Source organism: Lontra canadensis, unplaced genomic scaffold (genome assembly GCF_010015895.1).
Source record: "Lontra canadensis isolate GAN:19392208 unplaced genomic scaffold, GSC_riverotter_1.0 scaffold88, whole genome shotgun sequence".
In the NCBI taxonomy this organism is placed as follows: domain Eukaryota; kingdom Metazoa; phylum Chordata; class Mammalia; order Carnivora; family Mustelidae; genus Lontra; species Lontra canadensis.
The window spans coordinates 7,710,033-7,847,112 of NW_022631082.1; the positions used below are offsets into that span (position 1 = coordinate 7,710,033).

Genomic DNA, 137,080 nt, shown 5'->3' on the forward strand with positions numbered 1-137,080 from the left:
GTCAACTAATCTTCGACAAAGCAGGAAAGAATGTCCAATGGAAAAAAGACAGCCTCTTCAATAAATGGTGTTGGGAAAATTGGACAGCCACATGCAGAAAAATGAAATTGGATCATTTCCTTACACCACACACGAAAATAGACTCAAAATGGATGAAGGACCTCAATGTGAGAAAGGAATCCATCAACATCCTTGAGGAGAACACAGGCAGCAACCTCTTCGACCTCAGCCGCAGCAACATCTTCCTAGGAACATCGCCAAAGGCAAGGGAAGCAAGGGCAAAAATGAACTATTGGGATTTTATCAAGATCAAAAGCTTTTGCACAGCAAAGGAAACAGTTAACAAAACCAAAAGACAACTGACAGAATGGGAGAAGATATTTGCAAACGACATATCAGATAAAGGGCTAGTGTCCAGAATCTATAAAGAACTTAGCAAACTCAACACCCAAAGAACAAATAATCCCATCAAGAAATGGGCAGAAGACATGAACAGACATTTCTGCAAAGAAGACATCCAGATGGCCAACAGACACATGAAAAAGTGCTCCATATCACTCGGCATCAGGGAAATACAAATCAAAACCACAATGAGATACCACCTCACACCAGTCAGAATGGCTAAAATTAACAAGTCCGGAAATGATAGATGCTGGCGAGGATGCGGAGAGAGGGGAACCCTCCTCCACTGTTGGTGGGAATGCAAGCTGGTGCAACCACTCTGGAAAACAGCATGGAGGTTCCTCAAAATGTTGAAAATAGAACTACCCTATGACCCAGCAATTGCACTGCTGGGTATTTACCCTAAAGATACAAACGTAGTGATCCGAAGGGGCACGTGCACCCGAATGTTTATAGCAGCAATGTCTACAATAGCCAAACTATGGAAAGAACCTAGATGTCCATCAACAGACGAATGGATAAAGAAGATGTGGTATATATATACAATGGAATACTACGCAGCCATCAAAAGAAATGAAATCTTGCCATTTGCGACAACATGGATGGAACTAGAGGGTATCATGCTTAGCGAAATAAGTCAATCGGAGAAAGACAACTATCATATGATCTCCCTGATATGAGGGAGAGGAGATGCAACATGGGGGGTTAATGTGGTAGGAGAAGAGTAAATGAAACAAGTTGGGATTGGGAGGGAGACAAACCATAAGTGACTCTTAATCTCACAAAACAAACTGAGGGTTGCTGGGCAGAGGGGGGTTGGGGGGGGGTTATGGACATTGGGTAGGGTATGTGCTATGGTGAGTGCTGTGAAGTTTGTAAACGTGGAGATTCACAGACCTGTACCCCTGGGGGGAAAAAAAATATATATATATATGTTTATAAAAAATAAAATTATAAAAAAAAAAAAGCAGCAAAAAAAAAAAAAAGGTCAGACACAAAATACTACAAATTGTATGATTCCATTAATGTGAAATTTCTAGAAGAGGCAAAGCTATAGGGAGACAAAGCAGACCAGTGGTTGCCTGAGGCGGGGAGGAGAGGGGAGAGGGACTACAATGGGGACAGGGAACTTTGGGGTTATAGAAGTGTCTCAGTTGCTGGATTTTGGTAATGGTTGCACAACGCAGCAAATTTACTAGAAATAATTTAACTGTATGCATACAGTGGGCAAATTATATGCTAAGTAAATTAAACGATAAAGCGATTAAAAAGTTGCTCCAAACATCTGCAGATGGGATTGTCACTGTTCAGTTGATTAAACCAACAGGTGCCTTGGGTTCTAGGCCCTACTCTGCACACTGGGGACGCGGGTAGGGAACAGACCAGACAATAAGCCCTCGGAGGGTGGTGTGGTATGAAAAATAAAGGGGGCATGGAGAGAGTACAGTTTAAAGTTGGGGATCAGGGATGGCTTTCAGGGAAGTGATGTCTGAATAAAGACCTGAAGGAAGTGAGGGGAGAACCATGTGGAGGTCTAGGGGAGGAGGGCAGCAAGAAGGGACAACTGTGAGTGCTCCCCCCCAGGGTGGGAGCTTGCCAGGAACCATGAGGAAGCCTGTGGCCTGGAGGGAATAGTGAGGAGGAGAGCGGGAGGAGGGAGGGCAGGGAGGGGACGAGGCAGAGGTGCAGAACCTTGTGGGTCATAGGGAGGGCTTTGGCTTTTGCTCTGAGTGAAGTGGGAGCCATGGAGGGTTCCTGAGTCGAGAAGGGATGGGATCTGACTCAGGTGTTCAAGGGCGCCCTCTGGTCACTGTTAGAGGAACAGCCGAGTGTGGGGAGGTGGAGGTGGGGGAAGTGTGGGAGCTGGAAGACCAGGACAGAAGTGATCCAAGACTGTATTGATCCAAGTGGGATACGATGGGGCCCTTGAGGCAGTGAAAAGCTGGTGGATTCTGGCTGGATTCTGAAAGTAGAGCCCTCAGGGTTTGCTGGTGCAGGAGACAGAGAGAGAGAGACAGACACAGATACAGAGATGGAAAGAGACGTGGACTATTCCAAGTATATTGCGCTGAGTGTCTGGGCCCCTAAGGAAAGAAACAGAGGCTCAGAGAGGTAGAGGGAGGTGCCCCGGCCACTCGTGAGCCCCTCATGGCACCTGAGACATGGCCCTAATTTGAGAGTTCAGGGGGTGCGGGTACCGCATGGGGCCGAGGCTGCTCCAAGCCAGGCACCTCCTCCTGCTGCCTCCCAAGTCTGATTCCAGTACCCCTCTGGCTGTTCTCTTCCTTTTAGTCTTGGTTTCCAGAACTTCTCCTCCCTGGGGAATCCAGTGCATGTGCTTCTGATTCCTTTGTCCTGAACTCATATGGCATGAGCACCCCCGAAAGCCTTATGTGGAAGAGTCTAGAGGCAGGGGCTGTGGACGGGGGACGGGGGGGCGGCACATTCCTCCTGGGGGGCCAAGGCTGCATCTGGCAGCATCTCTAGGGTGTCCAGCACCAAAGACGCCTCCTCCCAGGCCAGGCCAGACCGGCAGCCGCCCAGCAGAGACTTTCTTTGGGGCCTGGCCTGCACCCGCCCACAACCCTGGCTCCAGCTGCCTTGACCCCCCCAGACCTCCCACACATTTCCTCCTAGGAGCCATAACCGTGGGATTCAGTTTTTCCCACCCTCTCCCTCTATATCCAGCCTGCCTCTCCCATGGGCCTCCTCCCTGGTGGCCACAGCAGGCCCTGCTCCCCAGGCAGCTCCCTGGCAGGGCCTGTGTGTGGCCGGAGAGCCATAGGGTAGGCTTCTGACCGCCCCCCGCCCCGCGGCCCAGCACCTCTCCCATCCTGGGGCTTCTGTGTTCCTCCTCCTCCTCCCCAGCATCTGGACTGTTTCTGGTCCCCTTCTGCCTCCAAAGGCATCAGAAGGGTCTCCCTAATTCACTGGTTCTTTAGAACCACTGATCTTCCAGACCTTGCTCTAGCTACTGGGGAGGCAGAGTGACCAATGCTTAGAAGCTAAAACTTATCAAGACCTTGGTAGGCCTTGGTAAGTCCTGCCCACCCACCTTCCAAGGAGGAGTGAGTGCTTCTGTTCCCATATTACAGGCAGGGAGACTGGAGCACAGAGAGGGGGCGTTGGTTGGTTGGTTCCTCAGGGCCACACTGCCAGAAAGTGGCAAAGCCAGGACTGGACCCCTGACCACTCTGTTCTTCCGCCTCTCATGAGAGTGCCCAACAAGGTCCTGGCCTTCTGGAGCCCTCCATCCAGAGAAGAGAGACAGGAAATAGTAACTGAGCAAGAACACACCACCCCGTGACAAGGGCGATGAAGATTCAAAGAGGATGGCTGGTGGTTGGGGGACTTGAGCCTGGGGTCGCCAAGACCACCCTTGGGGTGGTTCCTGTGAATGATTCACAGAAATCAAAAAAGCTGTGATACTTATGGTCACAATTTATTACAGGGAAAGTATACAGTTAAAATCAGCAAACGGCGGGGAGGGGGTGCCTGGGTGGCTTGGTGGGTTAATCATCTGACTTCTTTTTTTTTAAAGATATTTTTTTTAATTTATTCATTTGACAGATAGTGAAAGAAGGAAGCAGGGGGAGTGGGGGAAGGACAAGCAGGCTTCCTGCTGCAGGGCTTGATCCCAGGGCCCTGGGATCATGACCTGAACCAAAGGCAGCCTCCCAGGCGCCCCAGCATCTGACTCTTTTTTCTTTTTTAAAGATTTTATTTATTTATTCATGAGAGACAGAGAGAGAGAGGCAGAGGGAGAAACAGGCTCCCTACCAAGTAGGGAGCCCAATGTGGGACTCAATCCCAGGACCCTGGGATCATGACCTGAGCCAAAGGCAGATGCTTACACATCTGAGCCACCCAGGTACCCCAGCATCTGACTCTTGATTTCAGCTCAGGTCATAATCTCAGGGTCATAGGATCGAGCCCCATCTCATGTTCCATGCTGGGTATGGAGTCTAGTTAAGATTTTCTCTCTCCCTCTGCCCTTCCCCCATTCTAAATAAATAAATAAAAATTTTTTTAAGATAAAATAAAATAGGGGCACCTGGGTGGTCCAGTCAGTTAAGCATCTGCCTTCAACTCAGATGATGATCCCAGAGTCCTGGGATCGAACCCCACATCAGACACCCTGTTCAATGGAGAGCCTTCTTCTACCTCTCCCTCTGCTGCTCCCCCTGCTTGTGCTCTCTGTCAAATAAAGAAAGAAAATCTTTTTAAAAAATCAAATCAAATCAGATCAGATCAAGTCAAATCAAATCAAAGAGCAAATAACCAAGGTGCATGGGGCAGGATCGAGGAGAGACCAGGCACAAGCTTCCAGGTGTCCCCTCCCCATGGAGTCATGCAGACAGCCTCCAATTCTCCCAGCAGCAGTGTGTGACACAGAGCATTATTGCCAACCAGGGAAACTCACCTTGGTGACCAGGGATTTTCTGGGAATTGGTCACACAGGCAGGCTGACAACTAGTGTGGCTGACCTCGGGCTCCGTCCCTCTAGAGGTCAAGCCGGTACTGCATGGTGACCCAAGGCCCTCACCATAAATCATATTGTGTACACAGACTATCTGACATGGCTAAGGTCATAGGTACACAGACACTCCTAACAGGCAGGACACTCCAGGAGTTTACAGATGACCTTCCAGAAGCAGGGTAAGGGCCGGTCCTACAGACAGAATGTGCAGGATTTGAAAACTCCAAACCCGCACAGTTAACTCTTTACTGAGCAGGGCTAAATGCTTTGTTGGACCAGAAATGCATCTTTAAGGATTTCATGTTGAAACTAAAGCAGAAGGAAGTGGGTCCTTACCTGATTAAGCCTTCAGATGAGACCGCAGCCCTCGCTGACACCTGCATGGCAGTCTGGTGAGAGAACCTGAAGGAGAAGGCATGCCAATGTCTGAGGGCAGAGAATTCAAGGCAGAGGGAACAAAAGGTGCAAAGACCCCATGAGGGGACTGAGCTTTCAAGAGGAGGAGGAAGACCAACCCAGCCCAGGATGAGGGAAAGAGGTAGGACCAGAGGGGCCATCTGGAGCCAGGGTAGAGGGCCTTACGGATGATGGAAAGAGAGGAGCTGAGGAGGGCACCTCCATTTGGGGCCTGAACAACTCAGTTGGTGGTTGAGCCATACACTAAGAAGGGACAGCCTCCAAGATGACCCCCATGATCCCTGCCTCCTGGTAGATGCAACCTGTATAATCCCCTCCCCCTGAGTGTGAGCAGGACCTTGAGACTCACTTCTCACAACAGAATGACACAAAGGTGATAGGATGTCACTTCCAAGATTAGATTACTAAAGACTGACACTTCCCCATTGCTCCCACTGTCTGCCTGTCCACGTGCGCCTCTCTCTCTTGCTTGTCCCAATGAAGGCAGCTGTCATGTTGTAAGCTGCCCTATGGAGAGGCCCACGTAGTGAACTTGTTTTATTTTATTAAGATTTTATTTATGAAAGAGAGACCCAGAGAGGGCATGAGAGTATGAGCAGGAGAAAGAGCAGAGGGAGAAGGAGAAGCAGACTCCCCACTGAGCAGGAAGCCTGACATGGGGCTAGATCCTGGAACTCCAGGATCATGACCTGAGCCTGCCCGAGCCACCCAGGTGCCCCCCAACGTGGTGAGTTTAGAGCCACCTCCTCAACAGCCAGTGAGGAACTAAACCCTGCCAATAACATATGAGTGAGCTTGGGAGTGGCTCTTTCCCTCACCAAGCCTTTAGATGACACTGCAGCCCCAGCTGACACTTGGATGGCACCCTAAGAGGGACCCTAAAGCAGAGGACTCAGAGAAGCAAGACCCAATTCTTGATCCACAGAAACAGTTTCCCGTTATTTTAAACCCCTGCATTTGGACTAATCTGTTACACAGCAACAGATCACTAACACACCAGGTTTGGCCAGAGGTCAGGAGGAGACTCAGGTGCTACAGTGTTTGCCATGTTGAAAAAAATTATAGTGGACATTTGTCTTGAGTTGACTTCCCTCAGTTGCAGAGCCTGAGACAAGGATTTGAGTGCAGGTACTTTATGAGAAGCGGATCCTAGAAAGCATGAGTGGGGCAGCTGGGAAGCAAGATAGGGAAGGGCAGGCAGCAAATACAGAGTTTGAATGAATGCATCACTACTGCAGGCACCTGGGACTCAGCCCACTTAGGGACCTCTGAGACACCGTGAAGAACATACACCTCCATTATCCCACAGGAGGGGCAAGGGAGCCCAGGTCCTGACTCACCAAAAGTGATGGAGGTTTATTCTCAGGGATGTCAGTTTCCTCCCAATTCGCACCTGCATCCACATGGGGGATAGTAAACCCCCAGGGAAAACACCATAGGTGTTTACCAGGGCTGAGGCCAGAGCAAGCTGAGTGAGGCACAGACAGATTTCTCCCTTTGCCTCAGGCCCATCACTGTGCAGTCACATCTCCATCTCCATGTAAGATTTTTCTATTTTATTTATCATGGATATTTTGCATTAATTTTGACATTTTCAAACACTGCATTAGAATAGTATTCGTCTTGACTCTTGAGTTCTTTGGCGCCCCCTTAAATTTTGTTTTCCAAGGTGAGCGCTTCACTTCTTTTTTTTTTTTTTAAGATTTTATTTATTTATTTGACAGAGAGAGAGATCACAAGTATGCAGAGAGAGAAACAGGCAGAGAGAGAGAGAGAGACAGGCTCCCCACTGAGCAGAGATCCCGATGCGGGGCTCGATCCCAGGACCCTGAGACCATGACCTGAGCCAAAGGCAGAGGCTTAACCCACTGAGCCACCCAGGTGCCCCAAGTGCTTCACTTCTTACCCCAGGTCCAGCCCTGGGGTTCACAGGACTAGGTCCTCAGCACACCCAAGAGGGGACTCAGTCGCCAGCTGCCACATCGGAGTCAGGGTGGGCTCAGTTCCATCGCGGTAACAAGTGAACCCCAAATCTTAGGGTCTTAACACATCAGAAAGCTCACCTTTATTGGGCCACTGCCTGGCACACTGCACGCCACCACAGCAGAAGGAAGAGAAAACACGGTGCTGCCGCATCAGCTCTTAAAGCTTCGACCCAGAGGTGACGCGTGTCATGGCTGCTCACATTTCCCTGGCCAAAACAAGTCACATGACCACTCAAGTGGGCGGGGCAGTGATTCCTGCCCTTGCACCTGGAAGGATCTGGTAGCACCTGGGTTGAGGCTGATGGGGCCGTTGGGTGTCTGGGGCTAGTCGGGGACGACCAGGTATGGATGGCAGCGTACAAGGCGTCAAGGTGAAATTGGTACTGACTCCCTGGAGGGCAAGTCCCAGATTCCTGACACCTGGTAGGCCTATGGGGCTGGTGGGTCTAGCCGCCACCCCTTTTTAGCATCTCCCCCGGACTTTTTTTTTTTTTTTTTTTAGATTTTATTTGTTTGTTTGTTTGTTTGTTTATGAGAGAGAAGGCATGAGCAGGGGAGGGGCAGAGGGAGAGGGAGAGAGACACCTCATGCCCCTTTGGGACTGGATTCCAAGACCTGAGATCTGACCAGAGGGGAAAATCAATCAAGAGGTGCTTAACCGACTGAGCGGTCCGGGTGCCCCACGGCTTTATTTTTTTAAATGTGGTGAAATACCCATGAGCCAAAATTTACCATCCTAACCAGTTTTAGTTGCCCAGTTCCCGGGCATTTAGCATATCCACACTGTCATGTAGCCATCCCCCATCCCCCAACCTCCAGGACTGGTTCATCTTCCCAAACTGAACCACTGTCCCCATGAAACAGACACTCCCCACCATTCTACCTTCCGTCTCTGTGGGTTTGACCACTCTAGAGACCTCATAGAAACAGAATCCTATAGTGTTCGTTTTCTCTGACTGGCTTATGTCACTCACCATATTAGCCTCCATGTTCATCCAAGTTGGAGCCTGGACCAGAATTTCCTTTTTTTTTTTTTTTTTTTTTTCCCAAAAAATGTTAAGTGGTGAAAAACATATAGCCTAAAAGTTATCATCATAACCATTTTTACCTGTTCAGCAGCATTAAGCATAATCATGTTGTTGTGAAACCAAGTTCCAGAACTTTTTCATCTTGCATAACTAAAACTTGCTACCCACTAAACAACAAGGGCCCGTTCGCCCCTCTCCCTGGGCCCCTGGCAGCCTTCTACTTTCTGTTTCTGTGAGGGTGACTAATTCCATTACCTCATGTACATGAGATCAGATAGTGCTTGTCTTTCTGTGACCGGCTTTTTGCATTCAGTGTAATGTCCTCAAGGTTCGCCCACATTATAGCTTGTGTCAGAGTTTCCTTCCTTTTTAAGACTGAATAATATTCCATTGCGTGAATCTACCACATTCGTTTATTCCTTTGTCCATTGATAGAAACTTGAGTTGCTTCCACTTTTTGGCTATTGTGAGTAACAATAGCTGCTATGAACTTGGGTGTACAAATACCTTTCTGAGACCTTCCTTTCAAGTCTTTTGGTTGTATATACCCAGAAAAGGAATTGCTGGATCGTGGGCCGAAAATCTGTTTAACTTTTTAACTAGAATGTTTTCCACAGCAGCTGCACCGTTTTACATGCCCAGTAACAGTGCACAAGGGCTCCAATTTCTCCACGTCCTGGCCAACACTTGTTTCTGGGGTTTTTTTTTGTTTTGTTTTTTGTTTTTTTTTAGCAGTAGCCATTTGAGATACTACAGCTAGTATCTTGCTGTGATTTTGATTTACATTTCCCTGTTGATTAGTGATGTTGACCATCTTTTTCTGTGCTTGTTGGCCATTTGTCTGGGGATTTTAAAGACTCTGTTTCACAGAAACCTCGGGATGTGGGTGGCAGTCTCCTTGCCAATGTCAGGGCTGGCTGGCCTGGTAGGCATCCGAGCAGCCTACAGGGAGAGTCCCCAGGGCTGACTCCTTGAGCCGAGCAGAAGCTGGGATGTGAGAGGCAGGTGCTGCTGAACTTCCTCACTCAGCAGGCACCACGACCCACACCAGGGGCCACGAAAACCCCAGTGACACCCTTACCCCCAGATATGGGGGTGCTGATGTGAAATGTTCTCAGAAAGGCCCCTCCTCAGACCACTCAGAAGAAAACGATGCTCTCTGTCCGGAGGGGCCCTCTCTTCCTGGCTCCCCGTAGCACCAAAGAGGACCCTTTTGGTCAAGGTGGCTTCCCACCCACTCACGGAACCCAGGCGAGCCTCCCCATCCTCACCTCCTGCACTGGGGCACTGGTTGTTGGCTCACAATCGTCCTCCATCCATTCCTCTCTCCATGGGCCGCAGATTGTTTCTTCAACCAACTTGCTTTTCTTTTTCTTTTAATTCTTAAATGAATTTATTTTGAAAGAAACTTTTTGGCCAGGGCCACTGAAGGAGACCTGAGCCATTGCCAGAAGTGGAAAGCAGCAGAAAAAAAAAAGACTTGCATTGGTAGGGGCAGAGGTGGGGGATATTAAATCTGATTAATGCTGCTGCCTGTGGAAGGTTCAGGGCTAGGACTAGGATGGGGACAGGGAGGCACCCACGGGCAAAATATAGGCAGTCACTCGCTCTCAGGGCTGTGCCTGCACTCCCAGGAAACTGAGAGCTGTGGCCTCACCCTCTCGTTCAGCTGTGGCCTCACCCTCTAGTTGAGCTGTGGAGCAAAGAGACTGCTCTTTTTGTGAAAGAGAGAAAGAGAGGAGGGTGGGGAGGGAGGGAGTGACAAGGGAAGAAAATGACAAGAAGGTGGGACACATGGGTCACTCAGTCAGTTAAGCCTCAGACTTTTGATTTCAGCTCAGGTCATGATCTCAGGGTCCTACCATCGAGCCCCCAGTCAGTTCTGCACTGAGCATGGAGTCTGCTTAAGATTTTCTCTCTTGGGGCGCCTGGGTGGCTCAGTGGGTTAAGCCGCTGCCTTCGGCTCAGGTCATGATCTCAGGGTCCTGGGATCGAGTCCCGCATCAGGCTCTCTGCTCAGCAGGGAGCCTGCTTCTCTCTCTCTCTCTCTCTCTCTCTCTCTCTCTGCCTGCCTCTCTGTCTACTTGTGATCTCTCTGTCAAATAAATAAATAAAATCTTTAAAAAAAAAAAAGATTTTCTCTCTCCTCCCTCTGCCCTTCCCTCAATCTCTCTCTATCTCGTTCTCTCTCTAAAAAAGAAAGAAAGAAAGAAAGAAAGAAAGAGGAAAATAAACAAAAATGGAAAGAGGTTACCGCGATGTTTAAAGGTGTCAAAGATACAGCTGCAATAAACACAGATTTTGACATCTATCTGTGCAACCATTACTGAGCAGGTACTGTTGAAGGTACAGGGACACAGCCATGGCAGCAGCGAGTGAACAACGGAAACAAGTGGAAGGTCTATGTCCCCCAGGTCCTCAGCCTCCCCAGAGATGAGGGGACAGGAGAGAGGCCATGTGGAGTTGGTGGTACTGTACTGGCTTGTCACGCCATGCTGGGTATTAAGTATTTTAAATATCACTTCTGACGTCATTGCTTGCTGCGCACAAAATCACCCCATTGTCTCCCCCTCACTCACTGGTCTTCAGTCACACAGATATCCTTGCTATTCCACAACAGGCATATTCCTGCCTCAGGGACTTTGCACAGACTGTTCCTTCTGCTGGGAACGCTCTTCCCCAGATAGCTTCGTGGTTTCTCCTTCCTCATCTCCTTCAGTCTCTCCTCAAATGTCGCCTTCTTGGTGAGGCCTTTCCCAACTGACCTTTTTTGGGTGGCAACCCCCAACACCCCCTCCTTCTTTCGCCTGCCTGCTTTTCTTTTCCTAATGTCTTTCACGGCATGCTTAGCTATCACATTCATGGGTTTCTCTGGGGCTGGGATGTTGGCCTCACAGGGCAGAGTAGTTTAGGCCAGGCTTCTTCACACCTACACCCCCAGTGCCTGTCACACCGTATTTGTTGAGTGAATGCATGACTGTCAGATCTGTAAAAGGAGGAGGGTAGTGTCTGGTGCCTTTCAGGGCAGGAGCAAGATGAACTGAGGTGTGGTCTCGAAGGCACAGAGGAGAGGCTATGACAGGAGAGATGCCCAGGGTACTGGTGGGGGACACTGCCATGACCTGCTTAGGGTTTGTTTTTTGTTTTTTACATTTAGGTGAAACTCACATCCATAAAACTAACCATCCAAGAGCGAACAATCCAGTGGCATTTGACATATTTGCAAAATTGTGCAACCCCTCCCTCCGTCCATGTCGTGGTGTGTTCCAGAACTTCCTTCCTGTTCTATGGCTAATATTCCATTGCATGGATGTGGCCCATATTGTTGATTCATTCACCCACTGATGGACAGTTGGGTTGTTTCCCCTAGTTTGTTGGAGTCCCTGCCTTCAGCTCTTTCGGGCATCTATCTGAGAGTTGCTAATAGAATGCTGGGGGTGGGGGGTTATTCTTTCTGAAGCCCCTGGCTCCCAAAATACATCACTTCTTTCTGGGACTGGTCATGACCATCAGCACCAGCACCATGGCCCAGGACCTCAGAGACCAGTGACGTAGGGCGCACCGATGGGGACACTGAAGCATAGCGTGAAGTTGGTGCGGGCAGTCAGCCTGAATTCTATTCCTTCCTCGCCCTGCCCCACATCCTGGGACCCCATCGCAGGGTCCCCGGAGATAGAGACTGCCCTCACTGGGCATTGTTGGCCTGCAGCCGCCCACTCCCAGAAACCCTTGCAGAGTGGGGTAGAGACTGAGAGCTCTGTGAGGAAGAGGCAGAAAGGCCCCTGAGTGTTGCCCCGCGTTTCAGCTCAGGGCTGCAGGGCTTCCTGTCGCTGGCGGCAGAGTCCCGCCCACACCACCCACTGCAACCTGCACACCCCCTGCTCAAGTCCCCAGCTGGGCCTCTCCCTACACCGCTTTCCATTTCTCTTCCCTTCCTCTAAGTGATTCTCATTAAAGCCTTCAAACATTTGAAAATTTCCAAAAGACATTTACAAGGCCTCCGGTTCCCAGAATCAATGAACATCCGTCCACCCATGACCTGCTTTAACTTACTTTGTTCATTAACTTTTTTTTAATTCCCTAAGGCACACCCATGAAGCCCTCTGCCCACCGTGAACTGGGACAGGACCCCGCTCCCTCCTTCCATCGCCCAGGGTTCTCTTTCTTATTCTCTTCCCCACAGGCTTTCTAAAAGTATGTTTACCTATGTTTGTATGCTGAAATCTTAACTTGTTTCATTTTCTCTGTCTGTGAGCTTTAGAATGAGGGTGGCTTTTGTGTGGGGCTTTTGGCACTTCTTTTTTCCTCAGGATTCTACTACAATCAAATCATCGTGTCATATGCTTTAAGCCTATCACTATTTTGTCAATTATGCCTGAGGAGAGCCAAAAAAAAAAAAAAAAAAAAAAAAAAAAAAATTTCTACCATGACCCCTGTCAAATAAATGAAGATTTTTGCACTTCATTCTTTCTTTTAAAGATTTTATTTTTAGGGGCACCTTGGTGGCTCAGTCAGTTAAGTGTCGGACTCTTGATCTCAGCTCTGGGCTTGATCCCAGGGTCATGAGTTCAAGCCCTGTGTTGGGCTCCAAGCTGGGTGTGAAGCCTACTTAAAAAAAAAAAAAAAAGAAAGAAAGAAAAAAGATTTTATTTTTTAAGCAATCTCTACACCTAATGTGGGCTCAAACCCACAACCCCAAGATCAAGAGTTGTATGCTCCATCAACTGAGTCAGCCAGGCGCCCCTCTGTTTTGGGTTTGTTTTTTTTTTTTTTTTTTTTTTTAGCATGAGACTTTTTTTTTTTTTAAAGACTTTATTTATTTATTTGACAGAGGGAGATCACAAGTAGGCAGAGGCAGGCAGAGAGAGAGAGAGAGAGGGAAGAACGTTCCCCAATGAGCAGAGAGCCTGATGCAGGGCTCGATCCCAGGCCCCTGAGATCGTGACCTGAGCCAAAGGCAGAGGCTCAACCCACTGAGCCACCCAGGCGCCCCCCCTCTGTTTTTTAAATTAAGAAAGGAGTATGTTGCCAAGAGCCAGCCCATCTGGGGGCACACCCCTGGCATTCTTTTTCTCTGACTGTATGATATTCCAATCCCGTGAGCCCATAGCTGAGGAAGCACTAAGCTTTCCTTCAAGTCTCAGTGGCCATCAAGTTAAAGTGGTGCTTTACTTTTTATTTTTATTTTTATTTTTATTTTTTAGGGCGCTACTTTAAGGAATCGTTGACGTTGCTGGTTTTAAGCAACTTGTCCCTCGCGTCCCCCTTACTTCCCTAAATCTTGGCAACTCTGGGGTCCTGCTGTCCATGAGAAGCCCTCTGGGCTCCAGAGCCACCCTCTGCCCCAGCTGGCTCAGCAGCTGCTTATAAACTGGCTATTTATAGCCCCATCCCAACCCCCCCCCTTGTCACCACCCCCCACACGGGCCACCAGTGAGGTCAGCCCTGATGGGGAAGGGGAAGTGGGTTGCTAGGAGCTGGGGTTTGTTTGGGGTTCAGGGCTGTCCCTGCAACTTCCTGGGGGCCTTTATTTCCTAGAAGCTGAGAACATTGTGGTGACACCTCGGTCCACTTTCCCTACCCTGGTAGCTCTTGGCGTGAAAGAAGTGGAGGAACGGGACATTGGGGGCACCAGGCACAAATGTGTGTCCTCCTCCTGGGCCTGGAACACGCCTGCACCTCTCTCGGGCAGTTTCCCTGTGCTGTGGCTCTGAGCAACTCCACTGCGCCTCTCTCTGTGTACCCCCCTTCAGACAGACAAACTGGCCCCCCAGGGCCCCCCTCCACAGCCTCAGCCCCAGGAGACAGGCCCAAGCCCTCTCGAGGGCCCAGGCCAGGGAGGCACACGTGCGGTGCCCTCTACTCCCACTCCACCCCTGGCCGAGGCCCCAAATAGCTCGGCGACTATATTTAGAAGTTTGCTCAGCAGTGCCAGGGAACTATAAATACGGCAGCTCAGCACTGCCTGCTAACTCCCCAGGCTGGGCTGGGCAGTGTGGGTGGCGGGGGTTAGGAGTGTGCCAGCTGGGCACCTGGTCTCCTTAGGGGGACCCTGGGGGCCCAGCCTGGGGGGTGGGGTGGAATCCAGGTGTCCAGCCTGCAGGAGGAGACAAAGGGTCCATTGTCAGGCCTGGCCTGGGTTGGGGGTCAGGGTCGGCCAGCGACCTCCCACTTTTTTCCCTAGCTTCCTGGGGCTTCCTGGCTCAGGGACAGCTGTCTGGACTCACAATAGCTGTGCCGCCCTCCTGGAGCCGCAGCTGGGCTCATCCGTGTGGGGGCTGGCCCAGCCCCTTCCTCTGCCATTGTCTCCCAAGCAGGGGGCTTCCTGTTAGTCCCCCTCCAGCCAGAGACCACATCTGACCCCCCACTTCAGCATGGGCTAGCGTGGGTGCTGGGCATAGGTAGGCAGCACAAGAGGCTGGGAGGCAGGACCCTGGGGTCCCCTTGTCTCCCTCCCCACCACAGCAAAGAGAAGGGGTGTACCCTAAGAGCTACAGCTGCTGTTCACTGAGCATTCCCTCCTAGTTACACCCTTGCAATCTGTGCTCTCTTTTATGACCCTCACCTGCGCTTGGCAAGGTGCCAGCCATTTCACAGATGAGGAAACTGAGGCCCAGGGACATCACCTGCCCAAGACCCTATGGTCCCAGAGGGGAAGAGATGGGGCTTGCTGGGGACCTCTGATCTGAGATGGGCATGCCCTGTGATTCCAAGTCCCGTCATGGTGTCGTGCCTCCGTTAGCCCGCCCTGCGAATGGAAATCGCGGCACCTGCCTTCTAAGATCAGGGAGCTCAATCCCTGTAGAGTGCTTAGAAGGGGGCCTGGTGAGTAGGTGCTGGATGAGCACTGCCTTCCACCAGGATGATTTGTTACTGCTGTAGCTACAATCATCAAAACATAGAATAGAATACAGTATAAATAGTAGTAGTAGTAGTAGCAGTAGTAGTAGTAGTAGTAGTAGTAGTAGTATTGGTTGAATAATCCTGGCTCAGCCACTTCCTAGGTGAGGAGCCTCCTGCCAGTGGCCCAGCACTCCAGGTGCCAGTTTCCCCTCGGACACATAGGGACCCATCATGTCCCTGCCTCCCTGCTGTGGAACAGAGGTCACAAGATTGTCTGGGGAGGTGGGGGTGGCGCTGCCAAATAGGTCAGTGGGGCTGGAACTTAAGGACAGAGGGAAGGAGAAGGAACAGTGTGACACCCCAGCAAGGGCCAGATCAGGAAGCCTGAAGGGGGTTTCCTTCAGCAGGGGGCAGCGACAGGGGTGTGTTGGCGGGGTGGGTACTAAGTATGGAGCCTTATTGGGTGCAGGCGCTGTGCCACGGACTGCAGAGATGCGAATGGACCAGAGTCCTGCCCCCGGAGCTGACAGTCTGGCGGGGTGTGGGCAGACAGTAAGCGAGGTAAGTAGGTATAGTCCATGATGGGAGGCAGCGACAATACAGAGAATCGAGAACATTGGGAGGAGCTGGGGTGCTGAGGATGGGAGGGGATTATATGTGGACTTGAGGGGTGGGTCAGGAAATTGAACCAAAACATGAAGGGGAGGACGGAGGGAACCAGATGGTTATCTGGGGTAAGAATGTTCCAGGCAGAGGCAACAGCTTGTGCAAAAGCCCTGAGGTCAGATTGTGCCTGGTGTTTTCCACAAGGAAAGTGGCAGCCAAGTGAGCACGGAAAGAGCAGGAGGAGGTGAGGACACAGAGGTGACAGGGCAGAACACACAGGGTCTTATGTGCTGTGGGAGGACTGGGGATTTTACCCGTGAGCTGGGAGCCCTGGAGGGCTCTTGAGCTGAGGAGGGGTGTGACCTGACTCAGGTGTTCTCAGGTGCCCTCAGGGTCACTGTGAGGGGAACAGAGTGTGGGGGCAGGAGCCAGAACACCAAGGCTGGAGATGACAGCCCTAGACCAGGGTGGGGGGCCAATGAGAAGGAGAGGTGGGGAGATTCTGGGTTTTCTGCGGGCAGGGCCCCAGGACTTGCTGACAGGCCAGATTGTGGTGGTGATGCTAAGGTTATCTTTCTTTGTGCCTCCCCCAATCTTGGACCCAACATCTCCGAGCCTTTCCTCCTGTTACCCTGTTCCTTCCTCACCCTGACTTGTGAGGCCAGCGGGCAGGCATTTTAATCCAATTCACCAGACAGGAAAACAGCCCCAGGGAATTCAGACCTGCTCCAAGGACCCAAGACACACACACACCAGGGAAGAAAAAGCCAAAGAATAGATGGTGGTCACCAAGGGCGAGGATAGGTGTGGGGACAATACCCAGGACGGCTCCTCCTACCTCCCCCAAGCTGGACCCCCCAAGCCCCAGCTTCTCCAGGTACCCACTATCTGACCTGCAGTCCTGTGGGAAGGGGATGTCCAGCCCTGAGGTTTCCAGATTCTGGAAAAAAAAAATTCAAAAATCCGCTCCAGACCTGATCTGGCCATCCCACCTCCCAGCATCCTCCTGGGTCCTCCTGCCCTCCTGCCCAAACGCCTTGAGTCTCCAGCAAAACCCTTCCCATGCGCCACCCAGAACAAAGGGATGGGGATGGGAGGGAAATGGCAGGAAGGGGTTAATTCTGGCAGTGGCCAGGCTCCATCCATTCATGACCCTTTTTTTCCATGACCAGCAATCTTTCTCTTTTGACCTATCATGTACTTAATATTTTCTTTAATTTTCTACACTTCTGCGGCCCTGAAACCATTTATTTAAAGGAAACTTTAGGGGCGCCCTCAGTGGGTTAAACCTCTGCCTCCGGCTCAGGTCCTGCTTCCCCTCTCTCTCTGCCTACTTGTGATCTGTCTGTCAAATAAATAAGTAAAATCTTTTTAAAAAATTAAAAAAAAATAAAAAGGAAACTTTATATTGACATCCTAGTTGCAAAACCCTCTCTTTGCCCCAAGAGTTGGTAAATGGAAAAACAAATGATACTTGGGTTCAGGCTGGATACCACCACAGCTCAGCCCCAGGGCCCCAAAGGTGTTAAAAGACACATTAGCACCTCCTCCTAGAGACTTTCTTCTGGACCTTGAGCTGTGGGCAGGGACTGGAGGACTGTGTCCCTGTTCAGCCACTTGTTACCTGTGCCTTGACCTCCTCCTCTGTAAAATGGGAATCATAGCCCCACCTGCCTCAAGTTTGGCAGAGTCAATGGGTTAAGATAGATGCATAGATAATTCTAGGAGAATCACGCCTGGCTCCAATTAAGCGTTTTATAAATAATAGTGTCTTTTTAAAAAATTATTTGATGGCTCAGGAGACAAGCCAGTCATGTGATTTATTAGAAAAGGAAACAACTTTCTCATTGATGAAGGAGCAGGAGGCTGACTGAGGACAAAGCAAAAGCTGGCACCTTGCACCCCCTCTCCACCCGCTCCCCTCAGTAGTCACACATACTACCTCAGGCACCCCTGACTGCCATAAACGAGAAACAAATAGTTAACTTGCAGAGATCACAATCCTGCAAGACAGGAATCTCCCAACTATCTTGATGTTAACAGCTTGCCAAAAGACAACATTGATCAAGCCGTGAGACCTCCGGAATCTCGGCACCTTGTAGGCCCTCTTTAGCATATGAAAGCTCCGTTGAAACCTCCCTTCCTTCACCTTCCCCCAACCGCAGGGTACACAACCTGCCATCCCTCACAACCCGGGGCAGCAGCTCTTCCTGCCCACGGGTCCTGTCCCCGTGCTTTAATAAACCACCATTTTGCACCAAAGATGTCTCAAGAATTCTTTCTTGGTCATCGGCTCCGGACTTCAGCCCACCGAACCTCTCCTAGGTTGTAGAACTTCATCATCATCACGTGATTCTCTGTTGCTGCCCAGGAGCCCCTGCGATGTTAAGTTTCCCACACCGGGGCAGGTTGGCCCAGAAAGGCCAGCGCCAGAAGCATGGTGGCCCATGGCCCCCCAGTTTCTCCTCTTGGTGCCCACCTGGCCCCTGTGAGGGGCCCCTTCAAGCTACCCCCCTCACTCCCATTTGGACTGTGTCTCTGGACCTCAGTTTCCTCACCTGGAAACCGGGGATGGGGGTTGCTGTTGGCTCAGAGGCCGGCCCTGGAGACTCAGGCAGCCATGCCAAGGCAGGGACCACAGGTTGCCCCCAACACGTGAGCCCCAAGCCGTTTCCGACATAGCCTCCCCAACCTGAACACCCCTGCAAGAAGAGCCAGGTGGCGCCCCGGGCACGACTGCCACCCCGCCCCTGCCTGCACAGCCCCACTTTCCTCCGCTGGGCTCTAGCCAGCCCAGACTCACGGGGGCCAGAGTTTGTCAGTCGCTCACATGGTAGAACGGGAGGCAAAGGATTTGCGAGCAGAGCAGGTTGTTCCTACATGAGTGTGTGTGTGTGTGTGTGTGTGTGTGTCTATGTGTATGAGCCCGTGCAACGCCTCTGGGTCTGTGTTTACTGCACTTTTCCTGTTGGCTTCCAGCTGCCCCGCCAGTTCCGGGGAGGGCCCTGGGCCAGCCTCTGTCCTCCCCCAACCCCCGCACTTCATAAAGTCCCAGCCAGCCAGCCTCGGGACACCACGCAGCTGCCCAGCCTGGGGAGACTGGACAGCCCTGCCTATGCTCTGCCTCCCCAGCTGGCAGTTCAGACCATGGGGGCCCCCCGCCGCTGCAGCCTCCTTCTCCTCCTTCAAGGTGAGGATTTGGGGACCCTGCTGGGAGGGACAAGGGGGCTACGAAAGCACCCCTGCTGGGAGCTTTGGCACTCCCTGCCCCGTGGAGAAATGGAAGGTGTGGCTGGCCGCTCTGGGTCCCCGCAGGGGAGGAAGCCACATGGCCAGGCGGGCACATGGAGAGAAGGGCTGGCAGAGCTGGGGCACCCCCAGCCTGGGCAGAAACCCCCAATGTGCCCTAGGAGCCCCCATGCCCACTCATATCTCTGGGCTCTGTCCCAGAAACACTTTGGGGGCTGCCCCCCTAAGAGGGGAAGCTGAGGCATGGGGGAAGGAGAGGAGGCTGGGACCCTGTAGGGAACTGCTTTTAACATAGGGCATGGGGGATGCTGAGGAGCTAGGAGACAGGACCACTTCACTGGGGGGGGGGGCTACTCCCAACATGTCCCCCATTGTCTCAGTGACAGGGGCAGCCCCAGAGAACCCCACACTTGCTCCCCCAGACCCATCCAGGACTCCACCATGGGTTGAAAGAATTTTGCCCGCTGTGGGTTTGAACTTGATTTTTTACCGCGACTTCCCCCCACCCCACCCCTCCTCCCTTCCCGCCCCACCCAGGGTGTCTCTAACGGTTATGGTTATCAGGACAGCTTGTTGCCTGAGCAACCAGGCAACAAAGAGAGTGGAGAAATGACATTTGGGGTGCCACAACCAGAGCTTCCCTGGGCCACAGGGACGGGGGTTCCCTGTGGTGGCCCAGGGTGCCAAGCGTGAGCAGAGCCCCACCCACAAGCTCCACCCTGGCTTTCCTTGGGAGCAAGGGCAGGAGTCTAAGTGGGACACAACTCATGGAGGGCCGTGTGTCTCTGGAGCCAAGTCATGGAGCCCCTGAACTCACTTTCCACATCAGTAAAATGGGGGGAACCTTGTCTCCACTTTATAGGGTTAAGTGTTGACTGAGTTCAACACAAACTATTCCTGGTTCACAGTAAGAATTGAGGAAACGGTATTTTATTTTTTATCTTAATTTGTCTTATTGCCTTCTGGGCAGGACACTGGTGGGTCTGGGGTCTGGGCTAGGGGACCCTTAGCAGGAGGAGCAAGAGGAGGGTGACTGCCCCACCCCCTCCTCCTCCCCCCAGGGTCCCTAAGCAAGAATCTATTGCTCAGGGCTCCACAGGCAATGCAAACCAGATGCGACTGGGAGAGGATGACCAACAGCTCCTCTCCCAGCTCCTGTTTGGGTGACTTCCAGGGCCCCAGATGGAGAAGGCCTGGCCCGGCAGCCTTGGCTGGAGGGCGGTGGCGGGGAGGAGATCCCAGCCCAGCCCCAGTGGAGAGGATAGGGTACAAAAGAATCCCCCCAAACACCAGGGTCTGGGGAACTTGAACTCCATTCCGCTTTCCTCAGTGCCCCTTTTCTCACCAGACTCTTCTGAGCTTTTTCTGGGCTCCAAGCCTCAGTTTGTCCATCTGTAGAGTGGACATGACGAGAGCCCCTGCCTCCTAGGGCAGTTCTGAGCATGACGGTTGCTATTTGGGGTTTTGGGAGCTGGGGACACATCAGTCCAGATCCCACCCTGCCAGAGAAGGTCCTTTTGTGGTCTGTCCCACAAAGAGGAAGTAGGTCTCGGCTAAGGGACGAGTCAAGCCCTGTGGCCAGAGAGGAGGAAGAAAGGGATCCTCATTCAAGGGAAGGGAAGGGCATTCCAGCCTCAGTTTACCTTGGCTGGGAGGACCTGTGGGAGGGGGATCTCTGGACCCCCACTGGCCTGAGCGGTATCCAATTTAGACACAGGAACTAAATGTTTGAGGTACCCTCAAGTCTGTGTACTCCATAGGCCCTCAAGCTGTGCTCACAATAGCCAAGCCCAGAATTCCCCTGGGAGCCCCATCCAGGGGCAATAGAGTGTGAGTCATCCCTTCCCCTTGGCCCAGGAAGTGACTCATGCCCTCCTGCCCTCCCTCCCGGCCCCCATCCTTCCACCCACCACCCTGCTTTGGGTCTCCCCGGATAAGTGGGGTGTCCATAGCTTCGCCAGCCTTCCCAGATTGGCAGAGACTGGACACATCCCCGAGCCCTTCCCATGCCCCCACCTGCTGCTGAGGCACCCTCCTCCCTCCCTCCCTGTTCCCATTCACTCCCCTCCTTCTAATTGTGTCTCTGTCTCCCATCTTGCTCTCGATCTCTCTATCTCTAAATCTCTTTGTCCAATCTCTGCCATCTTGCTCTGTCTTTCCATGAGTGCCCTACTTCTCCGTCCATGTCTAGCACTGCCTTAACTTCTGTTTGTTTCTCTCCCACACACCTCTCTGCTCCCTCCCTCCACTTTCTCCTCTCTCTGTGTCTCTGGCTCCTTCTCTCTCTCTCTGTTCCTCTCTCTCCCTCTCCTTATTTTCTCTCCATCACTATCCCCGAGCCTCTTTCACTGGTGAACAAGAAGCTTCCTGTCCCTAGAGCCCCTGCTGACTTGAGGAGGACCCCCAAACACATGCCTGGGGTGTAGGGTGCCCCTGAGCAACAAGGACAGCAGGAGAAGAGCACCCCCACCCCAGTGTGAGCCCACAGTGTCTTCCTGTGTGCAGGGAGCCGGGGGTGAACTGTCACCACTGCGTCTCAAGCCAGTTGGTTGGGCTGACAGATGTCGTGGGTGTGGTATGTGCGCACCTGTGTCCCCAAGCCAGGGTTCAGGGGGCCGGAGCACCTTAGATTCCTGGGCATCTGAGAGAGCACTTGCTCCAACCCCTTCACCTTCATGTAAAGCAACGATGATATAAACACTTGGACATACCAGGCAGCATTCACGTGCTTAGATCTCACACACCGAGAGGAAGGGTGGTCCGTCATCATTCCCATTCAACGGATGGGAAAACTGAGACACTGGGAAGTGAGATCACCTGGCTAAGGTCTGGGATTTGAACCAGGGTCACCCATCTCCCATCTGTTTACTCAACTGTTGTCACAGATCAGCAGGAGCCAAGACCCCCATCGGGCTTGGGCCCCTTCCTCACCCTCCGTCTGAAACCCATCCCCAGGCGATGGTGGCAGACATTCTGGCTGTGAGCGCGGGTGTCCAGGGAGGGCTGCTCGCTCTCTCATTAGTGACGGACAGAGCCCCAGTCTGGGAGGGTTCAGCAGCCCTCTTCCCTCAGATGTGTCAGCCTCAGTTCTCCATCAATCCTTCCCTGCTCTGGGCACTCCCCAACACACACCCTCTCTCTCTCTTCCAGTGCTGGGTATCTTCCTGATTCTGTTGGAAGCTGGGTCCCAGAAAACCAGTGGTGAGTCTGCTGGGAGCAAAGTAGTCCACAGCCAGAGCCTGGGGGATGGTCCCTGGACCCCCACAGCCAAGGCAGGAAGGATGCCTGCTACAGGGGGAGGCCAGGACTGCCCCTCCCAGCAACCCCTCCTTTGGAGATGGTCCTGCCCTCCTCCTGAGCACCTGGCTCAGACCTCACCTTCTGACACTGGTAACCTTCCCCACAGACTGTGCTCGCTGGTGCCCTCCGAATTCCATGTGTGTCAATGCCACTGCCTGTCGTTGTTCCCCGGGATTCAGTTCTTCTTCCGGGGTGATCTTCGCCAGCCTTTTGGAGAGCTGTGATGGTACAGGGGCTTGGGGTGGTGGAGGGGCGCAGAGATGGTGGGGCATAGCCCAGTGCCTGTGAGGGATGTGAGTGGTGGTTGGGTTCTTGGCCTTTGGTCTTGGGATTGTCATCAAGGGCAGAGAAATAGAAAGGACAAGATAGAAAGGTGGAAAATAAGTAAATAAACATGGCTTCTTAGAGAGAGAGGAGCTCTGGAGTCTGGTTTCACTTTGCCCTTCCAGGATGGGGGAGGAAGATGCAGAGTTGCCACCCACGCCCCACCCCCATCTCTGCACTCCCTACTGAACAAACTCAAATCCAGGATGCCAGCCAGAGGACAGAGAAGAGAGCTGAGTGGGCTTCAGGAATGTCTTGCTCCAGCTGCAGCCCAGCCTCTGCAGCATACCTTACGAATCTAATCTTTTCCCAAAAGACACAGATTAAGCATCAGCCCCCATGCTGGGGAGTCAGGTGATGGATAGTGTTCTCTTCCTGAAGGAACTCATGTCTTTGGGAGGTGACCCTTTGCCCCATTGTGTTCCAGACATTAATGAGTGCGGACCACTCTCGGCAGTGTCCTGTGGAAAATTTGCAGATTGCCAGAACACGGAGGGGAGCTACAACTGCATGTGCATTCCAGGATATGAGCTTGCTTCTGGGGCAAGAATGTTCAAAAATGAGAGTGAGAACACGTGTCAAGGTAAGAACTGCCCCACATCTTCCATCTCCCTGTCCATGAGGTTGGGGGTCACCAGAGCCATTCCTGAATCATCCCCAGGGGCAGGGCCCAGGCGAGAGGGTGCAGCACCCATGTCTGCATGCCTGTGCCTGAGCTGCCAGCACAGAGAGGCAGGGCAGTGTGAAGGCCAAGGGCAAAAATCCCTGCTTTGCTACTTGATAGCAGTGCATCTGAGACACTGGCCAGGACACTTACTCAGAAATCACTGTTAATGTACAAGATGTGATAATATTATTGTGATTTTGTGTTTTGTTTTGTTTTAAAAAGAGCCCTATTTTTTACAGATAAAAAGAAAAGTAGCTTTGCCTTTTGTTAACTGTGTGCCTCTCTGTGCCTCAGTTTACCCATCTGACGATGGCGCTTACCTCACAGAACTGCTGGGAAGAAAGAGGCAGCAAAGCACAGAATCGTGCCTGTCAGATTTTGAATGACCCTCAGTATGATCTAATGTACCCCCTCCAGGATGGGCACCCCTGAGGCCCACCCCAGGGTGGGCATGGAGAGCAGCTGCTCCTGTTCACCCCACACCATAGTCACATCTCTTGCCGTGGTCTTGCACAGTGATGCCATGGTTCGGGCCCAGGAGAATCCTGGCTTCCACGCATCACCAGGCTTTGCCCCCCTTCCAGGGAGAACAGCAGGCGGGGGGAAGGGGCTTTGGGTATCTGCAGGGGGCAGAGAGGGCCAGCAGCGGGTGGGCAGGGGCGACCACTCGCCCAGAGAGAGGGGGTTAGTACAGAATAGAGAGAGAGAGAGTAGAGGAGGCGAGCAGGAGTGAGAGGTGAGAACGAGGTGCACCTGAGAGTCCAAAGGACTCTGGGGTGGGTCCATAGGCCTACGCTGCTGTGGAGAAAAGAGCCCACAGCCTGTTCCCTAGCCCCATCCAGACCTGTATGCAAACAGAGGGCTGCAGAGCCTCACTGGTGGGGGGGAAGGGAGGACCCGCACTTTGTGGAGCCCAGGGGGAAGGCTCTGTCCACGGCACTGCTGGTCCCTAGGGGCCTCTGGGTGAATGTTGGCCTGGCCAGAGGACAGAGCCTTTACATGAAATGGAAAAAAGTCCATCATCCCCAGGTGAACACAGCATGTTTGGGGAATGGAGAGTGGACTGGGTTTCAACTCCCACTTGCCTCCTGGGCCTGACACTTTTGTACACTGAACAACCTGCACAACTGTACATGGCAATCACAGACCCCACTCAGTATGCCTGGATGGGGGTGCCGCCCACCAACTGTTGTGAGCCCCCAGCACAAATGGGGGCTGTGGTTACTGAGAGGCTGCATTGCTGTATTAGAACAGGCCAGGGCTGAGAGAAGGGGACTCTGTCAGGTGGGTAGGCAGGGACACGGACGAACAAGAGATGGGAGAAGGACCACTGTGGACCTCAAGCTAGGCGACAGTGAGAGAACAGTCTGCTGGCTTGGCCCAGGGCCTGCTGCCTGAAGACGGAGCTCTGCCACGGACTTAGCCTTTGCTGCAGCTGAGGACATATGTAGCCGTGTTGTGGCTATGGGATCTGCTGCTGGCAGGAGACCCAAGCCCCTCTGTGAGCCCCTTGCTCCACTTTCCCCAGGCATCAGAGGATGTCCTGGGCACCCGCCTGATGTTCCGAACCTCTCTGAATCCCAAGGCTCAGAACTTTCCCCAGAGGGTCACTTTAGGATGTCTAGACTGTCCCCCTACATCCTGGGCATCTTATTTGCATGAAACAAGAGGCGAGTGGCATTCAAGACACTTTGCAGGAGGTGGGTTCCGGTGCAGTATCTGTCTTCTTCGCCACGACCAGTAACTGCTTGGATGAGACCTGCCCCCACTGGAGCCCACATGGGCCTACCCAGACCAGGAGCCCTCTCAGACCCTTGGCCACCATGGACCCAGGTACCTCATCAGGAAAGGTGGGAGGATGGAGATTTGCCAGGAGGCACACAGCCTCTCGCCCACCTGCATGGCAGGCCGGCCTCCCACCTGGAGAAGGCTCCTCCTGACACCCAGCTGCTGGCTTCTCAGCCATCCGGCCTGCCTGTATCCCTGCGCTGGGCTCTGTCCCAATCTTTCCCAGGAGCTTTGGTTCAGCCTGGATGACCAGGACCCAGAAGATGTTGTGCCTGGGGTGGACCAGGTGACACCCACCCCCCCGCCCCACATACACATATGACACACACTCGGACAGTCAAGTGAACCAAGAAGCTCCTGTGTGGACCAGATGACCAGAGAGGCCATCATCCAGGACCACTGCCCCAGGTGTGACCCTCTCCTGAGGAGGTCAACCCAAGTCCCCCAGGAGCACCAGATTCCTCAGGGACAGAAGACGGAGCCTAGTCATTGGAGTCCAGTGTCTGCATCCCTGCATCCTGGTGGGAGGCCAAGGGCCAAGAAGACAGGAACATTTGCCACCTCTCACCCCCAGCACCTGCTCCCTCTCTGGCCACCACCCTCACCTACTGCTGGCCTTGCTCAGATGCAGGTTCTCACCACTTCCTGCCAGTCCAGGGGATGCCTTCCCAGGAATCAGAGAAACGCATCTTCACTGCCCCAAGCCTGCCTGACTGGACATCAGCGACACAGTCCACCCCAGCCTGGTGCCCCCTGTCCGGCAGGCCCTGGCCTGTCTGGCACCATCCTTACTTTCCCTGCCTTGCCCAAAATCCTCATCCTTGGAGTGCCTGGCTCCGGGGTGGGTCTTGTCCATCTCCGTGGAGCTGGAATCTCAGAGTGAACGTGGATGGGAGCATCCTGTGAGGGTCACCAGGACTCCAAGTGAGAACTCAGCCAGTGAGTAGCCATCCTGGGGGAGTTAGGACAAAGGCCATCGCTGGGAACCATGAGAGGTCCCAGTCAGGATTGCAGCATTTCCTCTGTACACGGTTCCTAGGAAGGCCCACCCTGGACTTATCCAAGTCCTCAGGCTGGGACACAGGTGGTTACGTGACCTTGCCCCAGCTGGGAGCTGCCCAGAGAGGAGGGAGCCAGAGCTGGCAGACGGGGCGGACTTGGACCACTTCTGGCTACATCTGGAAACAAAACATCTGGGCACCATGTTCGCCCATAGCACACCTCCATGTGAATTAGAAAAGGCACCCACTCACTGAGGAGGAGAGAGCAGAGGCTTCCAGATGCTTCTATCCGAGGAAACAGCTGCAGGCACCCATCACCCTCTCCTTCCCCCTGCAGATGTGGACGAATGTCAGCAGAAACCCCGAATCTGTAAAAGCCGGGGCATCTGCACCAACACCCAGGGCAGCTACACCTGCGAGTGCCCGCCCGGCTTGCAGCTCAACCCGGGCGACCCAAATCTGTGCACAGGTAGAGGCCCTGGCAGACACTGTGAGGCTGCACTGGAGCTGGGGAGGGGCCAAGGCGGATCCCACAGCCCCAGGAGAAGGGAGAAGATCCTCAGGTTCCCGAAACACCAGGGGTTTGCTCTGCCCAAGGAGTTACCTCCCAGGAAGTTCCCACCACAGAGCAGGAAGGCCGCAGGGCCTTCTGGGCCTGGGGTTCCCTTGTGGAGCCCCCGGCCTCTGTGTACACTTCCCGGCCTCATCCCTCATCCTCTGTCATATGGGAGCAGAGGGAGTTATCACCTCCAGTTTCCAGAAAGGGAACCTGAGCCAGAGCTGGGGAGGGAGTAGGCAGAGAACTTGGAAAGTTCAGGCCCCAAGAGGCTCTCCCTTCTGGTTTCAGTCTATAAACCGAGGACCATGGTCCCTGCCATGCCTGTCTTGCAGGGAAGCCATTGTAAGGTCCATTGAAGTTGAAGGTCACCAGGTGGTAGCAAGTGCAATAATGGTGGGGTCCTCGGTGCCAGACAGTGAGAACGGGTGCAGTGAGTGGAGGGGACCCTGACCCTCTGGCTTTGTCCTCAGATGTGAATGAATGCACGTCGGGGCAGAACCCATGCCACAGCTCCACCCACTGCCTCAACAACATTGGGGGCTACAAGTGCCGCTGCCGCCCTGGCTGGAAGCCCATTCCTGGGTCCCCTGATGGCCCAAACAACACCGTCTGTGAAGGTACAGAGCTCAGACGCCCCTTCCTGGAGACCCACACGCAGAACATCTGATCCCATATTCAGAGGCACCTGAAGGAACCCTGGGTGCCCTGCTGTGCCAGGCATTAATTCTTTTGAGTCTGGATGGGAAAGGATCTGCAGGGTGGGGAGCGGTTCTGGGGAAGGAGCTGGGATGCCCAGGAGCAGGCTCCTTGGAGACCCCAGACAGCAGCTAATCACCACCTGGGACGAAGGTATTTCTATATTCATAACCTCACATCTGTACAGGGCTTCTCAGTCATCCGGCCTGCCTCTGTTTCCCTGCACAGGGCTCTGTCCCGACCCTCCCTGGTGGGCTCCCATGTCAGGCTCCTCACACTCCCCATGACCCCTGCATCACTAGGATGTGGGGTCAGCAGGTGATATCACCTCCAGCCAAGGCGGGGGATACTAACACGGGGAAGAGGGGGCAGGACACAGGGGAAAGGCGTCCTGACTCCAAACTTTGTGTCCCCAGATGTGGATGAGTGCAGCTCTGAGAAGCCTATGTGCCATGAGTCCACCATCTGCATCAACACCGTGGGCTCGTACAAGTGCCGCTGCCGGCGGGGCTGGGAGCTCAAACCCGGATTCCAGAATAAGCTGCCCAACACCACCTGTGAAGGTACCTGGTCTGACCTGACCCCAGACCCCGCCCCTGACACACACAGACACTCTCACGCCTAATGAACTGCTGCTCTATCCCCTGCAGAGATGTCCTTCCCCATCTGGACCCCACCCCCCGGAAAAAAGACCCAGGTGAGTGGCCCCAGCAGGGACCAGGAGGCAGAAATCCCTCCTCGAAGTCTGCCCGATCCACCCTCTTGCCCCAAGCTCCCCCACCCATACATGAGGCTCTCTGACCCCCCTCATGGCCCCTCCCCACAGAGCATGTCCCACTTCTTTGAAAGAGTCCAATGTCTGCACAGAGATTTCAAGCCAGCCTTGGCTCCGGACACCACGAAGGTAAGAGCAAGAGCTCAGGGGACCCCTGGATAGCATGGGGGGTGGCTGAGGGATGCTTCCATGGGGGTGGAGACAGCCCAAGCAGGCGTTACACAGATACAGACACATATACACACCCCAAAACGTGTACACACACACACACACAGAGAAGGAACACGATGCCAAAAAATGGAGCAGTTAGGAATTTCACCTCCAAGGTTAGACCACAAAAGTTCAAATCCTCCCCATCCCTCCCACCCTACCCCCTCCCATTGCCACCTTCTGCTATGTGACCTGAGGCAAGCGACTCCCCCTCTCTGGGCCTCAGTCTCATCTGAAAATAGTGCCTACTCTATAGAGTCAGTTTGAAGGTTTCATGTGAACTAATAGAAGTGAAGTTCAAGGAAAGGGCAGGGCCTAGCACGCGGTGAGAATTCTGTGTAAGCTTTTGCTTCTGTGCTAAGCCTGGTGGAAACGGGTGAGGCCCTGTGTCCTTTTAAATTTTCCAGTAGCTACTTTAAAATAAACAAGTAAAAATACACGAGTGAAATTAGTGTGAAGACCGCATTTGATCCAGTGGATTCAAAATATTACCACTGCAACGTGGAACCATATTCCGGGTGCTCGAGAGCACCTGTGGCTCGTGGGCAACTCTTCCGGGCAGTGCAGTCCTAGACCAGATCCTGGCAGGAAGCCCGCACCTGGGACAAGTCAGGCACCACTGTTGCAGTCCACGCACACAAGCCTCTAGTCAATTCCCTCCCTTGTCTTCTGACCACTGCACCATCTCAGTGACTCCACTGTCAGCCCACTGTCCCCCAGGCCACCCCAGGTGGTTCTGCAGTGTGCCCCTTGGTGGAGGGGGCTGGTGAGATCAGGGTCCTTTGGGCAGCCCCTGCAGGACAGTAACCCACCAGCTGTCACCCCTCATTCCCAGGATCTCATCCAGTTAATGGATACGATGCTGGAGACTCCCAGGGATCTGGAGACCCTGTCCCTGGCTGAGAGGCACTGCATGGCCACCGACTACCTCTTGGGCCTTGAAACAGTCCTGAGAATGCTGGCCAAGGCCATGCCGGGAGCCTCCTTCACCTATGTTTCCCCTTCAGACACAGGTGAGATTTCGCCCTGCCCAGCCCCAGCCGGGGACCCCATCCCACACCCAGAGCCCCCAGTCACTACCCCTCTCTCCTCAGAGCTATCCCTGATGATCCAGGAGCATGGAGATGGGGATGGAAACATCACCATTGGTCAGAGCCATGCACGGATGCTGCTGAACTGGGATGTGGCGACTGGAGCCAGGGATTCGGGTACCGGCAGGGAATCCGAGGGGATGCCCGCAGGAGAGGGGTGGGAGAGCAGGGATGTGGCTAGAGGTGAGGTTCTGAATATCTAACAACTGGAAATTGAGCTATCACTAGGGCCCCTAGGGGCATCATGGTGGGCTGGAGAGCCTGAATCAGAGGTCTTAAGAGGCAGGATGGGGCATGGGAGGAGGGAAGGCAGGAGAAGGTAGCCAGCCTATGTACCCTCCAGGCCCCACCGTGATGGGCATCCTCTCCAGCTGGAACATGCGGAACTTGCTGGCCAATGCCTCCCTGAAGCTGGAGACTGAGAAGAAAGTTGAGCTGAGCAAGATCCACCAAAGTACAGTCCACGGTGCCCAGGCTGAGATCGTGTCGGCAGTCAGCTTGGTCTTTCTGAGCAACATGAACACAGAGAAACTTGACTCCCCTGTCACCTTCTCCCACAGAGTGAATCCTCAGGTGGGGAGGAATCAGCCCTACTGCTCACCCCTTAGACAAGGTCACAGTAGTTCCTACGCAGCCTTCATTTCCCCACTCTGCTCCTTCCTCAAACACACCTCAGGGCTTTGGCACTTGCTGTACCCTCTGTTTGGGACACAATTTTCTCCCACCTGACTTAGTCCCTTACCTGGTTCCAGTCTTTGGAACTCCTCCTTTAGGCCTTCCCTGATCTCCGTATTTAAAATTACAATTTGTAGTTATGCCCCACCTCCCCCATGCTGTTTCCTTCTTATTTCCATAGCACCTACTCCCTCCTAACATGCTATCTAGTTGACTTGTTAGATTTATTATTTACATCTGTCTCCCGCACTAGCATGCCAACCCCAAAAGGGCAGGGACTTGTGGTTTCCCCGTTCATTGTGTGCCAGGGGACACAGCAAAGTAGCTGCACAGTAAATACTTCTTAAAGGAAAAGTAGCCCTCCTCGGGCTCAACCCAAGCCCAGGACCCAAGAATGGGCTCCAGACTAACCTTTCCAATCATTCCCACCTGCCCACAGCAGGAGGAGACACCTGGGCCACGGCAGGAGCTGATCTGTGCATTCTGGAAGAGTGACAACAGGAGCGGGCACTGGGCCACCACAGGCTGCCGAACTCTGGGCACCAGGAATGGCAGCACCACCTGCCAGTGCAACCACCTGAGCAGCTTTGCCATCCTCATGGCCCACTATGACATAGAGGTGAGCAGCCAGGGGCCGCCCTCAATAGCCCACAGCTGGCCAGGCTGGCCTACGTTAATATAGGCAGCTGGTTCTTTTTTTTCTTTCTTTTTTTTTTTTAAAGATCTTATTTATTTGACGGAGAAAGAGACAGTGAGGGAAGGAACACAAGCAGGGGGAGTGGGAGAGGGAGAAGCAGGCCTCCAGCTGAGCAGGGAGCCCAATGCCGGGCTCCATCCCACGACCTGGGATCATGACCTGAAGGCAGCTTGAAGGCATCTGGTTCTTGATGATACGCCCCAAATGGCCCTATATGGTCACACAGCCTGGAAGCCCCACCTCATGGCCCCCAGCCCCTTTCTTGCACCCCCACCCCCTCGCAGACCTCCCCATGGTTCAGCAACTAAAAGGTGTGGCCTGGCACTGCAGACCCTGCTCTGGCTGGCGCCCCTTCTGACTGTCCATTTCAAATTGTTTTCAGTTGTAAAATATTACTAAACGCTCCTAAGCGAGCACAACTTTCTGTTGGTGGCCTCAGAGATCCATAGGCAAGCTGGTCCACACGTTTAATTGGAATGTGCCAGGCAGAGTAGGGGAGGCTGTGGTTGAGGCCAAAGGTCCAGGAAGGACAAAAAGGTGGGTTTCAGTGAGTTAACAATATGGCAGGTGGGGAAGGGGTAAAATTTGAGATGAGGGAGAGGAAGATCAGAAAGATGGGACCATCAGTATTAGAAAAGAAGGATGTGGCCTTGAAGCTTCCCTGGGGACCTTCTCAGAAGTCTGGGTGTTTAGTGGGGAGACCCACCAGGAGGAACGGGGGACCCCTGCTTCCTCCATGGTTGTTGGGGGGAGGAGATGTGATATTTAGGATGAGAGACACAGCAGGCTTGCTCAGGTGTTGAGGGCAGAAGATGCGGGGGTTAGGTAAGCAGCTTGATCAGAGACCTGCAAGGCAGGCCCCAGATGGGTCTCGGTGGTGGGGCCCATGAGGACAGGAAGTCCTCAGGGCGCTGACTGAGCCCCGCGCACCCCACCCTGCATCTAGGACCCGAAGTTGGCCTTGATCACCAAGGTGGGGCTGGCAGTGTCGCTAGTCTGCCTGCTGTTGTGCATTCTCACCTTCCTGCTGGTGCGGCCCATCCAGGGCTCACGCACCACCGTGCACCTGCACCTCTGCATCTGCCTTTTTGTGGGCTCCGCCATCTTCCTGGCGGGCATCGAGAACAAGGAAGGAAGCAACCAGAAGGTGAGGTCCGGCGCGGTGGAGGGTCGCCCCCTCACCAGACCGCTGGGTCAGCGAGGCCCGGGACAGGGAGAGCTCCGCCCACTCCCGGGGCTCAGTGAGGACCACAAGCCCGGGTGGCACGCGGCTTGGCCATCGCGCGCGGTCTGCGCCCGCCGCCCACTCGTTGCCAAGCCCCTCACCCCACGGCACCGCCCACCTGAGGGAGGGTTCTGCGAGGGCGGACCCAGCCGGCCCCGCCCGCACTGACGTCGCCCCGCCTCCGCCCCGCAGGTGGGGCTGCGCTGCCGCCTGGTGGCGGGACTGCTGCATTACTTCTTCCTGGCCGCTTTCTGCTGGATGAGCCTCGAGGGAGTAGAGCTCTACTTCCTGGTGGTGCGGGTGTTCCAGGGACAGAGCCTGAGCAAGTGGCAGCTCTGCCTGATCGGCTACGGGGTGCCCCTGCTCATCGTGGGTGTCTCCGCGGCCGTCAAAAGTGACGGCTATGGCCGCAACAACTAGTGAGTGCAGGCCAGTGGTAGGGAGGGAGGGCAGGGACCCCAGTCCGGGCCACAGTGCCCTGCCCCTCCGTGGCTCTAACAGCACCCTCCCCTCTCACCCAGTTGCTGGTTGAACCCTGAAAGTGGCTTCCTCTGGAGTTTCGTGGGACCTGTGACCCTCATCGTTCTGGTAAGTGCCCCCACCTCCACAGCCTGAGGCACGTGGCCCCACAAGGAGCCCTAGGAGCCCTGTTCCCTCCCTGCAGTTCCAAGGACTCCCCCTCATGTAAATTCTGTACCACCCGCCAGTGCAATGCTGTGATCTTCGTGACTACTGTCTGGAAGCTCACACAGAAGTTTTCTGAGATCAACCCAGACCTGAAGAAACTAAAGAAGGCCCGGTGAGAGCTGGGGCCGGGAGGAGGCTGGCAGGGAGAGGAGGGTGTGTTGTGGGGGGGCCTTCCCCGCTGACAGCCTGTGCTCCCTGCAGGGTGCTGACCATCACGGCTATGGCTCAGCTCTTTGTGCTGGGCTGCACCTGGGGCTTTGGCTTCTTCCTCTTCAACCCGCAGAGCTGGCTGTTGAGCTACACTTTCACCATCCTCAACTGCCTGCAAGGCCTCTTCCTCTTCGTGCTCCACTGCCTGCTCAACAAGAAGGTGGGCTACAGCCGCTATGGGTGGGGTGCATGGGGCCCCCAGTCCTGGGGCCTGCCCCTTCCCTAACCTGGCACCCTGGGCCCCACAGGTAAGGGAGGAGTATAGAAGGTGGGCCGGCAGGGTCACAGGGAACAAGTACTCGGAGTTCACCACATCCACGACTGGCACCAGCCACAATCAGACCCAGGTAAGGGCTGAGCCCGGGGTCGGGGTGCCGGGCTAGAGCGCACCCAAACCAGGATCCCTTCTCATGGTGCTCCTTTCTCACCAGGCCCACAAGCCCTCCGAGTCCGGTATGTGACAGCACAGGTCTGGCCAGGCCAGTGGCTCCTGTGGCCTCAGCAGCTTTTGCACGTGCCAAAGACTGTCCCCTCCTCCCTCACCACTCTGCTCCCTCTGCCCTCCTGCCTTGGCTGTCACGTGCATGATAGAAAGCAGGGGGGGCAGCAGCTATAATCTGGCACTGACCCCAGGACACCCAGCCAGGTGGGATTGGACCTGCCAGGCCTGCTTCTGGCTGCCTCTGTGCTCCAGCCCAGCCAGGACCCAACGTGAGGGCAGAAGCTGGCCAAGGGCTACAGCCCCCTTCCCCGATACACAAGGCCCGGACATACAGGATTTCTGTGCCCGGCCTGGCCTTTCCCCTCATCTGTCCTTGCCACAGAGTAAAAGGCCAAGGTGCTGGGGCTCAAGCTGCCCCTTAAGCTAAGACTGAGGCCAAGGGTGGGAGAAGGGCAGGGCCCCTCCTAGCCCCAGTGCCTGACGCTCACGGTACAGAGGCCCATCTGCCCCTGGAGGCAGAAGGCTCTCACTGTTGTGAAGGTTGTGGATATTGTATGTTTGTTTGTTTGTTTTTTAATCTGTATAAACCTTTCAATGTTGACACTTAAAAATTAAATATCACACTGATACCGAAGCTGGCTGTGGGGGATGGCTGGAGCTCATTGGCCAAGCCTGCTACATCCGTGAAATGCTGAGAACTGACAGACAGGGTGGGAGCCAGGATTCCTTAATAAAACTTTACTCTTACACAAATCTACAGCTTTTAAACAGTAAGAAGGCAGGCCCACTGGCACCTAGAAAGAAGACTGGAAGCAGCACTTGGGAAACAGGGCAGCTCTGGCCATCAGCGCGTGGTTACCGGCTCTGCTCAACTGTAAGACACAGAGGGGAGGCCAGTGAGATGAGGAACGGGGTTTCTGTCTGGGCCCAGCCCCTTGGCCTGGCCCCACACTTACTATATGTGGAGATGTCGATTTCTTCTGGAAGTTCAGCCACGTTCACCTCAAACCTGTCCTGAACGTCATTGAGGATTTTGGCATCATTCTCGTCAGATACAAAAGTGATAGCCAGACCTTTGGTCCCAAAGCGACCTGCACGGGCCACCTGCAGGGTGAGAAAAGCGGGGGGTCAGGCCAGAGACACAATCTAACCTAGGAGTCTGAGGACAAGCAGGGCCACGTTCCCATGCGTCCCCACCCTGGGAGGGGGGCCTCAAGGAAGGGACACCTCTGTGGAACCACTCACTCGGTGGAGGTAGGTGTCTGAGTCCTCGGGCATGTCGTAGTTGAAGACGATGTTGACTCGCTCAATGTCCATCCCGCGGCCAAACAGATTGGTGGCCACCAGGATCCGCCGCTGGAAGTCTTTGAACTGCTGATAGCGCGACAGACTGGGTGCAGGAGAAACAAGAGGCGGCCATCAGACACGGGGTTCCTGGGTGACACTCCCCATGAGGTGCCTGCCTAGGGGCCTCTGAGGGCGGCACGCACTCACCGCTCCTCCTGGGCCATGCCCCTGTGGATAGCGATGGCCGGGAAGTTCTGTTCCACCAGGAGCTGGGCCAGGGCCATGCAGCGCTGCACTGACTTCACGAAGATCACCACCTGCAAGGGAGGGAGGCAGGAAGGGTGATCAGGGTCAGAGCCCCCTGCACCAGCCTCACACAGGCCCAGACCCCAGAAAGGCCCACACCGTGTCACCTGGTTAAACTCCAACACATCCAAGAGATCAAAGAGCTTGCGGTTCTTCTCACTGTCCTTGAGCTTGACATAGTACTGCTGCAGTCCGTGTAGCGTGAGCTTGGTCTCATCATCCACAAACACCTCCATGGGCTGTGCAGGAAGGGGCAGGCGGGGTTTACTTCTGGGCTTCTGGCCTGGCCAGAATCTTCTAGCGAAGGACTCCATGCTGTGAGGCTTCCCGGAGGGCCTGCTGTCCCCCTGTAAACGCCTTTCTCCCAACAGCTGACCTAAGCTCTGGTCTGACTCGGCTCCCAGTCTGACAAGACACAGGAGGGAAGGCAGGCCCCTGGGCCCCCCAGCATTCTCACGCAGTGAGGGAAGCGTGGCTGTCCTGGAGCACCAACAGCTCAGAACCAGAAGCCAGCAGGGCCAGAGCTGGCACGGAGGCCGCGGCCGCTGTCCCGCCCCACTCACGTCTTGCATGAACTTCCTGCAGACAGGCCTGATCTCCTTGCTCAGGGTGGCGCTGAACATCATGCACTGCTTCTCGTGGGGCGTCAGCCGGAAGATCTCCTGCACGTCCCGCCGCATGTCTGCATGGGGAGGGCGACAAGCAGGTGGGCTGAGTGCCTGGCAGACCAAGACCCCCACCCGAGACCAGCCCCAGCTCCTCCCAACCTGTGCCAGGGAGCCGTTAGCGCCATGACGAGGGCGGTGTGAGCCGAGGAGTGGAGGGAGGGGCGAGTCCCAGGTGCCTGAGGGGCTGGACTCGGGGTGAGCACAGGCGCGGGAGGAGCTGCCATCCACTTACACGCCGCCAGAGCGGAGCAGCCGTGCCAGCGCGCCTCGAGCCACGCTTCAGGGAGGGGAGCCTGAGGCAAAGACAGCCGCTGGGGTGAGAGCTGCAGCCGCCTCCCGGGACACAAGCCCCATCTCCCACTGGCCCTGGCGGGGCTCACAGGGCAGGCGGGGGTGGGAACTAACTCAGCAGGCGCAAGGGCTGATGTGTACACAGGCCCGGACACAGCTCATTTGGGCCCCGTGGCCCCACTCAGCTTGGGCTCAGAAGCAGCAGGGCACTCTGCCCATGCTAGAACTTTCCCTAAAATCATTTATAGAAGACCTAGGCGCCAGCTACCCACCTGACCCCGTCTCTGGAGCAACCTTTGACCTATCCTGTCAGGGCCCACCTGGCTCTGAAGTCTGGGGGTTAGGGGGACTGGGAGGGCGGAGAGGGTGTGGCTGGGTGGGCCTCTGGCAGCTCCCAGACCCAAGCAGGACACTCACCCAGCTGCTCCAGCATCTTGTCACACTCGTCCAGCACGAAGTGTTTCACGTTCTTCAGGTTCAGGCTCCTGTTCCGCACTAGTGCCAGGATTCGGCCTGGTGTCCCCACTACGACATGGGGACAGTTCTTCTTCAATACCTCTTCATCCTTCTTGATGGAAAGGCCCCCGAAGAACACAGACACCTATGTGGGTAGAGAGAAAGGTGCTTTTGCCTAAGCACTCCAGGCTGATGGCCACCCAGCCTGGAGCCCTGCCAGCTTCTGCTCCAGCAGCCCCCTAGTCCCCTGGGCCTAGAGCCTGAGGACCAGAAAGGCCTGAGAGCCTGGCCCTGACTCTGGTGGAAAGCAGCCCCACGGCTGGGACCAGCACAGGCCTCTGGGGGCCATGCATAATTCAGCAGGCTTTTAAGGAGCATAAACCACCACAAACCTCAAAGGCAGCCTCTGCAGCCAAGCTTGGTAAACAGTAAACACTGGCCGGGCCAGAGCTGGGAGAGCAAGTCTGCAGAGGACCATGCAGCACACCCAGCCCAGGCTGAGGAGGCTCACCTTGACACTGGGCATGTACTTGGAGAAGCGTTCATACTCTTTGCTGATCTGGAAGGCGAGCTCCCGCGTGTGGCACATGACCAGGACTGAAACCTGCAGGGCGGGTAGAAGAGAGACACTCAAGGCAGTGTCCCAAGTCCTGTCCCAGCCAGAGCCCAAGCCTGTGTTCTCTCATGGGGGCCCAGGCCCACTGGGCCCCTATCCCTCCAGGGTGCCTGCCAGACTCACCCCACACCTCCAGCTGCTGGAAGAGCCAGTCTGATGCTCTACCTTAGCCCCACCCTTCACCTGCCATTCACTCCCTGTGTCCCTTCAGCTAAGGAGGTCCGTCTCCCACTGCCAGGATCCACAGTGAGACCTAGCTGGTGAGGTAGCCCATGTTAATGGTTTCCTGAGAGTCTGCTCTCTGGCTGGCCCATGACCACCGAAGGACGCTGCTCCTGCCTTCATGCCCATGATGCCAACTGCTGCGAGCACACCACAACCTCCCACTCAATCTCCCTCTCCTTCCATTACTGTAAGGAAACAAGGGATGGTGCAATGACACAGTCCAAGGATGTGTGCCCCAGTGTGACAAAAGCACAGCACAGGAATGCACCTCAATTCTCCTCCAGCAAAATTCCTGTGTGAGGAAGTAACTGTCAGAAGCAACCGTAGTAACAAATCCTTATTCAATATAATCTCACCTGAATAAACCTGCACAATCTAGAAATGCACATGACAAATTAACACCTGTATCTCTGGCAAGTAAAACCGTGGGCACTTTTCAGTTTTCCCCCTCAGCTTCCATTTTAGGGGGATTCTGTCACAATCTTAAAAGCCCACAAAGAGCACAAAGGAACGAGAAGGCCAAACAAGAGAGCTGTAGCTCCTGATGCCTCGGGCACTGGGCCCCACAGGGAGGGCCCCCACCCACCTGTCCGCTGACTGGCTCAATCTGCTGCAGGGTGGCCAACACGAAGACCGCCGTCTTGCCCATCCCAGACTTGGCCTGGCACAGGACGTCCATGCCCAGGATGGCTTGCGGAATACACTCGTGCTGGACTGAGGGAGAGAGCACGTGTGAGCGACCAGAAACCGGATGCTCCCTGTGTGCAGGCTCCTCGCCAGGTGGCTGAGGAGGCCAAAGTGAGAGTGCTCAGAGGAGGTTCCTGGCAGGGAGAACCAGGGAGGCATACCCTCGGACGGATGCTCAAAGCCACAGTCCACTATGGCCCTCAGGAGCTCTGGCTTCAGCAGAAAGTCCCGGAAGCCAGAGCTGTGGATGGAAACGTAGGAACCCTTGACGTCTTTCTTGGGGGGAGCAGGAGTGCTCTCCGGAGGAGCCTGGGGCTCTTCATCTTCCTCATAATCCAGAAGCTCATTTTCCACATCCTGTTCCGCCATGCTGCTGAGAAAAGAAGAGGGAAGAAGAGCTGAAGGAGGAGGATGAAAAAACCCATCCACTGAGGGTCATCGAGGGAGGCCGCCCAGCAGCTGCAGTCTGTTGACACAGGTCCAAGAAGGGCAAGGCACTGGAGCCGTCTGTCTTCCAAGCTGGCACAGAAAGGACCCAGATGATGAAGCTGATGGCGATCACTCTCTGACCCCTTTCCCTCATGGGCCCCCCAGCCCCCCGACTCCTGCAGAAAGTCCCACCATCTCCACTTGGGCAGCACCCCCAGCCTCAGCCTGTCGTGGTCACACCCTGCCCTCCTGTAAGCCTCCTCATCTTGGCGAGGGCCCTGTTCCCCACACCCACACATGCACACACCCCTCCGCCTCCAAGGGCCTCCCTCTGTTCTCAGAGTGAAATCCCCACACTTCCCTATGGTTCTTACATCCCTCCTTGTTGGCCCTTGCACAACTCATTCCACACTATCCCTTTCGAACCACCCCCAGCCTTGCCTGGCTGCTCAGACTCACCAAGCCCCTACCCCAAGCTTCTGCAGCACCTTGTCCTCACCACGAAAACTCTAATGACCCACCTCAGCCCACCTAACCTAAAGGAGCTTCCTCCCCACCGCCACCCAAGAAGTCCACCGGGCCTGCACAGGGTAGGCCCCCTGAGACCAGGAGAGGTGGCTGCCAGGATGCTGGAGAGAGCAGAGTCTGCCCTGCCCCAGCTCCGCCTGCTATTTGTGGTCTGCACAGGGGAATAATTAAGTACTCTCATGAACAGGCCTCCCGTTGGGCCCAGGCCAATAAAAATAGAGCTGAGATGGTAAATAGAATTAATACAAAGGCTGCTTACCTCCTGGCTTTATTTTATCCAATACATGCCCAGCATCTACTGGGTGTAAGGTACAAGCGACCCAGGAGTGAGAATATGATCTTTTGTACTCCCAATCCCACCCCAGCCTCCAAGTCTAGAGGGAGGAAGCGCTGAAGCAGTCAGTCCCTCTTCTTTCTGAGCTGGATGCGGAGGGTCCTGGACCCACTTTCCGGCCCTCCCTCTCTCATTCTCTCCATGACTTCATCCAGCCACAGGGTTTTAACCATCTCTGTGAGGGAGACCTCCCAAACATGTCTCTATCCACTGCCAGGTCCCTTCAACAGCCTCTGTTACCCAGATGCCTTGCCTACATCTCCCCTCAGAACCTGAACTCAAAGTACCCAGACCAAAACCCTCTGTCTCTTCCTGCAGACCTGCTTCTCAAAAAACCAATTCCATTCTCTCACTGGTTCTTTCTCTCCCCCTGTCCAGTCAGCCAACAGGTCCCAATAGGGTGATTAGGCCACTTCTTACCGCTGCTACCTCACTGGTCCCAATTTACCTTCACCTTTCTTTCTTTTTATATGTTTATTTAAATAATTTCTACACCCAACGTGGGGCTCAAGCTCAGGACCCCAAGATCAAGAGTCACATGCTCTTCTGACTGAGACAGCCAGACGCCCCCTCACCTTTCTTTTTTAAAATTAGAACAGCTTTGGGCGCCTGGGTGGCTCAGTGGGTTGAGCATCTACCTTCGGCTCAGGTCATGATCTCAGGGTCCTGGAATCAAGTCCTGCGTTGGGCTCTTTGCTTGGCAGGGAGCCTGCTTCCTCCTCTCTCTCTCCGCCTGCCTCCCTGCCTACTCGTGATCTCTCTCTGTCAAATAAATAAAAATCTTTATAAATAAATAAATAAATAAATTTAAAAATACAATTAGAACACCTTTACTGATATATTCACATGCTCTACCAGAAATATGTGCAACGATCACTACAGTTGGAATGCATTACACATTTCAGTTGGTCTTCAAAAAGACTGTATCCTTTAACTATCATCCTCCCCCTTCCAACCCCTTTGGCCACTGCTAACCTACTTTTTTTTCTATGAATTTGTTGTTTCAGACATCCCATAAATGGAATCATAATATGTCACCATTCATCCAGCTTCTTTCACTCTGCATGCTTTGACACTGATCCACTTTGTGGTATGCATCAGTACCGCGTTCCTTGTCATGGCTGAACGTTCCCCCCCGTAGGGCAACCAGTTCACCCATTGTCAGCTGATGGGTATTTGGGCACCATCGTCTCTTGCCTGGATTTATGCTAATAGTCTCCTCACTGGTCTCCCTGTTTTCCATCCCCCTCCATCTTCTCTCCCCACAACAAATAGAGGAAGCCTATTAAAGTGATGTCAGAGAATGTCACTCCTCTGCTCAAAACTCTCCACAGGCTCCCACTGTGCTCAGACTAAAACTCAAGTCCTCACCATGACCTACCAGACCCTACACGAACCGACCCCCTCCATGCTCAGACCTCATCTCCTCCATCACTCTTACTCACTGGCCTTGCTGCTGTGCCTCAGACCACTTCTGCACTTTTGCACTTACTGTTCTTGCTGCCCACAATGGTCATCAATCCCCCTACTTCCTTCAGAACTCTTGCTCCAGAAGGGTACTTCTTGCAGGCCAACTAAAAAAGCACCCTTTTTAAGGTCATGCCTGATAACCCTTTTGCCCAGAGCCTAAAACAGATAAGCACTTAACAACAAGGGCTGAATGAATAGAATTAGAATTGAGGCCTCAAGACAGAGTTTAAGCACTAAAGTATGCATACATCCTTACTAATTCTTGAAAAAAAAAGTAATCTGAACAGGAAGGGGTTAGTTCCCAGGCAGTAGAGAAAAGAACAGGAGCTAGGAAAGGTCAGTCCCAAAACACCAGGCCCTTGTGAGGCACGGAGAGCAAGACTGGCTGGTAGAAGTATAGGCAAAGGACAAAGCTGGGAAAGCTGTTCAAGTTGAGAGCATTCATACTTTATTTGCTAACCTATAGGGAATCGCTGATTAAATTTTTGAGTGACTCAGTTGTCCTAGAGCAATTTACTCCAGAGTAGAAGATGAGTGGGGAATGAGACCAGAAACAGGGAAAACCAGTCACCAAAAGAGGACTGCATGCTTAACCAGCATGGGGGTGTTATGAGGAAAGAAGGTGGAACATTCAGCAGGGCAGGGTACTTCCTGGGCAGAGAAGAATTAGAGTCACCTACTCTGACCGTCAAACCTGGTGACCAAGAAGAGATGGTGCATTTAAAAGATACAGATCAAAATAAATCGTTTTGTTCTTATAGGGGGACAGATTCAGGACAGCCTGAGTTTGAGACACAAACTTCTCTAGAAAGTGGCTAGACAACATGTACAGCTCAAAACAAATTAGAGAGGACGAGGACTGTTGGGGTTTGCCCACGCAGCGGGGATAGCTGCGACGGCTGAGGCCTCAGGAGCAAATGAACTTGAAAGCTGACACCAGAAAAGTGACAATTTAGATACACCCACGGGTACCCATTCACTGTCAAAGTGCTCCCAGGGAAGACTTCCACTTCAGTTTGCTTCTGAGACATCTTTTTTGCTCTAAATCTCTGGAACCCCGAATCCCCTAAACACAGAGCAAAAACACAGCAAAGTGGGGGGTAGGCAAATCCCTCGGACTTAGAGAAGCCTGTCCCGTCTACAAGCTCGGGTTTCTGCCACCGCAACCCGACCCTGGCGTCGCCCCCGGCCCCCCGCCAAATCCCTCCCCAAACGGCCTAGGCGGTCTTCTCGGACCGACAGGCTTTCTCTCCAAATCGGGTTCGACCCGTGGGCCGCCATGACAGCCTACTCCCGGAAGCGGGCATGGTCCTCGCCCGCCAACAGTCACGGTCCCCCCTTTGCGCATGCGCTGTGGCATTCAACGGCCGAAGCCGCGCGGCAGACGCCTCAACCACCCCGCCCCGCCTCGCGCCCGCTCCTCTTCCTTTTCCCCTTAGCCCCCGGCGTCTCCCCTCGCCAGCTCGCCCGCAAGTCCGAAGTCTCTGCACCGCGGCCCGCAACCCGCGGCCCGCGCCCCGGGCCCATTGCTCACCTGGTACCCCGTTCGCCTCCGCGTGCTGCGAGAAGCGCCGTCCGACTCGGGTTACCGGTCGCGCGCCCCAGCACGAGCTGTAGGGCTTCCTGCCTCCTACGTCCGACTGCGGCTCTGCTTAGTGGACTGTTGCCTTTTCATTCAAGAGAAACGGAAGCGATGATTGGGTCCTGAAGGAGGCGTCTGGAGGCTATTGGTGAAGAGAGGAAACAGGGCGTGCCTTTTGCCTCGGGTTCATTGGTCAATCTGAAAGTAGGCGCCCTGGGCTGAGGCCGACGTGAGGCCGTGCGCTGTCACGTGACTGGCGGTTTGCCTTCCCCGGGCGTCTCCATATTTAGTACTGGCAGCTGAAGTCGGGAATGATTTGCTTCTGGCGAGTGTCTCGCCTTTCTGTTATGTGGCTTCTATGCCTGGCATGGAATTCAGGGCTCTTGAAGTGGGCGTGTGCCCGCGGCCACTTGGTAGTCCAGGGTGGAGGCCTTGAAAGAGTCCTGAAAAGGATTGGGAGGTCGGAATGACTGCAGGGTGAAGACAGTTTGCACGCACCGTGACAGTTCCCATTTGCTGAGAGAGTCTTGTCCTGGGTCAGACTCTGTGCTGGTGGCCATGCAGGTTCAGGCCACAAAACCCAAACCAGGATGTTTTAGTCATAAAACTTTTTTTTCTTTTTCTTCGTATTATTATTATTTTTACTTTTCCCTTCTATTATATTTTCTCCACCTTACCCACCACCACCACCACCACCCCCCACACTCCCCGTACTTTACTGAGGTAAAAGTTTATAGTAAAAAGAAAAGGTCCGCTGAGTTTTGAAGATTGACAGCCAGTGACAGTTGCCCAATGAAGATACAGAACATTTCCATCATCCCAGAAAGTTCTGTTGTGCCCCTCTCAGGTGAACCACCCTCTTCTCCGTGACCCCTAACCAGGCAAAAACACTATTTGTATTTCTATAATTACGGATTAGTTGTGCTCTTGAATTTCATAAAAACAGAAGCATGCAATAGTTTGTCTTTTGTATCTGGCTTCTTTTGCTCAAAAAACTGGTTGTTGTTTTTTTTTTTTAGATTTGTCCATGTGCTGCCTGTATCGATAGTTATTATTCCTTGCTGAGCAGTAGTCCACGGTGTGGCTATACCGCAATATAGCCAATATAATTTCTCCATTCACCCATTAACGGATATTTGGTTGTTCCTAGTGGTTGGCCGTTATTAATGAAGCTTGTAGAAGTATTTTCATGAACATAAGTTCACTTCTCTAGGGCAAATGCCAAGGAATGGAATGGTAGGCTGTAGGTCATGTATATGTTCAATTTTAGTAGATCGTGATAGTTTTCCTAAGTTGTTCTGCTTTACACTCCCACTGGGCACTCTGTGAAAGTCCCAGTTACTCCCAATCCTTGCTTATACCTGGTATCATCAGTCTTTCTCAGCTGTGTTTTGATTTGGGGATTTGGGATGCTGGGGGGGAAATGGAGGGGAGGGAGATAAGCTGGTCAAACATAATAATCCTGCCACATCAATCCAATCTCCCCAAGCCCCTGACAAAGTTAAACCTTGCTCCACAGTTCTCCAGGGAGATTCTAGCCTTTCACCTTCATTTAGTGTAGGCTATTTTGGGGTCCATGTTCTAGACAACAGATTCAGAGCTGAAAACCGCCAGAGGTACAACTTCAGTCAAAAAGCCCAATAAAGAGAAACCAGTCAATTGAGAGGGAGGCTTTACATAATAAAGGTAGATATTGTAGGTACCATAACACTTACTGAGCACCTCCTGTGTACCCAGCTTAAGGGTGAGGCATGCAAAATTTAAGGGGCACCGAAAGCTGTCATCTAAATAAATAATTTTGATGCACTATTTTAAAATCAAAATTAGGGGCGCCTGGGTGGCTCAGTGAGTTAAAGTCTCTGCCTTCGGCTCAGGTCATGATCTCAGAGTCCTAGGATTGAGCCCCGCATTGGGCTCTCTGCTCAGCGAGGAGCCTGCTTCCCTTCCTCTCTCTCTCTGCCTGCCTCTCTGCCTACTTGTGATCTCTGTCAAATAAATAAAATCTTTAAAAATAAATAAAAATAAATAAAAATTAACTTTTAAAATCTGTGATAAATAAAACACTTAATGTTAAGTAAAAACAGGATCAGTAACAGTGCTGCATGAAGCAAAGCCATATCAGCGCCTGAGGCAAAAGGGAAAGATTGGGTTTACTGATCCTGTCTTTATCTGAACTTTTTGCATTGATTTTGATTTCAAAAAAATTATTGCACTAAAACATTCTGTGTCTTGAGTTTTGGGACTCCCTTAAATGTTGTACCTGAAGCAAATGCCTCACTCTCACCCTAATTCCCACACTGGTGTGCTCAGTCTGAGAAATCTAAGCAAATCAACTGACTTTTAAATCCCCCACCTGGAGCAGATTAGTGCACATATTAGCATATCCATTGTCAGGCGTGCGACCTGAGGTCCAGAGAGGGTTAGTCCCAGCCTGAAGGTCACACAGCTGGCAGGGATCCAAACCCAAGCCACCTCCCTCCATTAGACTTGGTCACATCCTACAAAGGTGGAGCTAGAAGTCAAAGGCAGGTAACTTGGAAGCCCAGAGTAAACCTGTCTCTGGGGAGAGAGGAGGTGCCCCACGAAAGCAGAGAAGAGGCAAGCTTGGAATAATTAAATAATCTAAAGTGAGTTACAGAGGAGACAGCCAAAGCCAGTTAAGTCCTGTTGAGAGGTGTGAAATTAATAAAGGGAAATCTCACTAAAATAGAGTTGGGAGGCCAGAAGGGGGAGCTCTCACACAATACCACTCCTTGTCAGCCCTTTACATTCTCACCTGGAAGAAGCTTATACTTTTACTGCCCTAGCCCTAGGAAGATTTTCTTCTGAGCAAGCAACAGCCCAGCCAGTGAGAGACCGTCACAACTCAGCTAATGAAAAGCCGTTACACTTTGAGGGGCACCTGGCTGACTTAGTGGGTGGAGCATGGAAACCATCTCAGAAAGTGTGAATTTGAGGCCCACACTGGGCATAGAGATAGATAGTTAGATAGATAGATAGGAGGAAGGAAAGAAGAAGGGAGGGAGGGAAGGAAGGAAGGAAGAGAGGAAGGAAGGAACGGAGAGAGAGAGGGAGGGTGGGAGAGAGAGAGGGAGGGAGGGACGAAGGAAGGAAGGGAGAGAGAGAGAGAGAGAGAGGAAGGAAGGAGAGAGGAAGGGAGAAAAAGAGAAAGAAAGGGAGGGAAGGAAGGAAGAGAGAAAGGAAGAAGGAAGGAAGAGAGGAAGAGAGAAAGAAAGGAAGAAGGAAAGGAAGGAAGGAAGGGGGGGGAAAGGTAAAGAAAAGAAAGAGGTGCCTGCGTTGTTCAGTTGGTTAAGCCTCCAACTCTTGATTTTTGGCCCAGGACATTATCTCAGGGTCTCAGGCTCTGCACTGGGCTTGAAGCCTGCTTAAGATTCTCTGGCCCCCTCTGCCCCTCTCCTGTAAAACAAACAAAGAAACAAAAAAACCCTCTACACTTTGAACTCCTAATTTATTCCAATGGAATTTTGTCTATAATAGCTCCTCCCAACTCTCTCTTTCCACTATGAAAGTGCATTCTTCCACCTTGTTCTCTGGACTTGCCTATGGATTTGCCATAGCTTGCCTGTTGCAAATTACAATTCTCTGCTATTGCCAAATAAACTGATTTTGCTGGTAAAATAACTGATGGTTCTACTTATTTATTTTTTAAGATTTTAGTTATTTATTTGACAGAAAAGAGAGAGAGAGAGAGAGACAGCGAGAGAGAGAATACAAGCTGGGGGAGTGAGAGAGGGAGAAGCAGGCTTCCTGCTGAGCAGGAAGCCCGATGCAGGGCTGGATACCAGGACCCTGGGATCATGACCTGAGCCAAAGGCAGATGCTTAATGACTGAGCCACCCAGGTGCCCCTGATGGTTTTATTTTTAAGGTTAACAAAATTCTGGGGAAACAGGAAAATACCCCAGCACACCTACCCCCATGCAGCCAGGGGTCAGCTTCTACTATTCAGAAACAAAACACCAATTTTAAGGCCAGAGAAGATCAAATCCTCCTCAAGTACATCTACCATTCAAGATAAACAAATGTTAACCTTTGTCCTATTGGCTTGATTCACTTCAGAATTGTTTTAAGATATGAACTATTTTAAAGCACACCCACTCAAAAGAAAGAAAGAAAGAAAGAAAAAGAAAAAGCACTCAAATGGCTATAAAGAAAAAAAAAAAAAAACAGACACAACCAAGGGCTAAAGAAGCTCTGGCATGACCAAGAATTCTCATCCACTTGCTAGCAGGCATGTGCAATGGGAAAAATACTTTGGAAAATGATTTGGCAGTTTGTCATAACCAGGGTTTCTCAATCTTGGCACTACTGGCACTTGGCCTGGAACTTTCTTCCCAGTGGGACCATCCTGTGCATTGTAGGATGTGGAACATCATCCCTGGTCTCAGTAGATGCCAGTAGTAGTGACAACTAAAAATGTCTCCAGATATTGCTAATGTTCACCAGGTGGAGGGGGCAAAATCACTCCAGATGAGATGGGTTAAATATGATGACGTCATGACTAAGCAATCCTCCTAGGTACGGATCTAACAGTTAATGAAACACTTACTGTCCCCAAAAAGATACAAACAAGGAAAGTTCTTTCCATAATAACCCCAAACTGGAAATAACCCAAATGTCCATCGTCAAGGGAATGGATAGGGGCACCTGGGTGGCTCAGTCGGTTAAGCATCTGCCTTCAGCTCAAGTCATGATCCAAAGGTCCTGGGATGGAGCTCCACATTGGGCTTCCTGCTCAGTGGGGAGTCTGCTTCTTCCTCTTCCTCGGCCCCTCCCCCCTGCTCATGCTCTTTCTCCCTCATGCTCTCTCTCTCTCTCTTTTAAATAAATAAATAAAATCTTTTTAAAAACCCAAAACAATAGTGATGGATAAAGAAGCTGTGGTCTGACCCAGTGACTCCACTTCTGGGTATTTACCCAGAGAAAATGGAAACTAATTTAAAAAGATATATTCAGGGTGCCTGGGTGGCTCAGTGGGTTAAGCCACTGCCTTCAGCTCAGGTCATGGTCTCAGGGTCCTAGGAACGAGTCCCGCATCGGGCTCTCTGCTCAGCGGGGAGCCTGCTTCCCTCTCTCTCTCTCTCTGCCTGCCTCTGTCTGCTGTGATCTCCCTCTGTCAAATAAATAAATAAAATCTTTAAAAAAAATAAAAAATAAAAAATAAAAAGATATATTCATCCCTAAGTCTCCTGCAGTATTATTTATAATAATAGCCAGGCTATGTAAGCAACTTAAATGCCTATCAATAGATGAATGCATAAAGAAGATGTGATATACATATACAATGGCATATTACTCATCTATTAAGAAAAAAAAAAGTGACATTTGGAACAACATGGATGGTCCTAGAGGGTATTATTCTAAATGAAATAAGTCAGACAAAGACAAATACCATATGATTTCACTTATAGGTGGAATCTAAAAAAAGAGTCAATCAAACAAAATCAGAAACAGACACAGTAATACAGAGAACAACCTGGTGATTGCCAGATGGGCAGGGGCTGGAGGGATGAGTGAAATAAGTGAGGAGATCAAGAAACACAAACTTCCAGTTTTAAAATAAATGAGTCACAGGACGAAAAGTACAGCATAGGGAATATAGACAATAATTTGTATGGTAACTATTCATCAGTGGGGAGCATTTCATAATGTATATAATTGTCAAGTCTCTATATTGTACATCTGAAATTAATTTACATACAATATAATATTTATGCCAACTATATTCAATTAAATACATACACACATACATACATACATAATCAACTATTAATAAAAGAAGAAACTGTGGTCCATCCATATCCTGGCATACCAATAAAAATAAAAAGGAATAAATTATTGATATATACAATATTATGGATGAATCTCAAAAACACATCATGTTCTTGGGGCGCCTGGCTGTCTCAGTCTGAAAAGCATGACTTTTGATCGGGGTCATGAGTTCGAGCCCCAAATTGGGTGTAAAGATTACTAAAAATAAATAAATAAATAAAATTAATAAAAATCATGTTTTTGTGAATATATTGAAAAATCAGTCAGATCGTACACTTAAGAAAGGTAAATTTTATGGTACATGAATTTCATTCAATAGAAAAAACAAAACATGTTGAGTGAAAGAATCCAGGCATAAAAAAACACAAATATTTTAAAAAAATCACAAAACAGGGACGCCTGGGTGGCTCAGTGGTTAAAGCCTCTGCCTTCGGCTCGGGTGGTGATCTCAGGGTCCTGGGATCGAGTCCCGAATCGGGCTCTCTGCTCAGCAGGGAGCCTGCCTCCTCCTCCTGTCTCTCTCTGCCTGCCTCTCTGCCTACTTGTGATCTGTCAAATAAATAAAAAAAAAATCTTAAAAAAAATAAATCACAAAACAATCCCATGTGGTACGAAGTTCAAGTACAGGCAAAATTAATCTATGATGATAGAATTTCCCTAAGGTTGCCTGGCAAAGAACACAAGTCAAATGCATGCAACAGGGGAGAAGACTAGATGGTGGCCACAGGCCACATATATGTATATGCATACATATATAAAAATTCACAGAGGGGACCTGGGTGGCTCAGTTGGTTAAGCTTCTGACTACTGATTGCAGCTCAGGTCGTGATCTGAGGGTCGTGGGATGGAACCCTGGGTCGCTTAGTGCAAAGTCCACTTGCCCTCTCCCTCTACTCCTCCCCCTGCTCTCTCTCTCTCTTTCTGTCTTTCTTAAATAAATAAATAAAATCTTTAAAAAAAAAAATCGCAGAGCTTCACACCAAAGGATCTGTGCACTTCACCAGATGTAAGTTGTGCCTCAATCAAAATAATTAACAATCAAAAATTAAAATTAAAATTAAAAGACACACCTTATAGTTAAAATGGAAGTCACCTATGTTCACTTTCCCACTTCCCCTTGACTGCCACACTGCAGAAACAACCACCTAAATAAAAAGAATGACACTGGAAAAAAAAAAAAAAAAACAACGGATGACACTGAACTGACCCCTCGTTCTGTGCTTTACAAGAATTAATTCATTTAAGCTTCCCAGCAGCCCTATGAGGGCAGGTGCCCCTCCATCAGCCCGTCTCACAGATGAAACTGAAGCACAGAGTAGAGAAGTAACTTGCCCAGAATCGCAGAATCATACTGTTAGTGTGTGTAGTGGGGCCAGGATTTGAACGGAGATGACCTCACTCACCTCATCGTGGGTGCCAGGCACACCAGAACATGTTTCTCCCTGCCCCCCCTTTTTTAAATAAACTTGATACATAGTTTCACTTTCTGTTTTTCAGTAATTGCTATAAGCAGTATCAAACTATCATTTCTTTCTTTCTTTCTTTTTAAAAAGATTTTATTTATTTATTTGACAGACAGAGATCACAAGTCGGCAGAGAGGCAGGCAGAGAGAGGAAGGGAAGCAGGCTCCCCGCTGAGCAGAGAGCCGGATGCGGGGCACAATGCAGCAGGATCCCGGGCATGATCCCAGGACGCTGGGATCATGACCTAAGCCAAAGGCAGAGGCTTTAACCCACTGAGCCACCCAGGAGCCCCTGTATCATTTTTTCCTACTTCTTTTTTTTGTCCCACCCCAACCCAAAGTTTGTGAGTTTAGCTTTGTTGATACATTTAGCCTTCCTGGTATCAGATGAATCTACTCCCGTCTCTTTTTCTGACCCCCAGTTGGCTGGTGGGAGACTTGGTTTGCAAAGAGCCTTTTGAGAAAAAATCCTCATTCAGTTCCTCCTCTGCTAAGAATCCGTCAGCAGCACCACGATCCTCAGGGTCAAGTTCGAACTTCAGGGAGGTGCTGGAGGCCCTCCATCACCACCATCTGTGGTATCTGGAGACTGTTCCTGCTCCAGGTTCATCAGCACTAAACCCTCCAGCCATACCCCATGATGCTGTGCTTGTTCAACCACCTGTACATCCCATAGCTATTTATTCCAGCACTTTCCGTTGCTAGACACTGTTCTAGAAGCTGGGGACTCAGCAGTGAACAAGACAGACAATGATCCCTGTTCTTGGAGAGCTGACATCCTGATTGAGACAGACAAGTAAGAAAATAGAGTAAAATCTATTAAAGTTTGCAAGGAAGAAAAAAATGGAGCGATGTGAGGGATAGAGTTTAGTAGAGATGGGGTGGGGCCTGTTTTAGGTGGAGATGCAGTCAGGGAGTACTTCTCTAAGGAGGCATTTGAGCCAAGATGGAAATGAAATGAAGAAGAAAGGATGCCAAGAAGAGAAGGAAAACATGGCAGGCAGAGGGGAACAGCAAGTACAAAGGCCCTGGAATAAGGGATGAGGAATAATAGGAATAAGTGTTTTTGGTTTTTTTTTTTAAGATTTTATTTATTTATTTAACAGAGGAAGAGAGATCACAAGTAGGCAGAGAGGGGGAAACAAGCTTCCTGCTGAGCAGAGAGCCGGATGCGGGGCTCGATCCCAGGACCCGGGATCATGACCTGAGCTGAAGGCAGAGGCTTTAACCCACTGAGCCACTCAGGCACCCCGGAATAAGTGTTTCTGAGGGGCGGTGACCATCCGACCAGAGTGATATGGATGAGGGGTGCGGAATGGAGATGAGGGGAAGAATCAGGACATCTCAGGTTCTCCCTCACCTTCTTCTAGGACATTGCCCTGCTTTTCCTTCAGTCAGACACCCTATTCATCTTTACCACCCTTGTAGTTTCCCAGTTTGTCCTTAGTGCCAGCCCTTCTGCCTCTCCCACAGTGGGGGCAGTTGCCTCCTTAAGGCATGGGCTATCTTGGGATACCGTTCTTCTGACACCTCACACTGTGTCCACTCACACATTCTGCAAAGACTGAGTGAGCATAGGCCAAATGTTGAGCAATTTCAGAGAGGAGTGACAGTTAAAATAAAGAAAACAGGGCCATATTTATAATAAATATGACAGGGTATGGAAAGGTCTCTTGGAGGAGGTGGCATTTAAACAGAGACCTAAATGATCAGAAAAGGCTAGTCTTGGGAGGTGTGATGGAAGGACATTCCAGACCAGAAAACAGCCAGTGTAAAGGCCCTGTGGTTGGAAGTAAAGTGAGAATATTTGAGGAACAGAAGGAAGACCAGTGTTGCTGGATGGGGATAAGGGGAGTACAGGGGGATGTGGCTGGACAGGTTGGCACAGGCCTGATAAGACTACCCTGTAGACAGGGTGCCTGGGTGGCTCAGTTGGTTAAGCAACTGCCTTCTGCTTAGGTCATGATCCTGGAGTCCTGGGATCAAGTCTCACATCAGGCTCCCTGCTTGGCGGGGAGTCTGCTTCTCCCTCTGACCTCTCCCCTCTCAATGCTCTCTCTCTCTCAAATAAATAAATAAAATCTTAAAAACAACAACAACAAAAGACTACCCTGTAGACCAGGGTGAGGGGTGGGTGTTTTTCCTACGACCTCTAGAGAACCAGGAACAGGTCAGGGTTTCCGAGGCCCCAGAGCAGCCTGGAGAGGGGCCAGAGCAGCTGCAGGGAGGCGCCAGTGCAGTTATCACATTCGGTTGAGATTGCACAAAAAGTCCTTGGTCTCCCTGTTTCAAGCCCGAGCACGACTCTGTTTCCAGTGCCACCAAAGTCCCCAGCGGGCATCGATAAATATTCACTGAATAAACGAATGTTGGAAGGTTGGAGTGAGAATTTGGCAGGGTTCCCCAGCTCCATTCAGGGAAGAGGGAGCCTGGGACCTGGCAGGCAGCAGAAAGCCCATCCCTGAACACAGTGGCCTAATCCCTGGGCCAGCTTGGAGCCTAGCTTTGCCACATCCTCTCCACCTGTAAAACAGATGGGCAGAAGAATTAGAAGAAGACAGAACAAGGGCTGTAAACACCCCAGCTCCATAACTGGGGATTCTTCTGACACCTCACCCCTGTGTGTGCTCACTCATCCCACAAAAACTGAGTGAGCATAAGCCAAATGCTGGGGAATTTCAGAGGAGTCACAGTTTAAATAAATAAAACAAGGCCATATTTTAAATAAATATGACGGTATAGAATGGTCTCTCAGAGAAGGCGACACTTAAATGGAGACCTAAATTGTCAAAGTCTTGGGAGATGTATGCCTCAGTTTCCTCATCTGTAAATTGGGAGCAAAAGAAATAGCTCAAAGGGTGCTTTAATTCAATTGATAAATAATCGAGGGGCAGCCAGGAGGCTGGTATAGCTGAATGGAGTGAGCAAGGGGAAGAGGGGAAAGGCAAGGTGAAGGAGGTAAATTGTGCAGCGCCTGTGGTCTTCAGGCAGGATTTTGGCTTTTACTCTAAAGAAAGTGAGAGCCATGGAGGGATCTAGGCAGAGGACAGGACCTGACTCAGGGGTTCACAGACATCCTTAGGCTGTTGTGAGGAAAATAAAGTAGAAAGTAAAGGGCGGAGCTGGGAGTCCTGGGAAGAAGCTCCTGTGTTGGTCCAGGTGAGGGATGAGACCAGACCAGGTGAGGTCCATGGAAGGGGTGAGAAGTGGGCAGATTCTGGATGGGTGTCATTCTCCTCCTCCTCCTTCTCCTTTTTCTTTCTCTGTTTAAAACTCTCCAAATTTAAAAGAAAAAAGGGGGGTTGGTGGGGGAGAAAACATTGCGCCCTGGTCTCTAGGTAACCAAAGTTCCCGCAGCCCTCTGTGTTTTGGCCCATCCCTGCAGGGCGCCCGTGTTTAGGCTCAGTCGCCAGGGAGCGCTCCCCGCCCCGAGCCCCGGGGACCAAGGACCAAGGTTTGGCTCCCTCACCGGGCTTCCAAGGGAGTGCGGGTTGGCCAAGAGCCAAGCTGCACTTTCTAGAGACCCCGAAGAAACTCCGTAGAGGCCTCCGTTCTCTTCCGCTTGGGCACAAGTCTGCATCTATGGAACTCCACCTGCATGCAACAGCTCTGCAGACTAGGTCTGCATTGTACAACGGAGAAAATTGAGGCTCAGCAGCCACAGGATCTTACAGCGAGTCAGTGAAGGAGTCGGGATTCAAGCCATTTTCCTAACAACGGCAATAACATTTAAAATGATAACAGCTAACATTTATTGAGCACTTACTGTGTTTTGAACACTTGGCATGCACGATCTCATTTAAGTTTGTCAACACTGAGGGGTGGGTGGATAAAACCCGTTTCACAGATGAGGCGCTCTTAGGACTTTGGAGCTCCCCCAAGCATGGGATGCTGGAATTTGAACGCAGATCTGCCCAGAGCGTGTCTCCAGGTAATAGGGGAATCCTTCCCAGAAGACCCGAGCTTGCAAAGGAGAGGCGGAGAGATACATATTGTTCTTGTTTTTAGAGGGGCTCCGGAAGGCCCAAAGGCCTCTGCCACTCCCCGCTTTAACGTGGTTCAGTCTTTTCTTCGGGTTCCCGCGCGCTCAGATCGGGGACCCCTGGGCAGAGTGAGGATGCAGAACCAGGCGAGGGCGTGGGGAGCAGACTAGGTGATTTCAGCCGCGGACTGCGAAAAGCCTGCAGGCAAGACCCCGCAGCCCCGAGGGCCGCCGGGAGCCGCGCCCCCTCGGCCCCGCCCCCTCCCCGGGCGCCGACCTCGGCGGTCACGTGACCGGGCCCGGCCGCCGCGGGGCCGGAGGGCGCGGCGCACGGACGCGGCGGCCTGGCCAGGCGGGGCCCGAGCGGAGCAGGCCGAAGCTGGCCGCGCGCTGGCGGGGGCTTGCGCCGCGCCCGCCCCTTCCCCGCCCCGCGCGGGGCGCACGCGCACTCCTCTTGCCGCCCCTCCCTCCGCGCGGGGACCCCTGGCGGGCGGCGCGAGGACATGGCCAGCGACGCCGTGCAGGTAGGCGCACCTGTGTCCGCAGCCGTCCGGCGGTCGGCCAGCGCCGGGGACCCCCGCCCGCGCGTTGCCGGGGCCCCCGGGGCCCGGGCGGCCAAGGTGGGGGTCTCCCGAGCGCCCCGTGCCCCCTCTCTGGGCCGACACCGTGGAGCCAGCACTGTCCACTTTTCGGCAGGCGGAGGTACGCACCGAGGGGGAGCGGGGAGGTTCCGAAGGCCCCCGCCGCACCCCCACGCTCCGCCCCTCCCCGAGAATTAGAGGGGGAGCGGCGGAAGCGCTACTCGAGTGTCTGTGGCTGGCTGTGCGTCCCGGTGCCTGTCGCACCCGCCTCTCAACGCGGCACTCCCTCCTCCACCACCACCCCGCCCCCCGCGTTCGGTTCCGGCAGGTGCCACTCCACCTGGGGCAGGTGCCTGGCGCAGTGGCCCGGAGGGGAGTAGGCCGCTCAGTCCGTGCTCCTCCCCCTCACAACAAAGCTCTGGCGCCCCCCACATCCCACCCCCGCCTCCAGACTGAGCTTTATGATGGTCCCCACGCCACACAGATTGGCACCTGTTGGAGGAAGTGCTAGAGTCACCTCATTAGGTTGAGGAATGGGGGACCCACATGGCTACGCTCAGGGCTGCCAGGTGGAACCTTATCCCAGAGAGGGATTCTCTTGTACCTGGAACCCTACCTGGGCACGGGTGTCAGGGCTGGGTCACCCCTCCCACACACATAAACACACACAGCCTGGCACCAACCTGCCACCAGCCAGGTTCTCCAGGTACCACCTTGTGAACATCACAGCCTTGGACTCACCTTCCACATCTGTGACAAGCAAGGCCTCAGTGACTCCTGAGCTTTGGTTCAGAATCTGAGGCACATTGTGTGGCACTGGTGCCCTCAGTGCCTCAAAATCCCTCTGTTGTCCTGTGGTTGCTGTGTAACTGGGTTTTCGTCTCCTTCTGCACCTGCCTCCAACCCCTCTGTGTCTCCCCCCATGCTCCCCTGTCCCCCACCCCAGTCCTGCTGATGGCCTGTCAGCCTTGCCGTGGAGCTGGGCGTATCTGGTGTTGCCGATCACATAAGGTCAGACCTTGGGGCTGGGTGGGCCGGGGTTTCTGCCTCTACCTGCAGCCCTGGGAGGGCTCTAGAGTATTCCTCTGGCTCATGCATGCACTTAGCATGTGCGAAACATGACCCGGGTGGAGGCTGTGATTCCTGGAATGAGGCTGGACCTGTGCTGTGGTCCCCCCTCCAATCTCTTCCCCACTCTTTCCCCCTCTGGTCATCCCTTTCTTGTGCCTGCTTGGGTCTGCCACCCCGTACCTCTGTCTGTCCCGACGTATGCCTGTCTGTTCTGTGTCCGGCAAACGGATGTCCTGTCCAGATTCCGGAAACGCCCAAAGCATTGAAATTTCCGGACATGAGGGTCTACGTCTCTGGCTGCTCTGGGAAGGGGGGGATTCTGCGAGATGGACCCTCTGGACCTGGGTCCCGTGTGCCATGGTGGGAGGTGGGGGAGCAAGGATTCTCCAAGGCTGGGCCAGGCTCCTGATCATGTGTTTGCCTTGCTGGCCTTTGGGTGACCCCTGCCCTCTGGGTAGGAGTGAGTCACTCAAGGGAAGAGAACCCAAGAGGCTGGTACTCCCTTCTCTCCCCTCCCCTGCCCCACTCTGGGTATTCTCAGGCCTCAGCTTCTATTCCTCTCTGCCTGGACTTTCCTTATTTGAGCTGGCTTGATCCTGGCTGTCCCCTGCTCTGCCCGCTAGGGATGGAATGGGGCTGGGTGGTGGGTGAGGTCTGGTCACCAGCTAGTAGTGTTAGGTGAACATGGGTTTAAATTCCAGCTCTGTCACTTTCTCACTGTGTGTCCTGGACCCAGTGCCTTTGTCTCTCTGAGCCACGGTTCTGCTGCCAGAAAAACCGGCGTGTTCATCAATGAGGGTGTTCATTGTCCAAAGGAAGAGGTGTAGATGGGCCTGTGTTCTGCAGGTGGGGCTGCTAGGCAGTCCTTATGGTGGTCATGGTCAGCAGCCCTGGGTGTGAGTCTATGTCCTTTAATGCATAAGGTTTCTCAGTCTCAGCACTATTGACATTTGGGGCTGAATCATTCTTTGAGGTGGGGGGCTGTCCTGTGTACGACAGGATGTGGAGCAGGCTCTCCAGTCTCGACCCAACAGACGCCAGGAGTACTCCCTCCCCACCGCCAGCTGAGACAACCAAAAATGTTTCTGGTTGTTGCCCGGTGCCCCTGGAGGTGTGTGTGTGGTGATCACCACTCCCACTCCACCTGCCCCCCACGCCCCGCGCCCCAAACTGCAGCTGTCTCCTCTCTCAGCCTGTTTCCTTGCCTGGAAAGTGGGGGAGAATTGTGGCAGCCGCTCGGGATTCGTGTGATGGGTTGGTAGGATGGTGACCTGCGCTAAACCTTGCTGGGGGCAGCTGCCCTCCAGGTTGGCTGGGAGCCAACAAAGACTTTTCTTATCTGTGAAATGGGTTCACCCAGTGGGGATTCTCACTTAGTGCCAGGCCTGACGCTTAGCTGGTGATCAGATTGTGGGCACTCCCCTTTTAAATCCCAGCCATTCCTCCTGCTGGCTGTGGGGCCTCAGGGCAAGTTATGTCACCACTCCAGGCCTCAGTTTCCTTGTCTTGAAAATGGGGTGATAACAGCACCCACCTTGTGGACCTGCTTTAGGTGACCTAGGTGGAGCTCACGATAATTGGTCGTCTTATTAATAGTCGTACTTGGCCTTTATTGGGCTTCTGGTTTGTGGGCACCCTCACCCCAGCCCTCCAGCACTGTCTCCTCATGATGTAGGCCTCAGGGAGGTGCCCCTGGCCTGGGTGGGCCCCAGCTGTGGTCACAGCGGTGGGTGACCAGACTGAGAGGAAGCCGGAAGTTGGGACGGCCTGCGTCTGCAAGGAAGGGGCCGGCCCATAGGAGCACTCATTGGCCGGCATGTGCATATCAGCGTACCTGGGGTGGGCACAGGGGCGTGCACGCATCTGCCTGCCTGTGTTTTGTGCACAGGCCTGTAGGTCAGCTCCTGGAGCCTGTATACCCTCAAGGGAGCCTGGTCTCCATGTTTACACCAGTAAGCATGTGAGGTGTGTGTGCACCTTAGCAACCTCCTAGGACGTAGAGCGGGGGCTATCCCTGGTTGCCTCCTGAGAAGCAGACACTGAAGAGGGCACTGAAGGAAAAGATCCCCTAGATGCCCCAGAGCCCCAGAGCTGGCCCCACGCAGGGGCTGCTGGGAGCTAGCAGGAAAGAGGAAGTGGCGGTCAAGAGGCCCTGGCAGGGCTGAGGTTCAGGAAGAGGGCGGGGCCCTCAGCCGGGACCCAGGATGGCGGAGGCCAATCCCCCTTTGGACCAGGAGTTGGAGGTGGGGGCTGGGGTCGGGGTTGGGGGGAAAAGAGGACCCCAGTGACACAGGCCGGAGGCCCCGCCCTCTCTTGATTTTGGACCAAGGGGAGGAGATGGGTTTGGAGTTTTCTGTTTTGAAGATGAAATTATGTGGGGTTTTTTGACGCTCCCAGGTCGGGGAAATAGAGAAGGAAGCAGACAGGGCTCTGCTTTTTAGGGTCTAGTTGTAGAGAATGAGAGGAGGGGAGACAGAGCTTGTCCCAGGACCTCCTACTTTGAGGGTGCAGCAGGAGAAAGATGGGGCCTGTCCTTAGGACGTAGTTTAGGGTTATAGCAGAGGAAGAGAAGCCTGCCCTTGGCACCTCCCAGTTTGAGGACATAGCAGAGAGGAAAAGGGCCTACATTCTGGATCTAAAGCCTATTGTTTTTTTTGGGGGGGGGCAGCAGAGACCTACCCTGATACTTCCTTGTTTGAGGAGCAGCAGAGGGGAAATGGAGCCTGCCCTTGGGACCTGGTTTTAGGGACAGTAGAGGGGAGTTGGGGCCTATGCTCGGGACCGCCTAATTTAGGGGGACAACGGAAGGGAGGGGTCTGCCCTCAGGACCTTTTTTGGGGGGGCAATGGGAAATAGGGCCTGAAGTTGGAGACCTCCTAGTTTGGAGGCACACTGGTGACATAATGGGGCCTGTCCTCCAGAATTCTGCTGTATAAGGAATAGATGAAGGGAGATAAGACTGTATTTATGGGGTCCCCTAGGCTGAGGGGACATGGAAGGAAGAGGGCCCTATAGTAGGGACCTCACTGTTTGGGGTACTCAGGAAGCAGGGTCAGGACCTTGTCTCACCTCTCAGTTTTGGGAGGCCAGAGTTTATATCTTGGAAGCACCCAGGCCAGGAAGAGGCCAGGCCAAGCTGGCTGAGTGTGGTGGTCCATGCCCTGCCCCGGACTCCCAGCCCCACTGACTGTGCTCCATCTCCTGCAGAGCGAGCCGCGCAGCTGGTCCCTGCTGGAGCAGCTGGGCCTGGCAGGTGCCGACCTGGCAGCTCCTGGGGTGCAGCAGCAGCTGGAGCTAGAGCGGGAGCGGCTGCGGCGCGAGATCCGCAAGGAGCTGAAGCTGAAGGAGGGTGCTGAGAACCTGCGGCGGGCCACCACGGACCTGGGCCGCAGCCTCGGCCCGGTGGAGCTGGTGCTGCGCGGCTCCTCCCGCCGCCTTGACCTGCTGCACCAGCAGCTGCAGGAGCTGCATGCCCACGTGGTGCTGCCCGACCCTGCAGCTGCTGCCCGAGGTGAGCGGGGCTTGGGGGTTCCACTGTGGTCTCTGGGAGCAAGGTTAGCCCTGTCCCTGTGGATTCCCAGGGAGACATGCCAGGTCATGACAGCTGCCAGCCTCGACACGCAATCAGATGAAACACCAAACCCAACTCCCAGAGCAAGGTCTGCACTGTCACACCAGCACCCAGACAACACCCAAGGACCTAGACACTGTCGTGGGAATACCCAGAGACTTCCACACCGCCACCCAGCACCCAGAGAGACGCACACACAGTCACAGTGACACACAGACAGTGTCTAGAGCCGCTTACACATGGTTACACCAACCCCAGGATTCACACCCACACAGCTGTCTGACCCTTACAGACGCACATGGTCCCAGCCGCAGCTGGGTGCTCCTGCATACAGTCAGACAAGACCTGCAGACTCCGTTGACACCCATACAGCACCGTGGCCGGTCAGCAGCTGGAGAGCGACACTGTCATGTCCGTGCTCAGAGACCATCTGGTGCAATGAGCTGGGCACATAGGGTCTGCCCTTCCCCCAGTCACACCACTCCCCAGCACACACAGAGCCGTGCCAGCATCCAGGGACGCATGGGTCAGACTGTACCAATACCCAGACAGACCCGGTGCAGACACAGCCGTACCAGCACCTGGAGACCTGAATGGACCGTTTGCCAACAGCTGGAAATGTGCTCAGGGTCACCCCAGCACCCAGACCGCACATAGTCATGCTGAGTAACACCTGCCGTTTCATGTAGTTACATGAGCACCTAGGGAGACACATACTCAGCCACGCCAGTTCCCTGTGGGCATAGATGTGACCACACCCAAACCCACAGACTCCCACACAGCCAGGGAAGTAGTTGGGGGCTCCTATACACAGTCACACCAACACCAAGGACTCATGTACACCTGGATGCTTGTCCACACTCATTCATGCTGGTCCTGTGCTGGAGCTGAGGATCTTTCCCTGGGAGGGCTGGGGTGGGGGGATCTTCTGAGCCCTGGCCCTCATTTCCTCCTCTCCCTGGCTTTGGGGGCAGAACCCAGGCTGGGCAGAGGGTGGATCCTCTCAGTTGGGCAAAGCCTCTTAGGCAGATGGAGGTGAGGCCTGTTGTGACTCTGTCCCACCTGCCTCCCGCCCCCCGCCTTTAGATGCCCCTCAGTCCCCCGGGGCAGGTAGCCAGGCCTGCTCGGCCACCAACCTGAGCCGTGTGGCTGGCCTGGAGAAGCAGCTGGCCATCGAGCTGAAGGTGAAGCAGGGAGCAGAAAACATGATCCAGACATACAGCAACGGCAGCACCAAGGTAAGAGCGGCTTGCTCACTGGGAAGCAGAGGACAGGCTGTGGGGTGGGAACCGGGGAGCCACCTATATCTGTCTGCCCCTTGGGAAACTGAGACCCTTGGGGTTGGGGATGGAGGGACTGACAGGTGACTTGGAGGCAGGACCAGGATGTGGGCAGCTTATGGGGGCATATGAGAAACAGGATGGCTGTGTGTGGTGTTAGACGCAAGGCAGAGACTATATCCCCCCAATACCCAGTTACCCCAGAGACTCGAGAGATGTCCACAGTCAGGGCGACTTTCACCCTCTGCTGGTGGCCTCTTTCTGACACATAGACACGTCGTCAGGTCAAAGCTTGAATGTACATATGCTATCATCCTAACATCCAGAGACACCCCCATGGTCAGAGCAACATCTAGAGACACATAGGGTCCTATCAACTCTTAGGCAAACGTGTGCCCTATCATGAAATCCGGAGAGACAACAGTAACAGTACTGGGAGACATGTGGAGGATAGCCACCCCGGCCTCCTCTAGATGCAGAGACACAGCCCATCATATAACACCCAGGACACATGGCACAGGCCCATAGCACACCTGGACACACAGACACACAGACCATGACATTCACACCCAGAGACTGGAGCTGTCACACAGACACCCCCACCGCCCAGTTCTGGTGTCTCCCACACCCACCCTGTCCCCCCTGGACTCCCCGATGTGGCTGTAGTCAGGGCCCCACCCTCCCCCGGGGACCCTCACACATGTATGTGCCATTCTGACAGCTGACAGATATAGTGCCTCCCGATGCCAGGCATGGGTTGGAGCCCTGCCTGCAGATTAGCTCCTTTAACCCTCAGCCCGGTGGCAGACGGTACTGTTGGTACTCCCCTCGCTGTAGATGAGGGGACAGGCCCAGAGAGGAGGACCGGCTCACCTGGAGTTATCCAGCTGTTAGGTGGCAGGGATTCCAGTGCTGGGGGCTACCTCTCCCCTCGGCACCTGAGAATGCACAAATATCCCTGCTATCACACCCATACATCCTCCCCTGTGACACAGTCACCAGAGCCTGCGCAGTGTGGATAGAAGGCCAGCAGTCAGACCCCATTCCCCAGCCTGCCCCTCACTGCCCTTCCCCCCCTGCAGGACCGGAAACTGCTGCTGACAGCCCAGCAGATGCTGCAGGACAGTAAGACCAAGATAGACATCATCCGAATGCAGCTTCACCGCGCCCTGCAGGCAGGCCAGTTGGAGAGCCAAGTAGCCTCGGATGAGGCCCAAGGTGAGCCCCTTGCCCCAACATAGTCTAGCCTGCGTCCTGCCACGCAGGACTCAGCTCCTGGCCCCATAGGGGGATGCTGCTTGAGGCAGGGAGGTTGCTGTTGTGACTCACAGGATGACCCAAACCCATTCCTGACCGTCCCTGGGCCTGTTTCCTGTTTTGTCTCATGGAAGCTTTGCACTAGGTGGTCTACTGGCCGACCACACCCCGGGGACCCAGTCCGCCCCTGCCTTTTTACTGGTGTGAATAAAGTTTTCCTGACACACAGCCATGTCCATTCATTTACTATCTCTGAAGGCCACTGTTGCACGGCGGCGGCAGGGCCAAGCGGGGGCCACGGAGCCCACATGTTCCACAGAGTTGAAAATACCTACTCCCGGCTCCTCATGAGAAGAAACTGTGGGCCCCTGGACTAGGTGGCTGCCTTGTCACGTGGCCTCAGTTGTGTAGAACCGTGGGCATCCACCAGGCGTGTCTGTTTCCATGTGTGTGTCTATGTGAATGCCCGGGGGCGCCTTAAGCTAATTGTCCACCTGAATTTGTGGCAAGATCGTGACTTGTGCAAGGGCAACGGAGGCTGTGCTATTCATATGTGCCATTGCTGGGGGGACCAGGGGCTGTGTGTGTGGCCCGGGAACTACGGCAGTCTGTATGTCACCACAACAGAGAGAGCGTTATGAATTGTTAGTGGGTATTAGTGCATTCAGGCTGCTGTAACAACAGTTCTATACAACAGAAACGTCTCACTCACAGTTCTGGAGGCGGGCAGTCCAGGATCAAGGTGCCACTCCCATGTCTGGCCAGAGCCCTCTTCTGGGTTCACAGACAGCTGCCTTCTTGCTGTGTGTATCCTCCCATTGGTGGATGGGGTAGAGGAGCTCTCCGAGCGCCTCCCTTATGAGAGCTCCATCCTCAGGACCTGATCACTTCCCAAAGGCCCCACCTCCTGACCCCTAATACCATCACATTAGGGGTTGAGTTTCAATATGTGGATTTGGGGGAAAGAAAAACATTCAGCCCGTAGCAGTGGGGTCTGTAACTCTGTGACAGTGTGTGTGTCTTTGGGGTAGGGGAGGCCTCCATGTGATTGCTCACCTGTGCTGGGAATACTGACATGGGCTTTTCAGTGACCGTATATGATGGTGTGATCATGTCCCTGTGCCTCTGGGTGACATCATAACCTTGATTACTGGTGCAGTTTTGTCCATTTAAGTGTAAGAGTCTTGGTGACTATCTGGGCACATGTGACAGCAGGCCAAGGGGCAAGAGTGTGACTGTCTTTGTAAGACGACATGCGTACGGACATGAGGTTTGCTGTAACACTGTGTCTGTGTTGTTGGTGCCTAGGTGAGTGTCACACATCTCTGAGTGATACTGTGACTCTCTCTGACTGAGTGCCATAGTCTGAGTTGGAGTCAGTATACAGGACAGGGGGACTGTCCTTGGAACCTATAGCCATGGATACTGTGGCCACAGCCTTGTGCCTCTTGTGTCCTTATGGCTATCCCTGTGCCATTGGGTGACTGTGGCCATCCTATATTGGGCCATGGCTGTATCCCTGGGACTTTATACTGGGACAGAGCCAGTCTGTTTCCCTGCAACGCTGGGTCTCTGTGCTTGTGGGTGCCTCTCCACATGTGTGACAGTGTGATGGCATTTCTTCGCCTGTCCCTGTGCTTTATCCACTTGCCCGTGTGATTATGATTATCCTGGGGCCGGAGTTAGAGCCCCAGGAGCTTTGTCACGGTGTAAATGTTTCCCATGAGGATGTTTGTGTCTTGCGATCATGTCTCTCTGCCGTGTGACAATGTCCCTGTGTGGCAGTGTGACTGTATCTTTGTGAGAGTGTGTGTTCCTCCACCTGTGGGTGACAGGGTGCCTACACTGGTGACAAAGCGGTAATGCCACTGTTACCCTGTGAGCGACAGTGTGATGATCTCTGTGTGACAGTGGCCTTGTGCTCGCAACTGCTTTATATTTCACCGTGTGGACGATCACATTCATTTACCCAGACTCCTCCTGCAAGAAACAGGGTTATTGCCAATCTTTTGTTCCTAGAAAGAAGCTGCAGTGAATACCATGTACACGTGTTAGGTGCAGAGGTGTTTCTGTGGGATAAAGTTCCTGAACTGGGATTGCTGAATCGAAGGGCAATTTCATTTGTGATTTTGATAGATCTGGCCATTCTGCCTCCATGTGTCCCTGTGCCTGTGTGATTATCTCCTTCTGGCTGTCCAAATGCCCACAGTGTCCCTGTGACAGACCCTGGTGATGAAATGGGACCCTGCCAACACGTTTGTCCTTTAAGCCTGTGTTGATAGTGTACCTGTGTATATGACTGTCCCTGTATGACAGCCCAGCTCCGTCCCTGGGATGGTCCCTGTGGGTGTTTGGAAAAAGAGCGATTGCATCTCTCTGGGAATGTGCCTGACTGACCGTGACCCCTCGCTTGGGAAAAACGTGATGCATTCTGGTGGTGGTGTAGCTATCCCCAGTGTCCGTCCCTGTGCATGAGTGCATGTCGGCGGCTGGGGTGGTTGGACCTGGGTTCTAGGCTGGCCTCACCACCTCGCGCTCAACGCCCACAGGGAGTCCAGACCTGGGGGCCGTGGAGTTGCGCATTGAGGAACTGAGACACCACTTCCGAGTGGAGCACGCTGTGGCCGAGGGGGCCAAGAATGTGCTCCGCCTGCTCAGTGCAGCCAAGACCCCAGACCGCAAGGCGGTCAGCGAGGTGAGGGGTGAGGCTTCCGTGCGCTGAGGGGTGGGGCTTCGGTGAGGGGCTGGACGCCAGCAAAGGGGCGGGAATCGGCCGCAAGGGCCTTAAGGGTGAGGCTTCAGCAAGGGGCGGTGCCTCGGCAGGGCGGGACCCCGGCCAGGGGTGGGGCATCAGCCAGGGGGTGGGGCCTAGCTTTCTGGGGAGCCCAGGGGTAGGACCCAGAAGATTTGAGGGCTTGGGCCGGGTGAGATTTAGCCAGGCCCCACCCCAGCCCCACTCTGTCCCTCCTATTACAGGCCCAGGAGAAGCTAATGGAGTCCAACCAGAAGCTGGGGCTGCTGCGGGAGGCGCTGGAGCGGCGGCTCGGGGAGTTGCCCGCAGACCATCCGAAGGGGCGGCTGCTGCGTGAGGAGCTTCTTGCGGCCTCGTCCGCAGCCTTCAGTGCTCGCCTGACTGAGCCCTTCCCCCCCACGCAGTATAGCACCCTGTGCAAGCCCGCACCACTCACAGGTGGGTCCCTACCTACGCCACCCATACCCCACGTCCGCAGTTCTGTACTCTCGACCTTTCCTCCAAGTCCTGAGGCCCCCTAACCTAGATCTCTGCTCTCCCTACCCCTGGACTCCCATCCTACTATTCCTTTGTTCTCTATTCACCCCAACCCTGTAGCCCCGGGCCCCATGCACTCTGGACTTTTGGCCCCAGCTTGCCCTCTGATTCTGAACTCTTGCCCCTATGCCCACCATGTCCCCATCACTACCCCTTCATACCTGGCCATTTTTCCTTCAGCCATAGCCCTCCAGCCCAGTCCCACAACCCCTCACTCTCAGAACCCTGAGCTTTGAACCACTATCTGCCCCCTGCCCCCAAAGCCAGCCAGCTCCTCCTTCCTTAGACCCCTCAGCCACTACTTCTGCCTTAGACCAGCCTTACCCAAGGCCCCTGCCCCCATCTTGGACCTCAGGTCAGCTCCCTGAGTCCTACCCTGAACCTCCTAGTCCAACCTGGCTCCTCACTGCCTCCATGATTGACCTATGCCTTAAACCTATCTTCTGTCACTAAATCCCAAGCATTCAGAGCCCCTCCCCAGCCTGGCCTGCCCCAGCCTCGCCCCCTCCCCCTTGTCCCATATTTTCACTTCTGGGCACAGTCATCCCAGGATCAGACCCCCTGCTCCACTCTGATTGTCCCTCACCAACTCCCACCTATATGCTGGCCACTTCTGGACATGCCCACTCCCTCTGCAGTCCCCTCCCCCTGGCTTGGCCTACCTGTGGGCCTCCCTGAGCCTGCCCCTCCCTCAGGAACCCTGGAGGTACGCGTGGTAGGCTGCAAGGACCTTCCAGAGACTATCCCCTGGAACCCCTCCCCCCCAGTCGGGGGGCCCGGAACCCCTGACAGCCGCACCACCTTCCTGAGCCGCCCAGCCCGGGGCCTTTACAGCCGAAGTGGAAGCCTCAGTGGCCGGAGCAGCCTCAAAGTGGAAGCCGAGAACACCAGTGAGTGGGCGTTAAGCCCTGGAGGGATGAGATGCCATGGGGATCCTGGGATGTCCCACACTCGTAACACTTTTAAAAAACTTATATTCCAGTCCGTAGGATGGATTGTTTTAAAAGAAAAAAAAAAATACAGGTGTTAGGGAGGCTGTGGAGAAATGAAACCCCTCTGCAGTGCTGTTGGGAAGGTAAAGTGGTTCAGCCACTGTGAAAAATGTTATGGCGGTCCTCAAAAACTTAAACATGGAATTACCCTATGATCAGCGATCCCACTTCCTTTTTTTTTTTTTTAAGATTTTATTTATTTATTTATTTGAGAGCGAGACAGTGAGAGAGAGCATGAGCGAGGAGAAAGACAGAGGGAGAAGCAGACTCCCCATGGAGCTGGGAGCCCGATGTGGGACTCGATCCCGGGATCCCGGGATCAGGACCTGAGCTGAAGGCAGTCATCCAACCAACTGAGCCACCCAGGCATCCCAAGCGATCCCACTTCTGAGTGTGTACCCAAAAAAGTTGAAAGCAGGGACTCGAGTTGATATCTGGACATTCAGGTCTTTAGCAGCATTATTCACAATGGCCAAAATGTGGCAGCATTTTGCCTCCCAGTGTATACCTGCATGCCTTTTTCCAGGGTAAATTCTTAGGAGTATATTGCTGGAAGTTGCGTATGAAGTAAAAGTGAATTTGGATCTTTACCTCACACCATATGCAGAAATCCCCTGGAAGTTGGTTAAACACCGGAGGTGAAAGGCAGAACCATAAAGCTTGATCAGGGTCGCATGGCAGAGTGTAATGTGGGGGGGTGGGATTTCTTTACTAAGATATGAGCTATGCTCCCCCCAACTCCAAACATTTTCTGATACCCCCTCCCCTCCCCTCATTCCAGGCGAGGTTAGCACTGTGCTCAAGCTGGATAACACCGTGGTGGGGCAGACATCATGGAAGCCGTGTGGCCCCAATGCCTGGGACCAGAGCTTTACTCTGGAGCTGGAAAGGGTGAGCTAGGTGGGGGATGGCAGGGCCTGGAGGAGGAGGAAGGGTTCCGGACCTTGGGCACCCCCAATGATGGCTCACTTCCTCTCCCTCGAGGCTCGGGAACTGGAGTTGGCCGTGTTCTGGCGGGACCAACGGGGTCTGTGTGCCCTCAAATTCCTGAAGTTGGAGGATTTCTTGGATAATGAGAGGCATGAAGTGCAGCTGGACATGGAACCCCAGGGCTGCCTGGTGGCTGAGGTACAGCCCTGACCCCTGACCTTGCGAAAACACTTGCTGCATCTCCTGCTCCCAGTTTGCTGGAAGGGGAAGATCTGTTCTGGATTGGTCTCTGAACCTTGATTAAAAAATACATGTAATTAGTTAGTAATTGGTATTAGTTATGTCACTATGTCAGTGACACCACTTAAGGTGGGATTGGTTTTGTTCCAAGGGAAGAAGTTTAAAAAAAAAAAAAAGAAAGAAAAAAGATATTACAAAATTTTACCAAGCGAAAAAAGAAAAGAAAAGCCTGGCGACATGTCAGGGTGATTGTTACCAGAGCTACAGTCTAGTAGAGAGAAATTCCTTCTGTAGTGATGCCAGGGTTAAGGTCTAAATCGGGGTACCCAACCCTTGGCATTATGGACAGGTGTACCCTAACAGGCCATATCACTCTTAGTTGCCCTGTGGGATTTCGAGAAGCGTCCCTGGTTTGCACGCACAGGAAGCCAGCACTACCCTCCCCACAAGCTGCGACAGTCAAAAATGTCTCCAGACATTCCCGCTCCCCCCCCCCCCCCCCCGGTTGAGAGCCCACGATCTAAATAACATTCCTAGCTGACCCCTTGTGGTGTGAGCCAAGCCCTGTCCTACATGCTTTGCTGGCATTAATTTGTAAATCCTCACAACGACCCACTTCAGCCCAGTTCAGGAGGGATCATCCTTAGTCACATCTGACAGAGGAGGAAACAGGCAGAGTAGGAAAGTCAGCCAAAATTTTCCTCGATAATTCTTTAAATGTGCCCCTAACATATGCATGTGCCTGAAGGAAAAGAGCAGGAGAAGGGCTGACTTCAGCAGCCCTGAAATTTCACTGTTTCAGTGAAACAGTTTTCCATTAGGAAGACCAGCCAAAACCAAGTGGGAAAGGTGGGGGTGGGAGGGGGGGCGAGTTCTGAGGCAGTCCTGCTCACCCTCAGGGTTCACTTAGAGCATTCTTTTTGGTTTTTCCTCCTCCTCTAAAGTGCCAGCCAATAGAACTTTCTAGAATTCTCTTGTGGATGAACCTATAATAGTTGCATTCTGTTGTGGGTGGAAATGTTCTATAGATGGACCATCTAGCATATTAGCTGCCAGCCACTTGAAGTGTGCCTAGGGGGACCTGGGAACTAAAGTTTTAATGTTACTTAAATTTTACTGAATTTAAATAGCCTTGCATGACTAGTGGCAACGATATCAGACACACTTAAGTCACACAGTTCTGTGACTTTAGCACCTTCCAGAAGATGCTTCGGAGTTGGGAGAGTTCAGCTAGATTGGGGGCTTCCCCACATCCACTGGAGGGCTTGTTGAAACACAGACTGTGGGGCCCCACCCTTGTGTTTCTGATTCAGTGGGTCCAGGCGGGGGCCCAGGAATCTGCATTTCTGGCAAGCCCCAGGTGATGCTGCTGGTCTGGGACCACACTCGGGGAAATCAAGACCCTAGATGATGTAACCCCAAATAGGTTACATTCTCTTAATATGCTGTTTTGGATGTGGTGCTATAGTGATTGGAACCCCCAAAACATAAGGGCGTGCATACCTGTACTCCTAAGGGCTTCCCCACCACCTAGAGGTGGGGGTGGGTTCCCACCCATTGGCCCCTCTTCCCAGGTTACCTTCCGCAACCCTGTCATTGAGAGGATACCCCGGCTCCGAAGGCAGAAGAAAATTTTCTCCAAGCAACAAGGTGAGGGGGTGGGCAAAATGGAGAAGAGGCCAGGGGCCCCAGAGTTATCATGAAGGGTGAGCCCATCCTTGTTGCCCCAGGGAAAGCATTTCAGCGCGCTCGGCAGATGAACATTGATGTTGCCACCTGGGTGCGGCTGCTTCGAAGACTCATCCCCAATGCCACGGGCACAGGCACCTTCAGCCCTGGGGCTTCTCCGGGAACTGAGGCCCGGTGCACAGGGTAAGGAGGGAGGTCCCTGAGGTCTAGGCTGTCCCTGCTTGCTTGCCAGGGTGCTGAGTCCCACACACACCCTCCTTCCTTGTTCTGCAGTGACATATCTGTGGAGAAGCTGAACCTTGGGGCTGACTTGGATAGCTTGTCCCAGAAGAGTCCTCTGGGTCCTCCTTCCAGCCCATCGAGCGTGGTGAGTGTCCCACTCCTGTCCCCCTAAGCCTGGCTTGGGCAGCGTCAAAGCTTCTTCCTCTAGGCCTCTCTCCCAGCTCAGAGCCCAGAGATCACCAGGAACTTTCCCGGGTCACGCATCTCTACTAGAAGCAGGGTCCTACTTTCTAACCTGAATCAAAACATAAGCTCAGGAGCCAGGCCACCTGGGTCCATGTCCCTCCTCCGCCAGTTCTTAGCTGTGTGACCCATGGCAAGCTGCTTCACCTTGCTGTGCTCAGTGCACCGGCCCATAGAATGGGCGTGTTTAAAACTCACTTCGAGGCTAGAAGTCATGAGGGTGGTTTTCTCTGCCTGTGGGGTTACTGGTAGGAGAGAGATACAAGGCAGCCCGTGGGGGTCGTGGCGACTTCTCTGGGTCTTCTCTGGGTCAGAGATCAGCATATGTGCCTTCTCCGTAAAGGGGCGTGGAGTCAGTATCTTCGGCTTTGTGGGCCAGAGAGTCTTGGTCACAACGACTCAGCGTGGCCTTGTAGAAAGCAGCCCTAGATGATACACACGTACGCCAGAGGGCGTGGCTGTATTCCGCTAAAGCTTTCCTGATGGCCACTGAAGTTTGGAATGTCATGTCACTTTCACAGATCCCAAAATGTCACTCTCCTTTTGATGTTCCCCCAACCCTTTAAAAATGGAAAAGCTAGTCTCAGCTCACAGACTGTATAAAACCCGGTTTACCCACCCCCGCTCTGTGCGACGTGTACCCAGGTGGACACGTCTGCAGGAGCATGCCCCTTGGCCCAGCTCACTGGGTGCATTTCATACCTCGTTAAAAAGAACTGAAGTTGACAGTATATGCTTCTGTATTATATTTATAATAATAACGTAAGGAGATACATCCTCAGATGAGTTTGGCAAAACAAAATCCCAAAGTTTAATACTGCCAAATTCTGGGCAGGACTCAGGGAAACACAGTTGGTGGAAGGGGTGTAGTTGCTGCATCTCCTCGGGAGGGCATAGCTCGCTGGGCTGAAATCAGGATGTCATCCTATCCCAGGAGTTCCCAGTCTGGACACACACACACACTCACCCCCAGGAAGTTTGCCGCAGCAGCTTAGTGTAGGCCAAAGTGGGCATGTCAGAGTCCATCCGTAGGAGAGCCAGCGCTAAGTAAACCGCAAAGTGGAGTAGGACGTGTGTGTGACAGGGGAGGCTGGCCTCGGGTGATTTCCCAGACAGATTGTCCAGCAGCAGAGGCAGGATGAAGGTGCCAGGAAGATGAAGCCTCTACTGGCATTTTCGCTTGTGTGGGTATGGACAGTCTCTAGAAAGGTACTCGGGAAATCATGAACAGTAGCTGGTTCTAGGGAGGGTGGCGGGGGCCCGAGAGGCCCGTGTGTCCCACCAGATGCCTATTGGACTGATGGCCTTTTAGAGCTGTGTCTGTAGTGGAGGATGACGAACCGGTTGTCATGTGTTCCCATTTGCAATAGTAATTTTGGGTCTTTTCAAAGTTACAAGCACACGTGTGCCATGAAGAATTAAGTAGTTCTTAGGGCAAGTAACCTTAAAGGAAAAATGTAGGCAAACAGTAAAAAGTATTTACAGCATGAAAGAAAAGTGAAAGGGGTCAGGGAATATGTGTGTGTGTGGTGTGGGGGGTTTTGCTGGTTATTTGCTGTGATGGTTGGCTGACCACCCGTGAAGGTGACCTCTGAATGAATGCCTGCAGGAGGTAAGGGAGCAGCCGTGCTGATGTGGGGGGAGAAGAGAATTCCAGGTAGAGGGAGTAGCCTGTGCAGAGGTCCTGGGCTGGAAACATGCCTGGTGTGTTCAGGGCACAGTGAGAGGGACAGTGTGGCTGGAGGGCAGTGAGCGAGAGGGTGAGTGCGAGGAGAAGTGAGGTCAGAGGTGATGGGAGCCTTGGCAGTTCTTGTCGTTATGGGGTGCCTCTGACTTCCCTCTCGCTGCTGCAGAGTTCCCCGATTCCGGAAGCTGCCACCACCCCCGAGTTGCCTTCAGAGACTCAGGAGACGCCAGGCTCTGCCCTGTGCAGGTGACACCTCTCCCCTACTCACCATCCCCCCGCCACCACCTGCTGTCCTTGTCCCCACCAGTGTCCTCTCTCCACAGCCCTCTGAAGAAGTCACCCCTGACCCTCGAGGATTTCAAATTCCTGGCAGTGCTGGGCCGGGGTCACTTTGGGAAGGTGAGGCGGGGGCCAAGGAGTTGGGGGAATGGGGAGTCCCCGGGCTGGCCACGAAGGCCATCGCTCCCCACTGTGGTTACAGGTGCTGCTCTCTGAATTCCGGCCCAGCGGGGAGCTGTTCGCCATCAAGGCTTTGAAGAAAGGCGACATTGTGGCCCGAGATGAGGTTGAAAGGTGGGGACCTGGTCCAAGCCCTCTGAGAACCTCAGTCTTTTCTTCTGGGAGATGGGAGACAGAGCAGTCCCCTCTCTGGAGCTGCTGTGACAGTGATTCATGCCAGTCACTGGCACTTACTAAGATAGTAACTCTTGGAAAGCACCCACTGTGCGCCTTTTGTTCAGTTACTCACTTGCTCTCCATGACAGCCCTATGAGGTAAATATTGTTATTGTTCCCGTTCTGCTGATGACACAGAAAGGTTGAGCAAGTTGCCCAGAATCACAAAGCCAGTGAGCAGCAGGTCGGGGATTCAAACCTAGGGACTCAGGCCCTGAAGTCTGTACCCTTAATGGCACCACTGCCCAGGCTCTGCTTTTGGATCAGGGCCCTGGGTTCAAATCCCACCCTGCCACAAGTGTGTTTAGAGACTCTGGGGAAGTTACTTTGCCCTTCTGATCCTTGGCCTCCCCATCTATAAAAGGGGCATAATAATGCTTTTCTTGTAGGGTTTTCAGGCAGATTAAGTAAGAGGATACATCTAGAGCATTCTACAGTACCTGGCCCCCTGTAAAAACGCCCAGTAGAGGCATCGAGGTTGTCCCTAATCTTCTTACATCCTTTTGTTAATCAGAAACCCAACTCAGATAGGCTTAAGCAAAAGAGTTTATTGGTCTGGGTCAGAAAAGTCCAGGGGTGGAGTACTTTCAGGCATGGCTATATCCAGGTGCTCAGATGACATCTCTGTCAGCTTTCCTTTTTGTGGGCTTTGCTGGAAGTCCTCTCCAGGGGGCAGAAATAGCCCCCTACCCCAGCAGAGTAAGGCTCATCCACTAGTTTTAGCCCTTCATCCTTAATAATAACCGCAGAAATCCTGAGATTGAGCCCCACTCCCTTGGCTTGCCCATTCCCAAACCAATTTCTGGTCAGGAAGATGGGTGCTCCAGTTAGCCCTCCCTGGCTGTGTTCCCTAAAGGGATACTGGGGGACTATTACTAGGATGACAGGTGGCTTCTGGGTACCTGTTTAGCAGACAAAGCTGCTGAGGTTCAGAAATCTTAGGCAACTTGCCCAAGGTTGCACAGTCACACGAGGTCCTCAGCAAACAGCAGACAATCAGGGACTTCTTGTGAGTATGGGAGTTGGGGGTGGAAGGGGCTGCTGTGGTCTCTGAGCCCCGCCCCCTATCCCACCCAGCCTGATGTGTGAGAAGCGGATCTTGGCAGCAGTGACCAGAGCAGGACACCCCTTCCTGGTGAACCTGTTCGGCTGTTTCCAGACACCCGAGCATGTGTGCTTCGTGATGGAGTACTCGGCCGGCGGGGACCTCATGCTACACATCCACAGTGACGTGTTCTCGGAGCCTCGTGCTGTGTGAGCTCCCCCACCCGTGCCTCAGCACCCAACAGGCCGCGGCAGCCCCCTTCCTACCCCTCCACCCTTTGGCCCCAGCTTCCCCCCCAGCCTCCTGGAGTTTTGGGGGGACCGGGGAGCTGTCGAGGATGTGGGAGCCTGGCTTCTGTGGCCGGCCTGCCTTGCTGGGAGGCCTGGCTCTATCACACTAGCTTCTCTCTGCAGCTTTTATTCAGCCTGTGTGGTGCTGGGGTTGCAGTTTCTCCACGAACACAAGATCGTCTACAGGTGTGTGCCCTTGCGTGCCCGTGCTCCTATATGCACATGCTGCCCACTAGGGGCCCTCAGGCTTCAGGCAGGGCCCAGACTCCGCCCCCCTCATCCCTCTTTACATCCCCCCAACCCATCACAGGGACCTGAAGTTGGACAATTTGCTCCTGGACACCGAGGGCTATGTCAAGATCGCAGACTTTGGCCTCTGCAAGGAGGGTGAGGGGCGGGGCTGGGATTTGAAGGGCTGGCCTCTGGGGATTAGACAGAGTGGGGGAGGGAATGGAGTCCCAAGCCCTACCTGGGTTACCCCCTACCCTGACCCTGGGATGGGGTGGCTGTCTGGGCCACCACATGCTGGGCTGGGCTACCACCGGGAGCCCCCTCCTCCCCATAACTTCACATGGCCCTACTGTCCCCAGGGATGGGCTATGGGGACCGGACCAGCACATTCTGTGGGACCCCGGAGTTCCTGGCCCCCGAGGTGCTGACAGACACATCTTACACGCGGGCAGTGGACTGGTGGGGGCTGGGCGTGCTGCTTTATGAGATGCTGGTTGGTGAGGTGAGGCCCCAGCCTACCCTGCCCTGCCTGACCCTGGGATCACGCCGGAAACTACTTGTACCTAGGGGTGGGATCAAAAAGTGCCTCCATGTGCTGTGTGATAGGGACAGCTGGCTTTGCCTCCCTAGCCTCAATTTTCGAATCTGTAAAATGGGGTGCTTCCCTTCCCACGTCAGCCAGCACCCCGGTGGAGTGGTGCGAGGAGCAGAGGGCTCAGATGGGACTGGGAGGGGAGTGGTCAGAGGTGGGGCCGAATTCATCCTGGCTTTCCCTGTCCCCAGTCCCCATTCCCAGGGGACGATGAAGAGGAGGTATTTGACAGCATAGTCAATGATGAGGTTCGCTACCCACGCTTCCTGTCAGCTGAAGCCATTGGCATCATGCGCAGGGTGAGGAGTCCCCCAACTTGGGCCTGGGGAGGGGGTCGGGAGCCAGGAAGGGGAAGACTGATGCCTCCCCTCCCCACCAGCTGCTGAGGAGGAACCCAGAGCGGAGGTTGGGATCCAGCGAGAGGGACGCAGAGGATGTGAAAAAGCAGCCCTTCTACAGGGTGAGGTCACCCCAAGTGCCTGGCCAACTGCCTAGCAGAGACCTGGTCATTCCCCCGACCCCAGTCCCTCAGGGCCTGTTCATTTCTCCCCTACCCGGATCTAGACACCTTCCCTCCAACATTGTCATCTCCATTTCCTACACCCTCCTTCACACCCACTGACCCTCCTACACCCACATCTACTCCCGGCTGGCCTGGTGGGGCCACTGCCCTGTGTATGAACACCTCTCTCTCACCCCAGGGCTCCCCAAGCTCACACTGTGATCCTTACTGGGCCTGCAGGCCCCTCTTGACGCCTCTCTCTTGTGACTCCTTATGCTAATCCCCACAGATGCAGGGCTGGATGGGGCACAAAGGGCTGGCCCCTCCTGCAGTCTACAGCACCCCGCTCTTGCCCTCCCCCCACCCCTGGCTGACCTCTTCCTCTCTCTCCCCCTTCTCCCCCACTTAGACACTGGGCTGGGACACTCTGCTAGCCCGGCGCTTGCCACCTCCCTTCGTGCCCACGCTGTCAGGCCGCACTGATGTCAGCAACTTCGATGAGGAGTTCACGGGGGAGGCCCCCACACTGAGCCCGCCCCGCGACGCGCGGCCCCTCACGGCCACAGAGCAGGCAGCCTTCCAGGACTTCGACTTTGTGGCCGGGGGCTGCTAGCCCTCTCCCCTGCCCCTTCCCTGACCAAGCTCTCAGTAGTTTTTAAAAAGGCCTTTGGGGTTTGCCCCATCCATGCATCTTCTGACTCCTCGTGTGTGCATGCCACCTAGTGGTGGCATGGGGGGCGGGGCAGGTGGTCGTGTACTTGGAAATGGGGAGATTCCAATGTACTTGGAAATGGGTGCAGATCCGGTGGGTGGCCAGGGGCATAAGGGGTGACGGGGAGATGCCCTGGATTATGGTTCCGGGGGCGGGGGTCACTTGATGAGGGTTGTGGGGAAGTGGGAACTCTGGGCATGGGCAGGCGAGATGGGACAGGGTTGGGAGTTGTGTTTAGGGGCACTGGAGTTTGAGGCCTTTAATGGGTGTGGTTTGGTGGCCTTGGGGATGTGTTAGAGGAGCAGGGCCACAATGAGAGAATTGTTGCTGGGGTCCGCCCTGGCGGCGGCAGGAGCGCAAAGCGCCGAGGATTCCGACTCAGCTGCTCCTCGACACAGCCAGGGCTCGGGCTGGAGCCGTGGCGCATTCTGCGCATGCTCCAGCGGCTCCAGCTTCTCGTGTGGCGTCTCTGCGCCTCTGCATGGAGAGTCCCGGAACTGCACACCCCGGAGGCTCAGGCGGCGCCTCTATCGTCCCCGCCTGGTCACAGGGTTGCCACAGCCCCAACCCGACACATGCCCCGCGCGCAGGTCCTCAGAATGACTTTATTCCCCCGAAGGCTCCGCGCTGCGGTCCTGGGCCCGGCCCGGGGTGGTCTGACTTAGCCGCTGGGACTCCTGGCTCGCCTACAGGTGGCTGAGGCTACTGTGCCTGGAGCTGCGCAGCGAGCTGGCCTCCCAGGCGCTCCTGGTTAGGCCCAGATCCGCAGGGCTGCCCTTGGTGCCGGCCCTCGGGGGCAGGAGGCGAAGCAGTTGGCGTAGCACCGCCTGGCGCAGCAGGATGTACACCCAGGGGTCCAGGATCTGGTTCCATGAAGCAAGGCGCACGGCCAAAAACAGTGGCCGCTGCAGGGAGCTGGAGCCCCAGCCCCCGACGGCCAGCACCACTAACACCTGTGGGAGAAGCCGGTGTGAGCGGTGGGGCAGGTGGAAGAGAAGGGGGCTGGCTGAGGGTGGGGCTGGGATGGATGGGAGCGTGGCCGGAAGGTAAGGGAGCTGTGAGGGGAAGCAGGGGCTTACAGGGAGGGGAAATGGAAGTCTTCGTAAGAAGGAACTATGGAAAGAGGGGCGAAGAAAGCGTGGCAGAAGCATTGGCCTTCAGTGAATGGGGGCTCGAGAAAAAAGGAGAGAAGTCCCAGGGATCCCGAAGGGCTGGGGACCGAGGGGAGGAGAGAGACGGGATGGGGTGGTGGTGGAAGGGGCTAGGGAATGAAGCGTCCGGGTCTGAGGGGTGGGGCTGGCAGGAAGCTTGCCTGGCTGGGGTTAACTACAAAGACTCCGGGCGGGAGTAAGAAAAGGGGACTGGGTGGAGGGGGTGGGATGTCAGACCGAGAGGCCAAAGGGCGGTCTTTCCTGACAGGTGGGGCCTCGAGGGGGTGGGGCCCCGGCTGCGCACGGGAGAACCCAGGTATCCTAGGAGGAAAAGGGGTGGGAGGGGGCAGGGAGGAGCCTGGCCAGAGGGGCGTGTGTGCCCCTCACCAGCAGCGGGCTCCAGCAGATGCACGACACCACCATGATGCCCACGAGCTGGCCCACCATCTCCACATCGTGAGCGCGGGCACGGCGCGCTGAGCCACGGCCCGGGGAGCCTCCGGGGACAGAAGCGACGGACGAGGAGGACGAAGCTGAGGCTGAGCGGGGCGCGTGCGCCCCCCGGAGACGGCGGCCATCAGGGCCGCATGCAGGAGGACGGCGTCGAGAGCGGCGGCGCCAGCGGGCGCGCAGCAAGGCCAGGCCGCTGAGCGTGTTGCACACGAGCGCGGCGAGCAGCGCCACCAGACCGAGGCCGGCGAATAGGCTGGCGAGCAGCGCCTGGCGCCACCCGCCCGCCGGGCGCAGGCCGATGAAGCACCACGTGCCGGGGTACTGCAGCTCGTAGCGACCCACGCGCGCCAGGGGCAGCAGCGCCACCGCCAAAGCCACGGCGGCCAGCGCTGCCAGCACCAGGCGCGCGCGGGCGGTGGAGACGCTCGCAGCGTGCAGCAGCGGCTGCGTGACGCCCACGCAGCGTTCCACGGCCATGCCGCAGCCCAGTAGCAGGGGGCACAGGCCGAAGAAGACCATGCAGCCTCCCAGGAAGTGGCAGGCGCCGCCCGCCGGCGAGCGGCCTGCCGCGTACAGGCGCAGCACCAGCGCCCCAGGGATGACGTGGCCTGCCAGGTCAGTGGCCAGAAGGCTGGCGACGAACAGCAGGAAGGTGGCGGCTGATCGGCGGCGCCGCAGGCGGCCCGCGGCCTGCGCTAGCAGCGCCAGCGCCAGCACGTTGGACACGGCACCCAGGGTCATGGAGAAGATGGGCAGCGCTGGTGACGCGCCTGCCCGGCCGGAGGGAGGCCCAGCCGACGCGTTGAGAACCCCGGGCTCCGCACATGTGGTCGCCTCGACAGCCAGGCTCAGGTTGAGGGGCCCGCAGAGACTCATGTCAGGTGCTGGGGTGGAGGCAGGGGAGAGGAGAAGAGGGCATGGTGAGGCCAGCTAGGAGCACACTGCCCACCATCCGAATGGGACTGGCAGGCAGTCCCACCTCGGATCAACCGGACCCATTTGATGCCACGGCATTCTTCTATCGACTCTGCCCACGGCCACTGCAAGATGACCCTGGCTGCCCTATTCCCCACCCCTTTGACCTCCTCTGCCTCATCAGCCCATCTCTTGCTTGGGGCCTCATTCTTGCCCTCACCACCTTCTCTGTCCACCTTGGTTCCTGGGTCTCTGGCCTTCGAGTCTGTCCCCACTGCTGGGCGTCACAGATCTAGCTCTGACACCCACCACATTTTTGCACCACAGCGAATTCCTTGCCCCTGGCTCCATCTAACACCTGCTGACCCATTTCTGATCGCAGGGCCCCACCTGACCTCACTGCCCCATCCCCGACCATCACATGTCACCTCTTCTCCAGTCCCATGTTTGATGTTCACAGCACCCCCTCCGCCACCATGGGCACATCTCTCCCCACCTCATTGTCCTTTTCCCCACAGCCACATCTCTGTCCCCACCGTCCCTGTCCCTACACTCCCAAGGGTTCTGTTACTGTCTCGCTCTGGCTCTGCCCCTGACCACAGCTGCCTCACCATGGATGCCCTCTGGTTCCCATTCCCACCAGCTCCAGGTCCCTGCCGCAAAGCCCTCAACACGGACCCAGCACCACCCATCCCTGATAACCTGGAGGTGAGGACTAAAAGGGCAGAACTGCCCGCTGGCCACATGGGAAAGGCAGTTAGACAGACAGTAAGACTGACAGGGACAGACAGATGGGGCTGGGAGTCAAGAACACAGGACAGAGTGACTGAAGTAGGCATGGTCCCATCTTCCAAACCCTCCTCTCCCACCAGAGATCCCCATGTCCCAGGCTTCTTACCCACACAGCTTGGGACTCCAGGTCCCCATCGCCTGCTGCTTGGCCCTGCTGCCTGCTGCACCAGCGCCCGCTGCACTAGAGCTCTCTGGAAGGCCAGCCGCTCCCTCTCCCTCCCTCCTGGGGCGGCTCCTCGGCTCCCTGCCTCCTCCCGCTGCCCGCTCTGGCCTCCAGGGGCCGCTCCAGCCATCTCACAGGGCGACCCCCCCCCGCCCCCCGCAGTGGCAAAGACCCCTCTGTGCTCCTGGCAGTGGGCAGGGGACACTCTGGACCCCACCTGCCCCATCAGGAAGGGGGCTCCTGGGGAGTTGGCCTGGTTCCCCATGACCCCCACCCCCTGGCAGGGCGGGAGTAGCCCTCTTCCTCCCCTCCCCCCAGGCGTGGGCCTTTCGCCTGCCTCATTAATAAAGCGGATAAAATCTAAACACTGGAAAATGTGAGCATCGCCCAGGGCGGTGCACTGGGCGGCTGCAGGGGGTGCCTCTGCCCCCACAGGAACTGTGAGGTTGGGGGCTAACCCTGTTTGGAGTCCGCAACACCCTCTTGCCCTGCCAAAGCCTTCGTGGATGCTGGGTCGGTGGTGGTGGGCAGTGCCTCACGTGGACCAACTTGGGTCAGGCCCAGCCTGGCCAGGAGACTCGCCCACAATTTACACAGGGGCTTAGAGCTCCAGCCAGGGCCAGCAGCAAGTCATACCCTGGGGAAGGGAGGCAGGAGAGGAGGCTGAAGAGGGACAGGGGAACCAAGAGGTCTGGTGACCCGGGGACTCTCTTCTGAGACACACAACTGCAGCCTCACATCCTGCCCTGAGAAGGAAGGGCACACATACACACACACCTTACACTTACACACCATTATACCTCTTAACACCCTAAGACCAGATACCATCAGTCTGTCTCTGGCTCAGCAGTAGCCATGTTCCTCAGAGCTTTGGGGTTGGCCATTGTCATACACCTTAATGCACTGTGACTGTGTCACCTCCATGACCCCCAGAGGTGCCCCCATTGTTACTCGCTTTAATTTCTCTCAACAATGCTGAAGTGCATTCCCGTGAGAAAGTGCTGGGAGATCCAGTCTCAGCACCGAGACCCACACAATCCCTACTCTGAGACAGCCCACTAGCCACACTCCGTATCACCCACAGACACCCCTAAGAGTCCAAGACCAGCACCATGAATACACTCCATACGCCATACACATATAGGAGTGCCACCTCCTGGACATCTGGAGATCTTGCTGGTCAACACCTACCCCACGAAGGTGTTAGGTGTTTCCTAACACCCAGAGACACACACCCTCACAGCCTAGGACCCTCCTGAGCTGCCCTTACAGGGCCACACTCCACACAGGTTGCTGCAGGTTACACCCACAAACACCTTGGAACATGAAGACAGTCATTACATCCTGTTCCCTCGACGGAGTCAAAAGCCACCAAAACTCTGTCAGACACAGTCTTACTGCCTAACCACTGAGACACACAGCTACACCCTTTCATGACCTGAGCTGTTTACCAGCACAGAGACATTGAGAGGGACCCTACCAACAGCTGTCTCCATCCCACCCCAGGAAGGCTGCACACACACCCCAAACCTAGCCATCCCTCCCAGCTCCCCTTTCCCAGGCAGGCCCTCCTGTTGAAAGGAGGGATGAAAAAGGGGAGCGGGCTGACCTCAGACATTCCTGCAAGGACCTCTGGCCTGGCTCCCCTTGCTTCAATTCCTGCCCTTCCCTCCAGGTCTGGCCAGGGGCCCACCCCCCTTCCCTGATCCCCACTCAATCCTCAAGGATGAAGTAAGTTGTCAAAACAAGCACGCTGGGTTTATGTCCAGTGCAGACCATGGCGCGCCATGGACGCCAGCAGATCCCACACATCCAGCGTCAGCAGAAACAGGGGCTACATCATGACTGCTCCCCTCGGTCTTGGGTGCAGGGCTACTCCCCACAGCATTTGTCTTAGCAGGCTTCCATCCCAGGCCCCCATCTTTCTTTTCCCAAGCCAAGCTTCTGCACCGCCCCCCAGCCTGGCCCAGGTGTTCCCTATGGCCCTGGGTGATAACAGCCTTGCACCCACTGTTCACATCAGGCCTGAGGTGGCGGGAGGCTTTGTTCGAGAGGGAGCAAGATTTGAACCTCAGTAGGCCAGGAAGCTCCGGCCTTTGACTGGAAGCCTGGTGGCCCGCAGCCAGAAACCTCATCAGGCGGAACGGGTTGAGGGGGTGGCCCATGCAGGCTCCTAATTCAATTTGGAGCCCGAGGAGGATGGATTTCAGCTGCTACATTCTTTCCCAGCCTTGGCTCACCCGCTTCTCCCACCACGAAGCCAAAGCTGAAGCCGCCACACAGGTCCAACAGCAGATAGATTCTTTATGTTCAAGACAGCAAATTCAGATACAAAAGCCCACTGCCATCCTCCCTCCTGCCCCTTCTGTCTGAGGCTGGGCTGAGGGAGACACAGAGGGCAGGGGAGGGAGGGAGGTTCGGGGTTCACAGCAGACTAGTGTTTCCAATGCGGAGGTAACAGACTCCACGGTGAGGGGGCTCCTCTCTGGGTGGGGCACGGGGGGGGAGGGCATTATTGCATTTGCTGAGGGGGGGATGCCCCCCTTCTGCATTCCCTGCAGCAGGAAATGAGGGAGGTCACGACCCCCAAACAGGCCCCAGGGAGATGAGAGACCAGTTTGGCAGCTGATGCGGAAAGTGTTGGGGGCGGGGGTGGCCGCCCAATCTGGCTGGTCCCTCCCCCCACCCCCTGTGCCTGACCCAGCTGAGGTAGGTGGGGAACATGGCAAGGGGGGACTGGGCACCCCAGCCAGGGTGGGAACTGGGGCGGGGTGGTACCGATTGGAGTGGGGCAGAGGCCCGGGCCCACCTCCACTCTGTGTCATCCTTGGGGTGCGGAGCAAAGGTCCAAGCCAGATGCTGGGGTCCAGGCCATGGTGGCCCTCCCACGGGGGGCTCCCACCAAGCGGAGCCAGGTCACTGAGAGGTCTGGAAGGGGGCCTAGAAGCGGCCGACCTTGGCATCCCCAATGGCACCCCAGACGTCAAAGACGAACTCATCAGGGAAGGCAAAGTCACCGAGCCGTTCGTCCAGGGCCTCGGCTAGCTCATCTGGGTTCCTTTTGTCCTTTCCAAGCTCCACCATGGTGGCCGCTGGACAAGGGTGTGGGGGGCAGAATGGAAGCACAGATGACAGAGGTCCTCAGGTTAGACCCAGCCCCACATGACCTAGAAGCCCCCTCCCCCAGGCTCACACCCATCCCCAGATCCAGACGTCCCCACTCACCCAACTCCGTGTCCCTGATGCCCATGTAGCTCTCCAGCAGGTCATCTACCTTCTCAATCGCCTTCTCCTCAAAGGCTGAGGGCTGGCGGGGGGAGGGACAATGACATCACAATAATGTGAATGTATTTATAATTGTACCTATTAAGTGCGGGACGCTCTTTTCACCACTTTACACATACTGACCCACAGCTCATCCTCACCACAACCTGTGACGGTATTACTATCCCCCCTACTTTACAAACAAGGAAACTGAGGCCCACCTGCCCAACAAATGTCCCAGAGCTGGTGTGTGGCAGAGGTGGATTTGAATCTATTGCCCAGAGCCACCTATGGATGCCCAGGGAAGGAGGGCTGGGCCCTGGCTAGAATACTCACCACATCTTCTACTGTGGCAGGGCCTCGGGATCTGAGCCGGAGGGTCCCTCGGCCAGTGCCCAGCTGGGGGCCAGAGCCTGGGCGGCCACCCCCTGAGCGTACACCGATCATGTCTGTGGAAGGCAGGGAAGGGTTAAGGGTCTGGGAAGCCCAATTCCAGCATACCTTGGGCAGGATCCCCAGCAGCCTGGACTCTGATACCCCCTTCTACCTTCTCCAAGCTTCTGCAGGCTCTGGGGATTTGTGGTCTGAGGTGACCCCAGGAGGGCAGGACTCCTGACCCAGGCTTGGCATGGAGGGGGGAGTGAGGGAACGGGTAAGGACAGGCAGGGGCTGAGAATGGAAAAGGCTGGAGGAGAGACAGAAGGGGGCCCTGTTCCCAGGGCCTGAGAGACAGGAAGGGGGTGGGGTCTGGGTCTTGAGCTGTTCTCCCCAAGGCCAAGGGGATATAGCTGCTGGGTCAAAGACCAGCCCTATCTGCCTGGGGAAGTGTTTGAGAGTCCCCCACCCCCACCTCAGGGGCCTTAGGCCCATTCCAGAGAGTTAGTGAAGTCAGACAGAAAAGTGGGGGTGCAGGAACAGGGCAGCCAACCCTGGCTTTTCAGGGCTGGGGGGGTAGCTTGCCAGGGTTGGGGGCGCTTGGCTGGGCTAATGGTTGGGGAAGCTGGGTGTGGGGGCACCTTCCTTCTTGTTCTCACCCTCCTCCCAGGCTGGGCGGAGAGCCAGCAACCCCTCCCCAGGGCAAGGCGGAGCTATCTCCCCACTCCACTGCAGCTGGCTGGCCTTGGGCGCCACCTGCTGGTGCCTCCCTGCCACTGTGGCCTGAACCCAAGCAAATAGGGCCTCCACGGAGGTCAAGGTGGAAGCCCCCTCACCAAAGGCCTTGCGAGGCTCTGTGAGCTTCAGTGTGAAGGTGCGGCCTCGGGGCAGCTCCTTGAGCAGACGGGCCACCTCGTAGTGTCGACAGCCCAGCAGACTCTGTCCGTTGATGGCCTCAATCATGTCACCCACACTGATGAGCTGGATATGGTCGATCACGCTTCCCTCCTTAATGCGCTGCAGGGAGAGCAGCTGTCAGCCCCCAGGGCTCTGGCCTTCGCTCCCACAGCCCATCCTCACCCTCAGGACTCCGGGGGCCCCATCCCCCCAAGCACCTTGATGAAGGCATAGCCGGCCCCGTTGTCAGTGATGGTGAGCCCCAGCGCCTCCTCTGACTTGAACACCTCTACCTCCTTGCGCTGCCCCTTGACGTGGGCAAAGATGAAGTCCTCCAGCCCGATCTGGCCCCCCAAGAGCTTGTCCATGTCCACTTTGTGGGTGTTGAGGGTACAGAACATCACCTGCATGGGCGGGAGACACTCAACCCTTACCTCCCTCCCTCACCCTTTGCTAACCACCACCTGAGGGGCAAGGAGGGAACTGGGAAAGGGCTGTGGGTCCCCACCCCAGTGCCTGACCACCCCAGAGTGGCCCCCTCCAGGAGGCAGCTCTGCTAGGGCTGGGATTTCTGTTCTAGCAAAAACTCCCTGCAGCTCCCAGGGCACAGAGCCTGGCATGCAGTGGGTGCTCAGTAAGGGCTTGTGGAACAAATAAAGGGGCACAGGATACCCACCACACCTACTAGGACCCCTGCATCTACTTCCTGCTCAGTCCTACTGTTGCTTTTCTTGCCTCCCTTCCTTCCAGCTCCCAAGTCCCAATGCATCACAGAGAAATCAACCTCGCATCTGACGTTCAGATCCCATAATCAACTGGGGCGCAAGCCTCCTAATGCATGATAGGAATGTCGCATCCAGCCCTGGCCACCCATTTCTGCTGTCCACGGGGCATAGGCCTCCCAGTGCCTAATGGGAACTCAGCACTCAGCCCTAATCTCCAGCTTTCCATAGTTCACTGGAGTGCAGGCATCCTAATGACTGATGGGAACTTGGCATCCAGTGTGGCCACCAGCTCTCACGATCCACTAGGGAGCAGGCCTCGGTGTATGGAACTTCAGCATCTGAGCCACAGCTCACGAGGAGGAGGCATGCCCAGGCCTCAGCCCACCATCAGGGACCCTGGTGCCCAGCTCCCCAGTGGGTACCTCGGCAGCTGGCAGCCGGAAGGCCTCGGCGATCTTTCCGTACAGCTCCTTGACGTTGGTGAAGCCCTCAATGCGACCCGTGGGACTGCCGTGGGCCAGCTGGGTGTGGAACACGAGGCGGGGCCGCAGGGCCGGGGGAGGGGGGGGCAGGCCCATTTGGGGCCCCCCTGCCCCACCCCCACCCAGGGGCCCTGGCTCCCCCACGCCCAGCCCTCCACGGCCTGGCTCAGCCTCCTCATTTTCCACCAGAGGCGGCGCCTTTTTCCGCCGCCCCAGTCCCAGCGGCATGAGCAGTGAGAAGCGTGAGCTCACTCAGGAGATCTGCAGGGCAGGAAAATGCACTCAGGGCCTGGGCAGTGGCCTCAGGTTGCCTCTCTCACACTGTTAGCCCCCTACTGGCCTTAGGAAATATTTAGAGAATAGACTGTCCTTGGTTCAAAACCGGTGCCCAGCACTTACACACCTTGTAGAGAAGTAATATGAGCAGCTAATACCTGCTAAGACCCCAAACAAACTATGCTGTGACCTTCCTTTATCCTCATGCCACATCGGGATGTGGGGACAATATTATGTTACGAGGATGCCCATTTAGCAGATGAGAAAATGGAGGCTCGGAGTGGTTACATTCCCCTTTATTTTTCTATTGGCACCGATGGTCACTAGTGCTGTGCACAAAAAAACTGACTCTCCCTTCAAAGCACACAGGCAGGTGACACTTGCTGACCTCTGTGTAACTGGGTGGGCATATGACTATAGTTCTGCCCAATGAGTTGTGAGAGGAAGTGACCCATGACATTTCTGGGCCGAAAGCATTTGCTCACTGGAGTGAGAGATGCCGGGGTTCTCTATTTCCTGGGCAGGGTGCATCTGATATGGTAGTGACTCCATTGGCCAGGACCTAAGTGACTATAATGAATGGAACCTCCTGCTGAGCTACGATGATGTATCAGGAACAAAAAAAAATAAACCTTTGTGGAGTTCAGCCACTAAGATTTGGGGGGTTCTTTGTTACTGTTGCAAAACTTGTCCTGACAGATACGGTCTTTTTCTTTCCTTTACCTCCACTCTCCCTTTTTTCTTCCTCCCTCCTTCCAAACAAATATTTTTTGCATACTTACTATACTCCATGCAGCACTGCAGATCTTGCCTTCAGTAAGATAACCAAGTTCCCTGACCAGGGCCACTATGTGCAGTTACACAGGTTGTTCACTGTGCAAAAGCACCAGACCAGGGCTGCAAGTGGGACTTAAATTCATTCAGCCTGTGCTCTGCTTGTCAAGCTGATGTGTTTGCCAGGGGGAAGGGCTACCTCCTTCCAATTCCCTTCTAGATGCCATGTATGCTAGCTGGGGCTCTGTCCAGCTGTCCAGAACATATAGTCCAGAGAAGACACACAGTGAGCAAGCACATGTGTGAAAGTCTAATATAATTCCTAATTGTGCTATGAAGACAATAAAACAAGGCAAGTTCTTCTACACCCAAGTTCAAGGAGGGCCTCTCTGAGCAGGTGAAACTGAACCTGAGACCTGAGTGACAGGAAGCAGTATCCACATGAGGATGTGAGCAGGTCGGCTCCAGGCAGAGGGAACGGCCAGGCCAGTACAAAGGCCCTGAAGTGGGGACATACTTGGTGTGTTTGAAGAACAGCTGGGAGGCCTGTGTGGCCGGAACAGAGTGCAGAGTGCTAAGGGGGACAGTAGGAAGAGGTGAGGGCAGGGAGGGGGTGGGGCAGAGCTAGCAGGGCCTCCTGAGCCCAGGGAGTACTTAGGCCTTTGCTCTGAGTGAGGTGGTGGCCACGGGAGGGCTCTGAGCAGACTCTCGGGCTCACAGAACAGCAGGAGCCCAGTGTAACCAGAGTGCAACGAGCAATGGGAGGCAGAAGAGGGGTTCTACAAGAAGCGACAGGGGGTGCGAGGGGTCGACTCTGCAGGCCTTCCAGACTGGGAAAGAGCTCAGATTTCATTTTTGAGTCACACGTCCATAGTCACAGAAGCCGGCTGCACACTCTGGTCTGTCTGACGCCCACGCAGCATGGCTCCCTAAGCAACTCCATCCACCCTGGGCTTGGGATGTCTGCTCTGCAAGGGGGGACATTCCACCCACCTGGCCAGGCTGTGGTAAGGATCTCCTTATGCCACATTTTTCTGTGTAAAGAGTACTTCTGGCTCCCTCCCTTAAAACCTCTTCCTCCAGGGGGCCATCCTGGATTCAGCCAAGCCCAGTTGGCTGCACCCACTCTCGTGCCTCTATTTGTTTGCACCTGCATTCATTCATCTGTTCTTCAACACCTCCTCCAGTGGCCCCTGCTCCAGCCCCAGCATCTCTCACCTACACTAGTGCAGTCGCCTCCTCCAAGTCTGCCGGCTTCTGCCCTCACTCTCCACGGTCTATGTCAACACAGCAGCCAGAATGATCCTGTAAAACATATGTCACATCACACCTGTCCTCTGCTCTGACCACTCCCCCCCCCCCCGCAACCCGGGGCTCCCACTTCCTTCAAAGTAAAAGCCAACATCCTTCCCTTGACCCACAGACCTCCCAAAATCTGCCCTCCATCACTGCCCTCCCCTCCTCTCCTCCCACTCTCCGCCTTGCTCATACCTCCCAGGCACACAGGCCTTTCCCCTGTTCCTTTGGCATCCCTGGTGCAGCCCAGACTCAGGGCTTCTACACCTGACTCTGCCCTCTGGCATCTCCCACAACTCATTTCATCCACTGTTCTTGTTCACTGTTTTCTCAAAGGGCAAGGAATTTTGTCTGCCTTTTTCATTCCTATACTCTCAGTGCAGAGAACAGTGCCCAGTGAGTAGCAGGTGCTCAATAAATATTTGCTGAATGAATGGATGGATGAGTGATCCTAATATTCCTTAGCCCACCAGTCCCTGTGCCTGGCTCTGGGGAGGCAGAGGAGCACAGGCTGGAGGCCCTGCCCCGAGGGAGTCTTGTCTTGCCCGCAAAAGCGCAAGCCCCACCTCTGTGGTCCTCATCCTTTGCCTCCCAGCACGGTGCTAGGGACAAGGCAGGTGCTCCATCCAGCCACACAGACACAGAATATCTCCCTCACTTTTCACTGTGGTTTTGTTTTCACTCCCTTCATAATCAAGGATGCATAACAATATTTTTTTTTGTAATGGGTGGTGGCAGGGAAGGGCAGAGGGAGAGGGAGGGACTTGAATCTTAAGCAGGTTCCACGACTAGTGCAGAGCCCACTGAGGGGCTTGATCTTGCAACAGAGATCATGACCTGAGCCGACATCAAGAGTCGGATGCTTAGGGGCGCCTGGGTGGCTCAGTGGGTTAAGCCACTGCCTTCGGCTCGGGTCATGATCCCAGGGTCCTGGGATCGAGCCCCGCATTGGGCTCTCTGCACAGCAGGGAGCCTGCTTCCCTTCCTCTCTCTGCCTGCCTCTCTGCCTACTTGTGATCTCTGCCTGTCAAATAAATAAATAAAATCTTAAAAAAAAAAAAAAAAGAGTCGGATGCTTAACCGACTGAGCCACCCAGGCTCCACATTTAACAACTTTTAAGACATTTATTAACTGCTTGGATGTGTCCTTTTGTGAATTGCCTATTTAAGTCTTTAAAAATTGCAGTTTGTTTGTTTTTTTATTGTAATGCCTATCTTTCTTTTCTTACTGATTTGTGGAAACTCTTTATATATTTGGGATACTAGTATTTTATTGGTTACTTCATCTGTCTATCCATAGCACCCGTCATGGTAGGAATTTGCTGAATATTTGACAAAAAGCAAATTCTGAATGAATAAACCAATGCCGTCCCCTCAGATTATTTCATCACACTCAGTGATGCTTAAAAAGATTAAAACGAGGGGTGCCTGGGTGGCTCAGTTGTTAAGCATCTTCCTTCATTCAGCTCAGATCATGATCTCAGGGTCCTGGGATCAAGCCCCACATCTGGCTCCCTGCTCAGCGGGAAGCCTGCTTCTCCCTTTCCCACTCCCCTTGCTTGTGTTCCCTCTCTCGCTGTATCTTCTATCAAATAAATAAAATCTTAAAAAAAAAAAAAGATTAAAACAAAAAAATCCCAAACCCCTTATCATCATCTCCTCTGGTTCTCTTCCTGCTGCCCCTCACACATCTCAGCAGGATGCTGTGAACATGAGTCTGGAACCCGACCTCTCCACTTACTAGCGGTATGACCTTGGGCAAGTGTCTTATCTTCTCTGATCTCCAAGGAAATCATACATGTGCCTGGAACAGTTCCTGGCACATGAGAAGGGTTCCATAAATGGTGATCTTTTTTTTAACTACTATTTCCATCTGTACCACCTTTCAGTCAGTTGACAAGATTCAAACTTCCTCCTTGACCCAGGGCCCCCGCATCCTGATCATCAATTCCCAATCTCATTACTCTGCCTAGGCTTGCTGCCCTGGTTCAGGTGAGTTTCCATATCCTCACCGGCGAGGAGGGAATAATGGCAGTGAGGAAAGTAAGTGATTAATGAATTTGCCTTCCAGGCTAGAAGAGGCAGGGCAGCCTGAGTTCAAATCCCACCCTTGCCACTTACCAGCTGTGTAGCCGTGGGCAAGTCACTTCATGTGATCGGGCCTCAGTTTTCTCATTCAAAAAAAAAAAAAAAAAACAGCAGAATTCCTGTACAGGAATCCAAAGAGATTATGCAAACAACCTGATTAGCATTTTGCCTGACATTTGATTTAAGGAAACTGTTACTATTATTGTCATTATTATTATGGCCTCCTCCCCTGCCTGGCCCATCCCAGAAACCTCCCAGTCCACTCCACTCTGCCTGCGGAGGTCTAGCCTAGGCCACCTCCTCCAGGCAGCCTCCCTGGCTTGCCTCAGCCTGCTGGAACCGCCCCTGTGGTCCAGACGGCTCAGGCCCATGCACTTAATTACATGTTGCCCTGGCAGAACTCTTGTCTTTCAGTCTTAGGCTGCTATTTCACTTCGTGTCTCTATTTTAAAATGTAAACCAGATCGTGTCACTCCCCAGCTTCAAAACTTACAACAGTTTCCCACCTTACAGAGGAAAAGCTCCAAACTCCTTCATATGAGCCACAGACCCCTGCAGAATTGACACTTTAGCTGCAGCTGGTGGCTCAGTCACACTATTCCAAGCTCCATCTAGTGTCAGAGCCCTTAATGGGGCTGAGCCCGTTGCCTGATCTTCGCGAGGCTACCTTCTTTTTGTCCTGAGATCCTGTCTCCAAAGTCACCTCCACCAAGAGCTCCCCCCCAGATTCTACCATGCCACCCCCTCATATTTTATTCATAGCACCTAGCACTTCTACCATCTGCAGGTACCTTCTTTATTTACTTGTTAACTTGCTTGTTGCCTGTCCCTCCCCCACCCCCAACTAGAATGGCAGCTCCTACAGAGGAGGGATTTTTGTCTTGTTCCCTATTGCGTTCTCTGTGCCAAGAACCACGCCTGGCACATAGCAGGTGCTCAATAAATGTTTGTAGAATGGACGGATGTGCCTGATGTCCTCATTCTGACTACTCTCTGAGCCCTCTTATCCTCAGAACATGCCATGGAGTTGCTGCCACCCCCTCCCCACGTTCCGAGTCTCCCCTCAAACCTGAACATAGGGATAGAGAAAAAGAGTGCCAGCCTGAGCACCAAGCACATTGGCTTGAATCCCAGCATCCCACCATCTCTTCCCTGGGAAGGGCCTGAAACTTAGCAACTCCACAACCACACAGAATCATGGTGGGGGCAGCAGGAAGTGGGGAAGGGGGTTCCTGGGAGCTGACATAAGCTGGGGGCAGGGGGTCACCAACACCAAGCCTCCCCTTTCTAATAGGATATTGCTTTGGAGAGGAGGGCGGGAGGCCTCTGATTCAGTCTTGAAAAACCGGCTCCTGGGCGTTTCCGGGGAGAACGCCTACTGCCCAGGCCTCAGCCCAAGCTTCCCAGAGGGGCCCAGCGGGCAAAGCAACCCCAGGCCCTGTCTCCCCTGCAGGTGTCACTCTCTTCTGAGGACCTAAGTGTTCATGTCTTGTCTTTCTAGCACAGGGGAGACAAGGTAGGACTGGTGTCTGGAGACCTCTTAAGGGGAAAGCAAAGACCAGCAGGTGTAGCCCAGATGTGTGCATGGGTGGGGGGTGGGAACAGCAGCCGGCAAAGGAGCTGGTCAGGAAAACCTGAACCATGGAGCCACTGGGCCACCAAGTCATCTAGTCTAGGGGTTGAGACTGCAGTTCTGGACTCTGAAGCACGGGTTTGAGTTCCAGATCTGTCACTCACTAGCTGTGCCACCTTGGGCAAGTCACTCTACCTCTCTGGGTACGTTGCTTCACCTCTAAAAGAAGTAACAGCACCTCCCATGAGGTGTTTAGACTCAGTGATATGCATGGTAAATACCTGACACGGAAGCGTTCAGTAAGTGCTAGCCGGGGTGATGTTTTCATTATTATTATCGGGACCTCGGTCCTCTCCAGGTCCCACTAGGCCCCTGGAGGACTGGGACGAGGCCAGCTCCAGGGAGGTGCCCTGGCAGGGCTCAGAAATACCGACCCCGCGCCCGTCCCCTTGGGGACCGGGACTGTCCAGAGGACCGCAGGGAGCAGACTGGGCTGTCGACTCCATCCCAGCGGCGGCAGGCGTTTGACCCTAACCTGTCGGGGAGACAGGCGCCCCTCTGGGAAGGGGCCTCGGGCATCCTGGAGCCCAACCTAGACCTCCAGCCCTGTCCATGGGGCTGGCCCCACCCCGCTCGATCCGCCGAATCCCCGCGGGTCTGCTACCCCGCAGGTCCGCGCTGGGGTCCCCGAAGCCGCTGTGCCGCGCCCCGCCCGCGGGGGCACTCACCTGCGCCGCCGCCGCCACCCAGCGCGAGCCCGGCTCGGCCCTCCGCAAACTCCGGCCCGGGCCTCTCCCTGAGCCGCGGCCAGGGGGGCGGGGTCCGCGCCCGAGCCCGGCCAATCAGGAGCCGCCGTCCGACGCTCGTGGCCAATCCTCGCCGTGCCGCCCTGCCCCGGGCGGGCCCGACGGAAACATTCCAGCGGGATCCCTCCGCCTCTCCCGGCTCTTCCCCCCCCCCGGCGCCGCGGCGCAGTGGACCTTCCCACCCCGCCTAAAGCCGCGACAGGCTGTACCACCACAGGGCGCGGAGGGGGGACCTGGGGCTGGGCCCCTGCCAATCGCGAGGAAGGAAGACCGGCAACCAATGGGAAGCTGGGCCCCCTGGACCACGTGCTGTTGGCTGAGTGTCGGTCTAGGGTGTCGGGGGTGGTAAGGGGCGGGTGGGCTGGTTGTGGGAGTCAGGTGACCGGGGCTAAGTTTCGGGCAGAGGGAAACTCCCCACATCCGGAAAAGCTGACCCTTTAGAAGACCTGGGAGGGGGCCGAGGGCAGCCCCCAATCCAGTGCTCCTCGTCTGCCCCTGCTCCAGCCCGGCCATCCTCGGAGCGGATCAAAAGGATGCATTCATTCTAGGCAGGCGGGCGAGCGGGCGGAGGATCGAGATGAATAGGGAGGGTCCCGAGTGTCCCTGCTTCCTGGGGTGTACAATGGACAAGGACATTCATTCATTCATTCATTCACTTGTCAAATATTTCATGTGCCCCTGCTCCGTGCCAGGCTCTGTCCTATCTCTGCAGATATTTCAACGAGTAAGCTGAACGTGCTTCTGGTAGAGGTAACAGCGCGTGCAAAAGGCCCAGAGGCTGGACAGAGAGATACTGCACATTTTGGGAGAGTGCAATATCCTAGGAGCTAGCAAAACTGTATGAAACGGTGCATGGTAGGGAAGACAAAGGCGAGATGGACTGCTCGGCTGTTGATTAGACCAGCGAATATTTACTGAGCACATAATATGTCTAGGTTTCAAAGGGTATCCAACCAGTCCAAGCCTCTGTCCTCTCATGAGGCTGTCCCCTCCATCTAACTGCCTCCCGGACCCCGCCCCCTGCCTGGGTCCGGAGACAGACACCGTGGAGAGGAGCCTCTCAGCACATGTGTGAATGAGAGACAGGTGATCTCAACATCATCAGGTCTGCCTCCTAACTGGGATTTCTCAGGCAGGAGTAGATCCAAGAAACAAAGACACAAGCGCACCTCATACCAGGACTCAGTTCCCAGGACAGGTGAAATTTCCTTGTTCTACCTCTAAGCCGACCTCTGGCGCAGTTGACATTGGACCAGGAGCTTGTTCTGGGAATTTTAGTTCTTGGAGGCCTCTAATGGCTGCGACTCTGCTCAATGTTCATTGAATGACTGGGTCTCTGAAGTCCCCAGGGTGAGCTGCTGTGTATCCCAGCCCCTCAGGTCCTACAGACTGGCGGAGTGAAAGAGGAGAGTGAGGCCTGGGCTTAGCCACTGAGGGCTGCGAGTCTGGCCCCACCCAGCTGGCAAACACTGTCACTGCCATGGCAACAGCCACAGCTATTGTCCTTCTCTTCCTATTCTGCTGACCTCTGCCATCCCCACTGGGTGATCAGTTGCTATGGCTCGGCCACTGCCCTCTGTGGGACTGTACCCACTGCCCTGTTTGCGCCTGGCATCTGAGCTGCCCTCTATACACCTGAAGAGGACAGTATGTGGGGCCACCGGGACAGTAGAGTCCTGAGCAGAGTCCACTTGAACCCCCCTGTTGGTTGGTTGATGAGGAGGTCCCCCAGGGAGGGGTGAGGGGGTTGTCCAAGGGCACAGAGCAGGCCACCTCTTTATCCAGTTTTGTAGCTCAAGAGGCTGGGAGGCCCAGCTGCTGAGGAGTTCACACTCCAGGGCTGCCTTTGCTCCCTTTGGAAAAAATAATCTGGAATGCCAGCTAATACATACAGAAGGAGGGGCGCCTGGGTGGCTCAGTGGGTTAAGCCTCTGCCTTCGGCTCAGGTCATGATCTCAGGGTCCCGGAATCAAGTCCCGCATTGGACTCTCCGCTAAGCGGGGAGCCTGCTTCCCACCCCCCTCTCTGCCTGCTTATGATCTGTCAAGTAAATAAATAAAATCTTAAAAAAAAATACATACAGAAGGAAAGATTGAGTTAGAAAATCCCCATTTTGCAGCCAGGAGAGAAATAATTAATTCAGGCTAGGCTCCTCAGTGGAGGAAGTAGATATTCACACAGTCTCAAAGGACCAGGCTCCAAATTGCTCGTTAATTACACTGGGGGAAGGATACTTTGGAAAAAGCACCAGGGAGAAACCTGGCCATCACCACTTTCACCGAGTGATCAAAACTATTATCTCCAGTGATGGGACAGGCCAACCTCACATGCCCCTTGCTGTGACAACATCACCTACAAAGTACCTGGTCCTGCTCAAAGTGTTTAACCTGGATCTACTCATGAGGACACAACCATATACTTCCCGATTAAGGGAGTTTCTGCCAACAAATAAACAAATAACCCCAAACCAAAAAACAAAAACCAAAAATGCCTGGAGTGTTCAGATAGATGTATATCAGGAAAGGAAAAATCAATCCATTAATTGAATGAATGAATGGAATGCTGGGGAACAGTTTGAAGGAGATAGAGGTGACAACCAAAATCAGTGTATGATCCTTGATTGGATCCTTGATAAAAATAAAAAAATAAATAAAACAGCTATGAAAGATACTCTTGGGCTACTCGAGGATATTTGAATGTGGAGTGGATATTAGATAATACAGCCATATTAAATTTCCTGAATGTAAGCATTGATCTATGGTTAGATAAGAGAATGTTCTTATTCTGGGGAGAAACACACTGAATTATTTAGTGGTAAATTTGTGATAGCGGCAACTGCCAAATGGCTCACAAAAATATATATGGATATATTCTATATACAATATCATAATATGGTATACATTAATATTAATATAGAGGAGGGAGTGGGGAGAGAGAGTGCATACAGGTGAGCACAATTGTGGCAAGGTAATAACAATTGCCACCGAATCCAGGAGAATAGCATATGGGTTTTCATTTTACCATTTTTGTGCATTTTCTATGTCTTTGAAAATTTCAAAATAAACATTAGGGGAAAATACCCCCAATTCCCTCCCATCTCTGGTACAACATGGCAGGAGGCTCAACATGCCCCTTTTTGAGTGTTTTCTTGAAAATGTGCAATTTTTCAAAGATTTTATGTATTTATTTGACAGAGAGAGAGAGAGAACAAGCAGAGGGAGCAGCAGTCAGAGGGAGAGGGAGAAGCAGGCTCCCTGCTGAGCAAGGAACCTGACAACAAGGGAACTCCATCCCAGAACCCTGGGATCATGACACTAGCTGAAGGCAGATGCTTAACTGACTGAGCCACCCAGGTGCCCCTGAAAATGTGCATTGTTTGATGTGGGTGTTTTACTATACTTGGGCTTCCTACTTTTGTTTTCCAGTTAGCACTGTAGCGCTTGCTTGCTTGTTTGCCTATTTTTGCTGTATGCCTTAAAGATCCATCCATGTTGCCAATCTCTTAAATCTGTTTTCTTCTAATTTCTACTTGGTCCTCCATGGATATATCCCTCACATCTCACTACTGTGTCCCCTGGGGATGGACACCAGGCAGCCTCCAGCTCCCCACACTGCTGCCTTGGACATGTCCCCTTACTGACCTGGTGGGAATCCCCCTAGGAGAGAGACCAGGATGCAGATGTGCTGGGTCACAGGGCACAATCAATTGCTATGTGGCCTCTTGGACTTGCTGTCCCCAGTCACATCTTCTGTCAGTGCAGAAGGGCCTGTGTACCCACATCTCCCCCAGCTGTTAGCTTTTTCCATCTTCTAATTTTTGCCACTTTGACTCACTGTCAAGTGCCAACAGCATTGCTATCTTTCCCATTTTTCTGATTTCTGGTCACTTTGAGCCTCTCCTTATTTACTCAGTGGCCTTCAGTTTCTCCTCTTTTGTAAATTGCCTGTTCATACCCTTGGCCCTGTTTCCACTTGGGTTGCTATCTTTTACTTGTTGATTTGCATGTGCTCCTCATGGAGGCAAGACCTGCACTGTCCAATCTGTTCTGTCTCCGTGAAATCTCCACATGTGGTTATGAGCATTTGAAATATGTCTAATACAGACTGAGATGTGCCAGGGACGCCTAGGTGGCTCAGTGGGTTAAGCATTTGCCTTCAGCTCAGGTCATGATACCAGGGTCCTGGGGTCAAGTCCCACATGGGGCTACTTGCTCAGTGGGGAGCCTACTTCTCCCCTCTGCCTGCCATCCCCCCTGCTTGTGCTCTCTCTCTCTTTCTAGCTAATAAATAAATAAAACTTTAAGGAAAAAAAAAACCAACAAATTGAGATACGCTGGCAGTGGAAAATACACACCAGATTTCTAAGACACAGTACAAAGAGGAGCAGTTGTAAAATATCATCTCATTAATTCATTTTTATGCTGATAACATGTTATAATAATAATAATGTGGATATATTGAGCTACATAAAATGTGTTACTAAAATTCCTTTCACTTATTTCTTTTATTATTTTAATGTGGCTGCTAGACGATTTAAAATTACATGTGCGTTTGCATAGTTCTACTAGGTAGCGCAGTGATATTGAGCACTTGGCAGCTTCAGTAATGGTAAATACTGTTTAGACAGAGCTTCCCGCGTGCCAGACACTGTTCTAAGAATTTTACACTTATTAAGCCATTTAACTCTCCTAGCGACCCTGGGAGGTAAGATAAAGTATTAGGCATCACAAACATATTCTCCAGTTCCACCACGTGATGATTTGCTTCACCCGTTATATCGTTCGTTAGGAGAAAATTCCTAACTGTGGTTGGTATAACAGGACTTACCTGCTTGTGGTTCACACCCATGAAATTTCATTAAAGAGCTTCTTCCCTTAAAACACAAAGTTATTCTTCTATATTTTCTTCTATTTGTTCTACAGTTTTAGTTTCCCTGGGTCTCTTATTCCATCTCTAGGCCACCTCGGGTTGTGGGATAGGATACAGTCTGCTTTTTCTCCGTCATCTGTGCTGCTCTGCATGACCCTGGGCTTCACCCTGTGTGCCTTAGTCTCCTCCTCTGTGAAATGGGAATAATAATAGAACATATCTCCTAAAGTTGTTATGATTATGCAGAATGAAATGAGCTATTCTGTGTCAGATGCCTGCAGTGGTGCTGGATAGATTGTAAATGCTCAGGGAACACCAGCTGTTGTTAATGAACAGTGTTGAGGTCAGACAGATGAATAAAAACACTATATCATAATAGAAATGGACAGAAACAGACGCCTTTTTTTAAAAAAAAAAGATTTTATTTATTTATTTGAGAGAGAGGGAGAGACAGCGAGAGAGGGAACACAAGCAGGGGGAGTGGGAGAGGGAGAAGCAGGCTTCCCGAAGAGCAGGAAAGCCCAAAGCAGGGCTAAATCCCAGGATCCCGCCAGGATCATGACCTGATCCAAAGGCAGACGCTTAATGACTGAGTCACCCAGGTGCTCCTGGAAACAGACGCTTTTATGAAGCTCTTACTATTGTGCCATGGCCTGTGCTGCCTGCTTTTTGTGAATAATCACACTGGATATCACCCCCCATTCTATAGAGGGGGAGACTGAGACTCAGAGTAGGGGAACTACTGACTCAAAGTTGAACAGTGACTCATGGGTATGGTGCTTTAGCTTCAACCGCAAGACACAGGACATCCCTCTGGGTGGGTGGGTCAAACTTGCCTCAGCGTGGGACCTGATGGTGAGACTTGGGGTACAGAGAGGACCAAGGAGGAAGATTGCTGAGGGACAATACCCTGGCAGAGTGATCTCAGAGTTTGTGGCCTGTGTTTGGGCTTGCCCTGTCAGCCTAGTAGGAGTGATCTTAGTGGGACAGACCTGGAGGGGAAGCAAAGGAGGTGGCTCTTACCGGGCTGGGTCCTTTGGCCCCAGGTGTCTCAGACCCAGGGCAGTCACCTGCCTTTTGCTGCTGGATTTCAGAAAGTCATGATAGAACCCAGAAGCAGTGCTGTTTTCTGGAGGGCCGATGGGAAGACCTCTTTTTTTTTTTTTTAAGATTTTATTTAGTTATTTATTTGACAGACAGAGATCACAAGTAGGCAGAGAGGCAGGCAGAGAGAGAGAGAGGAGGAAGCAGGCTCCCCGCTGAGCAGAGAGCCCGATGTGGGGCTCGATCCCAGAACCCTGGGATCATGACCTGAGCCGAAGGCAGAGGCTTTAACCCACTGAGCCACCCAGGCGCCCCGGGAAGACCTCTTTTTAAAATGCACCACTGGTAATTTCCCACCACTGCCTTGGCCCCCACCCGGGTCCAGCCCCATCATCCCCAGCAGTTGACTTCCTGCACAGCTCCTAGCTCCGTCCGCTTTCCACTCCCAGGTCTGCAACCCTAACAGCAGCCAGAGGGCGCCTCTGAGCAGCCGAGTCAGGTCCCGCCCCTCCGTTGCTGAAGATCCCGCACCCCCGCCTCTCCCCGACAAGAGGCCATCTGCCCTCAAAACACCCTTTGCTGTAGTATTCCATCTGGAGACAGGCTTAAGCTATGTTGCTGTCCACCAATACCTTCCCAAAGAAAGGTGGCCCCCCACTGAGACAAACCACCCAGGCCTCAGCTCCAACTTCCCAAAAAGGCAAATCAGGCCATGTCTTTCCTGACTCAAACTCTTCCAACAGGCTTTCCTTCTGCCTCAGGCCTGTAGGCCTGCCTCCGCAGGGCCCTGGCACCTGGCCTGCCTCACCCCAGCCAGGCCCCACCCGACTTTCTCCTACTGTCTGTTCCAGCCACCCCAGGCTACAGGGTCTCATGCCCCTCAGCCCAGCCTTTGTCAGCCTTCACCCGTCAGGTACCTAACAGCCTCATCCGTGGGGCTTTGGCTCCCACGGCCCATCCTGATATATGCCCGTCCCCTGGCCTGTTTCCTCAGGGCGTGCCAGACCTCTTCCTTCCAAGCCCTCTGGTCATGGGAAGTGCCTTGCCCAGTGTAATGGGCTGAATGGTGCCCCCTGCCCCAACAAAGATATGTTTGTGTCCCTGATGCTGTCAATGTGACCTAATTTGGAATAAGGGTCTTTGCAGAGGTCATTAAGTTAAGGATTTTGAGATGAGATCAGCCTGGATTAGGGAGGGCCTCACTGAATCCAACAAGTGTCCTTAGAAGAGACAGAAGAGAAGACACAGAGGGGTGCAGGGGGGAGGGCCATGTGAGGTTGGGGGGTGGGTGGGGAGCATGGAACACCCAGGATCCAGCAGAGATGCATGGGACAGATCCTTTCTTGGAGCCTCCAGAAGGAACCAACCCTGCTCATACTTTGGTTCCAGACTTTCGGCCTTTTGAAGTGTGAAAGGGTGACTTCCTGTTGCTCCAAGCCACGTTGTTTGTGGCACCTTGTTATGGAAGCCACGAGAACCTAAAATCTCTGTTTTAGTTAGATCTGTGTTTCAGAGAAGACTATGAGCTTCTGGAGGACTGCCCACATCACCTTGTCCCAGGGTCTCCCAGGGCCTAGTGTTGACCTGACGCTCAGGAACTGTACTTAATAACTAACCAGTTAATCATGAAGTAGGACAGGTCCCCAGGAAAGAGGGGCTTTCTTGGAGCCAGAGAACTTCCGCTTCTACCAGGTGGGAACTGGAGGAAGTGGGCCACAGGGGATCCTTCCCAGGGGAAACCACTAGCAGCCCCCTGGGGCTGGGTTGTCCTTCCTCTGCACACACTCTAACACGAGTGGTCATAGGATACACGTTGCAGGTCCTCTTGCCCTAATCAGTTGGTCACTCGATTACTTATTCACCAAACACTCAGAGTGCAGTTCTGGACCAAGCACTGCTCTCAGCGCTGGTGATGAAAGATTATTAGGGCATGGCTGGTGACCTTGAGGAAGCTAGGGTTGTTCTGGAGGGAGACCTTGTGGATCATTCCCGAAGTTTGTCTCCTCCCTTCGTGACGAAGAGGGGAGATGTCTGGTTGAATCATCACATTTTGAGAACTCAGAATTCAGATGCCCCAGGTGGGCGTGGAATCAGCAAAGCATTCTCAGGTGTGTGGGAGGGAACATGAGTACATGTACTTTAAGGACTAGATTTTATTTATTTATTTATTTATTTATTTTTAAAGATTTGATTTATTTATTTGACACACAGAGCGAGAGTACAAGCAGGGGGAACCACAGAGGGAGAAGCAGGCTCCCCGCTGAGCAGGGATCCTGATGTGGGGCTTGATCCTGGGTGCCTGGGATTATGACCTGAGCCAAAGGCAGATGCCCAACCAACTGAGACACTCAGGCAACCCTAGGGACTAGATTTTAATAGAAAATATAGATACTTGTGTGTGTTGTGCTGTTTTCAGATGAAAGTTTGGTGCATTGAAATTTCAAGAGACTGATGACATAAATCAGGGACTTCAAGTTATACAATCAAATGACGCTCCCCACCTCCCATCCCAGCAAAGGAAAATGAAGAAAAAAACAAAACCTGAGTGCTTGCAAGTTCCTGCCTCACTCCGAGGAAAACCTGAAGTTCTCCCAGGGGTCCACCAAATCCTGCACCGTCTGCTTTGTCTCCCGCTGCCCTCACTTCCTCCCACTCATGCCTTGCTCACTCTGTTCCAGCCTTGCTGGCTGCTAGCTGGTCCTCGAACAACTCAGGCACAGTCTTACCTCAGGGCCTTTGCACAGGCTGCTCCCTCTGCCTGGAACACCCTCCCTCAGTATCCACCTGAAGAAGTTACTTCCTTCAAATCTTCACTCATATGTCATCTTCTTGGGGAGGCATTCCCTGACCATGCTATTTAAAAAGTACCCCAAACTCTCTACCCCCCAATTTTTTATATTTCTGCATCACTCTCCCCACTCTCTAGTACATTAGATGTTTTATTTATTTATCTTTATTTTCTTTCTCCCCTGAGTCAATCCTTAGCTCTAGAAGAGCAGGAATTTTTGACACTTTTGTTCACTGTGTCCCCAGCATCAAGCACAGGGAAGGGCACATAGTAGGGAGTTAATCAATGTTGACTCAATGGAAAAATACTTATGTGTCAGGTGCTATGTTGTGTACTTCAATAATTAATTACTAAGAATAATATTAAAAGAGACCTGGGACATGGGGTGCCTGACAGTCAGGAGAGTGTGTGACCCTCGATGTCTGGATTGGGAGTTCAAGCTCCATGTTGGGCGTAGAGCTTAGTTAAAAAAAATTGAGGGTGCCTGGGTGGATCAGTTGGTTAAGTGTCTGCCTTCTGCTCAGGTCATGATCCCGGGTCCTGGGATTGAGCCCCATATTGGGTTCCCTGCTCAGCGCGGAGTCTGCTTCTCCCTGTCCCTCTGCCTGCCACTACCCCTGCTTGTGCTCTCTCTCTCTCAAATAAATAAAATTAAAAAAAAAAGATTTTTATTTATTTGAAAGAGAGAAAGAGACAGTGAGAGAGGGAACACAAGCAGGGGTAGTGGGAGAGGGAGAAGCAGGCTTCCCACTGAGCAGGGAGCCTAATGGGAGGCTCAACTCCATGACTCTGGGATCATGACCTGAGCCACTCCAGGTGCCCCAAGTAAATAAAATCTTTTTAAAAAAATTCAAAAGATGACTTGAGACAGGATTTCTGCTAAGTGCTTTAGAAACAGAAATATTTACTCATGTTGATTGCACACTTGTTCTGGGCCAGGCCTGTAGCACAGAGGCCTTCTCAGGGGTTAGCTCTAACTTGGGGGCAGTGAGAAGGCTAAGTTGTGGTGATTGTCCTGTTTTACACAGGAGGGACCTGAGGCCCTGAGAAGTTTTGTCATTTGCTTGGGGGAATGCAGTGAGCAAATTTGAACTCAGCACCCCCTGAGGGTGCACAGAAGCCAAGATCATGACGTCTTGTTCCTTGCTTCCTGGATGCATTACCTTCACTTAGACCACCATGAAATCTGCACCTCATTTGTCTCGTTTTTTAAAGGAGGCCACTGAGACACAGAGTGGTGAAGTCACCCGCCCAAGGACACATGTCAGCAACATGACAGAGTCGGGATTCAAACTGGGAGCTGCTCAGGTCTGGAGCCTGGTGCTCTGCTGTGTCTTTCCAGTCAACTGGTTGTCACAACAGCATGGAAGTGATCCTGCTTCAGGTAAAGCTTCCTTAGGCTGGTTCGGGGCCAGGATTAGAATGAGTGTCTCAGGAGATCATCTGGCAGTTGGGTTCCTGGAGTTCAGCTGAGAGCACCCCCAAAAGCCTTGGACTCACCTCAGCCTTTAGGGCTGCCAGCTATGGACAAAGAAGTCTTCACATGGTGACTGGCACACAGCGCTTATTCTGTGCTGGGCCCTGGTGTTTGTGTGTGTATCTCCATCTCTGGAAACCTTACAACTCTAGAAGAGGCACTATTATTATACCTGTTTTATAGCCGAAGAATCTGAAGCACAGAGAGGCTAAGTCACTTGCCCAAGGTCATACAGCTAGAAAGCGATTGCCATGGGATTCAAATCTGGAAGCAAGAACAATGACTAAGGGAGAGGTAGGGGCCACCGAACACTGATCTGGATCTTCACTCCCAGGTAAGTAGTCCTGGCACAATAAGGTGAACAGTAACAGGAATGAGGAAGCTCTTTATTTCCCCCGTATGTGACGGGGGAAATTGCAGCATACAGTTCATCCCATTTGTGTAAAAATAGAAAAGCTGATTTGTGCAGCATCTCAGGAAAGGTACCTGAGAGATGGGACATTTGTTGGGGACAGACTTGAATTGCAGGGTGGGGGAGATGATTTTCATTCTGTCCCCTCCAGAGTTTAGTACTGTGATTACACAGCCCAAAACCCTGGAAATTTAGAAATTATGCTTATCCTTATATAGAGAGACTCCTGCACCAAAGTCTGTTTTCTTCTTTTTCTAAGGGAAAAAATCTGATGCCATGCCTTGTCCATAGTGCTATGGCAGAAAAGGGAACTGCAGGCCCAGAGGAGGGAGGGGACTCAACTGCTCTTCACAGGCCAAATGTACATTTTGAGTTTTGTACTGTTTAAATCATGTTAAAATGTGCCCCTCGCTCATGTGGTGGATTCGGGTGAGGTGGGTTAGAGAGGCAGCTCCACACTTACCAACACGGGAGGGGCTCTGAAATGTGCTGAGAGTCCACGTGGGAAAGTAAAGCAAATCCGTTAAATTGAAGCCAAGGACGCAAAGCAGTCTGCCAGCACATACCCCAAACACCGCTGCACACACACTCGGTCCAGTATGGCAAAATAACACGTGTCTGAGGGGCCGTCTTTCTGCCCACCCAAGTCCTCTTTGTCCTTTCCACTATGAACATTTGCCTAAAGAAACCCACTGCCCCACACACCACTCTAGGTCGGTAATTTCTAGTTCCCAGAACTGTGCGCTTTACAGGCTTTGTTCACTTCTGAGTTGGTGACTTTGATACGAAGGTCACAGGGACCTGCTACATAAGAAGACTGGGGCACAGGGGTGGCACTGACCAATTGACCCCAACTGAGGCCAGGGCCAATTCTGTAGTAAATGTCATCTTGGTGCCTGAGGCAGGTCAGCGTACCTCTTTTGGCTCTGATATGCGGGGTCACCTCCCAACTAGGATGGCATCCTCTGGGCTCACTGCATATGCTCTTCTAGGGAGAAACCTACATCCTACACCTAGGGAAAAGCCCTCTGGATTTGTGCTATCCAACAGCTGCTACTAGTGGTGTGTGACTGCTGTTGAGCACTTGGAATGTGAACAACTGAGAAACTGAATTTAGTTTACTGAATCTTAAAGCACTTCCATTTAAAGATGACAGAAAACACTCTTATCACTTACAGAAACTTCTCTTTGACCACACAGCTCCTACACCATTTTCAGTGGCTAAACTGTTTCAGTGGGAAGGGAAAGCCACCCCTGGGTTGATTTTAAACACACTGGCATTTAAGTTTTTACTTCAAGACATTTTGTAGCAAAGTAGCAATACGTTGTTTTAAGCCTATGTAATTACTTACCTTGTAATAAAACCAGTTCCTTAAAAAAAGTAACAAAGGAAAAGCAGCCTCAGTGGCCTGCCAAAGGATCCCGGGCAGGAAATGGGTCTTCTCCAGGGTGGGGTCAGCCCTGGGCTGGAATTCCAGTCTGGTTTGGCCAGAGCCTGCCAGACACCCAACCTGTTCTAGCAAGAAAGGAGTAGAGGGGGATCGTAAGGGCAGACCATGCACCTCCTCTGGGTTCCAGAAACTGGGCCCTGCAGGACAGGAAAGGGAATTCCTTAACTCCAGCCCACCCTTCCTAAAACCAGCTCTTAAATCCACGGGGCTCTTTGGGTGCCTGGGTCAGGTCCAGGTGGGCTGACATTCTCTACTCTGCATGCAGCCCAGGAAGGGAGACTTATCTCTCCCTTGCAGAGTTCTCCTGCCTGTGCCCACCCCCAGCCTTCCCTGGCCCTTCCCTTCCACCCTGACTGCATCTCGAGGGACACCCAGCCGCCGCCCCAGCCCATCAGCAAAACCCTCAAACAGAGTCGCAGGACTGCTCCCCTGAGGTTTAGCATCAGTCTTTAATGCTGTCGTGCTGCACATTGACAAGTCACACGCTTTGGTCTCATGTTGGCAGTGGCAACTTACAATGAGTCTAAAGGTCTGAGCACCAAACTGGCCTGCAAGGAACAGACACTTGTTCCAACCCAGCCCCCTCCCCGACTCCCAAGGTTCCTTTTGAATTCCATCGTGGCCCTGTACAGAGAGCAGCAGCTGCCGTGGGCTGGTTTCCTTTGAGGGCACACCAACATTACACAGAATTATAAAAACATATTTACAGACGTTCCACAGTGCTCCTGTAATCAGAAGCAAAGACCCTTTTATCAAAAGGGATTATATCTAGAGCTGTGCAAAATTCAAAAGGATCAGATCCTTTTGAAAGAGTCCAGAGTCCATTAATGAAAAATTACCTGGGCACTTGTAAGCCCCAGGTGTGCCAAAAGATTGCCTTATAGATAAAACAAAAAAAATTTTAAAAAAAGAGTGTGACCCATAAGTGAGTGCACGTGGCTTCAGAGTCCGGGGTCGAGAAGGTCCCCTACTCTGTCCAGGGCCCCTGACCCTCTAGGGAAAAGCATCTGTGCAACTCATTCACATGAGGCTGGCTCCCTTGGTCCTGCTGGAACAAGAGGTATTGCTTGTGGGTGCCAGCCAGGCAGTTTTGCAAAAGTAATCGAAGTTGGTTCTCAATTTGAGATGGCAAAAGAGAAAACAGGATTCTTCAGGGGAAGAGCAAGACGGGGGAGAAAAATACAGAATAAAACACAAACTGATCACACAACAGAAACTGAGAAGTGTACAGGGTCTGGTAACCAAGATGGCAGGTTGGCACCACCTAATGGCCACAAGTCAAGGGACTATAGACACATCAAGTCCAGCTGTGGGTCTGCCTCTTGACCGTGGGCGGGGCCTGGAGGAGGGTGCGGGCCCATCCCAGGAGGGCTGCAGGAACCAGTGGGACAGACTGGAATGCCTTTTCCTGCTGTCCCCACCACCTGCTGCCCTATCGCTCGAAAAACCACTTAAGTCTAGTGCACGACTTTGAAAGATTGTAATATATTCTCTGGAAAACATTCAGCAGTACGAAAGCCCTCCCTGGGCCCTCCCGCCCTCTCACAGGTCCACAACTGGTGGAACGGTCCGGAAATCCTTGAGCTCTGGAAAGGTCCCTGGTCAGTCCTTGGGAAACACAGGAGACTATATTGGAAGAATCTGCTCAAGTACGGTTCTTGACGTCTGGGGAATCCTTTCAGGGAAGATTACTTCAAACTCAATAATGAGGTCCCCGCGTTTCTCGGGCGTTTTGGGGAGGGGGAGGCCTTCTCCAGGAACTTTTCGCCGCATGCCAGGCCTGATGACATCTTTGAACACAACGGGTATGGTCCTGCCGTCCAGAGTGGGTACGTTCACTGTGCAGCCACACAGAGCCTTAGAGAGCAAAGACAGAACGTTAGATGGAAGGTATTTAGGATGCTCAACTCCTGTCCAGAAGCTGTTTAATGTAGGGGAAGCACCACCAGGCCCCTGTAGCTAAGACCTTGCCCCCAGATATGGAAAACTCTGGAACAACAGAGCCCTGGTCAGTCTCGTTTTTGCTGTAACCCCCAAGCCTGGCTCCAAAGTGCTCAGACATATCTGTCAAGCAAATATCCAACGACTTCAAAATCCAACAATCTCCCTCCATACATACTATCATACTTATTAGTATCCTACCTCCCGAAGGCTGATCTTGGCTGGGTAAATGACATCAGAGCCATCTCTCTTAAAGATATTGTGTGGCTTGTCCTTTAAAACAAAGACAATGTCAGCTGGAATGTTGTTGGAGGTCTGGTCGCCTTCCTTGGGGAAGGTGATTTTGGTCCCTTCTTTCCACCCCCGCTTCACTTCGATGGTCAAGATCTTGTCTTCGTTGCGAATGCTCTTTCCATCGGGGTTCAGCCGCTTATGGGAGATTTTCATCTTCTTGGTACAGCCGCTATAGATCTCTTCAAGCGAGACCCTAAGGTCGTGGGTGACGGGGGGATCTTGCTTCTTTCGGGAGGGCTCTTGGGCAGGACGGGAACGGCCAAAGTTCATGTTGGTGAAACCACCCATGCCCATGGGGAAGCCAGAGAACGGGTCATCAATGTCCATGCCTTCCTCCCCGTTCCGCTGCCCAAAAAAGGTGTCAAAGGGATTTCGGCCACCGAAGAACTCTGCAAACATGGCATGAGGATCTCCATGGAATGTGTAGCTGAAAGAGGTACCATTAGCACCACCACTGCTCCCACCACTGGGGCCACCACCCTTTAGACCTGAAAAGCAAAATCAGAAGAAATTAGATGGTTGGTGGTGAGCTTCTCTCCCCCTGCCTCCCCCACCCTTTCTCTCTAGGTGCTTTCACTAAGGAAAAAAGCTCGAGAACCATTAAGGGTGGGGGGTGGGAGGTTCTTTACTCTTCCGGTCAGGAAGAGTCAAGAACCCTAAGCCAGAGACTCCCCCCTCCAGGTGCTTCAGCGTGCTAGGACAGGGGTAAGGGGCTCAAGCGCCTCTCTAGAGGACACGGAATTCCCACCACTTCTTGACTAACCTATTCTCCCTACAAATATATGAAGATTTACAAAAAATTCATTAAGAGATCAGCTGAAAAAGGCATGCTCCAGGATCAGTGCTCAGTAAGTGTTTACTCTCAGAAATACTCAAGAGCTAGCAATGTGTGAGGAGCAGAAATGAAAGCAAAACCATAAACGCAGCTTTTCAAATTCTCACACCCTGACACTAATTGCCACCATCCTTACATAAAAAGCCACTTCATTTCTTAAGACCCAGCCCAGAAACCAGTCTGAGTCATCCACGGCCAACTGGACAACAAGACAGCTTCCTTCTCTGGGCCTCAGAGGCCTGCGCCGCTTCGGCCGGGCAGAGGCGGGTTCCTCTGCACCTGGACTGCGTTCGGGCGCTGGCTGCCATCTACGTGCCTGGCAGCAGGTTAGGTAAGCACTTTACAGGGATTATCTCACTCCGCCCTCACAGGGGCCCCGGAGTGAGGTCGGCGCTAATCGGTGTGCTCATCCGCAGGCTCGCCGATCTCGCAGGTCAAGCCCTACGCGCAGCCACAAGCCCCACCCTGCGCCCCTGGACGCTAGGCCTGCCACCTCGGCCCAGGTGAGCTCCGGACTGCCGGGGCCGCGATGCCACCGGCCCGGCTCGGCCTCGGTCCCCACTGCGTCGCACCCGCACCCCTGGGACCGCTTGGGGACGTGGGTGGAGGCGCCTAGGGAGGGGCAACCGCAGACATGCTAGAAGCTTCTGGGCGAGCAGCGCTGCCAGGACTCCTCCTCCCATCCGGCGGCCGCCAATCCGAGGGCGAAGGCCCGCGTGGCCGGAGGGCGGAGGCCTCTCGCCCACCGGGCCCGGGGCGTCCCCCGGGGACGCTACAGCCCGGCCGCCGGGCCTCGGTTTTCCCTCCTGTCAAACGGCGGGGGCGCGCCCCTAGCCGCGCGCGCACGCACCTTCTTCCCCGTAGCGGTCAAAGATCTCACGCTTGCGCGGGTCGCTGAGCACGTCGTAGGCCTCGGCGATCTCCTTGAACTTCTCCTCGGCGCCGGGCTCCTTGTTCTTGTCCGGGTGGTAGCGTAGCGCCTGGCGGCGGTAAGCCCGCTTGATTTCCTCGTCCGACGCGCCGCGGGCCAGGCCCAGCGTCTGGTAATAGTCCTTGCCCATAGCCCCCGCCTGCGGCCCTCCGCCCAGCTGTCGCCGTACCCCGGCTTCGCCGCCGCCCCGTCCCGGACTCTATATACCCGTCCGGCGGAAGCTTCCAGAGCCCGCCAGCCCCCTCCAGAACCTTCTGCCCCGCCCCCCACGCCGCTCCGACCAATCGCCGCCTCCCAGTCGGCGACGCGCGACGTCCGGGGCGGGGCTTAGCCGCCAACGGCTGCCCGCGGGCGGCCACGCCCCTTCCCGCTCCGCCCTCGGCAACGCCTCCCCGCGGCGCGCGCACCGGGCGACGAGGGCCCCGCCCACTTGACGGGGAGCCAATCGCGACCTTTTTTCACTGCCTTCGCAGACCCCGGTCGGCCGCGTGTGTCATCCCCAGCCTGGGTCAATAGGTTACGGCACACCTCTCGGAAAGGGGCGGGCCGGATGTGGCCCCTCTCCTTAGGGCTGCCCCGCTCTTCCCCAGGTGACAGTAGAACTGCTCTCCGGTGTCTCACGGGGCTCCGAGAATGGGGTTTCTCGCTCCGGGTGATTCTGAGAAAGCTGGCTAACCTTGTCTTGCCCTAGGTTCCCCCCTACCCCGACTTCTGTAACAAGGGAAGAAAAATACCCACCCGCCCTCTTCTCTTGGCTGTGGGGAGAATGCAATAAGGAGCCCCAGAACTATCCCTGTCCTCACCATACAGGTTCCTATAAAGCAAGGTGAGGCCCTGGGACAAAAGCTCACCTCCCCGGAGTGATCTTCTCTCCGGGGAAAAAGGCTCCTTATGCCTTTCACTTTACCTTTTTCTCAAGAACACCTATCACTGAAATCTGAAATTATCTTGTTCTTTGGTTTTCATGCTAAATCCATCTCCCTCCCAGCCTGCAGTTGCCAGAACCCAGATACTGGAACAGTATCTGGCATCCAGTCGCAGTGGACACTTCATAAATATTCCTGCCTGTTTTTAATGCACCTGCTTCATTTTTCTCTCCACTACATTTATGATTTGGGGGGGCATGGGTGTGTCATACACCTCTTAGGGTCTATGATCCCCTTTGGCTCTGAGAGTCTGGGGTGCCTGTGTCAAAGGCAGGGCTGATGGGGAAAGGAGGCTCAGAAAGGGGTACCAACTGAGGAAGCCATAGGGAAGAAGGGGTAGGCAGTGGTGGTGGTTGGGGTGGGAGGTTCCTGGAAGAGCTGCTTGGGAGGTGAGGGTGGTGTGATACTGGCTCTGGAGCCAGACAGTAGGTTTCATTCCCAGTTTTAGCACTTCCTGGCTGCATGACCTTGGGCTGGTTACCGAACCATCTGGGGCCTCAGTTCCCTCATCTGTACAATAAGGATAGCAGTTGTACTTGCCTCATGAAGTCGACATTTGTAAGGTGTGCAGGACAGACCTGGCACAGAGGAAGTACTATCGAAGGGGTGACTAACCATTTCGGTGAATGATGGGCTGCTGAGCCACCCCCTTCCTGGCAGCACCACAACAAAATGCTTCTGGTGACTGCTGCCTTGGTGTAAGCTGAGACTTCTGAGAAAGAAGACCATGGCTTTCCCCCCGCTTTCCGGTTGGGGGATGCTGGCGATCCTTGGCCACTCACTGACCCCACCAACGGTAACCCTGTCAGTAAGGACTGGATTAGTACACACACTGGCCAACCTGGGAGGATGATGGGTCTGGCCTGGGCATCCATAACTATAGTACAGCAGGGGCCCTGAACCATCATAAGGGGAAAATAATTCAATTTTTAAAAAGTTTCATAAATAAAAAATAAGTTACATAAATAAATAGCAGAAGAGTTCTCATCACGAAGGAAAACCTAGCACTTGTGAACTTCCTCATGGTTACATGCTAGTATTTTATGGTATAAATTTAATCTAGAGTTACAGATGTGAAGAACTCCAAAGGTCCTCACATGGTGTTGGGTATCTTTGTATCTGGAGGCAAACTTAGGGTTGGGAACTCCCCCTTCCTAGGTAAGCCAGGGTCATGTTCGAGAATTTTTGTCTGCCTACCCAAACTACACAGTATAACCCCAACACCTCTCCTTAGGATTTTTTTTGTCCTTGACATTCACTGTTTAATTTTATGCATCGGTTTGGCTGGGCTTTGGTACCCAGATGTTCAATTAAACACAAATCTAAGTGTTGTTGTGAAAGTATTTTGTAGATGTGGTTAAGTTAATGTCTATAATCAGTTGACTGAAGTACAGTAGATGATCCTGGATAATGGGGATGGGTCTTGTCCAATCAGTGGAAATGTTTTAAAAGCAAATAATACCGAGGATTCCCTGAGGAAGAAGTGTCAGCTCCTGGCCAAGAGTTTCTAGCCTGCTGTTTTGCCCTACAGATTTCAGAGTTGCCTAGCTAGCTCCCATAATCATGTAAGCCAATGCCTTGAAATACACCTTTTATTCACACACACACACACACACACACACACACACTCACAAACACATATATCCTGGTTCTGTTGCTTTGGGAGAACCCTGACTGATGTAGGAACAAAGCAGGTGAGTCTGGAGTCAGTCAGCCTCAGCTGAAATCTGGGACCCACTATGTACTTATTTACAGCCTGTGTGATCTTGCGTAACGTGCTTGATCTCTTGGAACATTAGGTGTGTCCTCTTTAAAATGGAGATAAGAATAGATCTTAACTCCCAGGGTTGCTATGAGGATGAAATTAAGAGGGGCCAGGAAATGAACATTATAATGACAGCTGACACTGACACGGCCCTACTATGTGCCAGTCTGGCTCTAAGTGTTCCATATGTATTAATTCATTCACTCCTTGCAATAATCCTGTGGGGTTGGCCTAATGTTACTTGCATTTTGCAGGTGGGAAAACTGAGTCTCTGAGAGGTCATGTGACTTGCTGCCTGAGATCACCCAGTGAGCAGAATGCTGAAATGTAAAGTGTTTAGCACACTCAGTATTTATGGTAAGCACTCAGCTTGTACAATGTGATTCAGATGATGATAAAGCCTTCATTTTAAATAAATGATCACTACTGTTTTCAACTCTGCTTCTCTTCATCAAAAAGACCTTCAAAAGCACTACAACCATATAAACCAACAATTCCACCCCTGGTTGGAATACCCACGTGAAATAAAAACCTGTGTTTACATAAAAGCCCATGAACAGATGTTTATCAAAGCTTGATTTGTAATTATCAACAGCCATTAAAACCTAAATGTGCTTCAGTGGGGGATAATCAAACTGTGGCCTAGCCACATGATGAAATAGTATTCAGTCATAAGAAAGGACCGAGTTACTGGTACAGAAAACAATGCAGACGAACCTCAAATGCATTATGTTAGTGAAAGGAGCCAGACTCAAAAGGCTGTCTGAGTCGTACTGTTGTGATTCCATTTTATAAGGCATTCTGGAAAAGGTAAAAGTGTTAGGGCAGAAAGCAGATCACTGGTTGCAAGGGGCTGGGATGTGCTACAAAGGGAGACAGGGGAATTTGGCGGGGGGTGGATGATGGAAATGTTCTGTATCTGGACTGTTATGTTAGTTACACAACTGTATATATTCAGAGCTGTACACTAAAAAAGGTAAATTTCACTGTATGTAAATTACAGCTCAATAAAAAAAAAATTCTACGGACTTAAAAACAAAAAAGGCAACACTGGGTAGAACTTGGGAAGCCTCTCTCTGGGGTTCCTGACACAGTGGAAAGTTGCTAACCAGCCCTGGCTTGTCTGGTTTAGGCTTCACCTTCTCTCACACAGCTCGAACCAGCTCCATCACATACCCCAAAACAAGCCAAGCCAGGTTCCCAGAGAAATCAAGATCCTACCTTACCTGCACATGGGAAGTACAAAAGGAGCTTGTGAGACAGACACACCAGAACGTCAACATTCAAATGACCATGGGTTCCCCCAAATCTGAGATCCAAGGAGCCCCCCACTCGTCCTTCGGTACTGCCACAGCACAAGACCTTTCTGGAATTTCCCCTTTGGAAATTGCCATAAAGGGCTTATGACAGCTGGCTCAGCAAACTAGCTGTGACTATTATGAATTAGCCACTGTGTTGGGGGTGATGAGGACAGAAGCAGGGTCTAGCTGCCCCTAACTGACAGGCATAGTGGGTTCTGTTAGTGAAAGAAGCCAGACTCAGGAATGGTTTGAACAAAGTGGCCAGTCTTCATTCTGAAGATGGATATTATTTCTGCTGACAACGTGGTTACTGGAAGCCAGATGAGGCCAATAAGGAGTGCTTGCACCTGCATATCCATCAAAAACAAGGGGGTATTGTCCTTTCTGAGCTGGATCCTGCCCTTCTATGAGCTTCTTGTGGGTGAGGAGAGGGTGGAAATTATTGGTATGCCCTTGTTGGCACACAGCAGAGTAGGTTCACAGAATGATTTCGTGCCTATTGAGTGAGTGTGGGGCTCAGGAAAACAGTATTGAAGGGTAAATTCCAGAATGTTCTGACTGTAGGGATGTACATGGACTCTGTCTAGAATGACATCAGTTTGGACCCCACACACCTTACCTAGCTGGAATATAGCAACAGAGAAGACACACTGACCGACCCAGCCCACATTACAGAAGCCGGAAATTGAGGGCAAAGTAGCAAAACTTGGGTGGATTTTAGGGGTTCAACTGTGCCCCTCAGCACTTCACAATTAGATGTCTCAAGTAAGTCAACTTGGTAAGATTTTAACTTTTGGTTTCTTTCTTTTTTTTTTTTTTTAAGATTTTATTTATTTGACAGACAGAGATCACAAGTAGACAGAGAGGCAGGCAGAGAGAGAGGAGGAAGCAGGCTCCCGGCTGAGCAGAGAGCCCGATGTGGGGCTCGATCCCAGGACCCTGGGATCATGACCTGAGCCGAAGGCAGAGGCTTTAACCCACTGAGCCACCCAGGCGCCCCTTAACTTTTGGTTTCTAAGTGATTGTTCCTCCTGTCCCCCTCACTGAAGGCAGGGAGGAGTGAAGCCTGTCAGGACATAAAGGATCTCAAGATACTGTGAACACTAACTGCCAACAGAGAAAAGATCTGTGTTTTTGAAAGCACAATTATAAAACGCTTTTATGGTTTCATCTCTTTTTCCCAGATAGGCCTCGTGAAAAAGTGAGTTTCTCAAGACCACAGCCTTGGATTCCTTTACTGGAAGTCACAAGTCCCCAAAAGCTGTAGCTTTAGAAGTTCTGAACCTGGATGACTAAGTGTTAAGCATTGACTCACCTTGCCCCACCCTGCTCCCCTGTGAATCAGTGATTTACCTTTGATGACTTCTCACCACATCTCTGATGTCAGGCCTCTAAGCTCCAGAGGGTTCCACAGTTGATGAAGGCTCAGGGGCAGGGTCTGGAATGAGGAGAAAGTAGAGAAGGTGAGGGAGTGTGCCAGGTGCTACTAACTCTGTCCTGAAATCTTGAGTGTGTGCAGGAGGCCGTGTGTGTGTGTGTGTGTGTGTGTGTGTGTGTGGTGGCATCCAACTTCCCCAGCCTGCTCATTACAAATAATCAAAGGAGCAAAAGCATGGCATGACCCCAGACCAGCACTGCCCAGTAGAGCCAGTGCGACGCAATTCAGACAACCACAAATGCAAGCCAGGTCTGTGATTTTAAATTAATTAATTAATTTCAGATTTTATTTATTTATTGGAGAGACAGAGGGAGAGAACACAGAGGGAGAGGAAGAAACAGATGGGGCTCGATCCTAGGACCCTGAGATTGTGACATGAGTCTAAGGAAGATGTTTAACTGACTGAGCCACCCAGACACCCTGATTTTAAATGTTCTAATAGGCATTTTAAAGAAGTAAAAAGAAAGGAACTTAATTGTAATAATCTACGTTAATCCAATATATCTAAAATATCATTTCAACTTTTAATTAACATAAAAGGTTATTAATGAGGGTTTTGTTTTTTTTTTTACATTCTCCTTTTTATACTAAGTCTTTGAAATCGGTGCGTGTTTTACCTTTACAGCACATCTTGATTTGTACCAGCCACGTTTCTAGGGCTCACTAGACGCATGGCCAGTGGTGACCATACTGGATAGCACAGGTAGACAGGTGTGGGCTCCTGGCCTACGGGGCTGGGCTTGCACCCCCCAGAATGGGGCGAGGACTCAGTTTGTAAGTTGGGGGATCCCCCGGGGGCTTTTCGTCATACATGTCCCCTTTCTTTCCCTCCCATTCATGGCAGATGGGGGTCCCCTCGCCGGAGAGGCCTCTCCATCCAGGCGCCCCAGCACACGCCCCCAGCACCTAGCCCTTTCAGGTTGCTCCCCATAATCTAGGGGGCTGCCCACCTGGGAATTCACACAGTCGTTCCCCCCGCCATGCGGATGCTGTCCTCCCTGTCACTCAACTTTTTGCTCCCGCCCCCAGCTGTAAGGTAACCGTCGCTTCCCTTGGTTTCCACAGCGACGCCACCAAGGGGCGGGGAAGGGGCGCGCGGCTCCGGGGCCCCATTTTGATTGGTGGGTGGCCAAGCAACCTTTCTGCTCGTCCCCGTCGGGCCTGCGCTCCTCCCCCTCGGTGTGTTCCGCAAGCTGGTTGGCCAGCCTTATGGCGAGAGCGGCTAGTTCTTGCTCAAGACCAGCCTCACGGGGCGGGGTCGAAGGTGAGCTCCCCGCGCGCTGATTGGCTGTTAGGGGCGCGCGCGGCAGGGGGGCGGGGCCGACGCAGAACCGAGGTTAGTGTCGCGCGGCCGTCGCGAGCGCGTGGAGGAGTGTGTTCCTTGTTGCGCGCAGGTAGTCAGCAGCGGCAGCAGGCGCAGTAGGGGCTGTGTGAGGGAACCATGAAGCACTATGAGGTAAGGAACGAGGAAACCCGCACTGAGCGGCCGCCGCAGATTAATTCCTTTTTCTTCTTCGCGGGACCATGGGACCCCCTTTCTGCTCCTTGTGCCCCAAAGGGCGACCGGGACGGCGCAGGCGCAATGGGCGCGCGTTGTGCCCCGGGCCACTCGTAAATTGCAGTGCGCATGTGCAAAAGGGTATTTATAATTCTGCAACCCAGGCTCTTTTGGGGTTTCTTTTTCTTGGGGGTCTCTGCAGGATCCGGGAGACTGGCAGGTTCCTTGCAGCTCGCCCAGCGGGGTGGGACAGACTTGGCAGGGGAGGAACAAAGTACGGGACGCTTGCTCCCGATTCGTGGGTGTGTTGTACAAGCTTGCACCATGCCATCTCCTCAGGTTTAGTTAGGAAGGGGCTTTGCAGTCACCCTTCTCCGGCACGAACTTTGGACCCCTTCCCTCGATCTGGACGTCCCCGAGAAGTTTAGGCGGTGAGGGAGGTGCAGTTCCGGGTCTGGCCCCCGCCGAGCAGCAAAGCTGATCTTGCTCTTTGGTAATCTAAGAGATCATCTCAGTCAACCCCTGCACCAGGGAGAAATCTCACGGCCACAGCCATCCTGGAAGCCCAGGTCTTCTGACTCCTAACTTGGGCTTCTTTTCCCCCTTAAAACGAAGTCTTCTGATGCGCCTAGCGACCTAACTAATAATATAATATTAATAACTTAATTATTTGATCATTACTGACTTTTAAGTAACATTAAGTAATGAACTGTTATTTAAACGCATAATAATAATTCAGTTTGGGATTATTCTTGTGCTACGAGATTCTGTTACTTTATTTTGTTATTCTCACAGGCCTCTGAAATTGGAGGCTGTTACTATTGCCATTTGTATAGGTGAAGAAATAGTCTCAGAGATGTCGAACGATTTGCCCAAAGGCCCCCAGATGGTAAATGCAGAACAGAGAGATGAATTCAGGACTCCAGAGTCTTAGTTGCCAGCTCCTAGGCCATGCTGGTTCTCAAATGAAAGTTAGCAGGTAGAGATAATCTTTTTTCTCTCCTCAATTTAAAAAACCGTCGCAAAATACACATAATACCAAATTTACCATCTAATCATTCATTGTAAGTGTCCTGTTCAGTGGCATTAAGTACCTTCACATTGTTGTGCAACCCTCACCATCTATACAGTTTCAGAATTCTTTCCTTTTGATTTTGCAAAACTGAAACTTTGTCCCATTTAAACAGTAATTCCTTATTCCGCATTCTGCACAACCTCTGCAACCACCATACTGCTTTCTTTTTCTTTTTTTTCCCCTTCCCTCCTTCCTTTTTTTTTTTTTTTTTTTTGGGGGGGGGTAGGTTCCACACCCAGCATGGAGCCCAGTACTGGACTTGAACTTGTGACCCTGAGATCAATACCTGAGCTGAGATCAGGAGTTGGACGCTTAACGGACTGAGCCATTCAGGCACCCACACCATATTGCTTTCTGTCTCTGTGAAGTTGACCACATTAATAGTCTCACATATAAGTGAAAGAGATTCCCTGTTTTTATTTACAAGTTGAATACCACTACCTGGTTTGTCCCTTTTATAATTATTATTTTTAGTAATTTACCCAGAATCTTTGAAACATTTATCCCAGAAGTTCTCACTCATTTTTGACATAATACCAAGAATGAGGAGGTAGAATTCAATAGTCTCTGATGTCCCATTCAACTCTGTGGTTATAGAATAAAGTTGTAATCTAGTTTTTCCTCTCAAACTCTCTTATAATCCTAGAGAAAAAGCTGCAGTTCAAAAGATGCAGGATGGAACATCCATGTGACATTTTGCAAAATGTAGTTTTAGCTTTCTTACTTAGCAGTCAGATAAAGTAAGCCTCTGAGGACCCTTGACATCATCACTTTTGTTCCAGAAGCTGAGAACAGCCTGAGGCCCATGGTTTGGACTGGAGAACATGTTCTACTTTACTGAAATCTTTTCCCTCCCAAAAGGAAGGTGGAGCTTCAAACCCACTGTTCAAAGTGACCTTGGAGGGGCACCTGGGTGATTCATTTGGTTGGGTGTCTGATTCTTGGTTTTGGCTCAGATTGTGATCTCGGGGTTGTGGGATAGGCTGCCTGCCTCTGGCTTCATGCTCAGCGTGAAGTCTGCTTGTCCTTCTCCCTCTGCTCTGCACCCCCTTCTTGCATGTGCACACTCTATCTCATAAATAAACAAATGGATAAAATCTTTAAAAAAAATATTAAACAGGGCACCTGGGTAGCTCAGTGGGTTAAGCCTCTTCCTTCAGCTCGGGTCGTGATCTCAGGGTCCTGGAATCGAGTCCCGCATCGGGCTCTCTGCTCAGCGGGGAGCCTGCTTCCCCCCCCCCCCTTCTCTCTGCCTGCCTCTCTGCCTACTTGTGATCTCTGTCTGTCAAATAAATAAATAAAATGTTTAAAAACGACATTAAACAAGCAGACAAACAAAATCCCCAAAGTGACCTTGGAGAAAAAAAAAAGTTAGGTATTTAGCTGTGTTCTCAATTATTCTTCGCTAACATTTGCCAAGTAGTGTCTGAGGTGATAGCTATAGTTTCTGTGTGGGAGGAGCCCTTGTCTCCCGGCCCAGTTTCACAGCAAACAGATTAGTGTCACTCCAGGTGTTTGTTGCAGATCAATAAAAGTAGCTGGGGTGCTTTCACTCACATTTAACAGTTTGAGTAAAAGTTTCAGTGATCTACATCAAAGAATATATTTCTATTCTGGATCTTATGCATCCTTCCACCTCATCCACCCCAAGTGACCCCCCCTGTCTATTGAGGGCATAGCCTCCCTCAAAAGACCTTTGTGGCTCTGAGAGAGACCTCGAGATTATGAGGTGCAGTTTACAAAGGATAGAAGTGATGCTTGAACCGTATGAGGTGTGTCAGGTGTCATGCAGTGAATTCATGAGGGCTCATGTCTGATGTTATGGCAGGTAGGGTTCCAGCTGGAGGGGAGATTTGTTGCTGTTTCATTTATAGTTTAGCATCATTGCCAGTCTCCCCTCTGTGATCCGGGAGGAAAAAGTATCCCTTCAGCCTCACTGAGATGAAGCAGATAGAACAGGTCACCCTTGGGACGTGGCTGAAGTCGTTTCCTTGGAAGGCCAGAGCAGGCCTTGGGATTGTCTTGGGTTCAGAGCAGGGTTGATAGGAGAACTGCTTATCCTGCTTATCCCAGGCTACAGGATATATATTTTTTATTGCTGTTTTTGTCATTGCGGATGGGAGGTCAAAGTAATGATCCCAGTAGTAACTGGAGAAACAGCTGCTGCATCTTGTAAATGAGCCTGTTAATTCCTGGGAGGATCAGTGCCTCGCAGTCTCCTTGAGCTTAGATCACTGCCCATTCCCTTTAGCTGGGTACATGGAGATGAAGCCTCATCCCCTTGGGAGTCCCTGCTGCCCTCATTTAGGATCTTCCACCCCCACAAAAAGGGTAATTCTGTTGGTGCTTATTTTGCAAAAAATTCCAGACCAACATGGTACCCTGCCTGAGGCAAGTTTTGTTTCAGCTTTCTCTGCAGGAATAAGTGTGTGAAAGTTCTGAAAGTAGAGTTCTGGTCCAGAACTCTATTTAGAGTCAGAAAATTGGGCAGGAGAGGAAATATTAAGGAGAAAGTAGACTGACCTGTCATTGTGTTATAGGTGTGTGGCCTCTGGACAGGCCTGGGGTGGAATCCTGGCTCTGCCACTTAGCAAATGATTATGTGACCAGGACAGCTTGATTATCCTCTTTGAGCCTTTCTGTGACTGCTCCTTGAGGGCAAGTGAAACCTATGTAGTTGGGAAAGCAAAGGCCAGTATTAAAAAACATTACGAAATTGCAGGGAATCTATCATGAAAGGGTATACGTAAAATGCACAATTCCATTATATGAAACAAAATCTTGTTTGATTACCCAGTCCTTTAATAGATCTCCAGACATCCTGTTGAGTGGAAAAAAGCAAGTTGCAAAAGATTCTATACGTTTAAAAAAGTACCAAATGAGCTTTATATGTAATGTTCGTGAATATGTACATAATAAAAGGATAAGTTGCAGTTAGAGGTCAGAAATATGTGGGAATTACACAGAGGAACCATTGCTTGGGGAAGGAGGGATTGGGGAGAGAGAGGTTGGGGAAGGCTTCAGCTATGTCTTTTATTGGGGGGAAAAAGGAATCTAATGTAAATATCTATTAAATCTGGGAGATGGGGTCTTGGGTGTCTGCTATTTTTTATACTTTTTTTTCTTGTGAATTCTTGTGTACTTTTGGAATAGGTGAGGGGTAATTAGGGTTTTCTGGCCTTTTGAACCCATTTTAATGTGTGCGTCTCTTTGACTTTTGTACTTTGTTTGGTGCCTGTCTGCAGAAAGGTGTAGTGTTCTGACACAGGGACTGCTTGGTCATTTCACTCTCAACACCTTTCTGCCTGCTGCAGCGAAAGAACAGGCCTTCCGAAAGTGCCTTTGGGATTGATTTTGCATTTGCAGATAGGCTGCGATGCTGGTTGTGATCCCCTCTTCTTGGGCTGGATAATTCTGCTGGATTAATAGCAGGGACAGGTCACATTTATTGTGTCCTTCCAGAAACCTAAGAGGTTGGGTACTCTTTGTCCCCTCATTTGTGGATAAAGGACCCGAGGCCCAGAAGGGTGAGGGAACTTGCCCCAAGATCACGTCGTGGTAGAGACAGGATCCAGACCCAGGTCTGTCTGATTCCTCATCCATAGAAGAGGAATCAGGTGGGCACGAGTATTACTTCTACTTTACAAGTAAGAGAAACAAATGAAGGTGCAATGTAGCGGGGCTTTAGCCCTGAGTTTGGCTGTTTTGTTTCTGGCCCTGCTGATGCTTCCAGAGGCTGCTGGTGGCAGGGCTGGGCTGGGCTGTTCCATTGTTCTAAGAACAGAACATCCCTGGAGGGAGAATGGGAGGGGACACTGTGGGATGCTGACCGAGGTTCTGCCTTGGCCCTAAAATTGGATGGACTTGCCCCCTCTGGAATTCTAGAGGTGAGAGTTCGATCAGTACTGTCAAGCCTGGAAAACCACGGAGAAGTTTAAAGACTTTTCTTTTGTCGGTGTGCTTCAGGCCAAGAGCCTGGGGTTGGGAGGGGTGGGGAGAGTGGGGGAGTATGCGGGGGGGGGGGGGGCTTGGGGGGGGGGGGGGGGGGGGGGGCGGGTGGGCGGGGCCTAGGCAGAGGAGGGGAGGTGAGTGGGAAGATCTGAGTGGTGGGAGTGGTGGGTGTGGGTGCGAGCTGGGTGGTGGGACTTCCTTGAGCCTCTTGAATAGCAGGTTCCTGAGGAGAGGTTAAGTGGAGAGTTGACAGCCCTGAGTGGGGACTGTGCTAGAAGGGGACTCAACAGCACGGTTGGGTTTGGTTGGGAATCCCTGTGCTTTCACTGACAGGTTTGGCCAGAGACCTGGGGCTGGTTGGTTGAGTTCAGCCTCTGTCTTAACACCTTCTAGCTGATGTTGCCAGTGACGGCTGAGGAGGTTTTAATACCCAGGGACAGCCAGAGCATCATCGTTGTTGTCAAGCCACTACTAATGTAATACTTATTCTTCGTGCTTTTTATTTGTTAACTCATTTAATCCTCATAGTAAATATATGAGATAGGGACTCATCTTGTTTGACAGATGGGGAAACTATGACAAAAAAGTGAAGCGAAGTGCCCTTGCTCCCACAGTGAGTGGCATAGCCAGGGTTTCTGCTGGACCAAAGTGGGCTTCTCTGTGGGTGGGCCCTGGTGCCTGTGCACTGAGGAAGAATGAAGTATGTGGTTGGGAAGGACATGTGGTCTTTGGCGGCCACCACGTCTGCCCTTGGGACAGACACTTTACCTGCTTGAGCTTGTGTTCTCACCCAAGAAGGCAGAATAAAGACCTCTATCTCGGAGGGCTACCTGCGGGGTGTAAAGTGCCCAGCACACTTTGTGGCCCGCAGTCAAGATACAGAGCATTAGGTGGTTAAGGACAAATCATCGGACAGATGGTCATTCAAATTATCTGAAATGCTTTCCGCATGTGACCTCTTTCGAATGACTTCAAACTTGCCTGTGAACAGGCCATGAGGCTTGGTTCATTGAACATGCTGCTGGAGACGGGTTCCTGCTAAATAACGTGCCCAGAAGATGGAGGAAGAAGCCCGTGATCAGTCTCGACACGCTGTCACACACGCTTGAAGTCCCGTTTTGGGACGATCTACTCTTTCGCTATGGGAAGATCCCTGGCCTAATGGAATCACAGTCAGAACCCACTTTTTGCCTTATTGTGACCAAGAACCATCCCAAGAAGTGGGTGCTTCAGGTGGGCCTGGTTGTCTGATGTCAGTCATAGCCTCCTCACTCAGAAGCCAGCAGCTTCTGTTCTTGCCACGCCCGGCCATGCCCCGTCCCCCCCGCTCCCCTCCCCCTGCGGCATCCGCAGGGGCTTCCCCCATGTAAGTAGGAGGATCTTAGCACTTGTGGCTCAAAACCATCCCTCAGAGACTTCTTGGCGCCTTCTGTCCCCTGCTGTCCTCATTCATCACTACACCTCTGTTTTTCATCTCCTCAAACACCCGCAGCCACATTCCTGCCCTGAGCACATGCCTGTTCCTCAGCCAGAAATGCTCTTCCTCTGCTTTTCCCTGGTCACTCCTTACTGTTGAGAGCTCAGCTTCAAAGTCATGCAGAGAGGCCTCCCTGGACCATCCTCCCTGCACCATCCTACCTCTGCCCCCTTTCCTAGCACCCTGTTCCTCTCCTTCTGGCTGTGGTTGCGTTTTCATCTGGGTACTTCACGGTCAGGCTGTGAGCTCTGTGAGGGCAGGGACTCCTTGTGTCTCACTCCTGCAGCTTCCCCAGCATCTGGCCAGTGCGTCCTTGTTGAATGAATGATGGGATGAATGAATGCATCTTCTCCTTGTGGTCAGGCTCCTGGAGGGCCAGAGGGTGAGTGTGGGGCTGCTGCTGGGACGTGGCTGAGGATTGTGTCTCACGGGTTGAGCTGAGCCAGTCCTTAGTGGTCCTGATCGGGGGAAGCTGGCTTCTTATGGCCCATTCGCCTCGAGCCGCAGGTCCCGCCCAGCCACGTCATCCTGCTCCTCCTCACACTCGCTCTCACCATGAGTTGCTGGCGCTGCGTCTGTCGGTGGCCTGCCCCTGGCCGCACAGGGTGCCAGTAGGTCGTGCTGGTCCGAGTGTTCTCCTGTTGCGGGGTTCCACTTGTCTGCTTCCGTCTGTCATTTACTCATTCATTTGTTCCGGCGTTTTTCTCTCTCCTGTCCTGCACCAGGAATACTGGGCTGAACTAGCCACAGCCTCTGCCCTCAAGGTCTTTCCATCTAAGCTGAGGCCCGAAGGAGAAGGTTTTTAGGGAAGGGATGAAGGGCAGCAGGTGCCGAGGCCTGGAGGCCAGACTTTGTGGGTGTCCCATGTTAAGGGGTGAGGTCAACAGGGCAGAGACCTGTGGACTTTATCCTGATGGTGATGAAGTCCCTTTTCTGTTGATTATGCCTAAGAGTTAAAATTTTTGGAGGGCGGTTTATTTTTAAGTCCTTGAGGGGCCCTTGTGTTAGGTTTTTGTTACGTAAATGCACAGGGTAGTTTTTCCTTATTACTGACTAATGGGTGGTGGATGGTGTTTGGGGCTCCCCCACCCCGCCTCCTCTAGTCCCGTGGTTCGTTAGAGATGGGCCGCGAGCCTTTCCCAGCCCTCTGAGGGATAAAGGGCCTCTCAGTAGGTCACAGTGACTGGCATGCTGGCACAGCCCTGTCCCTGTCCCTGTCCCTGCTCGAACCAGGCTCTTATGTAAGCTGTGTCCCCAGGCCATTACGTGGGCCCTGTAGACTACAGGGCTTGTGTCATTGTCTGGGTCCTTCTTAACTTTGTTTTTCCTTCTTAAAGGGACCAGGGAACACTGGCTGGGGCCATGCCAGTTTGTGACGGGGCCCATGGGAATGGTTCCTGTCTTTGGGGTGGGGGCAGGTTGGCCGAGTTTGGGGGAGGGTGGTTGAGCACTGGCACTGGAATGTCAGCATCAGGAAGCAGGTTGAGCTTGAGGGGCTCACAGAGCTGGAGCCTCCACTCTTCTTGTGGGGAGCAGCTGTTTCCCAGGACCCCTCAGGAGTCTGACTCCCGTTGGGGGGAGGTAGGGTTAGGGAAACATATCTCTTTGTGGGGAGTGGGGGTGTATCAATCAGAATTCTTGAGGAGATACATGTAGTCTGAAACAGTATGTTGTTGAATACTATTTACTGCAGAGACTAAAGTCGAACTAATCTCCTGGCTGGGGATGGGGATCCGCCCTCCGTCTACCGCAGGGCAGGGCTGGGTTGAGCTGTGCAACCCCTGTCCTGAATACCAGTGTTTCAGGAGAGGTGGCTTTGCCCTTTCCATCTGGGAATCCCGGTCATTCAGGGCTCAGCTTGAATGTCCCCTCTAAGAAGTTCCCCCTGACCCATCCAGGCCACACTCACCACCCTGGGGCCTTTCCTGTTTCAGTTCTCTGCACGTAGCACTGAGCACCTACTGACAGTTTGTGTGTGGGAGCCCCTCGATCTCTGTAAGCCTGGGCCCCTGGCGGGGGCTTCAGCGCATACCTTGGAACGAGTGATGATGCGCATGTCTGTTAGAGACCCTGGCCTACAGAGCAAGGCACAGGGCAGGCTCAAGCGCCTGATGCACTGCCCCCCACCCCCACCCCCCACAGCACCGCAGACCGATGATGAGCAAACACCCTTGCACGCTTGGGTGTGTGGCTGCTCCTCGGGACTGGCAGTTCCAGTGGGCTCCTGGCCTGGGGTCATGAAGCTGCTCACTGCTCATCTTTTGGCACTCTGGAGTTTGACCCTTCCCCCCCCACCCCCTTTTGTCCCAGAGTTACCTGAATTCTGAGTTTTCATGTAAGGATAAGGTGGGGATCCCATGGATAGTGCTAAGCCACAGACCAACAGACCCAGGCAGGGTCTGAGGAGTGGGCGTAGGGACTGTACTGTCTGCCACATTCTGGCTCACCTGGGGTGTCAGTGGATGGCACACAGAAGTGCAGTCATTGCCAGTCTCCCTGACTAGGCCTGGGAACATGCACCCTGGAGAGAGAAGGCACAGGGAAGGACGTGCATACAGAACTCCTGGGTTCATTCTCCCTTGCTTCATTTTACTGCTGACCCGAGGGGTGAATGGAGCCAGCAGAGGCCTGTAGGGCTCAAGGTGGTGCTCACAGGTAATGCTGCAGGTGGGAAGACAGCCAGGGGGATCTTCCCACACCCCTCTGTCAACTGCCAGAGCCAAGCTTTTCCTCTTAATTCACCATTCCATTTAAAGATGCAGGTAGGCCTGTTAAACATTCCAAAAACCCTGTACTTCTCTGCTGACATCCTCTTGTTACTGCTCTCCTCCCTCCATACCATGGTGCAACAGGAAAAGTTCCTTAAGTTGGGCTGCATCTTTTGATGGAGGTGTATGTATACATCTCATATTTTCCTATGTAGTCCTCCCTCGCGCCCCCAACCCCAACTGGCGACTTGGTTTGAGTCAGTGGTGTCTCAGGATCCAGGAATCAGAGTGTCTTTTTCCCTACTTGGCACTTCTGTGCCCTAGTCCAGGCTCCACTGAGATCTCTGGCCTGGGTTGTTTCTGAGACTCACTGCTGTGTCTGCTTCCACACTTGCCCCTGGCAGCAAGAGGGATCTTTCTCAAAACCAAAGCAGGTTGTGGCACTCCAGCGACTTCCCAGAGTGCTTGTCTGGGCCTCCCTCCACTCCAGCCTTCTCCTCAGTTGCTCACCCTCAAGTCCATTCTGCTGCAGCCCTTTCATGTTCCACAGTCCTCCCAAACTGTGCTGCCTCAGGGCCTTTGCACTTCCCACAGGGAGCCTCTTGCTGGTCCTCCCTTTGGCTTCATTCTAGGTGTGGCTCAAATTTTACTTCCTTAGAGAGGCTTTCTGTGACCACCTCCTGTGGTGCTCTGGGCCCACTGCCCTGCTTACTTTTCTTCACAGCACCTGGTGTATCCTGACCTTGAGTTAGGTGATAGATGATTTGCCCCTGTTCCCCTGAGCATGAGCAGGTCCGGTGGGGGAACATGGCCACTTAGCTGTGGCCACCATTCTATCCCAGCACCCTGGAGTCACACATAGGTCTTTCCATTCATCAAGCTCAGCACCTAGCACTGGCCCAGCACATCGAGGGGCTCAGTAAGCATTTTCTGAGAGCATGAAGGGGAACTTCTCAGTCAACAGAAAAGCCTTGTAGAACTTCCAGAAGACCCCCACCCCCAAACTTCTGCCTTATGTGCTTTCTCAGTGAGCTGGAGTGCTCCGTGGGGGCTGTTAATGGGTATTTCAGACTAAATATCCAAACCTGAGCTCCAGATTCCCCCTCAAACCTGCTTTTCCCCATTCCTGTTAATGGCACTTCCAGCCTTCTGATCACCCTACTCCTAGGCTGTTTGACTCTGCTTGTTCTCTCATGCCTGGAGTCCTGAAGTCAGCAAATCTGTAGCTTAGCCTTCAGAGTACTTCTGGAATGCAGCGCCCCCCGTCCCCGGCCCATGTCTGGGGTCGGCAGACTTTATCCATGAAGGGCCAGATGGTAAATATTTTTTTGGCCTGTGTGGGCCATTCAACCCCTGTGACATCTTCTCAATTCAATCATTTTGAGAAAAGCAGCTCTAGATGATACATTAAACAATGAGTGTGGCCATGTTCGATACAACTTTGTGGATACTGGAACTTGGAATTTCATGTAATTTCCACATGTCAAGATCTCTTAGCTTGTACAAAAACAGGCGGTGGGCCAGAATTGGCCCGTGGGCCATAGTTTGCCGACCCCTTGGTATAAGCCATCTTTTATTTTAGTTTGATATTGTTGGGCTCCCTGCTTCCACCCTATTCACCTATAGTCCGGAAGGATTCTATAAGTCAGGTCATATCCCTGCTCTGCCCAGAGCCCTCCAGCGTTCCCATCTCACTTGAAATAGAAGCCAAAGTCTTAATGTGGCCTCTGAGACCCTGCACAACCTGCCACCTTGCCCCATTCCCCTTCTTGCTCACTCCTTCCAGCCACACAGGCCTCTGCACTGTTGCTTGAACACACCAAGAATGCTGTACCTCAGGGCCTTTGCACAGGCGCTTTCTCTGCCTGATGCTGTCCTCAGATTTCTCAGGAGCTCTTTCCTCCAGTGCGTTCAGGACTTGTCTCAACGTCTCCTCTGTAGGCCTTCCGTGATCACTTGATATAAAACTGCACACTCCCCCTTCCCCTCTCACTGCCTGTCCCCTTTTCCTGTGCTGCTTTCCCTGGGGCAATGGCATCTTCTAATATTATATGTAACTTTATTTATCTTTGTCCCCCCCAAAAAATGTCCCTTGCACATGGGCAAGGATTTAGATCTCTTTCCATAGCTGAATCCCCAGAACCTTTAACAGTGCCTGACATGTAGGCACTGTTCAGCCAATATTTATGCACTGAATGAATGAGCCTCAGTTTCCCCAAAATAAATTAATAGTAAAAGAGATAATTTGTGTTGAGAATATGTCTGGCACATGGTGAGCCCGCAGGGGGCATTAGCTGTTGGCTGTGTTTGTAAGGCTGGCCCTGGGGATCCTAGAGTGGGCTCTTCCAGAAGAGCTTCCGGGGTGGACTAACCTGCCTGCCCCACTGGGCCAGAAGTGCTGGACGCAGGTTGGGGGTCGGCCTGGATGAACTCCTCCTGCTGCTCCCATCAGCTTGTGTCTGCAGGGCTGTGTCTCCTGCCTCGTCCGGCCTCTAGGCCTGATGGCACCTTCCTGCTCAAGAGATGCGGAGACCAGACATGGTCACCAACCTCAACTGGCCAGGCAGTGCAGGGGTGCAGACCTGGGCCATCCCCCGAGGGTCTGGGGCCAGGGACAGCCCTGGAGGAAGAGCGTTCAGTTCTAGGGCGCAAACACAGATGGGGTCCTGCCGCTGGAGCTTGTAGCCGGGGCTCACTGGGCTGGCGACTTGTACTCCCGAGCCTCATCCTCCCTGTGTTATGAAATGGAGTAACAATGGCAGTCTGACAGGGTCAGTGTGAGCTTGTGATGGCTGGGGGCTTGGTGTTCCCAGCCCCAGGGGGCGGGGCAAGGAGGGGTTGGGGAGCCACTATGGGAAAAGGCTGGGGCCCTACTGGAAGGGGCCGGGCCTGCTGAGTCCCTCAAGGGATTGATGTTAGGCTTCTTCCAGGGGGCAGGGCCTGTTTGAGGAAGGCAGGCCTGCTTGAGGTGGCTGTCCCCATCAGTCACCTGGGAGCTTTTGAAGCTGTGGGCGCCGGCTCCCCCGTCGGAGACCCTGTGCTGCTCCTAGGTTGCCCCGGCCAGCGCTCCTCAGCCGAGTCACATGAGCGGGCAGGGTTCTGGACCGTGGGGCAGAGCTTCTGCCACATGTGCCACGAGACTCATCTGTGTGAGGTCCTCTTTCTCACATTCCCACTGACCAGATGGAGAAGCCAAGTCTCAGTCAGGGAAGGCTGGGCTGCCTTGGGCCTCTGCAGAACTATGTCTTGCTCAGTGTTGGGAACTGCTCCCTCCTAGGCCTTGCTTTTCCATCCCTGATGGCCTCTGCCCACCACAGGAAACCGTGCGGGAAGCATTAAGACAGCTGCTGAGCCTGCCTGGGCCCTTCCCTGAGATGTTAGAAGGTGACAGGCCTTTTGCCTTGGTACCCTGAGTGTGCTGGGGCCACGGGAGGCTGAGGCCTGGGGAGGAGCAGTCTCAACCCTTGGGGTCCCTGTGGGGGCACTCCTGGTGGAGGTGGCATGTTCTGTAGGGTCTGGACCTTCCAAGACTAGTGTGCTGGAGTTGGAGTGTCAGCAGGGAGGGGGGTGCCTTTCAGATAATCAGATCCAGGGGCCCCTCTCCCCCTTTCCCCTGTTAGCAGTTAACCCTGCTCTTCAGTGTGGCCGTGGTATTACATCGTGCCGGTGAGTGGGGGCTCTGGGCCCAAGCAGGCGGGTTGGCACTGGCTCTGGCACTTCCTGGCTCTGTGCCTTGGGGGAGGGCCCACTTGTTTCTGAGCTGCCTAATGGGGGTCACAGTCCTTAGCTTTCAGACCGTGTGAGGCTAGGTGTGCTATGCACGTGAAGGTCTTTGCGTAGTCCTTGGCACAAGTAGGCATCTGATAGACGTTACTCCAGAGGCACTTCCAGATGGCACAGGCCCCAGCAGCTCTGCTCTGGATGGGACAGCACTCCCTGGAGGCCGGAGAGATGCGGCCCGTGCCGGCTCAGGGAGCTGCGTGGGCTGTGGGGGCCAGTGAGCAGCTGGTCAACAGGCCTGAGATCGAGTCCCTGCCATGTTGGTTCAGTGTCCCCTTCAGGTGGGGCTTTGTGTGGTTGCAGCGACCAACCTGGGGTCACACAAGCACCCAGAGAATGCTCTCCAGGATGCTGCTGGGCTGCATGGGGCTCTGCCAGCTTCTCTTGGCCCCCATCCCAGAGCCTAGGGATGTTGGCAGTCACACACTGACTCCTCTTGTCTGGCCAGTGAGGGTGGGAGATGGAAACTGGCTGGTTGAGGGCCTGGGAGTGGGTCAGGGTCTCCCAGCCTTTCCCAGCCTTGGTGATGCTCTGTTCCTACCAGGGCACATTGGAGAGGCTGGTGCAGCCGCCCTGTGCACCTCAGAAATGGGGTCATGAGCTGAGGCCACTGGGGAAGGAGGTATTTCTGGCGGAGCAGGTATGGCCTGTGCTGGCTTCTTGGCAGCTGAGCCCAGGGTCTTCTCAGCTACCCTGGCATGAACAGTGTGACTTTGATATTTCTGGAAAGTGGGAGGGAAAATGAGCTGCAAGTCTCGAGTTGCTGAGTCCAGGCAAATGTGTCCAAGCCTCTGCATCTGTGAAATGGGTGAGTGGGCTGGGTGCCCTGCTGCTTGAGGCTGGACCTCCGTCCTCTGGGTGCAGCAGCCCTTGGACCCTGAGTGGGGGTCTGTGGGGGCCATGAGTGCCTGGGCCAGTCAGCTGAAGGACCTGTCAGGACCTTTGCATCTTTGCCTAGAGTCCTAAGTTGCACTAAGCAGGGCTTGCACCCACAGCACCCCTCTTGTGCCCTGGGCCCAGGAGATGTCACCCACCAGGGCGCACACTCCCTCACAGCCCTGGCCGCCTCGCACAAGATGGCCCAGATGCATGGCCCTTTCCTGGCAGGCAGACCCCTGTGGGGTCCCAGAGAGCCTGCTGGAGGCAGGGTGTGCTGCCTCGTGCCATCTCTCCGCGGGGCCCCTGCAGAGTGTATGCTGGGTGGGGGTGTGGCCCCAGAGGCCTGTTTGTGGCAGGCACTGGCCTTCCTTGAATACACAGGAGTGTGCATCTGGGCTGAGGTGGGTGTGCCCCTCACCCTTTGGAACTCAGCTTCCTCGTCTAAGAAGTAGCGCTCACAGCCCCTGCTTCCTCGGCCGCTGTGCAGTTTGAAGGGGAGGATGAGGGGAGGGGCCTACGAGGCTGCTGCAGCTCCAGGCCTGCTGTTCTTGACACAGACCTGTTGGGCAAGTCCCATCTTAGGAGGCACAGAAGTTTCAGGTGTGTAAGTGGGAGTAGATGAGGGCGATCTGGAAGCCAAGGCGACCCTCAGGCCTGTGCCTGCCCCTTGTTCCAAGGGGCCATGGGATGTGGACTCTGCCCTGAGGCCTCTGAGTCTTGTTCGCAGATGGGAGGGGACTGGGGAGCAGTGGGCCTGGCTGTGTTGGTAGGGATGGGGACACTGAGGCTTGACTGAGGGACACTGATCTCCTCCTGGGCTGCAGGCCGTGTGGGCAGTGGTGCCTGGGCCCTGTGTGCCTGGGTTCCCCAGCTCCTGCAGGAGCAGGATTTGCAAAACTTGGCTCTTCACACATGGGCTCGGGTGGTGCCTACTCCTCCCACTGCCCCTCCTTCTGGGGCTCAGGTCAGAAACTTCAGCCTCCCCCCTGTTCCCCTTCAGATCATCAGCAGACCCTGTGCTTCTGCCTTTACAGTCTGTCCAGACTCCAGCACTTTTCACTCCCCCTTTGCCACTTCCCTGCTCCCGTCCACATTATTGCCAATTCCCAGGGGGTGCCTGCGAGTACCTGATCCCCTCCTTCCTCTATTCACAAACCCTCCCTGGCACCCACCTCACTCTGGGTAAAAGCCAGAGCCCTCCCTGTGGCCCACAAGGCCCTTTGTGACCTGCCCCATCCCTTCCATGGCTTCATGTTCTACTTTCTCTTGCTCACTCAGTTCTGGCCACCTGGGCCTTCCTGCTCCTAGACGTGCTAAGCACGGCCCAGCCACAGGGCCTTTGTACTTGGTGTTCCCTCTGCCTGGTGTGCACAGTTTGTTCCCTCACGTCCACTGGCCTTTGCTCAGATGCCCTTTCCTCAGGGAAGCTTTCCCTGACCGCTGTGGAAATTGGTCTTCCTCCCCCCACCCTGGATCCCCTGCTCCATTCTGCTTTTCTCCACAACTGTTGGTGACAGAACATGTCACTGTTGTCTGTCCCCTCTCCCCCACAGCATGCACAGTCTGGGGGGCCGTCCTGTGAAGGCATGAGCTTGGTTTTGTTCACTGCAGTGCCTGAGATGTGGGAGGAAGGGAGGCAGGAATGAATGGATGTGGGACAGTGGCTGCCAAGACCCTCTTAGCTAGTAGGTGGCAGAGCCCTAACTAGTGCTCCCTCTCTTGGTCCTGTCCTGGTCCCATCCTGCCCCCATCCTGCCCTGGAGTTGCCAAGGCGGGGCTGTCTTCCGGCAGGTGGGAGTGGAGTCCACGGCCACAAGGGGGCAGTGGAGAGCAGGGCCGCCTCCACAGCTCAGCTTGGGAACCATAGTAGGGACAGCACTGCAGCCCCGCCCCTCTCCCGCTCTGGGGTCTTGCTATAGTTAGGGTTCCCAGATACTGTCACCAGCTGGATGGAGCATTATCACACCACCTCTCTGACCTTGGAGTCCTGTGGTTGGGCCCCTTCATGGCCTGGTCAGGATTATTTGCCTGTACTATTTGCCAGTATTGGTCTAGTACTATTTATTCTTCACAGGATGACTTTTAGGCTGGGCGAGTTTATGTACTTTTTTTTGGTTGTTAGTAGCTTTGTAAATCTTATAGTAATCCTGTGAGATGGCAGGTGGGGGCAGCCCACTTTATAAATGAGAAAATGGAGGCTTAGAGAGGTTGAATAACTTGTCCAAAGCCACACAGCCAGGAAATAGGTGTGTCTTTTTGACCTCAGAGCCTGGGGAATGTGCTAATGGCCAAGAAGACCCTTGAGCCTTCCTTGTGAGGGGGCCATTGGGCCTGTGGTAGTGCCTCTCAGGGCCCAGGCCATGTAGAGCCTGTCAGCGTGGATTCCCTTCTGTGTTGGGATTGCTGGTGAAGAAAGACAGCAGGGTTCCCCAGGAGCTAGAGCTGGCTTGGTTACTGACCCTTTCCCTTGGTGAGCAGTGCCCCAGAGCCTGGGAGGAGGGTCCAGCTGTAGAATGTGGGGTCCCCCAGGGTCGCTGGAACTGGAGGGGCATGTCTGTGGGCCTCACAGAGGCTTCTCTGGAGCTAGGTCCTGGCCTAGGATAGGGAGAGCTCCAGGCAGTAGCTTCCACCCTTCTGCTCTGGGGTTTGGCAAGGTGGGCATGGCTCCTTGGCTTGTGGTAAAGGCAGAGCAGGGAAGGGCCTTGGCTCAGAGGGTAGTGGGGAGGGAGCTTTAGGTCCTGGTGTGTGTGACCTTGGGCAAGCCCAGTTGCCTCATGCAGGTGTTTACTGAGCCTAGCTCCTTGCTGGGCTGTTCTGGTTGCTGGGAAATGATCGAGAAGAATCCTTGCCCTCGGGATCTGGTATGTGGGAGTTGCTATTCTGAGGAAGGACCTCACTTGGGAATTTGTCTGAAGGCCCGAGGATGTGAAGGAAGAAGGCCTGTAGGGTCTGGGGGGCAAGGAGTCCAGGTAGTGGGAACAGCATGTGCAAAGGCCCTGAGCCTCTCCTGTAGTTGCATAACTGCTCTGCTTTCCCACTGCTCTGGGTTTCTCATCTGTTAGATGGGGTTCATCCCTGAGTCTTGCCCTGGGCATTAGTACTGGCTCAGAACAGGGCTAAGAAAATGTCACCCCCATTTCTGCTAGTGCTGTGCTGATCTGCAACATCTTTTATTTCCATGAAGACAGTGAAGGCCATGGGCCCTGCTGCTCAGCAGTGGCTCTGAGGGCTCCTCTCCAGGCTGGGGAAGGTTGCAGCCTGGTCGCCACGGCTCTTTTAGGGTGGGCTGTGTCCCCACCCTTTGTCCTGCTCCTTCTCCCCACCCCCCCATGCCCTGACCTCGTGGCATGCCACGAGTTGCTCTTGGCTGGACCCTGGAATCTCAGGCGCCTGGGTGAGAATTCCTCCCAGGCTAGTGGAACTGTCATCACAGAGCCACGCTCCCGTGTCTCAGGCCAGCACGTTTGCCCTATCCTTGTCCTCTGTGTCCATTGTGCCTGAGGCTTTGGAGCCACACCCCTTGCTCGTGGTCAGTGCTGGGACCTTGGGCCAGTGACCCTCCTCACCCATCTATCAAATGTAATACCCCTCCTAGTTAGCCCTGCCTCTAGCTCTCTTAGGAGGGCAGATCTCTCCTCCTTTCCCCTGGCCTATCTTCTCCCCAGGGATGAGATTTGGGCCCGCTACCTTCCCTTTTGTGCTCAGGAACTCTGCCTAAGGGCTGTGCTTGGCAGTTGCCTGTACACTCTGACTTGGGCTAGGCCTACCCTGGGTTCCCATCCCAGGCTGGCGTCAGGCCTGGCAGGCGAGTATGTGTGTGTGTGAGAGAGAGCGAGGGAGCCGGGGGAGGGAGAGAGAAGCATAGGACATGGGAGGTATGCTCAGCACAGGGCGGGGGGTGGGTTGGCAGTAGGGTGGAGAGGGGTGCGGTGCGCGGGTAAGCTCTGGGACTGGAGCCTGGGAAGCACAGGACCAGGTCCTCTATGTTTCGGCCCTCGGTGTAGGGGTGGGTGGATGTGGGTGAGGAACCCTTGCTGCTCCCTGCCCTGGGACCTGTTTTTAGATGGGTAATTGGGGCCTGTTTGTTAGCCCTCCTCTTAAAAATGATTGAGGTGAAATTCACATAAAATTAACCAGTTAAAAGTGAAAATAGTTCAGCAGCATCTAGTATATTCACAGTCGGTTGCCCCGCTGCAGCCACCATCTCGATTTAGTTGCAGAATATTTCTGTCATCCCTAAAAGATACCAGGTTCTCGTTAGGCAACTTTCCTCACTGCCCTCTTCCTAGCCCCTGGCAACGCAGTCTTTCTGTCTCCTTGTGTCTGCCGATTCTGGACACTTTACATAAATGTGTGACTCTGTGTCTGCCTTCTTTTACTCAGCATAACTTTTTTCTTTTTCTTTTCTTTTTTTTTTTTTTGGCCACCTAGCATAACTTATTTCACTTTTTATTTTGGAATAATTATAGATGTATGGGGAATTGCAGAAATTGTACAGCGAGGTCCTGTGTCGCACTTCCCCTCACCCCTCAGGGCCTTTCAGACCTCCTCCAGGGCAAAGGCTGCAGGGTCCTGGGATTTGGGGGCAGGAAAGTGGCCCTGAGCAGAGGCAGCCCTCACCCTGGTGGGTTGGGCCCCTGGGTGCCGCCCCAGGGGCCAGACTTACCTCTGGGAGGGCGCAGTCTCCTCTCCTCCAGCCTGGGACTGGCCTGGGCGCGTCTGTGGCTGCGGCTGCGGGAGTGTGCCCCTCTCCCGGCCACCCCTCCCGCCACCCAGCTTCCTCTCCCGGCAGCCAGTCGGGGGCCCCCGACTCTCCCTGGGACCCTGGTCTGGTGCCCAGGTTGGGGGAGAGGGTAGGATTTCAGCCCTCCCCCAGCAGCTGGCCAGCAGGGAGAGGGGCTGGTTGTATTTTAAGCTATTGAGTGGTTCAGCAGGAACTCGGAGGCCTCCTCTCCCAGGAGGCGCAGTGCTGCCTTCCCGCCCCACACGGGCTCCAAAGGCATGTGGGCACTGCCCCCCTGGGACCCAGGAACTATTAATATACTTGCAGCCACGGGGCAGGCCCTATGCCTGCCCAAGGCCCTGCTATTCTAGCCCTTTCTGGCACATTCTGCATGTGCCCCTTCCCTTTCCCATAAGTCCCCTCGGTGGGGCCTGGCACTCTGGGCAGTAGGACCGATTTTCTTTTTCTGGCCCTTCTGTTTGGTTTTGTTATCTGTGTGGCTCAGAGGGGCTCAGTAACATGCCCCCCAAGCCCACACAGCCGGGCAGAGCCTGCAGTTGGCAGTGGGCTCCCTCCATCTGGTGCGGCACCAGTAGGCTGCATAGGCCAGGGGTGGGTGTTGGGCCCTCTCCTGTCCATGGTGGGGGGCAGGCATAGTGTATGTGGGCCAATAGGCCGACATGCTGCCAGCCACTAGTGGGGCTGGGATCTGCACCCAGGCCTGTGCCCTTCCCACCGGGTCTCCTCATGCCCAGTCTTAGGGCCCCAGGTTTTGGGGCCCTGTCAGGCACCATGCTGGTGCTTCACTCGAATTGTCTCGTGAGACTTACAGCTCCTGGAGATACTTGCCTTCCTACCTGCCCCCTGCTGAGGCTCAGAGAAGGGAGGGTCTAGTCACCCAGGGACTGCACAGCAGGGCCAGACTCAGTCCTGTCCGCTGCCCACCACACCTCCTGTCATTGGGGGACGGATAAGGGGAGCCTTTCCTTCTGGGGGTGCTGGCTGCAGTGGGCCCCTCTGCCTGGGCTGTGGATGGGGGCTGTGCCCTCAGAGAGCCCTGGCTGGGGCCCTGCCCTGGGTTTCTGGTCCTGCTCCTTTTCCCATGCTGCCTTTGACTGAGGCTCTACTAGGCGTGGGAAGGATTCTCAGCACCTGCTGGCCAGTGGCTGACTTGAGGTCAGACCCAGCCCTGTCTGCCATGGCCCCATGTCTAATAGCATCTGTGCCAAGCCCTCCACGGGAGCACTTGGGCCTTTTGCGATCAGCTGGCCATTGCTGGGCCTCCCCCCAGCTCCAGCAGTTCACGTGTTCACTGCTCCTCTTGGTCCTTCTGGTGCCTTCTCTGACCTGCTAGGGATGAGTGGGTCAGATTCCCCTGAGGGCTCTCTCCCTGCCCAGCTCTGCCCCACTGCTCTGCTACAGACTGGTCACTCTCTGGGGGCTCAAGCAGAGCAGTGGGGTGGGGGGTGGCCAGGCTCTGTGCTCTGGGCTTTGTGGGGGTTAGGGCCTAGGTAGGGGTGCTGTGTTGGGTTGATACAGTGGGAAGGCTGCCCCAAAGGTGGCCTTGAACAAGGCCTGGGTGGACCTAGTGAGAAATGAGTGGAGAGGGAGGTCAGGGAGGCAGGGGCCGAGGGCTCATCAGTCCAGGCTCAGGATGCTAGCTGGAAACCTCCTGGTTTCCTGACCCTTTCCATACTTGGGGACAGGTTATCTGCACCAATAACTGCGGAATCTGTCACCTCCCTGGGAACATAAGTGCACAAGGAAAATAATCCGCAGCGTCTCTTACAGCTCAGAAGGGGAAATGGATGATCTATCTCTCGGATTCTCAAAATAGCTGGGATTTCTCCAAGCCAAGTGAACTCTGTGGGCTGGAGCTGGGCGCTGGGGCTCGGGCTGACTGTGGGCCATTCACCCTCCTCCGGTGTCTGAATCCACCCTGTACTGGGCCCAGTCGGGAGGTGCCTCTGTGCCTGCCTCAGGGTCTCCCTGCCCCCTTGGAGCTGTGTCCACTGGAGAGCCTCACTTTCAGGGGTCCCAGCCCCCAGGGGTTGCCCCCAGGTGGTGTGTGGCCCGGCTCCTGGGGGGCTGAGTCTGGGGCGGTTTTATATTTAGCTGGGCCATGGCTGCGGGGCACTCGGGTTACAGCGGCACAGAAGGCAGCGGTGCCAGGGCAGGCGCGGGCTCCCTTCCAGCACCGCGGCAGAATTTGATCACGCCGGCCCGGCCCGGCCCAGAGCGCTTGGCGTGGGGAGGTCCGCGGTGGGGGCTGACAGCCGGCAGCTGGGGCCGCTGGCTGCGGTGGGCAGAACAGGGCAGCATGGACCTGAACATGAGCATGGTGGCCCGGGAGGCCAGCCAGGGCCTCGGCCCGGGCCCCAGCCTCGGCCTCAATGGCCTCCCCCGGATCGCACCCACCAAAGTGACCAAAAAACCTAAAAAGGCCGTTCTCTTCTTCGAGGTGGAGATTTTGGACGCAAAGACGCGGGAGAAGCTTTGCTTCCTGGACAAGGTAGGACCCTGGTGCCGGCTGTACTGGGCCAAGGGCACTGGGCCCGGGTCCCTATTCCTTCCTGGGGCTTCTGGTTCTGAGATGGGAGCTGTCCAGCTGGACCCTTTGTGCCCCTCCAACCTGTGTTTTGACTCCCCACCTGCTCCTCAGGCATACAAGGGACACTGTCCCCAGGCCTGTTGCTGCCAGCTTGGGGTGGAGTGGGCATCGATGGCCCTTGGGTGTGTCCAGGAGCTGGCTCCTGGTGGGAGGAGGCGAAGCAGCCTTGGTGGACCCTGTAGGGCTTTGGGGCCTGGGAAGAAGGCGGGAGTTCTGAGACCTGCCGCAAGGAGTTCTGGTCCCTAGAGGCCTTCTTTCTGAGGGAAAGTGGGTGTGGGTGGAGTGAGGAGGAGAAGCAGAGAAGCAGGCCCGGTGAAGCAGGGGTATCCTGGCCGCCTTTGGTAAAACCAAGCCTCAGGCCTACAGTTACCCCACTCTGGTAGGGCCCTTGCTGTTCCTTTCGGCCATGTGGGGGAGGGGTGTTTGGACTCCACCCGTCCCCCTCCCATAGCAGCTTCCTAGGCCCCCGGTCCAACCCCCTTATCAGGAAGGGTCCTTGATCATACCCCACCCTGCCCCAACTTCTTTGCGGCCTGTGCTTCCTCCAGGTGGAACCCCATGCCACGATTGCCGAGATCAAGAACCTTTTCACCAAGACCCGTAAGTCCAGGGCCCATTTGTGCTGCCATCCATGACCCCTGGGTGGGACCCGATTCTGCACTCCTCTCCCCCAGGGTTCTGCAGAGATGCCCCCAGTGTGGCCCAGGTTTCTTTGGCTTGCCTGGGGCAGGTGTCCCTGCGTGGCCATTGGCAGGAATGCCCTTGCTGGCTTTCGGAAGGACAACATCCTGCCTCTGCCTGGGCTGTTTCCAGCTGTGTCCCGGAGGCACAGGCTTCAGAGCCCTTGTTCCAGGACTGGAGACATGGGGTCCCTGGGCTCTGCTATGCTGTGTGCTGTGATGCCCTGCTCTCCCCACAGATCCACAGTGGTACCCTGCCCGCCAGTCCCTCCGCTTGGACCCCAGTGAGTACAGCTGTCTGCTCGGCTGCCCCTAGGCTCCTGGGTGGCGGTGGGCAGAGGTCTGGGCAGCCCTGAGCCCTGGCCTGTCTCTGCAGAGGGCAAGTCCCTGAAGGATGAGGATGTTCTGCAGAAGCTGCCTGTGGGCACCACGGCCACATTCTACTTCCGGGACCTAGGGGCCCAGATCAGCTGGGTGACGGTGAGTCCCAGACCTGTTCGTGGCCTCCTCTTCTGTCAGCCACGTTGGGGTGACTCACCTGCTCCCCATACCCTCAGGTCTTCCTGACCGAGTACGCAGGGCCCCTCTTCATCTACCTGCTCTTCTACTTCCGGGTGCCCTTCATCTATGGCCACAAATACGACTTCACGTCCAGCCGGCACACAGTGGTGCAGTGAGTGGGGTCAGGTGGAAGGGGGCAGTGGGGGAGGGGGGAAAGGCCTGCTGGACCTGCCCCAGCTGAGCCAGCTCCCCGCCCCCCCCAGCCTCGCCTGCATCTGCCACTCATTCCACTACGTCAAGCGTCTGCTGGAGACGCTCTTCGTGCACCGCTTCTCCCACGGCACCATGCCCTTGCGCAACATCTTCAAGGTGAGTGCCCTGGGGTACTCCCCACCCCCCGCTCCCTGCTGTGGGACATGTCCTGTCCCACCCTCTGCTGGGCCAGGCCTCATCCCAGCCCTGCTTGCTTCCAGAACTGCACCTACTACTGGGGCTTCGCTGCCTGGATGGCCTATTACATCAACCACCCTCTCTACACACCCCCCAGTAAGTGGCCTTGGACCTGCCCTGCCCCACCCTGTGAGCCTCCCACCCCACCGGGCTCTCCCCTCATATGCCTCCCTTCTCCGCTTCCCCTTCAGCCTACGGAGCTCAGCAGGTGAAACTGGCGCTCGCCATCTTCGTGGTAAGCAGGCCGGGAGGAGGGGGAATGGGGTGGGGAGTCTGGGGGGCTCCGGGCTGACCCTGCCGCTCCAACAGATCTGCCAGCTTGGCAACTTCTCCATCCACATGGCTCTGCGGGACCTGCGGCCGGCTGGTGAGTGGCCTGTCCCAGGCAAAGGGTGGTGGTGAGCGGGCTGCTCGAGAGGGTCTCACTTGACCCTCCTGTCCTGCCTGCCAGGGTCCAAAACCAGGAAGATCCCCTACCCTACCAAGAACCCCTTCACCTGGCTCTTCCTGCTGGTGTCCTGTCCCAACTATACCTACGAGGTGAGGGTCTGCCCTGCTCTCCTCTCCTCTCCCTCTAGGGGCTGGGGTCCCACCCACATGGAGGGGGCCAGCCCCTAATAGAGGTGCCTGGCTCCGTAACTGCTTTAGCCATTTGGAGCATATGGGGATGGAAA

At 53.7% G+C, this 137,080-nt stretch overlaps 7 protein-coding genes, 1 long non-coding RNA gene and 1 pseudogene across 14 annotated transcripts in view; 3 read left to right on the plus strand and 6 right to left on the minus strand.

Annotated features, from left to right (window-relative positions):
• Positions 1–15,105: 15,105 nt before the first annotated feature.
• Positions 15,106–18,511, minus strand: LOC116854195. Its single transcript, XR_004380106.1, has 3 exons — positions 18,320–18,511; positions 16,655–16,701; positions 15,106–15,194 (listed from the first exon to the last, which is right to left on the minus strand). It is a non-coding gene; the product is annotated as an uncharacterized LOC116854195 (long non-coding RNA).
• A 3,441-nt stretch (positions 18,512–21,952) lies between these two features.
• On the plus strand, positions 21,953–33,934 carry ADGRE5 (adhesion G protein-coupled receptor E5; the record flags this gene model as incomplete). Its single annotated transcript, XM_032835910.1, has 19 exons — positions 21,953–22,211; positions 22,417–22,536; positions 23,062–23,217; positions 26,428–26,559; positions 27,120–27,266; positions 27,762–27,908; positions 27,996–28,042; positions 28,172–28,249; positions 29,166–29,343; positions 29,425–29,538; positions 29,765–29,994; positions 30,536–30,715; positions 31,740–31,940; positions 32,211–32,437; positions 32,540–32,606; positions 32,726–32,817; positions 32,907–33,075; positions 33,164–33,262; positions 33,347–33,934. Coding segments are annotated over 19 exons (2,673 nt in total), but the record flags the coding sequence as incomplete, so codon positions are not given.
• A 141-nt stretch (positions 33,935–34,075) lies between these two features.
• On the minus strand, positions 34,076–42,308 carry DDX39A (DExD-box helicase 39A). Of its 2 annotated transcripts, none has more exons than XM_032835918.1 (11): positions 42,189–42,308; positions 38,055–38,263; positions 37,793–37,920; positions 36,877–36,969; positions 36,327–36,510; positions 35,514–35,632; positions 35,058–35,189; positions 34,852–34,961; positions 34,603–34,747; positions 34,314–34,461; positions 34,076–34,229 (listed from the first exon to the last, which is right to left on the minus strand). In XM_032835918.1, the coding sequence occupies exons 2-11, from the start codon at positions 38,260–38,262 to the stop codon at positions 34,213–34,215; spliced, it is 1,284 nt and encodes a 427-aa protein (XP_032691809.1). In that variant the 5' UTR covers position 38,263; positions 42,189–42,308; the 3' UTR covers positions 34,076–34,212. The 2 variants fall into 2 exon arrangements, with proteins under 2 accessions (XP_032691809.1, XP_032691810.1); XM_032835919.1 differs by having other exon boundaries at positions 38,055–38,266; positions 42,189–42,263.
• An 11,554-nt stretch (positions 42,309–53,862) lies between these two features.
• Positions 53,863–74,549, plus strand: PKN1 (protein kinase N1). 3 transcript variants are annotated; one of them, XM_032835908.1, is made up of 22 exons: positions 53,863–53,997; positions 58,333–58,636; positions 59,783–59,934; positions 61,059–61,194; positions 63,783–63,928; positions 64,210–64,423; positions 65,218–65,412; positions 66,296–66,405; positions 66,499–66,642; positions 68,259–68,334; positions 68,415–68,556; positions 68,647–68,740; positions 70,692–70,771; positions 70,849–70,924; positions 71,007–71,098; positions 72,277–72,453; positions 72,658–72,720; positions 72,845–72,921; positions 73,125–73,267; positions 73,549–73,656; positions 73,737–73,817; positions 74,269–74,549. In XM_032835908.1, exons 1-22 carry the CDS (start codon positions 53,977–53,979, stop codon positions 74,470–74,472), a joined length of 2,835 nt encoding a protein of 944 aa, XP_032691799.1. In that variant the 5' UTR covers positions 53,863–53,976; the 3' UTR covers positions 74,473–74,549. The 3 variants fall into 3 exon arrangements, with proteins under 3 accessions (XP_032691799.1, XP_032691800.1, XP_032691798.1); XM_032835909.1 differs by lacking the exon at positions 53,863–53,997 and adding an exon at positions 54,081–54,175; XM_032835907.1 differs by lacking the exon at positions 53,863–53,997 and adding an exon at positions 57,278–57,368.
• Positions 74,550–75,157: 608 nt separating this feature from the next.
• Positions 75,158–78,048, minus strand: PTGER1 (prostaglandin E receptor 1). Its single transcript, XM_032835920.1, has 3 exons — positions 77,989–78,048; positions 76,110–77,059; positions 75,158–75,524 (listed from the first exon to the last, which is right to left on the minus strand). The coding sequence occupies exons 2-3, from the start codon at positions 77,049–77,051 to the stop codon at positions 75,258–75,260; spliced, it is 1,209 nt and encodes a 402-aa protein (XP_032691811.1). The 5' UTR covers positions 77,052–77,059; positions 77,989–78,048; the 3' UTR covers positions 75,158–75,257.
• Positions 78,049–80,325: 2,277 nt separating this feature from the next.
• GIPC1 (GIPC PDZ domain containing family member 1) lies at positions 80,326–90,598 on the minus strand. Of its 3 annotated transcripts, none has more exons than XM_032835926.1 (8): positions 90,524–90,598; positions 86,057–86,143; positions 83,729–84,049; positions 82,800–82,985; positions 82,521–82,701; positions 81,646–81,758; positions 81,271–81,352; positions 80,326–81,137 (listed from the first exon to the last, which is right to left on the minus strand). In XM_032835926.1, the coding sequence occupies exons 3-8, from the start codon at positions 84,014–84,016 to the stop codon at positions 80,986–80,988; spliced, it is 1,002 nt and encodes a 333-aa protein (XP_032691817.1). In that variant the 5' UTR covers positions 84,017–84,049; positions 86,057–86,143; positions 90,524–90,598; the 3' UTR covers positions 80,326–80,985. The 3 variants fall into 3 exon arrangements, with proteins under 3 accessions (XP_032691817.1, XP_032691814.1, XP_032691818.1); XM_032835923.1 differs by lacking the exon at positions 90,524–90,598 and adding an exon at positions 88,256–88,445; XM_032835927.1 differs by lacking the exons at positions 86,057–86,143; positions 90,524–90,598 and adding an exon at positions 84,847–85,310.
• Positions 90,599–104,098: 13,500 nt separating this feature from the next.
• Positions 104,099–112,063, minus strand: DNAJB1 (DnaJ heat shock protein family (Hsp40) member B1). 2 transcript variants are annotated; one of them, XM_032835922.1, is made up of 3 exons: positions 111,989–112,063; positions 104,785–105,365; positions 104,099–104,499 (listed from the first exon to the last, which is right to left on the minus strand). In XM_032835922.1, the coding sequence occupies exons 2-3, from the start codon at positions 105,274–105,276 to the stop codon at positions 104,269–104,271; spliced, it is 723 nt and encodes a 240-aa protein (XP_032691813.1). In that variant the 5' UTR covers positions 105,277–105,365; positions 111,989–112,063; the 3' UTR covers positions 104,099–104,268. The 2 variants fall into 2 exon arrangements, with proteins under 2 accessions (XP_032691813.1, XP_032691812.1); XM_032835921.1 differs by lacking the exon at positions 111,989–112,063 and adding an exon at positions 106,563–106,891.
• A 1,345-nt stretch (positions 112,064–113,408) lies between these two features.
• Positions 113,409–137,080, plus strand: part of TECR (trans-2,3-enoyl-CoA reductase) — a 24,268-nt gene continuing 596 nt past the window's right edge. The window contains exons 1-11 of the mRNA XM_032835928.1: positions 113,409–113,529; positions 134,626–134,676; positions 135,324–135,375; positions 135,695–135,739; positions 135,832–135,935; positions 136,013–136,128; positions 136,220–136,325; positions 136,430–136,502; positions 136,598–136,641; positions 136,716–136,773; positions 136,858–136,946. Of these exons, the coding sequence (XP_032691819.1) occupies positions 113,515–113,529; positions 134,626–134,676; positions 135,324–135,375; positions 135,695–135,739; positions 135,832–135,935; positions 136,013–136,128; positions 136,220–136,325; positions 136,430–136,502; positions 136,598–136,641; positions 136,716–136,773; positions 136,858–136,946 (753 nt within the window). The 5' untranslated portion in view covers positions 113,409–113,514. The remainder of the gene's footprint in view (positions 113,530–134,625; positions 134,677–135,323; positions 135,376–135,694; positions 135,740–135,831; positions 135,936–136,012; positions 136,129–136,219; positions 136,326–136,429; positions 136,503–136,597; positions 136,642–136,715; positions 136,774–136,857; positions 136,947–137,080) is intronic.
• On the minus strand, positions 133,530–134,809 carry LOC116854207 (annotated as a pseudogene).

Coding starts and splice junctions, on each gene's coding strand:
- DDX39A (XM_032835918.1), bottom strand. CDS start 38,262: ATGGCGGAACAGGATGTGGAAAATGAGCTTCTGGATTATGAGGAAGAT. Junction 35,633..36,326: donor CAAGATGCTGGAGCAGCTGG/GTGAGTGTCCTG, acceptor CTCCCCATGCAG/ACATGCGGCGGGACGTGCAG. Junction 34,748..34,851: donor GGCATGGCCCAGGAGGAGCG/GTGAGTGCGTGC, acceptor TCCTGCACCCAG/TCTGTCGCGCTATCAGCAGT.
- GIPC1 (XM_032835926.1), bottom strand. CDS start 84,016: ATGCCGCTGGGACTGGGGCGGCGGAAAAAGGCGCCGCCTCTGGTGGAA. Junction 82,702..82,799: donor CCGGCTATGCCTTCATCAAG/GTGCTTGGGGGG, acceptor CTCTCCCTGCAG/CGCATTAAGGAGGGAAGCGT. Junction 81,759..82,520: donor AGAGCCTCGCAAGGCCTTTG/GTGAGGGGGCTT, acceptor TGCCTTCCACAG/ACATGATCGGTGTACGCTCA.
- PTGER1 (XM_032835920.1), bottom strand. CDS start 77,051: ATGAGTCTCTGCGGGCCCCTCAACCTGAGCCTGGCTGTCGAGGCGACC. Junction 75,525..76,109: donor TCTGCTGGAGCCCGCTGCTG/GTGAGGGGCACA, acceptor CTTCTCCCACAG/GTGTTAGTGGTGCTGGCCGT.
- DNAJB1 (XM_032835921.1), bottom strand. CDS start 106,773: ATGGGCAAGGACTATTACCAGACGCTGGGCCTGGCCCGCGGCGCGTCG. Junction 105,366..106,562: donor TGACCGCTACGGGGAAGAAG/GTGCGTGCGCGC, acceptor TTTGCTTTTCAG/GTCTAAAGGGTGGTGGCCCC. Junction 104,500..104,784: donor CCAAGATCAGCCTTCGGGAG/GTAGGATACTAA, acceptor TTGCTCTCTAAG/GCTCTGTGTGGCTGCACAGT.
- PKN1 (XM_032835907.1), top strand. CDS start 57,330: ATGGCGGAGGCCAATCCCCCTTTGGACCAGGAGTTGGAG. Junction 68,335..68,414: donor AATTTTCTCCAAGCAACAAG/GTGAGGGGGTGG, acceptor TTGTTGCCCCAG/GGAAAGCATTTCAGCGCGCT. Junction 73,657..73,736: donor CCATTGGCATCATGCGCAGG/GTGAGGAGTCCC, acceptor CCTCCCCACCAG/CTGCTGAGGAGGAACCCAGA.